Here is a 143,610-nt window from a genome sequence, read left to right on the forward strand (position 1 = left end):
TGAGAGTGCCGTTCCTCATGCCTGTCCCCGTGGAAAACACCCTGGACTGGTGGACAGAGCCTAAGGACAAGCTGCAGTGACTGGGCCCATATCAAGGTGCCCCTGGCCCACCTCCTCTTCCAAGCCCTGCTGTTCAGTCAACACTTCAGAGAGCGGGTCTCCATGAGGGTGTTTCTGAGGCTTGGAGAAGGGAAGATGGAGTTCACAGCTTTTCAGGAGCGCCTCACGGGTAACGCCTCTAACTAGCACCTGTGGCTGGGGCTCCCTCCCCCCTGCCACAATGGAACCATCTCTGCCCTCTGCCTCAGACCCGGGTGTTTACTGAAAGTGTGAGCCACTTCTGAGGTGCAACATGAGGGTTCCAGGAAATGCAGGAGGTCTCAGACGAGGTTAAGCACTTGGCTAGAGCCAAAGCTGCCTTCATCCGGGCTCTAGGCACTGGCTTCTCTAACAGGGGAGCTAGAAGCTTCTTCCCTGGAATCTCGCCCCGCCCCGCACCACCCCTCCTAGTGGAGCATCAGCTACTTGGGGTTCCAAGTGCTCTCGGCTTTGCATTTTCCCCCTCTCTGTTCTGAGTGACAACTGATTTTAACAGGAGACCAACCTGCTCTGTGCTCAGCACTGTGCACTAATCGTAGGGCCACTAAAGTAGCTTTTTCCTACCTTAACTCCCTCCTATGCTAACGGTCCAGCCCCAAAGATAAAACTTACACAAATAAAATATTTTGAGAACTAACCAACTTTGTATTTAGTTCTGGGAGAAGGCAAAAAAAATCAAGGCAATACAGGGAATCAACACGGTCCAGAGCTGTGTTATCTAATACGGTAGCCACTAGCCACATGTGGCTATTTAAGTGTAAATTAATTAAAATGGAATGCGATGAAAACTTAGTTTCTGGGTCCTCCTCAACGTAGTAGGTACTCTGTAGCCACACGTGGCTAGTGGCCACCATATTGCACAGTGCAAAACTAATATTTTTACTTTGCAGAAAGTTCTACTGGGCAGGGTTGACCTAGAATGATAGAGGTTGATTTCAAAACAGGCATGGCTCTGGGTGGGCCTGGAAGGATTGCAGAAGTAGATTGAAGAGGAGGGGAAGGGAATTCCAGATAGGAGAAACTACGAAACTGTGTTCAGAGGTTGGAATGAAGCAGGCATTTGGGGGCAACTCCGGGGATGAGAGGACTAAGGGATGATCAGAGTACTGACCCAAAAGGGTCATTATAAAAGTTCAATGGGTGATGTTTGTGAAGGGCATGGCATAGTTCATGGCAAAATAAGCATTACCTATTCATGATGTTATTCCTTATCATATTGTAGCAGTTTGTAGGTTCACTGCCATTATTATTTCTTCTTCTCTCTTAATGAAAAACATTTTTATATGATTGATTAATCAATTTGTCCTTAATGATTTAAGGAAAATTTTCTTAAATTTTCCTTACCCCAAGATCTTTCCTCACTCCAAGGTTGTCTCCTGTATTCTCTTCTAAAAGTACTTTTTTTTTTTTTTTAAAGATTTTATTTATTTATTTGACAGAGAGAGATCACAAGTAGGCAGAGAGGCAGGCAGAGAGAGTGAGAGGGAAGCAGGCTCCCTGCCGAGCAGAGAGCCCGATGCGGGGCTCGATCCCAGGACCCTGAGATCATGACCTGAGCCGAAGGCAGCGGCTTAAACCACTGAGCCACCCAGGCACCCATCTTCTAAAAGTACTTTTAAGTAAAACGTTAATTGAAGTATAAAATGCTTCCAGGAAAGTGCATACATTAGAAGAGTACAGCTCCTTGAATTGTGGCCCAGTGGGGCACTGGTTCCTGAGGTCACCCATTTCAGCATTGGCAGAGCCAGGTTTTCTAAGAGCCAGGGCTCCTTCTCCTTCTGGTTTGTCCTGCTGTTGCTCTGAGCAATTAGCTGGATCCCCTTTTCTTTAAGCTCTGTGACAGTCCCAGCTGCCTCACCCCAAGCACTGCTGTTGTTTCAGGGAATATGAAGCGCCTTGGGGCATTTCCTCTGTGCAAAGGTCCTGGGGCACAAAGGGAGTTTCCTTGGAGGAGCTGGAAGGTGGGGCTGGAGTCCAGAGACAGGGGCATTGATGAGGTGGAGGGTGGGAGATGGTCTTACCCAGCATAGCAGCTTCAGGTTTTTCAATTTTTAAAGTCTGTCTGTGGTTGTTAGGCCCTGAGAACTGGTGATCATGACAGACCACAAAATCTTCTTTGGAGCTTTTTAATCTACAACTTTTTTTTTTTTTTTTTTAAATTACTTAACACCCACATGATTCCAGTTCTTCCTAATTCCAAAGAAAGGAAGAAAGACCTGATTGGTGATGAGGTCATACAATAGAAACTTTCTGTTTTACTCTCTCTCCACTTAAGAGTGGTTCCTGCTTGGCTCTTACTTCCTTAAGCCACTCTGCAGCTCCTTTGTGCCAGAGAGCTGGGGGAGGGGGGCGGTGTCATGGGGATGGGCTGTTTTTACAGCTGTGTTGAACTCCAACCTGAGAGCAGTCCATCCCACTCCTCACACACTCCAGCGACTCCATTGAGGAGGGAGAGGATGTAAATCATGCCCTCCCCCATGTGTTCTGAGCTCATTTGTCTCTGAGCCTCGCCCAGGGGCCTCTTAACTTCTGACTGTTAAGTAGTGAGCCAAAACTGCCCAGAAAGGTGACTCTTCAGCCTAAGAGTAAGGCCTACCCCTTGAGCCAAGCTCCCCTCCTATCTACAGGTGTGCCTGGCTTTTCACGATCAGAGCATTGACAAAACCCCAGATTGATAGGGCCACACACTGGGGAGGGCCCCCACCTCTTCCTCTGGGGGAGGAAACTGCTTTTCTCATAAGTTCAGTGAACTAGCAGTTCTCCAAGGACTCTAGTTTTGACAGTCATGATTTTATGAAGATATATAGATATCAGATTTTTAAAATGCACTGTGGGAGTTCACCAGTAATAACAGAGCTAAGGTTTACTGTGTTCTCTCTGGGCTCCAGATACAGTGCAAAGTGCTTCTCGTGTGTTCTTTTGTCTCGTTTCAGATAGCCTTTTGGGTCACCTGTTCTTTTCCCCAATCAGCAATGAGCAATGGATTGTGAGAATTGACGTGCTGAGCTGCAGAGCAAACGAGATGGCACTTTCTGGAAACAAGGGAAGCCCAGCTCCTTGCACCTGAAGGGCTCCAGCTCACAAGACCGCATGCTGTTCCCAGACTTTCTCCCGTGGGGACTTGTGCTCTGAGACAACACTGTCGTTACTTCTCTTTGAAATGTGTGGGGGTCCTACAGCATCTGCTGCTTATTTTGTGAACTTCGGCCAAAAGGAGGTCCTGAAGAGGTCCCACAGCCTCCTCCTCGCCCTACCTTCTCGGCACTCTGGGGCTCCTCTTTTGATCATCTGCCCCCCTGATAAGCCCTCGAAGCCTGCAAAGATCTCAATTGCCCACCAGTATCTGTCTGTCTGTGTTTGTCTTTTTCTCTATGAACCAGAGCCATGTAGATGGGAGCAGTCCTGCAGCATGTCTGGTATTGTCACTGTAACCATCGCTGGCCTACGCACCTTTGCCACAAATGCTTTCACTGCGTAAGTAATTAACCATAAGGCATTTGTGTCATAAAAGAAAAAAAAAATTGGTTGACACAGTTTAGTTTCATTTCTCTAGATGCAGTACTCCCGTTTTTTTATTATATAAATCTTAACCTTCATAATGGTCTATACAGTGGTGCACTTTTGAACCCACATCTCCCATAGAACTTTAGAACATCTATCAACAGACATGTGGTAATATGCCAAGAGGAAATGCCAGTATAGAAGTTTTTCAGAAGGGGTCCTGCGTGGCTCAACTGGTTAAGCATCTGCTTTTGGCTCAGGGTCCTGGATTGGGGGTCTGCTTCTCCCTCTCCTTCTGCACTCCCCCTGCACCAGCTTGTATGCTCACACACTCTCTCTCTCTCAAAAACATACATAAATTTTTTTTTTAAAAGAAGGCTTTCACAATGCAATACAAAGCTCAGTAACAAATATCCATCCTAGTATTTCTTTTAACGAAGGAAGAAATTTTAGTGGGGAAAAAAAATGTGATGCTGAATGAAAAGATGAATTAACAAGAAAAAAATAATATTATAAACAAAAGACTTTGAAGAAAAGTGCATAGGTACAGTCCACAAAATAAAATCAGTTATTTGTGCAGTATTGCGATGAATCTATACTATATGTTTTGAATAGATTCAAGAATTTACATTTTGTAATAGTCTTTTAAATTTTGTTGTTCATTTTTCATGTTTCATTATGTTCTTTTAAATGAATGTCCCTCTTTTATTTTTCATGGTTTTATCTTGTATAGCAAAATTGCCTTATGGCCAGTTAGTTAATGTGGCAAAAATCCCTGCAGCAAAGATGTTATGGTGAAAGCACCTAGAACCCTCCTGCAGACAGCAAATGTACTAACACCTTACAGATGTCTCAATTACTTGGATTAAGAGGCCCCAGCTCAATACTTTCAGGAACAAGGCAGATAGCATGACATATGAAGCCCACTGGCTGGGTACTGGGCACCACTGCTCGACTCCACCATGTCTGGTTGCAAAATTTTAGCAAGAACCACAGGCCCAATCTTAACAGATCTTTTGTGTGTGTGTGTGGTGGGGTGAAATCTCTTCATTTTTCTGTGTTGGCAACGATTTTTTAAAAATCTTAAAATACCATGTGGGATGAGCTAAAATACCTATGGGCCAGACTTAGCCCTTCGGTACCAAATTTACAACCTTTGATGGTGGTGTTCACTTGCATGAGTTTTGTGGTGGAAATTATCCAGGGAATCCCCTAATCCTTCACTTTGCTTCATGTGTGTATGGATGTAGCCCTTGCTCTTGAAATTATAACCATCCAGGGTTTGCTATGCTGGGTTTGCACAGCTGACTTGAGAGACTGTGGCCTGAAGAACAAGAGAAATAGAGGGGAAGCAGTAGACCAGTCTTCTGCAGTAACCCGGCTGTGTAGTCTTGCTCACATGAATCTCTTGGTTTGAACATCCTCATTTATAAAATGAAGGTTTAGATGAAGGGATCCTTCCAGTTCCCAAATTCCGTAAATCTATGGCCTTAATATAAGTGATTGAATTAGTACTCCTTTTTTTGTTCGTACCTAAAATAATCCAGACTAGGTACTTAGAGACTCAGGCTTATGGTACCCTAGGGAAATAAATCTAATTTACTAGAGTACAGGGGAACTCTGTGGTGTAATTTTTCCTGCCTGTTTCCTAAAAGGAGAGGCTAAGTGAGGGTTCACTCTAATATGAAGTGCTACCTCACTTTCCCAGTGACAAAAGTCATTAGAAATTTCATTTAGAAAAAAAAAAAAAAGAAATTTCATTTGAAATATGGAGAGAGCAGGTGGAGGAAGGACAAATATATGGATAAAGAATAATCAGAACAGACCAGGATGTGGAAATATTGGAACTCTTATTCATTGCTGGTGTGCGTATGAAATGGTGCAACCACTTTAGAATACAGTTAAACAGTTCTTCAAAATATCAAATATAGAATTACCTTACCATATGACCTAGCAATTCCACTCCAAGGTATAACCCAGGAGCAATGAAAATATATATCTACAAAAAACCTTATACATAAATATTTGCATCATTATTTACAACAGCCAAAAAGTGGAAATAGCTCGAATGTCCACTGAAAATTTTATCTATTTATTTATTTATGACAAAATTATATATGTTCAAGGTATGCAGTGTGATGTTTTGATATATATATATATGTTCTGAAATGATTCCCACAATTGAACTAATTAACATATCCATTACCTCTCATACTTTTATTTTTGTGGTGAGAACATTTAGAATCTACTCTCTCAGCAAATTTCAAATGTATAATACATTATTATTAGCTATATTCACCAAGTTGTACATTAGGTCTCCAGAACTTACTCATCTTATAACTAACAGTTTGTATCCTTTGATAAATATTACCTCTTCCCCCTTTACTCTCCACTCCAGCTAGCCTCTGCTAACTACCATTCTGCTCTGTTACTATGAGTTCAAATTTTTTTTTTTTTTAGAATTCATATATAAGTGAGATCATGAAATGATTGTCTTTCTGTGTCTGGCTTGTTTCACTTAGCACTTTGTTCTCCAGGTTCATTCATGTTGTCTCAAATGGATGGTTTCCTTTTTTTAAATGCAGAATATATTTCACTGTGCATATATTATCACACTTTCTTTATCCATTATCTGTTTTTTTTTTAAAGATTTTATTTATTTACTTGACAGAGATCACAAGTAGGCAGCGAGGCAGGCAGAGAGAGAGAGAGGAGGAAGCAGGCTCCCTGCTGAGCAGAGAGCCCAATGTGGGGCTCGATCCCAGGACCCTGGGATCATGACCTGAGCCGAAGGCAGAGGCTTTAACCCACTGAGCCACCCAGGCGCCCCTATCCATTATCTGCTGATGGACCTTTAGGTTGTTTCCATGTCTTGACTATCATGAATAACGCTGCAATGAATATGGGAGTGCAGATATCTTATTAAGATGGTGATTTTTGGATATATCCCCAAAAGTGGGATTGTTGGATCATATGGTAGTTCTAGTCTGATGTTTTGAAGAACCTCCATACTAATTTCCATAATAGCTGTGTCGTTTTACATTCCCACCAACAATACACAAGGGTTTCCTTCTCTCTACGTTCTCCCCAACACTTGTTATTTCTTGTCTTTTTTTAAAAATATTTTATTTATTTATTTGACACAGAGAGAGGGATCACAAGTAGGCAGGGCAGCACACAGAGAGAGAGCGAGGGGGAAGCAGGCTCCCTGCTGAGCAGAGATCCCGATGTGGGGCTTGATCCCAGGCCTCTGGGATCATGACCTGAGCTGAAGGCAGAGGCTTAACCCACTGAGCCACCCAGGCACCCCGTATTTCTTGTCTTTTTGATAACAGCCATTCTAACAGGTGTGGGGTGATATCTCATTGTGGTTCTGATTTGCATTTCCCTGATGGTTAGTGACGTTGAGCACCTTTCCATAAACCTGTTGGCTATGTGTATGGCTTCTTTGGGAAAATCCGTATTCAGGTCCTTTGCCCATTTATAAACTGAGTTATTTCTTTTTTTTTTTTTTAAACTGAGTTATTTCTTTTTGCTACTGAATTGCATGAGTTCCTTGTATATCCCAAATATTCATTTGAATGGATAAATAAAGTGTGGCATATCCAGACAATGGAATACTATTCTGCCATAAAAAGGACCGAGACACTGATACAGGCCACAACATGGATGAACCTTGACAGTATTACCCTAAATGAAAGAAACTGGACACAAAAGGTGATGTATTGCATAATTTCATTTATATGGAATGCTCAGAAAGAGGAAACCCTACAGAGACAGAAAATAGATTAGTGGTTTTGTAAGACCGGAAGTGGGGAGATGGGGAAGTGAGGAGTGAGGGGTTTCTTTAGGGGGGATTAAAAGGTTATAGTGGTGATGGTGGCACAACTCTGTGAAAATGTTAAGGCCCACTTACTTGTGTACTTTAAGTGAGTGAAATATATGGAATTATAATGTGAATTATATACCAATTCAGCTGTTTAAAAAAAGAACAGTAAGGATAAAAAGGTTTAAATGAAGGGATGTATGAACAAAAATGTAAACAAAGGTTAATGAGAAACAGGAGAAAAGAGTGTTATAGACTAGATTAAGTTACTAATACATATTTTTAGAGCTCTTCATTTTATGCTGAGAAGGGGCTGCTTTTAGCAGGCAAATTATGGTTAGAGGAAGGGATGTTAAACAATCAGAAATGATGATTTTTATTCTTGGCTATGGTCCTAAGCGTGAAATTGTTTTCCTGATATTTTTATGTAGTGTTTTGAAGTTCAGGCAGACTGCTCCTCTGTTTTTCGATTCCATTTGTTTGAGTTTGGCTTATTTGAGTTAATAATGAGGATGCATTATGGCAAGGGACACTCATGACATAAGTACCAAGAGGGCTGCCAAAATTCTGCAGACCTTGCCAAGCCCCGGTGAGTTGCCCCACGCCTTGCAAAATCCAAGTCACTAAACAGGAAGAGTGAAGGACTTGCTAGTTGGTGCTAAGTTTGGGGCATTCTGTGTTTATGTGCCAGGGGTAAAACATTTCGGCAAGATGTGATTGACTTAGTTCAATTGCACAAGGGCAATTTCAGTGGAGTTGGAATCCAGGCCATGCTTTGTCAAATTCTTTAGAAGTCACATACTATAGGGGCCTGGCAGGTAACAGAAGAACCTACATGGTTAAATGGAGGGCTCCCTGTCCCATCTTAAGGGAGAAGCCCCTGCTCTGTTCATGCTGCTTGTTGCTGCATAGAAGTGAGGGCCAGTGTTGCCAAACCAATCTTCTGATTTTTCAAAAGAAGCTGAAGATAGGGATTTTTAAATAGCAAACCTTTCCTTTTTTAAATGTTGCTATCTAACTAGAATTTAAAAATGCAACAACCCACGGAATGGGAGAAAATATTTGCAAATCATATGTCTGATGAGGGACTTGCATCTAGAGTATATAATGAATGCTTACAACTCGATACTGAAAAAAAAAAAAAAACGATTTTAAAATGGGCAAATGTTCCAAATAGCTATTTCTCCAGTGGAGATATGCAAATGGCCAATAAGCACATGGAAAAAAAGCTCAACATCATTAGCTATCAGGAAATGCAAATCAAAACCACAAGATACTATTTTATACCTACTATAATGGATGACTAAAATAAAAAAGAAAGATATCAGCGAGTGTTTATCAGTATGTGAAGAAATTGGAACCCTCATACATTGCTGGTGGGCATGTACAATGGTGGCGCCACTTTGAAGAACAATTTAGCACTTCCTCAAAAGGTGAAACATAGAGTGACCATATGACTCGACATTTCTATGCCTACATATATACTCAAGAGAAATGGAAGCATGTCCATACAAAAACTTGCACACGAATGTTCATAGCTGCATCACTCCCAATATCCAAAAAGTGGAAACAACCCAAATGACCATCAACTGATGAATGGATAAACATTACATGGGATATTATTTGACAATAAAAGGAATCAAGTACGTACTACAACATGGATAAACCTTGAAAACATTATGCGAAATGAAAGAGGTCAGCTACAAAAGACCATATACTATAAGACTACATTTATATGACACAGCCAGAAGAGGCAGATCTATAGGAAGTAGATTAGTGATTGCCTAGAGTAGAAAGGACGGAGGCAAAAGGGAAGTAAATGCCAAGGGAAATGGGCGGTAAATGCCAAGGGTGCTAAAAATGTTCAAAAAATTGAATATACTAAAAGCCATTGAGTTGCACACTTTACATGGGTAAATTGTATAGAAAGTGAATTATATGCCAATAAAACGGTTGTGAAAAATGACTATAGCGAGAGCCACACAAAGCATATCTGCCAGGCTGCCAGCTTCAAGTCTTTTGATTAGAACTTGATCAAATGCACAGCAGGTCTGGAAGAGGCTGGTCAAACCCAAATTTCTAGGAAACCGGAGAAGAGGATGATCTGCCCGTTCTAAAGTCACACGCCTATTTAGTGGCAGAGTCAGGGCCAGAACTTGTCCTTGACCTTTACCTCTAGGCCATGCTGTTTCTATCCAAAGCCCAGATTTCAAGGCAGAGCCAGGAAGGGATTGTGAAAAGTCAACATCAGGAACAGCTGGATATACTCTCATCCTTTTCCCACATTTTCCAAAGGTCTCTCAAAGACTTCTTGAGAAAAGGATAAAATATGGTAAAAAGGAATCCTCCTTAAAGGAAGAGACGGACACAATGCTTCCCTGAGCCTCTTTTCCTGAATCATGGGGAGGTCTGCGTGTTTCAGTCACTTACTCTGTATATTCCCGATTCATTTACACTTAGCTCATCATTATGTTGTTTGTGCAAGAACCATTTGATGTCCAAGAAATCCTTTGGGTCTTTTTAAGTTAATTTTTTTTTTTTTCGTTTGAACCAAAGAACTGAACTTTGCCAAGTGTAAATAGAACTCAGATATCAAAAGGTCTGAGTTCAGTTTTCATTGAATACAAAGGGGGAGTAGATTCTGAGCTGAGCCAAATGCATTCTCCCACCCTTAATTTACAGTACATTGTTTTGGCAGACTCTACAGTCCCAAAAGTTGGCTTTTCTTCTCCCATTCCTTTCTAGGGTGTAACCACAAGCCTATCTTTTGGTTAGCTTTACAAAAATAAGGCCATATTGTACCAATTTATGAGAGCCTCACTCATCACTGGTTCTATAGCAATCAATTTTATTAGAACAAACTGAAATGTTTGAAAAGGTTAAAAGCCTCCTCTAAAGTTGTAATTTTGTTTGCTATCCTACAAGGATTTTTATTTTTTCAGTCCTTTCATCTGGGGGTTTATCAAAAGGGATGTTGCTCCCTTTCCCCCATCAGTGGTCAGGCCATCAACCAGTTATTAAGTTGAGTATTGGAGGGCTACTTTGCTTGTGGTGCTCTTATTTGGAGAATGAAACAGGTCCTCCATTCTGTCTTTAAAGGAGAAAGGGTCAGAGAAAGGAGTAGTGTTTTGAGCTTTTTAAAAATAACAAAACCAATCTAAAAATAAAGAAGCAGAGCAAAATTAAGATCACCCCAAATTCTGTCACTTCAAGATAAACATTGTTAACGCTTTGTGGATCATTCTCCTTTTATTTTAAAAAGGTATCTATGTTAGTAGAGATATATGTGCATATATAATCATAAAAATGGGATATTACATTGTTTTGTAATCGGCCTTTTTCATTTCTTAGTTCATACCTAATTATCAATATGAATAAAATTATATCTACTTCATGCATAACATTCAGTTGCACAGATGGAATGCAACTTACTTAAATGATTCAGGGAGGAGTCTTTCAACTGCAAGTGACAGAAAATCCATGTCAAACTGACGTAAACACAAAGGGAGATTTTTTGGCTGATATTTGAAAAGTCCAGTGGGAGATTTGGTTTCAGGCATGGCAGGATTCAGGGCTCAAATAACATGATGATGTTTCAGCTTCTCTTCCTCTCCTTTTGCTCTGCCTTCTGCTGCTTTGGTGCTGGTCACATGTTGCTAGCAGAGGCAGCAGCTCCAGAAAACATGCATCCAGGTTTTTGCCTGGCAGAGGAGAACAAAGCTCTGTGCCAGCTCTCACCATGTAAACCACGTTGCCCTGGTCCCATAGCAATCTCTGAGTCTTCACTGCCACTTGTGCCCAGGTCATCAAAGACTCCTGGAATCCAAGTATTTCACCAGAATAACAGAGATGGAGAATGAGCCGGGGAGAGAGGGAGGAAAGGAAGGAGAATGGGTGAATATTGTGTGGCCAAAATAAGCCCCACAGTTCACACGCTTGAACAGGTAGAACTAATTTTGTATTGTTTCCCAGGGTTTTTGTCACAAAGTACCACAAACTAGGTGGTTTGAACAGAAATTTATTTTCTCACAGTTCTGGAAGCTGGAACTCCAAGATCAAGGTGGGGTTGGTCTCTTCTGAGGGTCATGAAAGAGAATCTGTTCCGTGCCTCTCTCCTAGCTTCTGCTCGTATGGTGGCAATGCTTGGCTTGTAGATGCATTGTTGTGATGTCTGCCTTCATTGTCACATGGTGTTCTGTCTGTGTCCAAGTTTCCCCTTCTTGTAAAGATACCAGTCCTATTGGATTAGGGGTCCAGTGCTTTAGTATGACCTCGCTTGAGTGATTACATCTACCGTGGTTCTATTTCCAAATATGATTAATCACATTTTGAGGTACTGGGGGTTGGGCCCTCAAAATATGAATTGCGGGTCTGAGGGGCACAATTCATTCTTTTTACACATTTAATGTTCTGGCTGTATCTAAGGCCCACGCAGTCTGGGTTTGAATGTTGAATCTGGCTGCTTCTCTCTGGCTAGGGTCTGGACTACCAGGTTGGATGAGGTGACCTCTAGGGTCCCTTTGTGTTTAAGGGCTTGGGGGCTAGGAATCCATCCTGCTGCCTGTATGTACCCCACAGAGCCCCACCCCTGCCTAGCTTGTGGACTTTGGGCAAGTGCAAACCTCAGTCTCCTTAACCAGCAAAATGAGCATAACAGTCCTCCACTCCTTGGTTGTTGTGGGCCAGGCACACAGAGCTCAGTAAACATTAGTGACTGGTCCACCTCTCCAGACATGTGAGGACCGAAGAGTCAGAAGAGCCTGACATAACCCCAGTGTTCTCACCTTTTGTGATAATTTGGCCCAACAATTTCTCTCTGAGTTTGTCCCAGAAGAAGCTTCAGATGGGAAGGGCTGTCTTGTAAGACAGCAAACCGGAATTCAAATCCGGTCCAGGGAACACAAAGTATTCTCTCTGCTAAAGCCAGATGCTGTAAATTCTGAGCAGACTCCTCCTAGGCAGTGTGATTACGAAATACCTGTTTCTTTTGCGTCCCACTTATCCGCCTCTCTGACATTTCCTTTTTTCTCTTACAACTTGATCTTTCCCACCATCTATCAGATGTGGGCTGGAACCAGTCATTTTATTTACAATCTCCTTCTTTTTTGGCTCTATAAATCTGGGGACATGAAACAGCCGTCTGCTGCTTTCCAAGGCGCCACATCTTTTCGTTCTTTCAGACTTTTTCTATGGGGCCTAATTTAGCTTATCTAAATGCTTATTGAATAACAACCAGAACTTCAAGTTCTTGCAGATGGCAGGACCTATTTGATAAGGTGTCTTAAGGCCTTCGCCAAGATCGAAGCAAGAAATGTAGATCACCTTTAAAAACGTGGTTACTTTCACTTAGCAAATATTTCCTAAGTGCTGACTCTGTGCCAGGTGCTGTTCTAAGCACTAGAATCCCTTACCCTTGAGAACTGCACATTCTAGGGGCATTCATTCACACAGAAAATATGCAGTGAAAACCTACTACATGGCAGGAATTGTTCATCATTAAACAGCAGAGACACAATCCTTGCACTGATGGCTATTGTGTGTGTGTGTGTGTGTGTGTGTGTGTGTGTGTGTATGAGGGGATAGAATACAAAACAATACAAGTAAATTTTTATCATAGTAAAGGTGATAAGCACTATGGAAAAAAATACAGCAGGGTAAGGGGGATTAGGATTGGTGGCAAGGTTCTATTTTAAACAAGGTGGTCAGAGAAGGTCTCTTTGAGAAGGTGGTATACAAGGCACCTGGGTGGCACAGTTTGTTAAGCATCTGCCTTCAGCTCAGGTCATGATCTCCGGGTCTTGGGACCGAGCCCTGCATCAGGTTCCCCAGTCAGCTGGGAGTCTGTTTCTCCCTCTGCCCCTCTCCCTGCTCATTCTCGCTCTCAAATTAATAATTTTTTTTTTTTTAAGAGAGAAGATGATATGTGAGCAAAAACTCACAGGCAAATTGAGAGAAAGGTGAGGAAGAGAGCCCTAATATTTGGAGAACGAGAAAGTCCAAAGGCCCTGGGGCATGAATGTGCCTAGTTTTTTCAAGCCTAGAAAGGAAGCTAGTTTTCGCTGGAGCAGAGTGAGCAAGGTGAGAATAGAAGGAAGTGAAGTTAGGGGCAGATCAAATAGAGCTTTCGGCCTGAGTGACCTGAGGAACCATCAGAAAGTGTTAAGCTGGGTAAGCAACATGATCTCAGACTTCAAAGGATAGACCTGGCTGCAGTGTTCAGGCTAGACAGTGCAGGTGTGGGTGGCAGTAGGGAGGCCAGTAAAATCAATCACACAAGTGTGCCAGACCAGAGCAGGGACAGGAGGGGTGATGAGACGCCTCCGATTAGGGAATTATTTTAAAAACAGGTCAACAGGATCTGACCAGCGGGGTGGAGGGGTTGGGGAGGGGGGGCGGTGTTTGAGCGAAGAGGGCAGGGATGGCTTCAAGATTTTGGCCTGAGCATCCTGAAAGAATGGAGTAGCCACTGGCTGAGATGGCCAAGACTGGTGGAGCAGTTTTGTTTTGTTTTGATGCTTTCTGCCGGGAGCTTGGTTCAGACATGTTAAGTCTGAAGGGCTTGTTAGCTCTCCAAGTGGAGTGGCCCCCTGGATTTGGACGTTGCCTGGGGAAGTGATTTGGGGGGACATCTCTAAAGCCTCAGGAAGTGAGAGCCTGCTGAAGTACTGTCAGTACTGGCTTTGTCTCTCTCCTCTCTGCCCTCTTCAAGGTCGGAAACTCCCTGGAGGGCAGCTCTTCGCGCCCCAGCCCTTTCAGCCGGCAAAGTTCCTCTTTTTTCTCTTTGGGGAACAGTGAGAAAAATCAGCAGAAATGATGCGCCGTGGTAGGGCCTCCACTCCTTAACTCGCTGCGAGGGGGGAAAGAGGCAAAGCCTCATGGGGTGGAAACGCAGACCCGCCTCCTGTTTCCCGCCTCCCTGACGACAGCCCCGGAGCTCCGGGCTGGCGGGCGGGGCCTGAGGGGGGGCGGGGCCGCGGCGCGAGCGCACGCCACAGAAGGGGGCGTGGCCGCTCGGCTCGCGCGCTTGCAGCGTGCACGCCGGCCTCGCTCCTTCCTGCTCTTCCCAGGGTGATCAGCTGGTCTGCGCTCCCCTGACGTGGGCCGGGGCACGTCACCGCCGAATGGCAGCCTCCAGAAAGGCACCGCGAGTAAGGTGAGGGACTCTGCCGGGGAGCCGGCTTCTGGGCTGTGCGCGATCCCCGGGGCCCGGACGCGCATTTAGCACCCCGGAGGGCAGGAACCAGAAGGGGAGAAGCCCCAGGCGGCCCACCATAGTCTGAAGAGGGCCCTGGCTTGCGGGAGCCCCCTGAGCGGGAGCAGGGGGAGGGGACCACTGCAGCCGGGCAAGTTCCGGTTCGTTTCAGGAGGGCCGCGGGCACCCTCGGGCAGCCCGATCCCGGCCCCTGGCCGTGTGTGCCCGCGGAGCTGCGGCGCTCAGCCCGAGGGGCGGTGTCCGTGTCCCACCTCTCCCCCCTGGCCTGGCAGGAAGGCCCCCGCTGTTGCAGGAAGTTGGCCCCTGTAGGCGCCTCCGGGTGTCCGGGGAAGTGGGCGAGCCCCTATCCTTGCCCCTCTTCCCGTGGAATATAATCTGCAGATTTACAGCCCTGACAATACACCAGCAGTTCGCCTTATTGATCTACCATTGCCAGGAAGATTGGCACCCGCGGGCCCATCCCCACCCACATGGTTTCAGAGGCTGCGTAAGGGAATACTTTGGCATAATCTCTAGCAAGATCCCACCAGTAACCTGTCCTGGGCTCTCCCTGGGGACAGGAGGCTGGGAAGGGTAATCTCCTCATCTCAGACACATTTCAGCTCATACTCCCGCCACAACTGGGCTATACTTCTGACAAAGTGGGAGACTGAGAAATGTTTGGAGATCACATAGACGGGAAGCCAGAATCCTTGGCGATCCGCACGGGATCGGGGGTCAGTCATCCTCAGGCCAGTTGAGACTTGAATGAATACACTTGGAAGCATGGCCAGGCTCACTTTCTGAACACAGACCATGGCTTGTAGTTATGGTTTTGAGTGGACAGATCCCAAGCTGACCTTGACCTGGCCTTGGCCTTGCCATGTCATGTTGGGGGTGAGTAGAGAACCAGACCTATCTTGTGGAAGGATGTGGGGAGGTGTGGCAAACCTGGTGTGGAAGAAGTTGCCTTATATTAACTGCTGACAATGGGGTTAGGCAGGTGGCTAATGATGAATTAGGTCCTAGGCACATAAGTAGCTTCGAGGACCAAGATTAGATTTATAGAATCACAACATTTTGAGGGCAGAAGGGTCTTTCAGCATTAGCTGGCAGAGCCTCCTTACCACACACGGAAGGCAGTTGAGAGGCTGAGAAGGGCTGTTTGCCCTAGGCCCTTTCCCTACTGGCAAAATTTAAGAGCTACTCAGTGTAAAACATGAGAACTTCTTGCAGTTCGGGTAAAACTGACAGGTAAAAAAGGGTTGAGCTGGCTTCTAGTGCAACTGAGTACAGGAGACCAACACTGGCATTAGACTTGGCCTCTTTTTTGCATCTCTTGGCTCTGATTTCTTAAGTATTGGCTTTGTTTTCAGGCAGACTTTCCTTCTGGAAGTATGACCATTCTGTGCTGGCAGCTGCAGCAGAAATAGAGCCCTCTTTCCTAATGGTTGGAGCACAAATCCCAGATCTGATTTCCAGTGGGCTGACCTGACCCTATGTTTATTCCTGAACCAGTCATGGCCACAGGGATAGATTGTCCAGGCCTGGGTCCCAGAACTTGGTGGGTGAGGGGATGAGATTCATCCCTACTCTGTGGACTGAAAATGGAGACATGACAGGCTCAGATGGAAACCATTGTGCTTTGACCAAAAGAGGGAGGGGTGGATTTTGGGTGGGAAAAGACTGCATTTCTCACTAATGCACCCTAAAACTTGTTTCAGTCTACCCTTATTTGAACTGAGGTGTGATTGAGCAACTTGGTCCTTGTTTTGTCCCATCCGAGTGATAGATGTGTATGATTCTCATGGACCAGGGTAAGGGAGATAGATGATAAGCACAACCCTGCTGGGATTTCTTTAAAAAGAGAGAGAAAGAGATACCCTTCCCATCTTGTGCAAAGATTGAACAGGAAGTTCTCCACATGCTTCTTTCCCCAGACCCACCTCCTGACACATGGTACATCATGACGTTGAGAAGGTGTAGGCTGAAGAAGTCCTGGGAATGGGAAGAGCACTGTGCTGGCTGTTGGGAGGCCTGGACTGTATTTCTAGACAAGCTCTGTCACCAGCTAGCTGTGAGGTTTCCAGCAAGTTGTTTGATCTCTGTTTCTGTTTCTTTGTCTAGAGGAGGGAGCTGAGTTGGATGGTCCCTGAGGTACATTGTAGCTCTAACATTTAAATGGTAGCCCTTCTTCAACCAAGCCTGAGAATGTATCTCTTCAAGGATCTTGGATTCTGCAGAGACCAGGGTAGGACAGGAGCAGAACAATGTAATGTTTACCTGCTTCATGGCCCCTTTGAGCCTGATGGGAAGGTAGAGGTAGTGATGCTTAGGGAGAGAGTTTGAATTCAAATTCTCCCATGAGCATCCCGTGTCAGACCTGATTTCTTGTCTGGGCTTTGCCTGTGGTAGGTTATCTTTGTTCTCTTATAAAGTGAATGAGTAGAGCTACATCTGAATAATTTCCCTCCAGCTCTCTTGCCCAGGTCCTAATTAGTCACTGGGACCAGTTAACTCCGAATGTATAGAGAAACTGACTTCCTTGGCTCACCGTCTTGTCAATGGGTATATGAAGTCAAGGGAAATCAGGTGATCTTTGTCCAAAAAAAAAAGAGGTTTCTTACTTTGTAAAATATTATAACAGCTTTATTGAGATATAATTCTTGTACCACACAATTTACCTTTTTTTTTTTTTTAAAGATTTTATTTATTTGACAGACAGATATCACAAGTAGGCAGAGAGGCAGGCAGAGAAAGAGGGGGAGCAGGCTCCCTGCTGAGCAGAGAGCCTGACATGGGGCTCGATCCCAGGACCCTGAGATCATGACCTGAGCCGAAGGCAGAGGCTTTAACCCACTGAGCCACCCAGGTGCCCCACAATTCACCTTTTTAAAACATACATTTCAGTGGCTTTTAGAATATTCGCTAGAGTTGTACAGCCATCAGCACTGTCAGTTTTAAAACATCTTTATGCCTCTGCCAAGAGAAAGCCTGTACACATTAGCAGGCAGTCCTCATTTCCCCCAGCTTCACTCTAGCTCTAGTCAGTGGTTAGTTTCTGTCTCTGTGGATTTGCCTCTTCTGGACATTGTGTACAGATTCATACAATATTTCTGTGACTGGCTTTTTTCACTTCGCATAAAATGTTTTCAAACTTCACTGTGTTGTAGCATGTTATCATTATTTGATTCCTTTTTAATTGCCAAATAGTATTCCATTGTATGGATAGACCACTTATTTATCCATTCATCAGTTGATGGACATTTGGGTTGTTTCTGTTTTTTGGTTATTATGAATATGCCATGAATATTTGTATACAAGTTTTTATGTGGACTTAGATTTTTCAGTTTCCCATACCTAGTGGAATTACTGAGTCATGGGATAATTCTTTATTTAATGTTTTGAGCAACACTGGACTGTTTTCCAGAGTCGCTACACCATTTTATATTCCCACCAGCATTGTTTGAGGGTTCCAGTTTTTCCACATCCTTACCCATACTTGTTATTGTCTTTTTTTTTTATTATAACTTTCCTATTGCATGTGAAATTATATCTCATTATGGTTTTGACTTGCATTTCCCTAATGGATAAAGATGTTTAAAGTCTTTTCATGTGCTCATTAGCCATTTGTATATCTTCTTCGGAGAAATGTCTGTTCAGAAACGTCTATTCAGGGGCGCCTGGGTGGCTCAGTGGGTTAAAGCCTCTGCCTTTGGCTTGGGTCATGATCCCAGGGTCCTGAGATCGAGCCCCGAGTCAGGCTCTCTGCTTAGCAGGGAGCCTGCTTCCTCCTCTCTCGCTTCTGCCTGCCTCTCCACCTACTTGTGATCTCTGTCTGTCAAATAAATAAACAAAATCTTTAAAAAAAAAAAAGAAATGTCTGTTCAGATGCCCTTGACCATTTTAAAATTGGGTGGTCTTTTTATTGTTGAGTTGTAGTAGTTCTTTATATACTCTGGATGTTAGGCTCTTATCAGATATGAGTTGCAAATGTTTTCTCTCATTTTTTGGTTGTCTTTTCACTTTTTTGATGGTATCCTTTGAAGTACAGAAGTCTTTAATGAAATCCATTGTATCTCTTTTCTTTGGTTGCTTACGCTTTTGACGTCGTATCTAAGAAATCATTGCCCACTCCAAGATCAGGCAGATTTATGTCTGTTCTTCTAAGAAACATATTTATGTTTATGATCCATTTTGAGTTAATTTTTGTTTATGGCATGTGGATATCTGGTTTCCCAGCATTATTTGTTGGAGACTATTTATTTTTTTCTCCATTGGGTAGTTTTGGCACTGTTGTCAAAAATTGGCAGTACTCATGAAACAAACTGAGGGTTCCTGGGGGTTCCATGGGTAGGGATAGGTTGGCTGGGTTATGGACATTGGGGAGGGTATGTGCTATGGTGTGTGCTGTGAATTGTGTAAGCCTGATGATTCACAGACCTGTACCCCTGGGGCAAATAATACATTATATGTTAATTAAAAATGTTTGAGAATAAATAAAAATAAAAATAAAACTCACACACAAAATTCACAGTAAATGTGAGGTTTATTTCTGAACTTGTTCTATTTCATTGATTTGTTTCTTTTTTTTTTTTTTAATATTTTATTTATTTATTCGACAGACAGATCACAAGTAGGCAGAGAGGCAGGCAGAGAGAGTGAGAGGGAAGCAGGCTCCCTGCCGAGCAGAGAGCCCGATGCGGGGCTCGATCCCAGGACCCTGAGATCATGACCTGAGCCGAAGGCAGCGGCTTAAACCACTGAGCCACCCAGGCACCCATCTTCTAAAAGTACTTTTAAGTAAAACGTTAATTGAAGTATAAAATGCTTCCAGGAAAGTGCATACATTAGAAGAGTACAGCTCCTTGAATTGTGGCCCAGTGGGGCACTGGTTCCTGAGGTCACCCATTTCAGCATTGGCAGAGCCAGGTTTTCTAAGAGCCAGGGCTCCTTCTCCTTCTGGTTTGTCCTGCTGTTGCTCTGAGCAATTAGCTGGATCCCCTTTTCTTTAAGCTCTGTGACAGTCCCAGCTGCCTCACCCCAAGCACTGCTGTTGTTTCAGGGAATATGAAGCGCCTTGGGGCATTTCCTCTGTGCAAAGGTCCTGGGGCACAAAGGGAGTTTCCTTGGAGGAGCTGGAAGGTGGGGCTGGAGTCCAGAGACAGGGGCATTGATGCGGTGGAGGGTGGGAGATGGTCTTACCCAGCATAGCAGCTTCAGGTTTTTCAATTTTTAAAGTCTGTCTGTGGTTGTTAGGCCCTGAGAACTGGTGATCATGACAGACCACAAAATCTTCTTTGGAGCTTTTTAATCTACAACTTTTTTTTTTTTTTTTAAATTACTTAACACCCACATGATTCCAGTTCTTCCTAATTCCAAAGAAAGGAAGAAAGACCTGATTGGTGATGAGGTCATACAATAGAAACTTTCTGTTTTACTCTCTCTCCACTTAAGAGTGGTTCCTGCTTGGCTCTTACTTCCTTAAGCCACTCTGCAGCTCCTTTGTGCCAGAGAGCTGGGGGAGGGGGGCGGTGTCATGGGGATGGGCTGTTTTTACAGCTGTGTTGAACTCCAACCTGAGAGCAGTCCATCCCACTCCTCACACACTCCAGCGACTCCATTGAGGAGGGAGAGGATGTAAATCATGCCCTCCCCCATGTGTTCTGAGCTCATTTGTCTCTGAGCCTCGCCCAGGGGCCTCTTAACTTCTGACTGTTAAGTAGTGAGCCAAAACTGCCCAGAAAGGTGACTCTTCAGCCTAAGAGTAAGGCCTGCCCCTTGAGCCAAGCTCCCCTCCTATCTACAGGTGTGCCTGGCTTTTCACGATCAGAGCATTGACAAAACCCCAGATTGATAGGGCCACACACTGGGGAGGGCCCCCACCTCTTCCTCTGGGGGAGGAAACTGCTTTTCTCATAAGTTCAGTGAACTAGCAGTTCTCCAAGGACTCTAGTTTTGACAGTCATGATTTTATGAAGATATATAGATATCAGATTTTTAAAATGCACTGTGGGAGTTCACCAGTAATAACAGAGCTAAGGTTTACTGTGTTCTCTCTGGGCTCCAGATACAGTGCAAAGTGCTTCTCGTGTGTTCTTTTGTCTCGTTTCAGATAGCCTTTTGGGTCACCTGTTCTTTTCCCCAATCAGCAATGAGCAATGGATTGTGAGAATTGACGTGCTGAGCTGCAGAGCAAACGAGATGGCACTTTCTGGAAACAAGGGAAGCCCAGCTCCTTGCACCTGAAGGGCTCCAGCTCACAAGACCGCATGCTGTTCCCAGACTTTCTCCCGTGGGGACTTGTGCTCTGAGACAACACTGTCGTTACTTCTCTTTGAAATGTGTGGGGGTCCTACAGCATCTGCTGCTTATTTTGTGAACTTCGGCCAAAAGGAGGTCCTGAAGAGGTCCCACAGCCTCCTCCTCGCCCTACCTTCTCGGCACTCTGGGGCTCCTCTTTTGATCATCTGCCCCCCTGATAAGCCCTCGAAGCCTGCAAAGATCTCAATTGCCCACCAGTATCTGTCTGTCTGTGTTTGTCTTTTTCTCTATGAACCAGAGCCATGTAGATGGGAGCAGTCCTGCAGCATGTCTGGTATTGTCACTGTAACCATCGCTGGCCTACGCACCTTTGCCACAAATGCTTTCACTGCGTAAGTAATTAACCATAAGGCATTTGTGTCATAAAAGAAAAAAAAAATTGGTTGACACAGTTTAGTTTCATTTCTCTAGATGCAGTACTCCCGTTTTTTTATTATATAAATCTTAACCTTCATAATGGTCTATACAGTGGTGCACTTTTGAACCCACATCTCCCATAGAACTTTAGAACATCTATCAACAGACATGTGGTAATATGCCAAGAGGAAATGCCAGTATAGAAGTTTTTCAGAAGGGGTCCTGCGTGGCTCAACTGGTTAAGCATCTGCTTTTGGCTCAGGGTCCTGGATTGGGGGTCTGCTTCTCCCTCTCCTTCTGCACTCCCCCTGCACCAGCTTGTATGCTCACACACTCTCTCTCTCTCAAAAACATACATAAATTTTTTTTTAAAAGAAGGCTTTCACAATGCAATACAAAGCTCAGTAACAAATATCCATCCTAGTATTTCTTTTAACGAAGGAAGAAATTTTAGTGGGGAAAAAAAATGTGATGCTGAATGAAAAGATGAATTAACAAGAAAAAAATAATATTATAAACAAAAGACTTTGAAGAAAAGTGCATAGGTACAGTCCACAAAATAAAATCAGTTATTTGTGCAGTATTGCGATGAATCTATACTATATGTTTTGAATAGATTCAAGAATTTACATTTTGTAATAGTCTTTTAAATTTTGTTGTTCATTTTTCATGTTTCATTATGTTCTTTTAAATGAATGTCCCTCTTTTATTTTTCATGGTTTTATCTTGTATAGCAAAATTGCCTTATGGCCAGTTAGTTAATGTGGCAAAAATCCCTGCAGCAAAGATGTTATGGTGAAAGCACCTAGAACCCTCCTGCAGACAGCAAATGTACTAACACCTTACAGATGTCTCAATTACTTGGATTAAGAGGCCCCAGCTCAATACTTTCAGGAACAAGGCAGATAGCATGACATATGAAGCCCACTGGCTGGGTACTGGGCACCACTGCTCGACTCCACCATGTCTGGTTGCAAAATTTTAGCAAGAACCACAGGCCCAATCTTAACAGATCTTTTGTGTGTGTGTGTGTGGTGGGGTGAAATCTCTTCATTTTTCTGTGTTGGCAACGATTTTTTAAAAATCTTAAAATACCATGTGGGATGAGCTAAAATACCTATGGGCCAGACTTAGCCCTTCGGTACCAAATTTACAACCTTTGATGGTGGTGTTCACTTGCATGAGTTTTGTGGTGGAAATTATCCAGGGAATCCCCTAATCCTTCACTTTGCTTCATGTGTGTATGGATGTAGCCCTTGCTCTTGAAATTATAACCATCCAGGGTTTGCTATGCTGGGTTTGCACAGCTGACTTGAGAGACTGTGGCCTGAAGAACAAGAGAAATAGAGGGGAAGCAGTAGACCAGTCTTCTGCAGTAACCCGGCTGTGTAGTCTTGCTCACATGAATCTCTTGGTTTGAACATCCTCATTTATAAAATGAAGGTTTAGATGAAGGGATCCTTCCAGTTCCCAAATTCCGTAAATCTATGGCCTTAATATAAGTGATTGAATTAGTACTCCTTTTTTTGTTCGTACCTAAAATAATCCAGACTAGGTACTTAGAGACTCAGGCTTATGGTACCCTAGGGAAATAAATCTAATTTACTAGAGTACAGGGGAACTCTGTGGTGTAATTTTTCCTGCCTGTTTCCTAAAAGGAGAGGCTAAGTGAGGGTTCACTCTAATATGAAGTGCTACCTCACTTTCCCAGTGACAAAAGTCATTAGAAATTTCATTTAGAAAAAAAAAAAAAAAAGAAATTTCATTTGAAATATGGAGAGAGCAGGTGGAGGAAGGACAAATATATGGATAAAGAATAATAAGAACAGACCAGGATGTGGAAATATTGGAACTCTTATTCATTGCTGGTGTGCGTATGAAATGGTGCAACCACCTTAGAATACAGTTAAACAGTTCTTCAAAATATCAAATATAGAATTACCTTACCATATGACCTAGCAATTCCACTCCAAGGTATAACCCAAGAGCAATGAAAATATATATCTACAAAAAACCTTATACATAAATATTTGCATCATTATTTACAACAGCCAAAAAGTGGAAATAGCTCGAATGTCCACTGAAAATTTTATCTATTTATTTATTTATGACAAAATTATATATGTTCAAGGTATGCAGTGTGATGTTTTGATATATATATATATGTTCTGAAATGATTCCCACAATTGAACTAATTAACATATCCATTACCTCTCATACTTTTATTTTTGTGGTGAGAACATTTAGAATCTACTCTCTCAGCAAATTTCAAATGTATAATACATTATTATTAGCTATATTCACCAAGTTGTACATTAGGTCTCCAGAACTTACTCATCTTATAACTAACAGTTTGTATCCTTTGATAAATATTACCTCTTCCCCCTTTACTCTCCACTCCAGCTAGCCTCTGCTAACTACCATTCTGCTCTGTTACTATGAGTTCAAATTTTTTTTTTTTTAGAATTCATATATAAGTGAGATCATGAAATGATTGTCTTTCTGTGTCTGGCTTGTTTCACTTAGCACTTTGTTCTCCAGGTTCATTCATGTTGTCTCAAATGGATGGTTTCCTTTTTTTAAATGCAGAATATATTTCACTGTGTATATATTATCACACTTTCTTTATCCATTATCTGTTTTTTTTTTAAAGATTTTATTTATTTACTTGACAGAGATCACAAGTAGGCAGCGAGGCAGGCAGAGAGAGAGAGAGGAGGAAGCAGGCTCCCTGCTGAGCAGAGAGCCCAATGTGGGGCTCGATCCCAGGACCCTGGGATCATGACCTGAGCCGAAGGCAGAGGCTTTAACCCACTGAGCCACCCAGGCGCCCCTATCCATTATCTGCTGATGGACCTTTAGGTTGTTTCCATGTCTTGACTATCATGAATAACGCTGCAATGAATATGGGAGTGCAGATATCTTATTAAGATGGTGATTTTTGGATATATCCCCAAAAGTGGGATTGTTGGATCATATGGTAGTTCTAGTCTGATGTTTTGAAGAACCTCCATACTAATTTCCATAATAGCTGTGTTGTTTTACATTCCCACCAACAATACACAAGGGTTTCCTTCTCTCTACGTTCTCCCCAACACTTGTTATTTCTTGTCTTTTTTTAAAAATATTTTATTTATTTATTTGACACAGAGAGAGGGATCACAAGTAGGCAGGGCAGCACACAGAGAGAGAGCGAGGGGGAAGCAGGCTCCCTGCTGAGCAGAGATCCCGATGTGGGGCTTGATCCCAGGCCTCTGGGATCATGACCTGAGCTGAAGGCAGAGGCTTAACCCACTGAGCCACCCAGGCACCCCGTATTTCTTGTCTTTTTGATAACAGCCATTCTAACAGGTGTGGGGTGATATCTCATTGTGGTTCTGATTTGCATTTCCCTGATGGTTAGTGACGTTGAGCACCTTTTCATAAACCTGTTGGTTATGTGTATGGCTTCTTTGGGAAAATCCGTATTCAGGTCCTTTGCCCATTTATAAACTGAGTTATTTCTTTTTTTTTTTTTAAACTGAGTTATTTCTTTTTGCTACTGAATTGCATGAGTTCCTTGTATATCCCAAATATTCATTTGAATGGATAAATAAAGTGTGGCATATCCAGACAATGGAATACTATTCTGCCATAAAAAGGACCGAGACACTGATACAGGCCACAACATGGATGAACCTTGACAGTATTACCCTAAATGAAAGAAACTGGACACAAAAGGTGATGTATTGCATAATTTCATTTATATGGAATGCTCAGAAAGAGGAAACCCTACAGAGACAGAAAATAGATTAGTGGTTTTGTAAGACCGGAAGTGGGGAGATGGGGAAGTGAGGAGTGAGGGGTTTCTTTAGGGGGGATTAAAAGGTTATAGTGGTGATGGTGGCACAACTCTGTGAAAATGTTAAGGCCCACTTACTTGTGTACTTTAAGTGAGTGAAATATATGGAATTATAATGTGAATTATATACAATTCAGCTGTTTAAAAAAAGAACAGTAAGGATAAAAAGGTTTAAATGAAGGGATGTATGAACAAAAATGTAAACAAAGGTTAATGAGAAACAGGAGAAAAGAGTGTTATAGACTAGATTAAGTTACTAATACATATTTTTAGAGCTCTTCATTTTATGCTGAGAAGGGGCTGCTTTTAGCAGGCAAATTATGGTTAGAGGAAGGGATGTTAAACAATCAGAAATGATGATTTTTATTCTTGGCTATGGTCCTAAGCGTGAAATTGTTTTCCTGATATTTTTATGTAGTGTTTTGAAGTTCAGGCAGACTGCTCCTCTGTTTTTCGATTCCATTTGTTTGAGTTTGGCTTATTTGAGTTAATAATGAGGATGCATTATGGCAAGGGACACTCATGACATAAGTACCAAGAGGGCTGCCAAAATTCTGCAGACCTTGCCAAGCCCCGGTGAGTTGCCCCACGCCTTGCAAAATCCAAGTCACTAAACAGGAAGAGTGAAGGACTTGCTAGTTGGTGCTAAGTTTGGGGCATTCTGTGTTTATGTGCCAGGGGTAAAACATTTCGGCAAGATGTGATTGACTTAGTTCAATTGCACAAGGGCAATTTCAGTGGAGTTGGAATCCAGGCCATGCTTTGTCAAATTCTTTAGAAGTCACATACTATAGGGGCCTGGCAGGTAACAGAAGAACCTACATGGTTAAATGGAGGGCTCCCTGTCCCATCTTAAGGGAGAAGCCCCTGCTCTGTTCATGCTGCTTGTTGCTGCATAGAAGTGAGGGCCAGTGTTGCCAAACCAATCTTCTGATTTTTCAAAAGAAGCTGAAGATAGGGATTTTTAAATAGCAAACCTTTCCTTTTTTAAATGTTGCTATCTAACTAGAATTTAAAAATGCAACAACCCACGGAATGGGAGAAAATATTTGCAAATCATATGTCTGATGAGGGACTTGCATCTAGAGTATATAATGAATGCTTACAACTCGATACTGAAAAAAAAAAAAAAACGATTTTAAAATGGGCAAATGTTCCAAATAGCTATTTCTCCAGTGGAGATATGCAAATGGCCAATAAGCACATGGAAAAAAAGCTCAACATCATTAGCTATCAGGAAATGCAAATCAAAACCACAAGATACTATTTTATACCTACTATAATGGATGACTAAAATAAAAAAGAAAGATATCAGCGAGTGTTTATCAGTATGTGAAGAAATTGGAACCCTCATACATTGCTGGTGGGCATGTACAATGGTGGCGCCACTTTGAAGAACAATTTAGCACTTCCTCAAAAGGTGAAACATAGAGTGACCATATGACTCGACATTTCTATGCCTACATATATACTCAAGAGAAATGGAAGCATGTCCATACAAAAACTTGCACACGAATGTTCATAGCTGCATCACTCCCAATATCCAAAAAGTGGAAACAACCCAAATGACCATCAACTGATGAATGGATAAACATTACATGGGATATTATTTGACAATAAAAGGAATCAAGTACGTACTACAACATGGATAAACCTTGAAAACATTATGCGAAATGAAAGAGGTCAGCTACAAAAGACCATATACTATAAGACTACATTTATATGACACAGCCAGAAGAGGCAGATCTATAGGAAGTAGATTAGTGATTGCCTAGAGTAGAAAGGACGGAGGCAAAAGGGAAGTAAATGCCAAGGGAAATGGGCGGTAAATGCCAAGGGTGCTAAAAATGTTCAAAAAATTGAATATACTAAAAGCCATTGAGTTGCACACTTTACATGGGTAAATTGTATAGAAAGTGAATTATATGCCAATAAAACGGTTGTGAAAAATGACTATAGCGAGAGCCACACAAAGCATATCTGCCAGGCTGCCAGCTTCAAGTCTTTTGATTAGAACTTGATCAAATGCACAGCAGGTCTGGAAGAGGCTGGTCAAACCCAAATTTCTAGGAAACCGGAGAAGAGGATGATCTGCCCGTTCTAAAGTCACACGCCTATTTAGTGGCAGAGTCAGGGCCAGAACTTGTCCTTGACCTTTACCTCTAGGCCATGCTGTTTCTATCCAAAGCCCAGATTTCAAGGCAGAGCCAGGAAGGGATTGTGAAAAGTCAACATCAGGAACAGCTGGATATACTCTCATCCTTTTCCCACATTTTCCAAAGGTCTCTCAAAGACTTCTTGAGAAAAGGATAAAATATGGTAAAAAGGAATCCTCCTTAAAGGAAGAGACGGACACAATGCTTCCCTGAGCCTCTTTTCCTGAATCATGGGGAGGTCTGCGTGTTTCAGTCACTTACTCTGTATATTCCCGATTCATTTACACTTAGCTCATCATTATGTTGTTTGTGCAAGAACCATTTGATGTCCAAGAAATCCTTTGGGTCTTTTTAAGTTAATTTTTTTTTTTTTCGTTTGAACCAAAGAACTGAACTTTGCCAAGTGTAAATAGAACTCAGATATCAAAAGGTCTGAGTTCAGTTTTCATTGAATACAAAGGGGGAGTAGATTCTGAGCTGAGCCAAATGCATTCTCCCACCCTTAATTTACAGTACATTGTTTTGGCAGACTCTACAGTCCCAAAAGTTGGCTTTTCTTCTCCCATTCCTTTCTAGGGTGTAACCACAAGCCTATCTTTTGGTTAGCTTTACAAAAATAAGGCCATATTGTACCAATTTATGAGAGCCTCACTCATCACTGGTTCTATAGCAATCAATTTTATTAGAACAAACTGAAATGTTTGAAAAGGTTAAAAGCCTCCTCTAAAGTTGTAATTTTGTTTGCTATCCTACAAGGATTTTTATTTTTTCAGTCCTTTCATCTGGGGGTTTATCAAAAGGGATGTTGCTCCCTTTCCCCCATCAGTGGTCAGGCCATCAACCAGTTATTAAGTTGAGTATTGGAGGGCTACTTTGCTTGTGGTGCTCTTATTTGGAGAATGAAACAGGTCCTCCATTCTGTCTTTAAAGGAGAAAGGGTCAGAGAAAGGAGTAGTGTTTTGAGCTTTTTAAAAATAACAAAACCAATCTAAAAATAAAGAAGCAGAGCAAAATTAAGATCACCCCAAATTCTGTCACTTCAAGATAAACATTGTTAACGCTTTGTGGATCATTCTCCTTTTATTTTAAAAAGGTATCTATGTTAGTAGAGATATATGTGCATATATAATCATAAAAATGGGATATTACATTGTTTTGTAATCGGCCTTTTTCATTTCTTAGTTCATACCTAATTATCAATATGAATAAAATTATATCTACTTCATGCATAACATTCAGTTGCACAGATGGAATGCAACTTACTTAAATGATTCAGGGAGGAGTCTTTCAACTGCAAGTGACAGAAAATCCATGTCAAACTGACGTAAACACAAAGGGAGATTTTTTGGCTGATATTTGAAAAGTCCAGTGGGAGATTTGGTTTCAGGCATGGCAGGATTCAGGGCTCAAATAACATGATGATGTTTCAGCTTCTCTTCCTCTCCTTTTGCTCTGCCTTCTGCTGCTTTGGTGCTGGTCACATGTTGCTAGCAGAGGCAGCAGCTCCAGAAAACATGCATCCAGGTTTTTGCCTGGCAGAGGAGAACAAAGCTCTGTGCCAGCTCTCACCATGTAAACCACGTTGCCCTGGTCCCATAGCAATCTCTGAGTCTTCACTGCCACTTGTGCCCAGGTCATCAAAGACTCCTGGAATCCAAGTATTTCACCAGAATAACAGAGATGGAGAATGAGCCGGGGAGAGAGGGAGGAAAGGAAGGAGAATGGGTGAATATTGTGTGGCCAAAATAAGCCCCACAGTTCACACGCTTGAACAGGTAGAACTAATTTTGTATTGTTTCCCAGGGTTTTTGTCACAAAGTACCACAAACTAGGTGGTTTGAACAGAAATTTATTTTCTCACAGTTCTGGAAGCTGGAACTCCAAGATCAAGGTGGGGTTGGTCTCTTCTGAGGGTCATGAAAGAGAATCTGTTCCGTGCCTCTCTCCTAGCTTCTGCTCGTATGGTGGCAATGCTTGGCTTGTAGATGCATTGTTGTGATGTCTGCCTTCATTGTCACATGGTGTTCTGTCTGTGTCCAAGTTTCCCCTTCTTGTAAAGATACCAGTCCTATTGGATTAGGGGTCCAGTGCTTTAGTATGACCTCGCTTGAGTGATTACATCTACCGTGGTTCTATTTCCAAATATGATTAATCACATTTTGAGGTACTGGGGGTTGGGCCCTCAAAATATGAATTGCGGGTCTGAGGGGCACAATTCATTCTTTTTACACATTTAATGTTCTGGCTGTATCTAAGGCCCACGCAGTCTGGGTTTGAATGTTGAATCTGGCTGCTTCTCTCTGGCTAGGGTCTGGACTACCAGGTTGGATGAGGTGACCTCTAGGGTCCCTTTGTGTTTAAGGGCTTGGGGGCTAGGAATCCATCCTGCTGCCTGTATGTACCCCACAGAGCCCCACCCCTGCCTAGCTTGTGGACTTTGGGCAAGTGCAAACCTCAGTCTCCTTAACCAGCAAAATGAGCATAACAGTCCTCCACTCCTTGGTTGTTGTGGGCCAGGCACACAGAGCTCAGTAAACATTAGTGACTGGTCCACCTCTCCAGACATGTGAGGACCGAAGAGTCAGAAGAGCCTGACATAACCCCAGTGTTCTCACCTTTTGTGATAATTTGGCCCAACAATTTCTCTCTGAGTTTGTCCCAGAAGAAGCTTCAGATGGGAAGGGCTGTCTTGTAAGACAGCAAACCGGAATTCAAATCCGGTCCAGGGAACACAAAGTATTCTCTCTGCTAAAGCCAGATGCTGTAAATTCTGAGCAGACTCCTCCTAGGCAGTGTGATTACGAAATACCTGTTTCTTTTGCGTCCCACTTATCCGCCTCTCTGACATTTCCTTTTTTCTCTTACAACTTGATCTTTCCCACCATCTATCAGATGTGGGCTGGAACCAGTCATTTTATTTACAATCTCCTTCTTTTTTGGCTCTATAAATCTGGGGACATGAAACAGCCGTCTGCTGCTTTCCAAGGCGCCACATCTTTTCGTTCTTTCAGACTTTTTCTATGGGGCCTAATTTAGCTTATCTAAATGCTTATTGAATAACAACCAGAACTTCAAGTTCTTGCAGATGGCAGGACCTATTTGATAAGGTGTCTTAAGGCCTTCGCCAAGATCGAAGCAAGAAATGTAGATCACCTTTAAAAACGTGGTTACTTTCACTTAGCAAATATTTCCTAAGTGCTGACTCTGTGCCAGGTGCTGTTCTAAGCACTAGAATCCCTTACCCTTGAGAACTGCACATTCTAGGGGCATTCATTCACACAGAAAATATGCAGTGAAAACCTACTACATGGCAGGAATTGTTCATCATTAAACAGCAGAGACACAATCCTTGCACTGATGGCTATTGTGTGTGTGTGTGTGTGTATGAGGGGATAGAATACAAAACAATACAAGTAAATTTTTATCATAGTAAAGGTGATAAGCACTATGGAAAAAAATACAGCAGGGTAAGGGGGATTAGGATTGGTGGCAAGGTTCTATTTTAAACAAGGTGGTCAGAGAAGGTCTCTTTGAGAAGGTGGTATACAAGGCACCTGGGTGGCACAGTTTGTTAAGCATCTGCCTTCAGCTCAGGTCATGATCTCCGGGTCTTGGGACCGAGCCCTGCATCAGGTTCCCCAGTCAGCTGGGAGTCTGTTTCTCCCTCTGCCCCTCTCCCTGCTCATTCTCGCTCTCAAATTAATAATTTTTTTTTTTTTAAGAGAGAAGATGATATGTGAGCAAAAACTCACAGGCAAATTGAGAGAAAGGTGAGGAAGAGAGCCCTAATATTTGGAGAACGAGAAAGTCCAAAGGCCCTGGGGCATGAATGTGCCTAGTTTTTTCAAGCCTAGAAAGGAAGCTAGTTTTCGCTGGAGCAGAGTGAGCAAGGTGAGAATAGAAGGAAGTGAAGTTAGGGGCAGATCAAATAGAGCTTTCGGCCTGAGTGACCTGAGGAACCATCAGAAAGTGTTAAGCTGGGTAAGCAACATGATCTCAGACTTCAAAGGATAGACCTGGCTGCAGTGTTCAGGCTAGACAGTGCAGGTGTGGGTGGCAGTAGGGAGGCCAGTAAAATCAATCACACAAGTGTGCCAGACCAGAGCAGGGACAGGAGGGGTGATGAGACGCCTCCGATTAGGGAATTATTTTAAAAACAGGTCAACAGGATCTGACCAGCGGGGTGGAGGGGTTGGGGAGGGGGGGCGGTGTTTGAGCGAAGAGGGCAGGGATGGCTTCAAGATTTTGGCCTGAGCATCCTGAAAGAATGGAGTAGCCACTGGCTGAGATGGCCAAGACTGGTGGAGCAGTTTTGTTTTGTTTTGATGCTTTCTGCCGGGAGCTTGGTTCAGACATGTTAAGTCTGAAGGGCTTGTTAGCTCTCCAAGTGGAGTGGCCCCCTGGATTTGGACGTTGCCTGGGGAAGTGATTTGGGGGGACATCTCTAAAGCCTCAGGAAGTGAGAGCCTGCTGAAGTACTGTCAGTACTGGCTTTGTCTCTCTCCTCTCTGCCCTCTTCAAGGTCGGAAACTCCCTGGAGGGCAGCTCTTCGCGCCCCAGCCCTTTCAGCCGGCAAAGTTCCTCTTTTTTCTCTTTGGGGAACAGTGAGAAAAATCAGCAGAAATGATGCGCCGTGGTAGGGCCTCCACTCCTTAACTCGCTGCGAGGGGGGAAAGAGGCAAAGCCTCATGGGGTGGAAACGCAGACCCGCCTCCTGTTTCCCGCCTCCCTGACGACAGCCCCGGAGCTCCGGGCTGGCGGGCGGGGCCTGAGGGGGGGCGGGGCCGCGGCGCGAGCGCACGCCACAGAAGGGGGCGTGGCCGCTCGGCTCGCGCGCTTGCAGCGTGCACGCCGGCCTCGCTCCTTCCTGCTCTTCCCAGGGTGATCAGCTGGTCTGCGCTCCCCTGACGTGGGCCGGGGCACGTCACCGCCGAATGGCAGCCTCCAGAAAGGCACCGCGAGTAAGGTGAGGGACTCTGCCGGGGAGCCGGCTTCTGGGCTGTGCGCGATCCCCGGGGCCCGGACGCGCATTTAGCACCCCGGAGGGCAGGAACCAGAAGGGGAGAAGCCCCAGGCGGCCCACCATAGTCTGAAGAGGGCCCTGGCTTGCGGGAGCCCCCTGAGCGGGAGCAGGGGGAGGGGACCACTGCAGCCGGGCAAGTTCCGGTTCGTTTCAGGAGGGCCGCGGGCACCCTCGGGCAGCCCGATCCCGGCCCCTGGCCGTGTGTGCCCGCGGAGCTGCGGCGCTCAGCCCGAGGGGCGGTGTCCGTGTCCCACCTCTCCCCCCTGGCCTGGCAGGAAGGCCCCCGCTGTTGCAGGAAGTTGGCCCCTGTAGGCGCCTCCGGGTGTCCGGGGAAGTGGGCGAGCCCCTATCCTTGCCCCTCTTCCCGTGGAATATAATCTGCAGATTTACAGCCCTGACAATACACCAGCAGTTCGCCTTATTGATCTACCATTGCCAGGAAGATTGGCACCCGCGGGCCCATCCCCACCCACATGGTTTCAGAGGCTGCGTAAGGGAATACTTTGGCATAATCTCTAGCAAGATCCCACCAGTAACCTGTCCTGGGCTCTCCCTGGGGACAGGAGGCTGGGAAGGGTAATCTCCTCATCTCAGACACATTTCAGCTCATACTCCCGCCACAACTGGGCTATACTTCTGACAAAGTGGGAGACTGAGAAATGTTTGGAGATCACATAGACGGGAAGCCAGAATCCTTGGCGATCCGCACGGGATCGGGGGTCAGTCATCCTCAGGCCAGTTGAGACTTGAATGAATACACTTGGAAGCATGGCCAGGCTCACTTTCTGAACACAGACCATGGCTTGTAGTTATGGTTTTGAGTGGACAGATCCCAAGCTGACCTTGACCTGGCCTTGGCCTTGCCATGTCATGTTGGGGGTGAGTAGAGAACCAGACCTATCTTGTGGAAGGATGTGGGGAGGTGTGGCAAACCTGGTGTGGAAGAAGTTGCCTTATATTAACTGCTGACAATGGGGTTAGGCAGGTGGCTAATGATGAATTAGGTCCTAGGCACATAAGTAGCTTCGAGGACCAAGATTAGATTTATAGAATCACAACATTTTGAGGGCAGAAGGGTCTTTCAGCATTAGCTGGCAGAGCCTCCTTACCACACACGGAAGGCAGTTGAGAGGCTGAGAAGGGCTGTTTGCCCTAGGCCCTTTCCCTACTGGCAAAATTTAAGAGCTACTCAGTGTAAAACATGAGAACTTCTTGCAGTTCGGGTAAAACTGACAGGTAAAAAAGGGTTGAGCTGGCTTCTAGTGCAACTGAGTACAGGAGACCAACACTGGCATTAGACTTGGCCTCTTTTTTGCATCTCTTGGCTCTGATTTCTTAAGTATTGGCTTTGTTTTCAGGCAGACTTTCCTTCTGGAAGTATGACCATTCTGTGCTGGCAGCTGCAGCAGAAATAGAGCCCTCTTTCCTAATGGTTGGAGCACAAATCCCAGATCTGATTTCCAGTGGGCTGACCTGACCCTATGTTTATTCCTGAACCAGTCATGGCCACAGGGATAGATTGTCCAGGCCTGGGTCCCAGAACTTGGTGGGTGAGGGGATGAGATTCATCCCTACTCTGTGGACTGAAAATGGAGACATGACAGGCTCAGATGGAAACCATTGTGCTTTGACCAAAAGAGGGAGGGGTGGATTTTGGGTGGGAAAAGACTGCATTTCTCACTAATGCACCCTAAAACTTGTTTCAGTCTACCCTTATTTGAACTGAGGTGTGATTGAGCAACTTGGTCCTTGTTTTGTCCCATCCGAGTGATAGATGTGTATGATTCTCATGGACCAGGGTAAGGGAGATAGATGATAAGCACAACCCTGCTGGGATTTCTTTAAAAAGAGAGAGAAAGAGATACCCTTCCCATCTTGTGCAAAGATTGAACAGGAAGTTCTCCACATGCTTCTTTCCCCAGACCCACCTCCTGACACATGGTACATCATGACGTTGAGAAGGTGTAGGCTGAAGAAGTCCTGGGAATGGGAAGAGCACTGTGCTGGCTGTTGGGAGGCCTGGACTGTATTTCTAGACAAGCTCTGTCACCAGCTAGCTGTGAGGTTTCCAGCAAGTTGTTTGATCTCTGTTTCTGTTTCTTTGTCTAGAGGAGGGAGCTGAGTTGGATGGTCCCTGAGGTACATTGTAGCTCTAACATTTAAATGGTAGCCCTTCTTCAACCAAGCCTGAGAATGTATCTCTTCAAGGATCTTGGATTCTGCAGAGACCAGGGTAGGACAGGAGCAGAACAATGTAATGTTTACCTGCTTCATGGCCCCTTTGAGCCTGATGGGAAGGTAGAGGTAGTGATGCTTAGGGAGAGAGTTTGAATTCAAATTCTCCCATGAGCATCCCGTGTCAGACCTGATTTCTTGTCTGGGCTTTGCCTGTGGTAGGTTATCTTTGTTCTCTTATAAAGTGAATGAGTAGAGCTACATCTGAATAATTTCCCTCCAGCTCTCTTGCCCAGGTCCTAATTAGTCACTGGGACCAGTTAACTCCGAATGTATAGAGAAACTGACTTCCTTGGCTCACCGTCTTGTCAATGGGTATATGAAGTCAAGGGAAATCAGGTGATCTTTGTCCAAAAAAAAAAGAGGTTTCTTACTTTGTAAAATATTATAACAGCTTTATTGAGATATAATTCTTGTACCACACAATTTACCTTTTTTTTTTTTTTAAAGATTTTATTTATTTGACAGACAGATATCACAAGTAGGCAGAGAGGCAGGCAGAGAAAGAGGGGGAGCAGGCTCCCTGCTGAGCAGAGAGCCTGACATGGGGCTCGATCCCAGGACCCTGAGATCATGACCTGAGCCGAAGGCAGAGGCTTTAACCCACTGAGCCACCCAGGTGCCCCACAATTCACCTTTTTAAAACATACATTTCAGTGGCTTTTAGAATATTCGCTAGAGTTGTACAGCCATCAGCACTGTCAGTTTTAAAACATCTTTATGCCTCTGCCAAGAGAAAGCCTGTACACATTAGCAGGCAGTCCTCATTTCCCCCAGCTTCACTCTAGCTCTAGTCAGTGGTTAGTTTCTGTCTCTGTGGATTTGCCTCTTCTGGACATTGTGTACAGATTCATACAATATTTCTGTGACTGGCTTTTTTCACTTCGCATAAAATGTTTTCAAACTTCACTGTGTTGTAGCATGTTATCATTATTTGATTCCTTTTTAATTGCCAAATAGTATTCCATTGTATGGATAGACCACTTATTTATCCATTCATCAGTTGATGGACATTTGGGTTGTTTCTGTTTTTTGGTTATTATGAATATGCCATGAATATTTGTATACAAGTTTTTATGTGGACTTAGATTTTTCAGTTTCCCATACCTAGTGGAATTACTGAGTCATGGGATAATTCTTTATTTAATGTTTTGAGCAACACTGGACTGTTTTCCAGAGTCGCTACACCATTTTATATTCCCACCAGCATTGTTTGAGGGTTCCAGTTTTTCCACATCCTTACCCATACTTGTTATTGTCTTTTTTTTTTATTATAACTTTCCTATTGCATGTGAAATTATATCTCATTATGGTTTTGACTTGCATTTCCCTAATGGATAAAGATGTTTAAAGTCTTTTCATGTGCTCATTAGCCATTTGTATATCTTCTTCGGAGAAATGTCTGTTCAGAAACGTCTATTCAGGGGCGCCTGGGTGGCTCAGTGGGTTAAAGCCTCTGCCTTTGGCTTGGGTCATGATCCCAGGGTCCTGAGATCGAGCCCCGAGTCAGGCTCTCTGCTTAGCAGGGAGCCTGCTTCCTCCTCTCTCGCTTCTGCCTGCCTCTCCACCTACTTGTGATCTCTGTCTGTCAAATAAATAAACAAAATCTTTAAAAAAAAAAAAGAAATGTCTGTTCAGATGCCCTTGACCATTTTAAAATTGGGTGGTCTTTTTATTGTTGAGTTGTAGTAGTTCTTTATATACTCTGGATGTTAGGCTCTTATCAGATATGAGTTGCAAATGTTTTCTCTCATTTTTTGGTTGTCTTTTCACTTTTTTGATGGTATCCTTTGAAGTACAGAAGTCTTTAATGAAATCCATTGTATCTCTTTTCTTTGGTTGCTTACGCTTTTGACGTCGTATCTAAGAAATCATTGCCCACTCCAAGATCAGGCAGATTTATGTCTGTTCTTCTAAGAAACATATTTATGTTTATGATCCATTTTGAGTTAATTTTTGTTTATGGCATGTGGATATCTGGTTTCCCAGCATTATTTGTTGGAGACTATTTATTTTTTTCTCCATTGGGTAGTTTTGGCACTGTTGTCAAAAATTGGCAGTACTCATGAAACAAACTGAGGGTTCCTGGGGGTTCCATGGGTAGGGATAGGTTGGCTGGGTTATGGACATTGGGGAGGGTATGTGCTATGGTGTGTGCTGTGAATTGTGTAAGCCTGATGATTCACAGACCTGTACCCCTGGGGCAAATAATACATTATATGTTAATTAAAAATGTTTGAGAATAAATAAAAATAAAAATAAAACTCACACACAAAATTCACAGTAAATGTGAGGTTTATTTCTGAACTTGTTCTATTTCATTGATTTGTTTCTTTTTTTTTTTTTTAATATTTTATTTATTTATTCGACAGACAGATCACAAGTAGGCAGAGAGGCAGGCAGAGAGAGTGAGAGGGAAGCAGGCTCCCTGCCGAGCAGAGAGCCCGATGCGGGGCTCGATCCCAGGACCCTGAGATCATGACCTGAGCCGAAGGCAGCGGCTTAAACCACTGAGCCACCCAGGCACCCATCTTCTAAAAGTACTTTTAAGTAAAACGTTAATTGAAGTATAAAATGCTTCCAGGAAAGTGCATACATTAGAAGAGTACAGCTCCTTGAATTGTGGCCCAGTGGGGCACTGGTTCCTGAGGTCACCCATTTCAGCATTGGCAGAGCCAGGTTTTCTAAGAGCCAGGGCTCCTTCTCCTTCTGGTTTGTCCTGCTGTTGCTCTGAGCAATTAGCTGGATCCCCTTTTCTTTAAGCTCTGTGACAGTCCCAGCTGCCTCACCCCAAGCACTGCTGTTGTTTCAGGGAATATGAAGCGCCTTGGGGCATTTCCTCTGTGCAAAGGTCCTGGGGCACAAAGGGAGTTTCCTTGGAGGAGCTGGAAGGTGGGGCTGGAGTCCAGAGACAGGGGCATTGATGCGGTGGAGGGTGGGAGATGGTCTTACCCAGCATAGCAGCTTCAGGTTTTTCAATTTTTAAAGTCTGTCTGTGGTTGTTAGGCCCTGAGAACTGGTGATCATGACAGACCACAAAATCTTCTTTGGAGCTTTTTAATCTACAACTTTTTTTTTTTTTTTTAAATTACTTAATACCCACATGATTCCAGTTCTTCCTAATTCCAAAGAAAGGAAGAAAGACCTGATTGGTGATGAGGTCATACAATAGAAACTTTCTGTTTTACTCTCTCTCCACTTAAGAGTGGTTCCTGCTTGGCTCTTACTTCCTTAAGCCACTCTGCAGCTCCTTTGTGCCAGAGAGCTGGGGGAGGGGGGCGGTGTCATGGGGATGGGCTGTTTTTACAGCTGTGTTGAACTCCAACCTGAGAGCAGTCCATCCCACTCCTCACACACTCCAGCGACTCCATTGAGGAGGGAGAGGATGTAAATCATGCCCTCCCCCATGTGTTCTGAGCTCATTTGTCTCTGAGCCTCGCCCAGGGGCCTCTTAACTTCTGACTGTTAAGTAGTGAGCCAAAACTGCCCAGAAAGGTGACTCTTCAGCCTAAGAGTAAGGCCTGCCCCTTGAGCCAAGCTCCCCTCCTATCTACAGGTGTGCCTGGCTTTTCACGATCAGAGCATTGACAAAACCCCAGATTGATAGGGCCACACACTGGGGAGGGCCCCCACCTCTTCCTCTGGGGGAGGAAACTGCTTTTCTCATAAGTTCAGTGAACTAGCAGTTCTCCAAGGACTCTAGTTTTGACAGTCATGATTTTATGAAGATATATAGATATCAGATTTTTAAAATGCACTGTGGGAGTTCACCAGTAATAACAGAGCTAAGGTTTACTGTGTTCTCTCTGGGCTCCAGATACAGTGCAAAGTGCTTCTCGTGTGTTCTTTTGTCTCGTTTCAGATAGCCTTTTGGGTCACCTGTTCTTTTCCCCAATCAGCAATGAGCAATGGATTGTGAGAATTGACGTGCTGAGCTGCAGAGCAAACGAGATGGCACTTTCTGGAAACAAGGGAAGCCCAGCTCCTTGCACCTGAAGGGCTCCAGCTCACAAGACCGCATGCTGTTCCCAGACTTTCTCCCGTGGGGACTTGTGCTCTGAGACAACACTGTCGTTACTTCTCTTTGAAATGTGTGGGGGTCCTACAGCATCTGCTGCTTATTTTGTGAACTTCGGCCAAAAGGAGGTCCTGAAGAGGTCCCACAGCCTCCTCCTCGCCCTACCTTCTCGGCACTCTGGGGCTCCTCTTTTGATCATCTGCCCCCCTGATAAGCCCTCGAAGCCTGCAAAGATCTCAATTGCCCACCAGTATCTGTCTGTCTGTGTTTGTCTTTTTCTCTATGAACCAGAGCCATGTAGATGGGAGCAGTCCTGCAGCATGTCTGGTATTGTCACTGTAACCATCGCTGGCCTACGCACCTTTGCCACAAATGCTTTCACTGCGTAAGTAATTAACCATAAGGCATTTGTGTCATAAAAGAAAAAAAAAATTGGTTGACACAGTTTAGTTTCATTTCTCTAGATGCAGTACTCCCGTTTTTTTATTATATAAATCTTAACCTTCATAATGGTCTATACAGTGGTGCACTTTTGAACCCACATCTCCCATAGAACTTTAGAACATCTATCAACAGACATGTGGTAATATGCCAAGAGGAAATGCCAGTATAGAAGTTTTTCAGAAGGGGTCCTGCGTGGCTCAACTGGTTAAGCATCTGCTTTTGGCTCAGGGTCCTGGATTGGGGGTCTGCTTCTCCCTCTCCTTCTGCACTCCCCCTGCACCAGCTTGTATGCTCACACACTCTCTCTCTCTCAAAAACATACATAAATTTTTTTTTAAAAGAAGGCTTTCACAATGCAATACAAAGCTCAGTAACAAATATCCATCCTAGTATTTCTTTTAACGAAGGAAGAAATTTTAGTGGGGAAAAAAAATGTGATGCTGAATGAAAAGATGAATTAACAAGAAAAAAATAATATTATAAACAAAAGACTTTGAAGAAAAGTGCATAGGTACAGTCCACAAAATAAAATCAGTTATTTGTGCAGTATTGCGATGAATCTATACTATATGTTTTGAATAGATTCAAGAATTTACATTTTGTAATAGTCTTTTAAATTTTGTTGTTCATTTTTCATGTTTCATTATGTTCTTTTAAATGAATGTCCCTCTTTTATTTTTCATGGTTTTATCTTGTATAGCAAAATTGCCTTATGGCCAGTTAGTTAATGTGGCAAAAATCCCTGCAGCAAAGATGTTATGGTGAAAGCACCTAGAACCCTCCTGCAGACAGCAAATGTACTAACACCTTACAGATGTCTCAATTACTTGGATTAAGAGGCCCCAGCTCAATACTTTCAGGAACAAGGCAGATAGCATGACATATGAAGCCCACTGGCTGGGTACTGGGCACCACTGCTCGACTCCACCATGTCTGGTTGCAAAATTTTAGCAAGAACCACAGGCCCAATCTTAACAGATCTTTTGTGTGTGTGTGTGTGGTGGGGTGAAATCTCTTCATTTTTCTGTGTTGGCAACGATTTTTTAAAAATCTTAAAATACCATGTGGGATGAGCTAAAATACCTATGGGCCAGACTTAGCCCTTCGGTACCAAATTTACAACCTTTGATGGTGGTGTTCACTTGCATGAGTTTTGTGGTGGAAATTATCCAGGGAATCCCCTAATCCTTCACTTTGCTTCATGTGTGTATGGATGTAGCCCTTGCTCTTGAAATTATAACCATCCAGGGTTTGCTATGCTGGGTTTGCACAGCTGACTTGAGAGACTGTGGCCTGAAGAACAAGAGAAATAGAGGGGAAGCAGTAGACCAGTCTTCTGCAGTAACCCGGCTGTGTAGTCTTGCTCACATGAATCTCTTGGTTTGAACATCCTCATTTATAAAATGAAGGTTTAGATGAAGGGATCCTTCCAGTTCCCAAATTCCGTAAATCTATGGCCTTAATATAAGTGATTGAATTAGTACTCCTTTTTTTGTTCGTACCTAAAATAATCCAGACTAGGTACTTAGAGACTCAGGCTTATGGTACCCTAGGGAAATAAATCTAATTTACTAGAGTACAGGGGAACTCTGTGGTGTAATTTTTCCTGCCTGTTTCCTAAAAGGAGAGGCTAAGTGAGGGTTCACTCTAATATGAAGTGCTACCTCACTTTCCCAGTGACAAAAGTCATTAGAAATTTCATTTAGAAAAAAAAAAAAAAAAGAAATTTCATTTGAAATATGGAGAGAGCAGGTGGAGGAAGGACAAATATATGGATAAAGAATAATAAGAACAGACCAGGATGTGGAAATATTGGAACTCTTATTCATTGCTGGTGTGCGTATGAAATGGTGCAACCACCTTAGAATACAGTTAAACAGTTCTTCAAAATATCAAATATAGAATTACCTTACCATATGACCTAGCAATTCCACTCCAAGGTATAACCCAAGAGCAATGAAAATATATATCTACAAAAAACCTTATACATAAATATTTGCATCATTATTTACAACAGCCAAAAAGTGGAAATAGCTCGAATGTCCACTGAAAATTTTATCTATTTATTTATTTATGACAAAATTATATATGTTCAAGGTATGCAGTGTGATGTTTTGATATATATATATATGTTCTGAAATGATTCCCACAATTGAACTAATTAACATATCCATTACCTCTCATACTTTTATTTTTGTGGTGAGAACATTTAGAATCTACTCTCTCAGCAAATTTCAAATGTATAATACATTATTATTAGCTATATTCACCAAGTTGTACATTAGGTCTCCAGAACTTACTCATCTTATAACTAACAGTTTGTATCCTTTGATAAATATTACCTCTTCCCCCTTTACTCTCCACTCCAGCTAGCCTCTGCTAACTACCATTCTGCTCTGTTACTATGAGTTCAAATTTTTTTTTTTTTAGAATTCATATATAAGTGAGATCATGAAATGATTGTCTTTCTGTGTCTGGCTTGTTTCACTTAGCACTTTGTTCTCCAGGTTCATTCATGTTGTCTCAAATGGATGGTTTCCTTTTTTTAAATGCAGAATATATTTCACTGTGTATATATTATCACACTTTCTTTATCCATTATCTGTTTTTTTTTTAAAGATTTTATTTATTTACTTGACAGAGATCACAAGTAGGCAGCGAGGCAGGCAGAGAGAGAGAGAGGAGGAAGCAGGCTCCCTGCTGAGCAGAGAGCCCAATGTGGGGCTCGATCCCAGGACCCTGGGATCATGACCTGAGCCGAAGGCAGAGGCTTTAACCCACTGAGCCACCCAGGCGCCCCTATCCATTATCTGCTGATGGACCTTTAGGTTGTTTCCATGTCTTGACTATCATGAATAACGCTGCAATGAATATGGGAGTGCAGATATCTTATTAAGATGGTGATTTTTGGATATATCCCCAAAAGTGGGATTGTTGGATCATATGGTAGTTCTAGTCTGATGTTTTGAAGAACCTCCATACTAATTTCCATAATAGCTGTGTTGTTTTACATTCCCACCAACAATACACAAGGGTTTCCTTCTCTCTACGTTCTCCCCAACACTTGTTATTTCTTGTCTTTTTTTAAAAATATTTTATTTATTTATTTGACACAGAGAGAGGGATCACAAGTAGGCAGGGCAGCACACAGAGAGAGAGCGAGGGGGAAGCAGGCTCCCTGCTGAGCAGAGATCCCGATGTGGGGCTTGATCCCAGGCCTCTGGGATCATGACCTGAGCTGAAGGCAGAGGCTTAACCCACTGAGCCACCCAGGCACCCCGTATTTCTTGTCTTTTTGATAACAGCCATTCTAACAGGTGTGGGGTGATATCTCATTGTGGTTCTGATTTGCATTTCCCTGATGGTTAGTGACGTTGAGCACCTTTTCATAAACCTGTTGGTTATGTGTATGGCTTCTTTGGGAAAATCCGTATTCAGGTCCTTTGCCCATTTATAAACTGAGTTATTTCTTTTTTTTTTTTTAAACTGAGTTATTTCTTTTTGCTACTGAATTGCATGAGTTCCTTGTATATCCCAAATATTCATTTGAATGGATAAATAAAGTGTGGCATATCCAGACAATGGAATACTATTCTGCCATAAAAAGGACCGAGACACTGATACAGGCCACAACATGGATGAACCTTGACAGTATTACCCTAAATGAAAGAAACTGGACACAAAAGGTGATGTATTGCATAATTTCATTTATATGGAATGCTCAGAAAGAGGAAACCCTACAGAGACAGAAAATAGATTAGTGGTTTTGTAAGACCGGAAGTGGGGAGATGGGGAAGTGAGGAGTGAGGGGTTTCTTTAGGGGGGATTAAAAGGTTATAGTGGTGATGGTGGCACAACTCTGTGAAAATGTTAAGGCCCACTTACTTGTGTACTTTAAGTGAGTGAAATATATGGAATTATAATGTGAATTATATACAATTCAGCTGTTTAAAAAAAGAACAGTAAGGATAAAAAGGTTTAAATGAAGGGATGTATGAACAAAAATGTAAACAAAGGTTAATGAGAAACAGGAGAAAAGAGTGTTATAGACTAGATTAAGTTACTAATACATATTTTTAGAGCTCTTCATTTTATGCTGAGAAGGGGCTGCTTTTAGCAGGCAAATTATGGTTAGAGGAAGGGATGTTAAACAATCAGAAATGATGATTTTTATTCTTGGCTATGGTCCTAAGCGTGAAATTGTTTTCCTGATATTTTTATGTAGTGTTTTGAAGTTCAGGCAGACTGCTCCTCTGTTTTTCGATTCCATTTGTTTGAGTTTGGCTTATTTGAGTTAATAATGAGGATGCATTATGGCAAGGGACACTCATGACATAAGTACCAAGAGGGCTGCCAAAATTCTGCAGACCTTGCCAAGCCCCGGTGAGTTGCCCCACGCCTTGCAAAATCCAAGTCACTAAACAGGAAGAGTGAAGGACTTGCTAGTTGGTGCTAAGTTTGGGGCATTCTGTGTTTATGTGCCAGGGGTAAAACATTTCGGCAAGATGTGATTGACTTAGTTCAATTGCACAAGGGCAATTTCAGTGGAGTTGGAATCCAGGCCATGCTTTGTCAAATTCTTTAGAAGTCACATACTATAGGGGCCTGGCAGGTAACAGAAGAACCTACATGGTTAAATGGAGGGCTCCCTGTCCCATCTTAAGGGAGAAGCCCCTGCTCTGTTCATGCTGCTTGTTGCTGCATAGAAGTGAGGGCCAGTGTTGCCAAACCAATCTTCTGATTTTTCAAAAGAAGCTGAAGATAGGGATTTTTAAATAGCAAACCTTTCCTTTTTTAAATGTTGCTATCTAACTAGAATTTAAAAATGCAACAACCCACGGAATGGGAGAAAATATTTGCAAATCATATGTCTGATGAGGGACTTGCATCTAGAGTATATAATGAATGCTTACAACTCGATACTGAAAAAAAAAAAAAAACGATTTTAAAATGGGCAAATGTTCCAAATAGCTATTTCTCCAGTGGAGATATGCAAATGGCCAATAAGCACATGGAAAAAAAGCTCAACATCATTAGCTATCAGGAAATGCAAATCAAAACCACAAGATACTATTTTATACCTACTATAATGGATGACTAAAATAAAAAAGAAAGATATCAGCGAGTGTTTATCAGTATGTGAAGAAATTGGAACCCTCATACATTGCTGGTGGGCATGTACAATGGTGGCGCCACTTTGAAGAACAATTTAGCACTTCCTCAAAAGGTGAAACATAGAGTGACCATATGACTCGACATTTCTATGCCTACATATATACTCAAGAGAAATGGAAGCATGTCCATACAAAAACTTGCACACGAATGTTCATAGCTGCATCACTCCCAATATCCAAAAAGTGGAAACAACCCAAATGACCATCAACTGATGAATGGATAAACATTACATGGGATATTATTTGACAATAAAAGGAATCAAGTACGTACTACAACATGGATAAACCTTGAAAACATTATGCGAAATGAAAGAGGTCAGCTACAAAAGACCATATACTATAAGACTACATTTATATGACACAGCCAGAAGAGGCAGATCTATAGGAAGTAGATTAGTGATTGCCTAGAGTAGAAAGGACGGAGGCAAAAGGGAAGTAAATGCCAAGGGAAATGGGCGGTAAATGCCAAGGGTGCTAAAAATGTTCAAAAAATTGAATATACTAAAAGCCATTGAGTTGCACACTTTACATGGGTAAATTGTATAGAAAGTGAATTATATGCCAATAAAACGGTTGTGAAAAATGACTATAGCGAGAGCCACACAAAGCATATCTGCCAGGCTGCCAGCTTCAAGTCTTTTGATTAGAACTTGATCAAATGCACAGCAGGTCTGGAAGAGGCTGGTCAAACCCAAATTTCTAGGAAACCGGAGAAGAGGATGATCTGCCCGTTCTAAAGTCACACGCCTATTTAGTGGCAGAGTCAGGGCCAGAACTTGTCCTTGACCTTTACCTCTAGGCCATGCTGTTTCTATCCAAAGCCCAGATTTCAAGGCAGAGCCAGGAAGGGATTGTGAAAAGTCAACATCAGGAACAGCTGGATATACTCTCATCCTTTTCCCACATTTTCCAAAGGTCTCTCAAAGACTTCTTGAGAAAAGGATAAAATATGGTAAAAAGGAATCCTCCTTAAAGGAAGAGACGGACACAATGCTTCCCTGAGCCTCTTTTCCTGAATCATGGGGAGGTCTGCGTGTTTCAGTCACTTACTCTGTATATTCCCGATTCATTTACACTTAGCTCATCATTATGTTGTTTGTGCAAGAACCATTTGATGTCCAAGAAATCCTTTGGGTCTTTTTAAGTTAATTTTTTTTTTTTTCGTTTGAACCAAAGAACTGAACTTTGCCAAGTGTAAATAGAACTCAGATATCAAAAGGTCTGAGTTCAGTTTTCATTGAATACAAAGGGGGAGTAGATTCTGAGCTGAGCCAAATGCATTCTCCCACCCTTAATTTACAGTACATTGTTTTGGCAGACTCTACAGTCCCAAAAGTTGGCTTTTCTTCTCCCATTCCTTTCTAGGGTGTAACCACAAGCCTATCTTTTGGTTAGCTTTACAAAAATAAGGCCATATTGTACCAATTTATGAGAGCCTCACTCATCACTGGTTCTATAGCAATCAATTTTATTAGAACAAACTGAAATGTTTGAAAAGGTTAAAAGCCTCCTCTAAAGTTGTAATTTTGTTTGCTATCCTACAAGGATTTTTATTTTTTCAGTCCTTTCATCTGGGGGTTTATCAAAAGGGATGTTGCTCCCTTTCCCCCATCAGTGGTCAGGCCATCAACCAGTTATTAAGTTGAGTATTGGAGGGCTACTTTGCTTGTGGTGCTCTTATTTGGAGAATGAAACAGGTCCTCCATTCTGTCTTTAAAGGAGAAAGGGTCAGAGAAAGGAGTAGTGTTTTGAGCTTTTTAAAAATAACAAAACCAATCTAAAAATAAAGAAGCAGAGCAAAATTAAGATCACCCCAAATTCTGTCACTTCAAGATAAACATTGTTAACGCTTTGTGGATCATTCTCCTTTTATTTTAAAAAGGTATCTATGTTAGTAGAGATATATGTGCATATATAATCATAAAAATGGGATATTACATTGTTTTGTAATCGGCCTTTTTCATTTCTTAGTTCATACCTAATTATCAATATGAATAAAATTATATCTACTTCATGCATAACATTCAGTTGCACAGATGGAATGCAACTTACTTAAATGATTCAGGGAGGAGTCTTTCAACTGCAAGTGACAGAAAATCCATGTCAAACTGACGTAAACACAAAGGGAGATTTTTTGGCTGATATTTGAAAAGTCCAGTGGGAGATTTGGTTTCAGGCATGGCAGGATTCAGGGCTCAAATAACATGATGATGTTTCAGCTTCTCTTCCTCTCCTTTTGCTCTGCCTTCTGCTGCTTTGGTGCTGGTCACATGTTGCTAGCAGAGGCAGCAGCTCCAGAAAACATGCATCCAGGTTTTTGCCTGGCAGAGGAGAACAAAGCTCTGTGCCAGCTCTCACCATGTAAACCACGTTGCCCTGGTCCCATAGCAATCTCTGAGTCTTCACTGCCACTTGTGCCCAGGTCATCAAAGACTCCTGGAATCCAAGTATTTCACCAGAATAACAGAGATGGAGAATGAGCCGGGGAGAGAGGGAGGAAAGGAAGGAGAATGGGTGAATATTGTGTGGCCAAAATAAGCCCCACAGTTCACACGCTTGAACAGGTAGAACTAATTTTGTATTGTTTCCCAGGGTTTTTGTCACAAAGTACCACAAACTAGGTGGTTTGAACAGAAATTTATTTTCTCACAGTTCTGGAAGCTGGAACTCCAAGATCAAGGTGGGGTTGGTCTCTTCTGAGGGTCATGAAAGAGAATCTGTTCCGTGCCTCTCTCCTAGCTTCTGCTCGTATGGTGGCAATGCTTGGCTTGTAGATGCATTGTTGTGATGTCTGCCTTCATTGTCACATGGTGTTCTGTCTGTGTCCAAGTTTCCCCTTCTTGTAAAGATACCAGTCCTATTGGATTAGGGGTCCAGTGCTTTAGTATGACCTCGCTTGAGTGATTACATCTACCGTGGTTCTATTTCCAAATATGATTAATCACATTTTGAGGTACTGGGGGTTGGGCCCTCAAAATATGAATTGCGGGTCTGAGGGGCACAATTCATTCTTTTTACACATTTAATGTTCTGGCTGTATCTAAGGCCCACGCAGTCTGGGTTTGAATGTTGAATCTGGCTGCTTCTCTCTGGCTAGGGTCTGGACTACCAGGTTGGATGAGGTGACCTCTAGGGTCCCTTTGTGTTTAAGGGCTTGGGGGCTAGGAATCCATCCTGCTGCCTGTATGTACCCCACAGAGCCCCACCCCTGCCTAGCTTGTGGACTTTGGGCAAGTGCAAACCTCAGTCTCCTTAACCAGCAAAATGAGCATAACAGTCCTCCACTCCTTGGTTGTTGTGGGCCAGGCACACAGAGCTCAGTAAACATTAGTGACTGGTCCACCTCTCCAGACATGTGAGGACCGAAGAGTCAGAAGAGCCTGACATAACCCCAGTGTTCTCACCTTTTGTGATAATTTGGCCCAACAATTTCTCTCTGAGTTTGTCCCAGAAGAAGCTTCAGATGGGAAGGGCTGTCTTGTAAGACAGCAAACCGGAATTCAAATCCGGTCCAGGGAACACAAAGTATTCTCTCTGCTAAAGCCAGATGCTGTAAATTCTGAGCAGACTCCTCCTAGGCAGTGTGATTACGAAATACCTGTTTCTTTTGCGTCCCACTTATCCGCCTCTCTGACATTTCCTTTTTTCTCTTACAACTTGATCTTTCCCACCATCTATCAGATGTGGGCTGGAACCAGTCATTTTATTTACAATCTCCTTCTTTTTTGGCTCTATAAATCTGGGGACATGAAACAGCCGTCTGCTGCTTTCCAAGGCGCCACATCTTTTCGTTCTTTCAGACTTTTTCTATGGGGCCTAATTTAGCTTATCTAAATGCTTATTGAATAACAACCAGAACTTCAAGTTCTTGCAGATGGCAGGACCTATTTGATAAGGTGTCTTAAGGCCTTCGCCAAGATCGAAGCAAGAAATGTAGATCACCTTTAAAAACGTGGTTACTTTCACTTAGCAAATATTTCCTAAGTGCTGACTCTGTGCCAGGTGCTGTTCTAAGCACTAGAATCCCTTACCCTTGAGAACTGCACATTCTAGGGGCATTCATTCACACAGAAAATATGCAGTGAAAACCTACTACATGGCAGGAATTGTTCATCATTAAACAGCAGAGACACAATCCTTGCACTGATGGCTATTGTGTGTGTGTGTGTGTGTATGAGGGGATAGAATACAAAACAATACAAGTAAATTTTTATCATAGTAAAGGTGATAAGCACTATGGAAAAAAATACAGCAGGGTAAGGGGGATTAGGATTGGTGGCAAGGTTCTATTTTAAACAAGGTGGTCAGAGAAGGTCTCTTTGAGAAGGTGGTATACAAGGCACCTGGGTGGCACAGTTTGTTAAGCATCTGCCTTCAGCTCAGGTCATGATCTCCGGGTCTTGGGACCGAGCCCTGCATCAGGTTCCCCAGTCAGCTGGGAGTCTGTTTCTCCCTCTGCCCCTCTCCCTGCTCATTCTCGCTCTCAAATTAATAATTTTTTTTTTTAAGAGAGAAGATGATATGTGAGCAAAAACTCACAGGCAAATTGAGAGAAAGGTGAGGAAGAGAGCCCTAATATTTGGAGAACGAGAAAGTCCAAAGGCCCTGGGGCATGAATGTGCCTAGTTTTTTCAAGCCTAGAAAGGAAGCTAGTTTTCGCTGGAGCAGAGTGAGCAAGGTGAGAATAGAAGGAAGTGAAGTTAGGGGCAGATCAAATAGAGCTTTCGGCCTGAGTGACCTGAGGAACCATCAGAAAGTGTTAAGCTGGGTAAGCAACATGATCTCAGACTTCAAAGGATAGACCTGGCTGCAGTGTTCAGGCTAGACAGTGCAGGTGTGGGTGGCAGTAGGGAGGCCAGTAAAATCAATCACACAAGTGCCGCCAGACCAGAGCAGGGACAGGAGGGGTGATGAGACGCCTCCGATTAGGGAATTATTTTAAAAACAGGTCAACAGGATCTGACCAGCGGGGTGGAGGGGTTGGGGAGGGGGGGCGGTGTTTGAGCGAAGAGGGCAGGGATGGCTTCAAGATTTTGGCCTGAGCATCCTGAAAGAATGGAGTAGCCACTGGCTGAGATGGCCAAGACTGGTGGAGCAGTTTTGTTTTGTTTTGATGCTTTCTGCCGGGAGCTTGGTTCAGACATGTTAAGTCTGAAGGGCTTGTTAGCTCTCCAAGTGGAGTGGCCCCCTGGATTTGGACGTTGCCTGGGGAAGTGATTTGGGGGGACATCTCTAAAGCCTCAGGAAGTGAGAGCCTGCTGAAGTACTGTCAGTACTGGCTTTGTCTCTCTCCTCTCTGCCCTCTTCAAGGTCGGAAACTCCCTGGAGGGCAGCTCTTCGCGCCCCAGCCCTTTCAGCCGGCAAAGTTCCTCTTTTTTCTCTTTGGGGAACAGTGAGAAAAATCAGCAGAAATGATGCGCCGTGGTAGGGCCTCCACTCCTTAACTCGCTGCGAGGGGGGAAAGAGGCAAAGCCTCATGGGGTGGAAACGCAGACCCGCCTCCTGTTTCCCGCCTCCCTGACGACAGCCCCGGAGCTCCGGGCTGGCGGGCGGGGCCTGAGGGGGGGCGGGGCCGCGGCGCGAGCGCACGCCACAGAAGGGGGCGTGGCCGCTCGGCTCGCGCGCTTGCAGCGTGCACGCCGGCCTCGCTCCTTCCTGCTCTTCCCAGGGTGATCAGCTGGTCTGCGCTCCCCTGACGTGGGCCGGGGCACGTCACCGCCGAATGGCAGCCTCCAGAAAGGCACCGCGAGTAAGGTGAGGGACTCTGCCGGGGAGCCGGCTTCTGGGCTGTGCGCGATCCCCGGGGCCCGGACGCGCATTTAGCACCCCGGAGGGCAGGAACCAGAAGGGGAGAAGCCCCAGGCGGCCCACCATAGTCTGAAGAGGGCCCTGGCTTGCGGGAGCCCCCTGAGCGGGAGCAGGGGGAGGGGACCACTGCAGCCGGGCAAGTTCCGGTTCGTTTCAGGAGGGCCGCGGGCACCCTCGGGCAGCCCGATCCCGGCCCCTGGCCGTGTGTGCCCGCGGAGCTGCGGCGCTCAGCCCGAGGGGCGGTGTCCGTGTCCCACCTCTCCCCCCTGGCCTGGCAGGAAGGCCCCCGCTGTTGCAGGAAGTTGGCCCCTGTAGGCGCCTCCGGGTGTCCGGGGAAGTGGGCGAGCCCCTATCCTTGCCCCTCTTCCCGTGGAATATAATCTGCAGATTTACAGCCCTGACAATACACCAGCAGTTCGCCTTATTGATCTACCATTGCCAGGAAGATTGGCACCCGCGGGCCCATCCCCACCCACATGGTTTCAGAGGCTGCGTAAGGGAATACTTTGGCATAATCTCTAGCAAGATCCCACCAGTAACCTGTCCTGGGCTCTCCCTGGGGACAGGAGGCTGGGAAGGGTAATCTCCTCATCTCAGACACATTTCAGCTCATACTCCCGCCACAACTGGGCTATACTTCTGACAAAGTGGGAGACTGAGAAATGTTTGGAGATCACATAGACGGGAAGCCAGAATCCTTGGCGATCCGCACGGGATCGGGGGCCAGTCATCCTCAGGCCAGTTGAGACTTGAATGAATACACTTGGAAGCATGGCCAGGCTCACTTTCTGAACACAGACCATGGCTTGTAGTTATGGTTTTGAGTGGACAGATCCCAAGCTGACCTTGACCTGGCCTTGGCCTTGCCATGTCATGTTGGGGGTGAGTAGAGAACCAGACCTATCTTGTGGAAGGATGTGGGGAGGTGTGGCAAACCTGGTGTGGAAGAAGTTGCCTTATATTAACTGCTGACAATGGGGTTAGGCAGGTGGCTAATGATGAATTAGGTCCTAGGCACATAAGTAGCTTCGAGGACCAAGATTAGATTTATAGAATCACAACATTTTGAGGGCAGAAGGGTCTTTCAGCATTAGCTGGCAGAGCCTCCTTACCACACACGGAAGGCAGTTGAGAGGCTGAGAAGGGCTGTTTGCCCTAGGCCCTTTCCCTACTGGCAAAATTTAAGAGCTACTCAGTGTAAAACATGAGAACTTCTTGCAGTTCGGGTAAAACTGACAGGTAAAAAAGGGTTGAGCTGGCTTCTAGTGCAACTGAGTACAGGAGACCAACACTGGCATTAGACTTGGCCTCTTTTTTGCATCTCTTGGCTCTGATTTCTTAAGTATTGGCTTTGTTTTCAGGCAGACTTTCCTTCTGGAAGTATGACCATTCTGTGCTGGCAGCTGCAGCAGAAATAGAGCCCTCTTTCCTAATGGTTGGAGCACAAATCCCAGATCTGATTTCCAGTGGGCTGACCTGACCCTATGTTTATTCCTGAACCAGTCATGGCCACAGGGATAGATTGTCCAGGCCTGGGTCCCAGAACTTGGTGGGTGAGGGGATGAGATTCATCCCTACTCTGTGGACTGAAAATGGAGACATGACAGGCTCAGATGGAAACCATTGTGCTTTGACCAAAAGAGGGAGGGGTGGATTTTGGGTGGGAAAAGACTGCATTTCTCACTAATGCACCCTAAAACTTGTTTCAGTCTACCCTTATTTGAACTGAGGTGTGATTGAGCAACTTGGTCCTTGTTTTGTCCCATCCGAGTGATAGATGTGTATGATTCTCATGGACCAGGGTAAGGGAGATAGATGATAAGCACAACCCTGCTGGGATTTCTTTAAAAAGAGAGAGAAAGAGATACCCTTCCCATCTTGTGCAAAGATTGAACAGGAAGTTCTCCACATGCTTCTTTCCCCAGACCCACCTCCTGACACATGGTACATCATGACGTTGAGAAGGTGTAGGCTGAAGAAGTCCTGGGAATGGGAAGAGCACTGTGCTGGCTGTTGGGAGGCCTGGACTGTATTTCTAGACAAGCTCTGTCACCAGCTAGCTGTGAGGTTTCCAGCAAGTTGTTTGATCTCTGTTTCTGTTTCTTTGTCTAGAGGAGGGAGCTGAGTTGGATGGTCCCTGAGGTACATTGTAGCTCTAACATTTAAATGGTAGCCCTTCTTCAACCAAGCCTGAGAATGTATCTCTTCAAGGATCTTGGATTCTGCAGAGACCAGGGTAGGACAGGAGCAGAACAATGTAATGTTTACCTGCTTCATGGCCCCTTTGAGCCTGATGGGAAGGTAGAGGTAGTGATGCTTAGGGAGAGAGTTTGAATTCAAATTCTCCCATGAGCATCCCGTGTCAGACCTGATTTCTTGTCTGGGCTTTGCCTGTGGTAGGTTATCTTTGTTCTCTTATAAAGTGAATGAGTAGAGCTACATCTGAATAATTTCCCTCCAGCTCTCTTGCCCAGGTCCTAATTAGTCACTGGGACCAGTTAACTCCGAATGTATAGAGAAACTGACTTCCTTGGCTCACCGTCTTGTCAATGGGTATATGAAGTCAAGGGAAATCAGGTGATCTTTGTCCAAAAAAAAAAGAGGTTTCTTACTTTGTAAAATATTATAACAGCTTTATTGAGATATAATTCTTGTACCACACAATTTACCTTTTTTTTTTTTTTAAAGATTTTATTTATTTGACAGACAGATATCACAAGTAGGCAGAGAGGCAGGCAGAGAAAGAGGGGGAGCAGGCTCCCTGCTGAGCAGAGAGCCTGACATGGGGCTCGATCCCAGGACCCTGAGATCATGACCTGAGCCGAAGGCAGAGGCTTTAACCCACTGAGCCACCCAGGTGCCCCACAATTCACCTTTTTAAAACATACATTTCAGTGGCTTTTAGAATATTCGCTAGAGTTGTACAGCCATCAGCACTGTCAGTTTTAAAACATCTTTATGCCTCTGCCAAGAGAAAGCCTGTACACATTAGCAGGCAGTCCTCATTTCCCCCAGCTTCACTCTAGCTCTAGTCAGTGGTTAGTTTCTGTCTCTGTGGATTTGCCTCTTCTGGACATTGTGTACAGATTCATACAATATTTCTGTGACTGGCTTTTTTCACTTCGCATAAAATGTTTTCAAACTTCACTGTGTTGTAGCATGTTATCATTATTTGATTCCTTTTTAATTGCCAAATAGTATTCCATTGTATGGATAGACCACTTATTTATCCATTCATCAGTTGATGGACATTTGGGTTGTTTCTGTTTTTTGGTTATTATGAATATGCCATGAATATTTGTATACAAGTTTTTATGTGGACTTAGATTTTTCAGTTTCCCATACCTAGTGGAATTACTGAGTCATGGGATAATTCTTTATTTAATGTTTTGAGCAACACTGGACTGTTTTCCAGAGTCGCTACACCATTTTATATTCCCACCAGCATTGTTTGAGGGTTCCAGTTTTTCCACATCCTTACCCATACTTGTTATTGTCTTTTTTTTTTATTATAACTTTCCTATTGCATGTGAAATTATATCTCATTATGGTTTTGACTTGCATTTCCCTAATGGATAAAGATGTTTAAAGTCTTTTCATGTGCTCATTAGCCATTTGTATATCTTCTTCGGAGAAATGTCTGTTCAGAAACGTCTATTCAGGGGCGCCTGGGTGGCTCAGTGGGTTAAAGCCTCTGCCTTTGGCTTGGGTCATGATCCCAGGGTCCTGAGATCGAGCCCCGAGTCAGGCTCTCTGCTTAGCAGGGAGCCTGCTTCCTCCTCTCTCGCTTCTGCCTGCCTCTCCACCTACTTGTGATCTCTGTCTGTCAAATAAATAAACAAAATCTTTAAAAAAAAAAAAGAAATGTCTGTTCAGATGCCCTTGACCATTTTAAAATTGGGTGGTCTTTTTATTGTTGAGTTGTAGTAGTTCTTTATATACTCTGGATGTTAGGCTCTTATCAGATATGAGTTGCAAATGTTTTCTCTCATTTTTTGGTTGTCTTTTCACTTTTTTGATGGTATCCTTTGAAGTACAGAAGTCTTTAATGAAATCCATTGTATCTCTTTTCTTTGGTTGCTTACGCTTTTGACGTCGTATCTAAGAAATCATTGCCCACTCCAAGATCAGGCAGATTTATGTCTGTTCTTCTAAGAAACATATTTATGTTTATGATCCATTTTGAGTTAATTTTTGTTTATGGCATGTGGATATCTGGTTTCCCAGCATTATTTGTTGGAGACTATTTATTTTTTTCTCCATTGGGTAGTTTTGGCACTGTTGTCAAAAATTGGCAGTACTCATGAAACAAACTGAGGGTTCCTGGGGGTTCCATGGGTAGGGATAGGTTGGCTGGGTTATGGACATTGGGGAGGGTATGTGCTATGGTGTGTGCTGTGAATTGTGTAAGCCTGATGATTCACAGACCTGTACCCCTGGGGCAAATAATACATTATATGTTAATTAAAAATGTTTGAGAATAAATAAAAATAAAAATAAAACTCACACACAAAATTCACAGTAAATGTGAGGTTTATTTCTGAACTTGTTCTATTTCATTGATTTGTTTCTTTTTTTTTTTTTTAATATTTTATTTATTTATTCGACAGACAGATCACAAGTAGGCAGAGAGGCAGGCAGAGAGAGAGGGAGGAAGCAGGCTCCCCGCTGAGCAGAGAGCCCAGTGCGGGGCTTGATCCCAGGACTCTGGGATCATGACCTGAGCCGAAGGCAGCGGCTTTAACCCACTGAGCCACCCAGGCGCCCCTCATTGATTTGTTTCTTTATGCCAATATCACACTGTCTTGATTACTGTAGTTTTATTAGTTTTGACATCAGGAAGGATGAATCCTCCAACTTTATTCTTTTTCAAGATTGATTTGGCTGTTCTGGATTCTATTTTCATATGAATTTTAGGATCTGCTTGTCAATTTCTGCACATACAAGCTAGCTGAAATTTGATAGGGGTTGCCTCTAGATTATTTTGGGGAGTATTGCCATTTTAACAATATTGAGTCTTCTTTTTTTTTTTAAGTTTTATTTATTTATTTGACAGAGAGAGAGATCACAAGTAGGCAGAGAAAGAGGAGGAAGCAGTCTCCATGCTGAGCAGAGAGCCTGATGTGGGGCTCGACCCCAGGACCCTGATATCATGACCTGAGCTGAAGGCAGAGGCTTAACCCACTGAGCCATCCAGGTGCCCCAATATTGAGTCTTCTAATCCATGAACATGGAATGTCTTTCCATTTATTTAGGTCTTCTTAAACTTCTTTCAACAATGGTGTGTAGTTTTCAGACTATAAGTTTTGCATCTATTTTGTTAAATTTATTCCTAGGTATTTACTCTTTTGATGTTGTAAGTGAACTTTTCTTTTTCTTTCTTTTTTTTTTGTACGTGAACTTTTCTTAACTTCATTTTTGGATTGTTCATTTTAAGTATATAGAAAAACAATTTATTATTGTATATTAATTTTGTGTCTGGCAGCGTTGATGAGCTTGTTTGTTCTAATTCTTTTGTGTAGATTCTTTAGGATTTTCTATATTGACGATAATGCCCTTTGCAAGTAGAGATAATTTTCCTTCTTTTCTAATCTAGACGCCTCCTCCAGTACAATGTTGACTGAAGTAGCAAGATTGGACATCTCTGTCTTGTTCTTGATCTTAGGGGGAAAACATTTGGCCTTTTAACATTAAAGATGATGCTAGCTGGGGATATTTGTAGTATTCTTGATCAGGTTGAGGAGTTTCTCTTCTTCCAATTTATGGAGTACTTTTATCATGGAGAAGTGTTGGATTTTGTCAAAATGCTTTCTCTCTGTCTGTTGAGGTGGTCATGTAGTTTTTATTCTTTATTCTACTGATAATTTTTATTACATGAATTTTTGTCTGTTGAACCAATCTTGCTTCCCTGGGATAAATCCTATTTGGTGATGGTGTATTATCTTTTTTTTTTTTTAAAGATTTTACCCATATATTTGTCAGAGAGAGAGAGAGAGAGAAAGGGAGAGAAAGAGCAGCAGGCAGGGGGAGAAGCAGATTTCCCACTGAGCAGGGAGCCTGATGCAGGACTCAGTCCGAGGACATCATCCGGGATCATGACCTGAGCCGAAAGCAGATGCTTAACCGACTGAGCCACTCAGGTGTCCTGGTGTATGATCCTTTTTTATGTGTTACTGGATTCAGTTTTGCTAGTATTTTCTTGAGGACATTTGTACTTATATTTATAAGAAATACTGATGTGTTCTACTTTTTAATGAAAGAATATATGATTCCCTCAATAAAGAACATCCCATTCGGTCCAACAAAATTAAATTCTCTGTCTGGGAATCGACCTGGAGTTATTAGTGAAAGTCTCTGGTCTTTGGTTCTCTGTGTGGTAGACTGACCTAATGTGGGCTCTTCTCCCTCTACTAACACATAAAAATGTGGTAAATATAATAAAATTACTTTTAAGTTCATAACTGAATAAAATCCAAACCCTTTGTATCACCTATTAAAGGCTTCTTGTTGCCTCTCTGATCTTGTCTCCTAACCACGTATACGTCTCTTCCTGCCGGCACGTGCAACCACACTGGCCTCTTTGCTTTCTCTGATGTGTACCAGGTATACATCTGCCTTAGGGCCTTTGCACTTAAAATTCCCCTTTTCTAGAACGTTCTTTTCTTAGACATTCACATGGCTTGACTCCTCACTTCTTTTAAGGACTCTATCTAGAATATCGTCTGTTAGCAAAGAGACCTTGCCTGGCAACCCCATATAAAACCACCTTTCACCTTACCTCTCTGACACTCTTCCCTTTGCCCTGCTTTACTTTTCTTCATAGAACACATACTTCCTGATAGACCATATTCTTGTTTTTTATCTGTTGGAGGTTAAACTGGATCCTTCTCTTTTCAGCATCCTCTAGCCCCTACCCCCCACCCTTGTATACCTCCTGAGATCAGAGATGCTGTCTGTTTTGTTCACTGTTATGTCTAGAGTATGGCCTGGATTATAGAAGCTTCTCAGTGAATATTTGTTGATTGAATGGACTTGAAAGAAAAGAAATCCTCAGTTGCCAGAAATTTAGGCAAGCTTAAAGCTTGAATGGTAACTGGTATGCTGAGCCTGGGGGGTTTATCACACTCAGAGGCCTTCATACCTGGGGTCCAGAGCATCATACTATCCCTGTATGGGGATGGGAGAATTGTGGGTAAATCTCCTATCTAAGAAAGTGAGGTGGAAATTAGTCTTATAAGCAAACAACAGGGACAGTAGTGTTTGTGTAATCTAGGACATGTCTAATTTTCATACATAAAGTAGTCTCTACTGAAGATAAGCTCTTCTTTTTTTAAAAGATTTAATTAATTTATTTATTTGAGGGAGAGAACGTGAAAGGGGTGAGGGTCAGAGGGAGAAGTGGACTCCCTGCAAAGCAGGGAGCCCAATGCGGCACTCGATCCTGGGACTCCAGGATCATCCTGAGCCGAAGGCAGTCACCTAACCAAATGAGCCATCCAGGTGCCCCCTGAAGATAAGCTCTTAATAAAAGGTTACAAAACATATAAAGTATAGCTTACTGAGGGGAAGCCAGCAGACCCAGCGAACTTGAAGATTTTTGACCTTCTAATGGAAATTCTAAAATAAGGGCCCCAAATAATTAAAGCTAAGAGAAGGAATGGAAACCCTAGTGAAGAATGGGACACCATGAGGAAAGAGCAGGCAATTTAAAAAGAACTAAATAGAATTTATACATGTGAAAAATACAGTTATTGCAAATAAAGTCTTTTTAGACTAGTTAGGAGATGAGACATAGCTGAAGAGAATTCAAGAATTAGAGGTTAGATCTGAGAAGGTCTGCCTTCCATGGTGCTGTTCTAGCTGCAAGTTTTATCTGAGACTTTTATTTATTTCGTTATGAGACCAGGGTTAGAGTCCTTCTGAGTCACGAAGGAAAACTGCTAAGTCAAGTAGATAATCCTGACTAAGCCTTGCCACGTTTCCTATGGTCAAAGTCTGCAATATCCTATTCTTTCTCTTCTTAAGGGCGAATCACCAGGATTTTCAGCTGAAAAATTTAAGAATAATTGAGCCTAACGAGGTGACACACTCAGGAGACCCAGGTGTGGAAAGAGGTAATATTGTGCTTACTAATTAGATGGAATGTCTCGAAAGAATTTTAGGTCCCTGCACCCTAATCCCAAGTTGGGAGAAAAGAGAGGGTAAAGGATTAAAACTTCCTCGTGGCCGGGACTAAGGGGGCATATATCTGGAAATTAAAAACCATTTTGTTCTTTGGGTTCTGGGTAGTTGGTTACTGTTTATGTATTTACCACTTTCTTTAGGTAGTAAGTTAGAGAATTACAATTTTTGTATGTCCTACTTCGGGATTGTGCAGTGGTGGTGGAGGAGGAGAGATAGGTTCTTATTGAAAATGCCCTATTCTAGGGTCTAGGCGCACCTGGGTGGCTCAGTCATTTAAGTTTCCCACTCTTGATTTCGCCTCAGGTCACGATCTCAGGCTTGTGAGATCGAGCCCAGCATCAGACTCTGGGCTTAAGAGTCTCTCCCCCACTGTGCACACCCCACCCACCCCACCAAAAGTCCAATTCTGGTTTTCCCCATCTCTGATGTAAACTTTTAGTGGTTACCTTAGAGGTTGACTTTCAATTTTTCTTGTAAAATTTTGAAAAGAGAAAAGTTTATAGTATACTACTGTGCTGTATCAATTATGCATTCAGGAAAATCTTTTCGGGAAAAATTTCTGGAACCATGCTCTCTTCCCAGAACTGGTTAGTTGTATTGTTGGGTTGCTAGAAACCTGAATTCTGAAAAGTGGTAAATTATTCTATTTCTATCCCTAGGAAACTAGTGCTTTTCTCTGGGCCGCCCAGGAAAACCAGAGCACTTCCTTTTAGTCGATTGAAAAAATTGATTACCTGAAGTTCATCAACCATGACTGTTCTCTTTTTGGCAGAGCAATGCTATAACTGCTTGCAATTAGGTCCCTTTTCTTTAAAAATATAGATAAATATATCCAACATATTTTGGGCGATAATTTGGGAGGAGAAGAAGATGGAAGGAGGAAGGGGAAAAAAATTAAGGGAAGGTAAATAGTGACAGAATTATCAAATGTAGAGTTCAGAGAGAACTTCTCTTTAGTTTGTCTGAAGAAAGAAGGTTGCAGGGAGCATCAGTTAGTTGTCTGGGGTTGCAGATCCCAACTAGAAACCGGAGCCCACTTGTTTTGATTTCATTGGTCTTCGAATACTTTAAGAGAGCCTCTGTCATGTCCTCTAGGTAATGTGGTAAAACAGAGCATAGACTTGGGAGTTGGATAGATATTGGGTCCTGGTGCTTGATAATCCTGTTGGCTGGGGCAAGTGTTTAACTCTTGTTTCTTTATCTGTAAAATGGGAATACCGCAGCCTCTCTTGGGAGGGTTATTTTGAGAATTGGCCACCAGTGTATGTAAAGCCCTTGGTCCTCGCTCAGCAGTGAGACCAAGAAGCAAACCAGTGCCTGAAAAGCGATTGATGCTGGCGGAGCAGCCTGGCAGCTCTGTGTTTGTTAAGATGCTGAAATTGGAGTAAACCAGCCCCTTCTATTCTTACAATGAGACGTGTAGGAAACCCAGCTGGCGCTGCAGATCCAGATTCAAATAATATTTCTTGAGCTTTTATAATGTACCAGATGCTGTGCATGGTGCTTTCACATGTGTTGTTTCAAGCTGAATTCTCCTGTCCACCTGGTGAGTAAACACGGTGTGCTTTTCATGTATTTCTAAGCAGAGGAAAGTTGTATTTATGATAAAGGCTGAAGGTTTCGGAACTTATTTCTGAAAGCAAGCCCACATATGCAAGAGACTTTGAAATGAGTCATTCTCTTTAAAGCATGATTTAAAAATACCTGGCAGCGTTTGGGCTAATGTTACATCATGGACTAGGCTTGTTGCTCTTGGCTTCCTACTTCCCTGCACACCCTGATTAACTCTTGGCTGCTTCTAAATTTCTGAAAGTCATGGAATGTGGAATGAGCAGATGCTGTAAGACGACGTCGTCTAGTATCCTAGCTGTCCTCTTTCACTGAAGATGCGTTACTGTTGATTGTATGGAGTCTGAAAAGATCCTGACACGAAGTTGGGACGTTGCTCAGCCATCTTTGAGCGCGTATACGTAGGTCTTAGGTGGTGGGCTGGATACCTGGATTCAGGAATGAGGCTGACCTGTCCCTACCTTGAGGGGAAGCATTATGTATACGTGTTGCACTATTTATCACTCTGCTTCCATGGTTAGTTAATCGTGTGTGTAACTCTAGGAGTTAAACACACATGACATTTGCTATGTGCCAGGCACTGTTTCTAAGTGTGTTGTATATAGTAACCTTTTTGATCCTTGTAAGACTCCCCCCTCCCCACCCCGGGCCCAGTCTTTCTTGGCGGCTGCTTTGTCCCCTCCATGCTGGCTGCTCACCCCTCCATTCCGTCACTTTCACAGCCTCTTGTGCTTGTCGCTGCAGCTGCCCCGGCCACCTGCCTTCGCAGCCACAGCCCATTGTTTTGGCCCTTGCCACTCACCGTCTACTTCACCTCGGCTGTGGCTACCGCTGCCGCTCACCACGTCCTAACTATGGGCTGTGGTATTGGGAGTTCTTTCTTTGTGTCTGGTAGGGGTGACGAAAAAGTGGCTGCATCTGACCCAGCAGGCCAACCACACGTGAAGGGCATGGAGGAGGAGGAGGAGGAGGAGGAGGAGGAGGAGGAGGCAGGGACGGTGGTGATGGCAGGTGGCGTTTGTTCGGAGAAGTGTGAAATGTGAAATGCCACTGTAGTAGAGTAAGACCAGTCAAGAGGAAGAAGGCGAGGAGGAGGCAGGAGATGGTGATGAAGGCTGGAGTGTGGTGGTGAGGAGCTTCCGGAGCCAGAGGATGCCTTTGACCAATTCCGTTTCGCCTTGGATGGTTTTCAGTTTGCAATTGAGGATTTTGTGCTTGCCATTGGTTTTGCTGACTTTATTGATGAAGTCAGTGGCAATGTTGCTATGTACCATAGTCAGTGCCATTGAAATCCTTAAGTCAGAATGTGCCCAAATAGAAGCCACGTTCTGTAAGGAAATGAGTGATCTTGACAGAAAATACATTCGCTTGTGTCATGTATTTGCTTTTTAAGATTCCAGATGCCCAGGCTGTACTCCAGAGTCATTAAATTAGAAGTCCCCCAGGTAGTTCTCTTTTGCAGCCAAGGTTGAAATACTGCTCCAGGGGAAGTCCACATTTTGGCTTGACTCTTTTCAATGTTAACTTGCTTAGAAATACGATTCGAAACCCCTGAAAATGTCCTAGTAAAGTTTCAGATGCTGGCAAGCTTACAAGGTCACAGTGGGCTTTATTTTGAACCCAGTTGGAGGTGTTGACATATAAACTTAGTTTGGATCAGATAACTGTGATCTCTCTTTCTTAGATAGATGAGAAATTACAGGCTCAGTAGATTAGACAAAAGCAAAGGATGCTCCTCAGTAAAGTATTCAGAAGCAGGTATAATGCAAGGAACATGGGCACGTTGGACTTGTGAACAGGCCTGTTTCCAGTGACTCTGTTTTTTAAGTATTTCTTTTGTTTGGAGACTCTGAGATGGAGTCCTGAGGCTGGTGGTTGAAGCTACCCTTGCAGATTAAGAATGGGGTACTTTGGGGCACCTGGGAGGCTCAGTGGGTTAAGCCTCTGCCTTTGGCTCAGGTCATGGTCTCAGGGTCCTGGGATTGAGCCCCGCATTGGGCTCTCTGCTCAGCTTCTCCCTCTCTTTCTACCTGCCTCTCTGCCTACTTGTGATCTTTCTCTCTGTCAAATAAACAAAACCTTAAAAAAAAAAAAAAAGAAAAAGATGGGGTACTTTTTCAATGAGTCCCAAGGTCAGTATAGTACCTCATAGGGGGATTTGTGGGAGGTAACCATCATGACTGAGACTTCTGTAGCTCCAAATGCTGGTGATGATGGAGAAGAAGCAGATGAAAATGTTGAAGAAAAAGAAACTTAATAAAGATCCATACCTAGCAGAATTCAAGTTATAGTGAGTCAGGATGTCAGTCCTTGAGGATAACTGGGAGTGTAATGGCCCCAGCTTAACTTTGTGTTACAGCATTGTATGTTAGGTGCTTTTGGTTAAGTAAAATATTTTTCATTTGTTTAAAAAATTAGTTGGCAGAATCTGACACACTGGCAGCACCGAATGCTGGTGAGGAAGGGGAGCAGTAGGAATGCTCATTCATTAATGGCAGGAATGCAAAATGGTATACAGTCACTCTGGAAGACCGTTTGTCAGTTTCTTACAAAACTAGATATATCCTTACCTTATGATCCAGTGGTCATGCTCCTTGGTATTTACCCAAAGGAGATGAAAACTTATGTCCACTCAAGGACCTGCACATGGATGTTTGTAGCAACTTCATACATGATGGACAAAACTTGGAAGTAACCAAGATAGCTTTTGGTAAATGAACGTATAAATAACTTGTGGTAGGGCCGCCTGGGTGGCTCAGTGGGTTAAGCCTCTGCCTTTGGCTCAGGTCATGATCTCAGGGTCCTGGGATGGAGCCCCACATTGGGCTCTCTGCTCAGCAGGGAGCCTGTTTCCCTTCTCTGACTGCTTGTGATCTCTCTCTCTCTCTCAAATAAATAAATAAAATCTTAAAAAAAAAAAAGAAACAAAAATAACTTGTGGTATATCCAGACAACGGACTGTTATTCGTTACTAAAAATAAATGAGCTATCAAGCCATGAAAAGACACAGAAGAACCTTAAATACATATTGCTTAGTGAAAGAAGCCAATCTGAAAAGGCTGTGAATTCTATGATTCTACCTGTTTGACTTTCTGGAAAGGGCAAAACTATGAAGACAGTAAAAAGATTAGTCATTTTCAAGGGTAGAGGGGCAGTGAGAGGAGGAATAAATAGACTGAGCAGAGAGGATTTTAGGGTAATGAAAACTATTAAGCTATTTCATATGATGCTATATCCTGGATACATGACATTAAGCATTTCTCAAAACCTATGCAATGTACCATACCAAGAGTGAATCCTAGTATGAACCATGGATTTAGGGGGATAATAACATGTCAATGTAGGTTTGTGGAGTAGTAACAAATATACCACTCTGGCAAGGGATCATTTTTTAAAAACTTATTTTTTTTCAAGTTTTTATTTAAATTTCAGTTTGTTAACATACAGTGTGATATTAGTTTCAGGTGTACAATTTGGTGATTCAGTACTTATTGACAATACTGGTGCCCATCACAACCAGTGCCCTCCTTTTTTTTTTTCCCCAAGATTTTATTTATTTGACAGAGATCACAAGTAGGCAGAGAGGCAGGCAGAGAGAGAGAGGAGGAAGCAGGCTCCCCGCGGAGCAGAAGCTCAATGTGGGGCTCGATCTCAGGACCGTGGGGTCATGACCTGAGCCGAAGGCAGAGGCTTTAACCCACTAAGCCACCCAGGCGCCCCAACCAGTGTCCTCCTTAATCTCCGTCCCCCATCCCCCCCACCCACTTCCCCTCTGGTAACCATCAGCTCTCTATAGTTATGAGTCTGTTTCTTGGTTTTCTTCTCCTTCCCCACCCCACCCATGTTCATTTGTTTTGTTTCTTAAATTCCACATATGAGTGAAATCATCTGGTATTTGTCTTTCTTGGACTTATTTCACTTAGCATAATATACTCTTGCTCCGTAGGTGGGGAGGTCTTGATTGTGGAGGAGGCGTTTATGTTGGGAGAAGGGAGGTATATGGGAACTCTGTATAAATTTATTAATCTATAACTCTTAAAAAAATCTATTTTAAAAATGAGCTAGAAAAACTCATTATTCAATCTGAATTCTAATAGTATAGTTTTGTGCTACTATATGGGATATAGAAAAATATGTATGGTCACTGTTTTATAACTGGCTTTTTGTGAAGTTATTTTGTTATATACCCATGGGACTATAACTGGAGAGAGTCCTTATCTAGTCATATATCTATAGTTACCATACGGTATGATTTATCAGAACTGTTCGCTGATACCAGTACTTTTTTGAGAAAAGGTTTTTTTGAAGAACTAGCAAAAGTGATTTGAAAGTAAGCTTACATCATCTGAGCCTTTAACACATAGAAATAGTCTATATTCACTAGGAGGCAATGCTCTTTTTGAGTGCATAGAAATTAGTAAAAGTTTAAGAATTTCTAGTAAGACTACATTTATCATTTTCTTTTTTTTTTAAATTTTTTTATTTATTTATTTATTTTTTTTTTAAAATATTTTATTTATCCACTTGACACAGAGAGATCACAAGCAGGCAGAGAGAGAGAGAGAAGAGAGAGAGAGAGGGAGGGAGGGAGGGAAGGAGGAAGGGAAGCAGACTCCCTGCCAAGCAGAGAGCCCGATGCGGGGCTCGATCCCAGGACCCTGGGATCATGACCCGAGCCGAAGGCAGAGGCTTTAACCCACTGAGCCACCCAGGCGCCCCTATCATTTTCTTTTTAATGATTTTCATATTTCTGTTTCCTTGAGCTGGTGACTCTCTCCCCAAAAGGTCTAGCTTTATTGGGATATACTCCCAGGGAACCCCTGTGACTTTTTCAGGGCTGTTTGAAAACCCTGGATCTACTCTGCTCCCGCCATATTTTAGAATGGCAAACACAGACCACTGATCGGATGATCCCCTTCTCCTTCAGGTTGCACACCCAGTTGATAGTAGGTATTCACTAGAGTACATGACTTTGACTTTGATTTGTAGTGGACTCACCTTTCTACTCCTAATCTGTGGTTGGCTGTTTAACAAAAATACAAATCATACCTCTTTTAATGCAGTCAAACTTAAGCTGTAAGACACCAGTAAAAGAAAATAAAAATCATTCTAGGGGCACCTGAGTGGCTCAGTCGGTTAAGCATCTGCTCAGGTCCTGGGATCTAGTCCTGTGACGGGCTCTCTGCTGAGCAGGGAGTCTGCTTCTCCCTTTCCTCCCTCTTCTCCCCACCTGCGTTCTCTCTTGCTATCTCTCTCTTTCAAACAAGTAAATAAAATCTTTTTTTTTTTTTGGTAAATAAAATCTTATTTATTTATTTATTATTTATTTCTTTTCAGTGTAACAGAATTCATTGTTTTTGCACCACACCCAGTGCTCCATGCAATACGTGCCCTCCACAATACCCACCACCTGGCTCCCCCAACCTGCCACCCCCCACCCCTTCAAAACCCTCAGATTGTTTTTCAGAGTCCGTAGTCTCTCATGGTTCATCTCCCCTTCCAATTTCCCTCAACTCCCTTCTCCTCTCCATCTCCCCATGTCCTCTGTGTTATTTGTTATGCTCCACAAATAAGTGAAACCATATGATAATTGACTCTCTTTGCTTGACTTATTTCACTCAGCATAATCTCTTCTAGTCCCGTCCATGTTGCTACAAAAGTTGGGTATTCATCCTTTCTGATGGAGGCATAATACTCCATAGTGTATATGGACCACATCTTCTTTATCCATTCGTCCGTTGAAGGGCATTTTGGTTCCTTCCACAGTTTGGCGACTGTGGCTATTGCTGCTATAAACATTGGGGTACAGATGGCCCTTCTTTTCACCACATCTGTATCTTTGGGGTAAATACCCAGTAGTGCAATTGCAGGGTCATAGGGAAGCTCTGTTTTTAATTTCTTAAGGAATCTCCACACTGTTCTCCAAAGTGGCTGCACCAACTTGCATTCCCACTAACAGTGTAAGAGGGTTCCCCTTTCTTCACATCCTCTCCAACACACGTTGTTTCCTGTCTTACTGATTGGCCATTCTAATTGGTGTAAGGTAGTATCTTAGTGTGGTTTTAATTTGAATTTCCCTGATGCTAGTGATGATGAACGTTTTTTCCATGGTTCTGATAGCCATTTGTATGTCTTCATTGGAGAGGTGTCTGTTCATGTCTTCTGCCCATTTTTGGACATGATTATCTGTTTTGTGTGTGTTGAGTTTAAGAAGTTCTTTATAGATCCTTTATAGTACCTTTTGTCTGTACTGTCATTTGTGAATATCTTCTCCCATTCTCTGGGTTGCCTCTTTGTTTTGTTGACTGTTTCTTTTGCTGTGCAGAAGCTTTTGATCTTGATAAAGTCCCAAAAGTTCATTTTCGCTTTTGTTTCCTTTGCCTTTGGAGACATATCTTGAAAGAAGTTGCTGTGGTTGATATTGAAGAGGTTATTGCCTATGTTCTCCTCTAGGATTCTGATGGATTCCTGTCTCATGTTGAGGTCTTTTATCCATTTCGAGTTTATCTTTGTGTACGGTGTAAGAGAATGGTCGAGTTTCATTCTTCTACATATAGCTGTCCAATTTTCCCAGCACCATTTATTGAAGAGACTGTCTTTTTTCCACTGTATATTTTTTCCTGCTTTGTCAAAGATTATTTGGCCATAAAGTTGAGGGTCCATATCTGGGCTCTCTACTCTGTTCCACTGGTCTATGTGTCTGTTTTTATGCCAGTACCATGCTGTCTTGGTGATCACAGCTTTGAAATCAGGTAAAGTGATGCCCCAGTTTTGTTTTTCTTTTTCAACATTTCCTTAGCAGTTTGGGGTCTCTTCTGATTCCATACAAATTTTAGGATTATTTGCTCCAGCTCTTTGAAAAATACCAGTGGAATTTTGATTGGAATGGCATTAAAAGTATAGATTGCTCTAGGCAGTACAGACATTTTAACAATGTTTATTCTTATGATCCAAGAGCATGGAATGGTCTTCTATCGAAAGGTAACCACTAATTAACATTTGGGTGACTGGCCTTCTAGAAACTTCTCTGTGCATTTTACACATACGTGATTTTAAATAAGAATGATTTATACATCATCTTTTGTAATCTTTTTTTTCTTTTAAAGATAGTGAGATAGAGAGCACAAGTGGGGAGGAGAGGGAGAAGCAGGCTCACTGCTGAGCAGGAAGGCTGATGCAGGGCTCGATCCCAACCTGAGTCGAAGACAGACGCTTAACTGACTGAATGCCCCTTGTAATCTGTTTTTAATCACCCACCAGTGTTGGTGTCTTTGCTAGTTAAGTATAGGTCTGTGTAATTTTTTTTTTTTGTCTATGTAACTTAATGATTTTGTAGTGCATTTACCCAATTATGTATTCCCCCCCTTTTTTTCTTTTTCAGTATAAACAAAGATAAACAGGTATCTTTGTGCATCTGTTTATCTCTTTAGAATATAGTTCTGGAAGTGAAAGAGGTAACTGACCAATTTGGAAATGAGTTTTAGTAGCTCAACTTTTCTTGCCACAAATGGCTATTTGGAAGTGGTATACAAGAACTGTGAACTTTAGAGCTTCTGGGACCTTTGGTTTTTGGTCTGGCGGTGGGGTAGTCAGTTTGAAGATGCCCCTGGGGTGGGGCAGCTGGCAGGTGCATCTCTGGGGCTCCCTTTGAACTAGTCATTGAGTTGCATGGGGCAGGCTGGTTTTGGAACTAACTCTGCTATTGTTTCAGAGGGCGGAATGGCTCCAAAGGTCACCTCTGAGCTGCTTCGGCAGCTGAGACAAGCCATGAGGAACACGGAGTATGTGGCCGAACCGATCCAGGCCTACATCATCCCGTCGGGAGATGCCCACCAGGTACTGAGTGGAGATGGGCTGGTGATGGATCTCATCAGCCTCTCCTCTGTTTTCATTCTTTCCCCCCATCCCCAGTGTGTTTGCAGGATTCTAGTTGTCAGTCCACAACGAAGCATGTCCTCCAGGGCTTGGCACAGGGGCCTGTGTCTAATAGGGTCTCACTGAATGCTTGTTGACTTGGCCCTGGCTTCCTTAGTTCTGGTGAATGTAGCCAGCTTTCAGTAACTCGCGGAAGCGTTAATGGACAAATGGAGGGGAAGAGGTCTAGGCCTTTGTGTTGCTTACACACTTTACCCCATCTTCTGTCACACCCTGTCCCTCCAAGAATTGTCTGTCCTGCCTACCTTCTCCCCATCCAGACTGTCCCATCTCTCTGACATGGCTGGAAGAACAGCCAGAAAGTTGTCATGGATCTCTGCCCCAGCAGATTGTAGGCATAATTCTGAACACCACCCTCTCCTCTCCTTCCCCCACCAGCCATTACCTTTGATGGAAGCAACTCAGTAAGTGCCCTTTACCTCTGAGAACACTAGTGCCCTGAACATGGAGGAGTTGGGTTTGGAGAGGTGGAGACTGCATGTGATGGGGCCGAAGGGCAGGCGGGTGAAAGGATTCTAATATCTACTCTTTGAGGTCGTCGAGTCAGCAAATGTTTGAATGGGACTGCAGCGTTCCAAAGGGGAATTTAAGATTAAACTCCTGCCCTCACTGTGCTTATGGTTTGATAGAGGGAAGAGACAACATAAAAAGTCCTGTTCTTACATGGAGTCATCTCTACATACATACTTTATAGCCTTCGCTTATGTGCAAGGCACTGCCCTGGGTGTGTTGCAGGACACAAAGGTGAGAATGGCCCTGTTCTCAAGAAGCATATTGTTGAGTCATGGAGTAAAGACATGTCTGTATCACAAGGTGGAATGTGGCAGTGCCATCAAGAAATGCGGACAGGGGCACCTGGGTGGCTCAGTGGGTTAAACTTCTGCCTTCAGCTCAGGTCACGATCCCAGGGTTCTGGGATTGAGCCCGGCATCGGGCTCTCTGCTCAGCGGGGAGCCTGCTTCCTCCTCTCTCTCTGCCTGCTTGTGATCTCTGTCTCTCCAAAAAAAAAAAAACAACAACAAAACCACCCAGAAATGCAGACAAAGCACTGGAAGCTTGAGGGTGAGAGGGAAGGTGATGGCAGGCTTCATGAGCAGGGGAGGCATTGGAACTGGGTGTTGAAGAATGGGTAGAGTTGGATAAGTAGAGGAAGTGGAAAGGATTCTAGGCGGAAAGGTTAGTCGGAGCAAAGGCGGAGATGCAGGGAAGGTTGGAGTGCTTTTCGGAAACACCATGGCAAATGCCCCTGGCAGAAGCCCAAGGAGGGCATAAGCTATAGGGGGAATTACAGCTAGTCCTGTAGGATCCTTAAGTTGCAGGTAATAAAAACCACCTTGAGGTCCTCTGAACAAGAAAAAGGCTTTATAAGGCTATAAGGGCAGGCCCACTGCTTTGGCCCAACTCCAGCTTGTGAATGATGGTCTCTGAACTTGGAACCTGAGGGCGGGAATGCAGCTGGCCCAGAGCAGCTGGGATCAGCTCTCGCCGTAGATCAGTTTCTCCCTTTTCTAGGCAAGGTAGATGGTAAATAGGGGGCTATCCAACAGTTCCCACATTATATCTCTTGCTTTTTTACTTTCAAGATACCGGATTGAGCTAGAACCTCAATCCCAAAATCAGAGTCCTGGGTGAGAACTTGATTAGCACGGTAGCTTGGTGTTGACCCTGGGTCCTGGTGTGCGTGTGTGTGTGTGTGTGTGCACGTGTGTGCCTATGTGGGATGGCATGTAGTGCCGACATGACTGGTGAGGGTCTACCATGATGGAGGGGTGGCATGTAAGAGGTTACTGTTAAGTTGAACAGTTGCTAAAAGATGTCCACTTTAACTGGCCTCTCTTCTGCTCCTCCCCAAAGGTGTCAGACCCCATGGTGGCGACAGTAGCGTTAACCTGGGTTAGCAGGAAGCTTGGACTCCTGCCTGGAAACAAGATTTTCTGGCCTCAGGAGCAAATGAAGGGCTGAAATGAATAACCAAAGGGATTGGATCTTTTGGGGCAATAGCATGAAGTTCAGTATACTTCAGTGTTTGGAACAGTATTCCCCAAACAGTATTCCACAGTATTCCTGTTGTGTCTCAAGGTGTTCTGCAGAAAGCATATTCAGTGGTCAAGAAAATAGTGAAATGAGCTTCTTTTTATTATTATTATTAATTTTATTATTCTGTTGTTATTATTTATTTTTATTATTATGGTAAGCAAGTTTAACATTAAATTTGTCATCTCAGCTATTTTTTTTTTTTTTTTAAAGATCTTATTTATTTGAGAGGGAGAGAGACCAAGCATGAGTGGGGTAGGGAGGTTGTGAGGAGGGGTTGTGAGGGAGAGGGAGAAACAGACTCCCTGCTGAGCAGGGAGCCCCGGGGAGCCCAACCTGGGGCTCAGTCCCAGGACCCTGGGATCATGACCTCCGCTGAAGGCAGATGGTTAACTGACTGAGCCACCCAGGTGCGCCCATCTCAACTATTTCTAAGTGTACAGTACAATAGTGTTAACTGTATGTACTTTGTTGGGTAATAGATCTCTAGAACTTCTACATCTTGTAGAACTGAAACTCTATACCCATTGAATGCCCCCTACCCTTGCCTCCCACTAATCACCATCACCACTCCACTTTCTGTGTCTTTTTTTTTTTTAAATTTTATTTATTTGACAGAGAGAGAGCACAAGTAGGCAGAGAGGCAGGCAGAGAGGGAGAAGCAGGCTCCCTGCTGAGCAGAGAGCCCAATGCGGGGCTCGATCCCAGGACCCTGAGATCATGACCTGAGCCGAAAGCAGAGGCTTAACCACTGAGCCACCCAGGCATCCCTCTACTTTCTGTTTCTAAGAGTTTGACTGCTTTATATACCTCATATAAATGGAATCAAACCATTGTCTTTTTGTTACTGGCTTATTTCACTTAGCATAATGTCTTTAAGGTGTAGCTTATGACAGGATTTCCTTTTTAAAGGCGGAATGATAATCCATTGTTTGTATATACCACATTTTTTTTCTTTATATACCACATTTAAAAAATTTTTTTCATCTCTTGATGAACATTTAGGTTGCTTCCAGCTCTGGGCTCTTGTGAATAATGCTACAGTGAACATGGGTATATTAATGTCTCTTCGAGATCCTGTTTTCAATTATTTTGGATATACACCCAGAAGTGGAATTGCTGAATCATATAGCAGTTCTATGTTTTTTTTTTTTAATGTGAACTCTACCTCTAATGTGGGGCTCGAACTTGGAACCCCAAGATCAAGAGTCGCATGCCTCTATGGACTGAGCTGGCTAGGCACTCCAGGAATTCTTTTTTAATTTAATGAGGAACTCATACTGCTCATACTGCTTTTTATGGTGGCCATACCATTTTACATTCTCCCAGCAGTACACAAGGGTTCCAATTTCTCCACATACTTGCCAGCAACTTCTTTTCTTTTTTGTTAAGTAGTGGAATCCTAACAGATATGAGGTAATATCTCATTGTGGTTTCAGTTTCCATTTTCATGATGATTAGTGATGTTGAACATCTTTTCATATGCTTGTTGGCCAACTGTATGTCTCTTTCCGAGAAATGTATATTCAAGCCCTTTGCTCTTTTGAACAGTTTCTTAACTGCAGGACTTCTCAGGGCCTTTAATATGCAGATGTGCACTATGCAACAATAAGGAGAGGATGAGGTATTCAGCATTTTCTAGACTTAAAATGTTCATGGAATTCCCACAGTCTTCTCAGGGCAGGCTCAGGGACTCAGTGTTTCATGGAATTCCTTGGTCCGTTGACCCTCAGTAATACTTTTCATGCAATTATGGGTCAGAACTTGATTCTTAAAGAGGTGAGAGGAAAGGGAGATCCTTGTGTGGGGAGGAGAAGCCACCGAAGACTAGGGTTCTGCATGTAAAAGTGGGCAAAGGAGGAGGCGAGAAAGTACGAGTTGTGAGTATAGGAGAAGTAGCAGATCCAGCTGGAGCGGGGGCTGGTGGCATGTGAGGAAGCCGTGGTGGTGGGGTACATTACTGTTGGATTGAGTAGGCAGTGGGGAGGTGGGGGGAGGTGGGTGCAGTGTAGGGTGGGGGTTGGTAACGATTCTTCCATTCACCTTGTTCTCTGGGATATACGAACAAGACTCACCACCTTCACAGGAACCAAAGTTTCATCTTGGCTGAGGACTGGGTGAATAAGTAGGTTGGTCAACACAGTCTGGGCCTCAGTCATGGTAGGAGACTAGGTGACAGGCACCCCAGCATTTAGGAAGGGCAGACTCTAGCCTTGCCCCTGAAGAAATCCTTTTTTCCCTGTACCTCCTGTCAGTGCCAGGCTTTATTTAGCCTTTGGACTTGGGCTTCATGTGGATTCTGTACTGATGCACCAGCGATGGTTTCCAGTTTCTGCCTTTCCAGCATCAGGCAGTTGCCCTGGACTGATTGGTTTGCAACCATTTTATCTCAGTTTTGAGCAGGTTGATGGTTCCTGGGGTGGGAGCACATTATATGGCAGTTGGTGTGGGGTCTTCTTTGAGTCACTGCCTCAGTCTGGGTTCTCCAGAGGGACAGAACCGATAGGATATATAGAGATGTATACGTACAGAGAGACTTATCCTGAGGGATGGGCTCCCACATGAGCTTCCCCGGTTCTCAGAACTTTGAATTTGAACTGGAACTCCACCACCAGCGCTCCTGGCTCTCCAGCTTGCAGACAGCACCGATGGCGTGTGTCCCTGTCTGAGTTAAAGGCCTGAGAACCAGGAACGGTGATCTCTGAGGTCAGGAGAAGATGGCTGTCTCAGCTCTAACGAGAGAGCAAATTCCACTTTCTTCCATACCTTCAGCGGATTGGATGCTGAGCACATAGGTAGGATGTCTTCAGTTTGCTGATTCAGATGTTGTCTCTTCCAGAAACCACCTCACAGAGATAGCCAGAAATAGTGTTTTCCCAGCTAGCTCTCTGGGGATGCCTTAACCCCCAGGGTGACACAGAACAGTCGCCCTCACAGTCCCCTAGCACACTGTTGTGTGAAATCGGGTGTCCCCTGTGAGAGGGTCGCACAGCCTGTTGTAGCGTCCCGGCTGAAGACTCCTTACAATTCTGCTTCATGCATGAGCCTTCGCCTCTAGGGGAGGCCTCGGTGGAGGAAAGGCTGGACTGTGAATGTGACTTGAATTAAAAGTTGAAAGTTTCTGGTTAAGGGTGGGTTGGGATTTCAGTTTGTATTCTTCTTCCTGGAGTTAGGATACAGTCTATATGTGTACTAGTAGGGCATGTCCTTGTAGCCAAGATAAGCCAGGTTTATTTTGATATTCTTCATTCTGGGTGGTGGTCTTGAGCCATTTTTTCTTCTTGTTATTATAAAGCTGTTTCTTTTTAAAATTTTTTTATTTAAAAAATTTTTTTAGAAGATTTTATTTACTTAATTTGACAGAGAGGGACACAGCGAGAGAGGGAACACAAGCAGGGGAAGTGGGAGAGGGAGAAGCAGGCCTCCTGCTGAGCGGGGAGCCCGACACGGGGCTCAACCCCGGGACCCCGGGATCATGACCTGAGCCGAAGGCAGACACCCAACCGAATGAGCCACCCAGGTGCCCTATAAAGTTGTTTCTAATCTGATACCCTGATTTGGGCCTAATATGCCCAAAGCAGTTCCTTGTTAAACTGGGGAATGGCAGTGAGACTGGCCAAACCACAGACATTCCAGGTTCTCCACAGCTCTATCCCCTGCTAATGATCCCAGAATTTTTTTTTTAAAGATTTTATTTATTTATTTGACAGAGATCACAAGTAGGCAGAGAGGCAGGCAGAGAGAGAGAGAGGAGAAGGCAGGCTCCCTGATGAGTAGAGAGCCCGATGCGGGGCTCAATCCCACGACCCTGAGATTGTGACCTGAGCCGAAGGCAGAGGCTTTAACCCACTGAGCCACCCAGGCGCCCCATGATCCCAGAATTTTATAGTTGGATGGCTTCTCCCTGGATGAGGAATCTGTGAGTCAGGGATTTAGGTTTTTTTCAGATACTAGGGACCCACTGAGGGCTTTGGAACAAGAGAGTGACACAATCAAAGATGCAGTGTTGAGTGTGGATTGGAGAAGGGACGTACTGGGAGCCGAGAACCCATTGGGAGACCATTGCGGGATCCCGGAGTCAGGGTCCGGAGGGCTTGGACTTGGTGCTGGCTTTAGGAGCAGAGAAGAGGGGAAGGATTTGGAGGAGAAGCAGTAGAACACAGATTGAGTGTGGACCTTATAGGTAGATGGGAGAGGGGCTTGGGAAGGTTGGAACCTGGGAGGGTTTGTGGGGTCATCCAGAGAAACAAATGAGAAATCCTGAGCTCCTTGTTTCAGTACCTTTGGCGAGGTGGGGCACAGTTGGGGTGACTGCTACTTGGGACTCTGGGGCCTTTCCTGTACTGTGAGGACAAGGAGCAAGGGTTGGCTTTGTGTGTGACCTGCCACAGCAGCCTTCCCAGTAATAGAGAGGCTGCTGTTCTCTGTGACTCTTGTTCCTGATTGTTTCATTTCAGGCTAGATTGAGGGTTGATGGAATTTCTCCTACGGGTGGGGAAGGGAGGGTGCTGGAGAGTGAAGGGGAATCTTGAATTCTGTCCTTTGTGTGCTTTCCGAAACACAAATACACACACCCACACACTGTTCCGTGCTAGAGAGAAAATGCACCCCAAACGCGTAATTACGCGAGGACCAGGCACTCCAGGAGTCTGCTTCTCTCTGTCCTCTGCAACTCTGAGGGTTCGTTCTTTGTAAACGCGAAACAAGGGTTGTGGTAATCATGAGTTTGGGCCCAGGGGGACTTTCACAGTGAGGAATTGTCCATTCTTTCCGGGAATCTCATTGCTTTCATGTCCCATCTAAGCCAAACATTAAGATTCAGCGGTGCCACTGGCTCCAAACCAGGAGAATCCTTGGTTGGGGCCAGAGCTGTGCCAGCACTGCTTGGAAATCCCGAGTCTTTATCCTCCCCATCTTTAAGGCTTCATATTCTGCTCCTGGGCGTAGTGTAATCAAAGGGTCATGTTCTGTCCGAGGTGACTCTGCCAACTTGAGTTTTTGGCTATTTTTATGGTTCCTCCTTCTGGAAGACTTGAATCAGATTTTCCTAACCTCTGTCCTACTCCCATTCTTCCTGGAGTCAGCTTCCTGTTTTGTATTTCTTAAACAGATTCTCTTCTAGGGTGGAGTAGTGATTTTTTATCACGGAGTGATTTTATCCACTGTATTAATTAGAGTATTGCTAGCAGTGGTCCCACATCTCACAGTTTCAGTGGCCTGGTACTTGTCTCTTGTTTACGTAGTGGTCTGGAGTGGGTGTTCTTGGTTGGTGTGTGACTTTCTTCTACTAGGAAGAGAGTGATTCGGAGATCCAGGCTCTTTCCATCCTCTGATGCCATTATTCCAGCTGGTGGAAGGGGGAGGAGTATGGAGAGGCCACACTGCTTTTTAACTGTCCTGACCCAGACATCACCTCGGCCCCACATTCCATTGGTAAGAACTAGTCATGTGACTCCACCTAGCTGCATGGGGACCTGGGAAATGAAGTCCTAGACGGGAATATTGTTGTGGGCAACAGTACAGGGTGTGTTATCATCACCTAAGGCAGGGCATGGATAAATGCCAGTGTGGATGATCCTGAAAAATTCTGACACATGGCAGTTCTCTGAGTTTGGAGTGGGCCAGAAAACTTTGGGGAAGAGAACATGTTTGAGCTGGATTTTGAGAGGTGGCTAAAGCTTTTTTTTTTTTTTTTTTTCTTATTTATAGATGTGCTTTATTTGGCTGTGTATTATTTATGTTGTTTGAATTCAGTGCCAACACTTAAAAGTTAGGTGATCTCTCATGAACACACATATATTTAGCTTCTGAAGTACTTCAGGGTGGGAACATGTGGCCTGCATTCTAGCATGACAGGACTCAGCTGAGAAGAGCTGCTCTCTGGAAAAGTCACTTCCTTATCCTGCTTTACTTACTTAGTTTACTTGCCTGTACCCCAAGACATTGAAGTTGAACCCACAGTTATAATCCCTGCTGGTCTGAATAATGTGTTATTTTCGTACTGCTGCTGTAACAAATGACCACAGACTTAGTGGCTTACAATAACAGAAACCTATTATCTTACAGTTCTGGAGTCTACAGGGGTCTGCAGCTGTGTTTTTTTCTCGAGGCTCTAGGGGACAATCTGTTTCCTTGCCTTTTCCCGTTTTAGAGGCCACCTACATTCCTTGGGATGTAGCCCTTCCTTCACCTTCAGAGATGGCTAAGGTTTTAACTAGGTAGAGGGAAAAAGGTTCATTTTTCCTTCTGCTTGTTCATTTATTCAGCAGATACTGGTTAAGGGCCAGACTAGTACGTGTTACCTATGCTTTGATAGGGTTAGGGACGGGGACAAAAAAAAGACAAATACCCCGGAGTCATGGAGCTTCTATTTTGGGGCAGGTTAATACAATAATAATGTAAGAAAGAAGAGAACATCTAGAAAAATGTGCTGTACTCAGAGGTAAAGGCCAAGTGGCCACTCTGGGTGGTCCAGGCAAGCCCCTCTGCAGGGGTGACATCTGATCTGAAATGCGGTGTTGAGAAGGAGCTTGCCATGCCACCATCAAAGAGAGCCTTTGGTAAGCACAAGAAAGAGCCTGTGCAAAGGCCCTGAAGCAGGAATGAGCTTGGAAAGTACAGAGAACAGAAAGCAGGCAGTGTGGCTTGAATGTCTTGAATGGCTGGGAGAGTGGAGGAGTGTTCTGAGAGGACGGCAGGGCCTAGTCAGGCAGTGCATTGGACACTGGGCTGGGTTTGGGTTTTATCCTAAGTATGATGGGGAGATTTTGGCGGGTTTTGAACAGGATGCTAACAGGGCCTACAGAGACATTTGGGAAAAGGTCACTCTCAGTGTGTGCGAAGAATGGGTTTTTGGGTCCTTGGTCGAGGTGGAGATGTTGGAGGCCTGGACTGAGTGCTGGTCTTAGAGATGGAGAGAAATGGTGGTTTTGGAGAAAAAGCCAATAGCTCTGCTTCCTTGTTTCTTTTTCCCAGCATGCTAAGGCTTTGGCTTATTTTAGACCTTTTTCTATTCTCTGGGGAGAATGTTTTTGGGTTTTGCCAGCTCCACTGCTGGGGGAAGAGTGGGAGGCCCAGGCCCAGTGCTTGTCTGGACCCTGCCTAGCCTGTTGGTGTGGAGGTGACAGCTTCGGTCAGTGACGGCTTCCTGGCATGTTGACTACTTAGGTCATGTCTAGACATTCTTGCCCAGACCTTGTCTTGATCCCAAACCAAACACATTCACCTGCTGTTAATTCCACCTCCCTTTGGAGAAACCTGCCTCCTTCCTTTGTGGATAGGCAGCTCCTCTGAGAGGCCCTGTCCCTCTCCTCGGGCTTGCCTGGGTATGGGTGGGGCATTCCTGGAGAGCTGCGTCCCTGCCTGGAAGAGTCTGGCTGTGCCAAGATGAGCAGTACTTCTCTGCCCGCCCTTTGCTGGCATCCTCACTGTGTGTCACAGGTGGGCGAGCCCCAAGTAGGGGAACCTCCTTGTCCAGCAGAAGTGTCCGCTGGGTCTTCCCCATTGTGTACTGTGAGTTAGAGCACCAGACTGACTTTTGTTGACTTAGTTTGCCCAGCCTCTTGGCTGCTTTCTCATCGTTCAGGAAGAAACTAATACTCTCTGTTCCATTGCATATATATGCAGCCCTCTCAGCTTTCTGGTGAGTTGTTTTAAACATTCACTTACTCTTCCTCACAGCAACCCCAGGAGAAGAGGGTGGGGGGAGAACACCTCTGCCCCCCATTTTTCACTTGCATCCAGTGATTACTGGGTTATAATCAAATGAGAATTCTGCAGTTCATAAATGCTGCTGAGGGCCGTTTCTTCTTGTTCTTAGTGCTAAGATCAAGTGTTCTTCTCTGTTTTGGGGATAAAACATGGGCCTGCTGTCGCTTGCAGCAGTCTGAAGAGAGCTGTTTTAGAAATGAGGAACTGAGCCTGAGAGATGCCGTGAGCCTCGCTGCGGACCACATCGCGGGGCCTGCTGGTGGCAGGTGTCACCTAGAGCCCTGTCGTGGTTCCCTCCTCTGGCCCCTCTGGCATCCCCGTGGGTAGCGGTCCTGTGGCCGCTTTGGGGCTGTGGCTGCACTGCCTCGGTGAAAGGGGCAGGAGTGAGACGTGGAAGCCTTCTCACCCCTAGTTTGTGTTGATCTAAAAAGGCCTTGGTCCGGCAGCCCCGTGCTCCGTCCTCAGCATTCTTAACCCTGTCGGGTCCTTTAGCTCCAGAGAAAGCTGCCAACAGAAGGAGCTGTGGCTCTGGTTTCCCGCCCAGCACATCCTGGCCCTGCTGCTGACCTGGGGGTGGGCAGGTTGCTTAAAGTTTCTGTCTTCACCCTTCAGGTTTCTCTTTTGCCAGTAGTCTTGTCCTGGAGAGTTGTTAGGAGGATGGGAGGTGATGGGTCATATGGCAGCTGCGTGGCCGAGTGCTTCAGAGCCCAAGTTCAAGGCCTGCCTCTGCTGCTCGTGGGACTTTGGGGAAGTTACTTAACTCTCTGTGCTTCGCGGGCTGTTGGCGGAAGGCACCCCGTGTCCATGTACCCTCTGCATGGGAATGAGAACCTACTGTGTTCTCCAGTCTCCCACCCCTTGCATTTAGAGGCAAGGGAATGGCAAAGACCTGGTTTGGGTTATGACGTTTTCTTTTGCTGAAGCTTTCTGGATTGGAGGGAGCGTTTCCATGTATTTCCTAATAGGAAGGGACAGGGTCTGCATAGGAGCGATTGGTGACGCTACCTTGGAGGGGAACACACACAGGAAGTTCAGAAACAAGCTCATGCCTAAAGAGATCTCAGAGAATTATTGGCACCTAAAACAGAAATTCAGCCTTTCCCTTCAGAAAAATAACAGATGCCTAAATGTCAGTGGTAAGGAAGGGAGAAGGCTGTTGGTTTGTTTTTTGAGTAAGATGTCAGTGAGGAAAGCGCAGTTTATTATGCTTTGTCTTGATTTGCTTTTGTTCTCCAGAAGAAGAAATAGAGGCTGGCGGGAATAGCCCTCTTAGCCCTTCATTAATTAGGGTCTTCTGCAGTGTGCGCCGTTCGTTTTTCATGTTCAGCTTGACTTTTCTGCTAGGCTGTCTGTTCCTTGACGGTGCCCAGGCTTCGCCAGCCTCTGTGTCCCTGCTGGACCTCGCACACAGCTGAGCACGTGCAGAGCGGTCGCACGTGACCGGTCGAGGTCCACTTCTCCTTCCTTTTTGTTTTCCAGAGCGAGTACATTGCTCCGTGTGACTGTCGGCGGGCCTTCGTCTCTGGATTTGACGGCTCTGCGGGTGAGTTGCTAAATTCTCTCTTGGTTCTTTCTGTACTTTTGTTCGCTTTCCAAAAATAACTGGGCCAAGTTTCAGCCTGTGACAGAACCAGAAAGAAAATGTAAACCAGACACTCCCCCTTCAGCCTCTGCAGAGAGGTGTGAACTCCCGGCATCCCCCAGCTCCCAAAGTTCACCTTTCAGTGGCCCTTTTCTTGATGCTTTTACTATTAAAGTTTTATTTATTTTTCTTATTTATTTATTTATTTATTTTTTTGCTCTTAAAAACTCTTTTGCTCTTTAAAAACGTTTTGAACTTTTTATTGATTATAGCATGCATACGGAAAATTACATCAATTAAACTGAAAATACCTGTTTAACTAGTACTCTACATAAGAAATGGGACCCTAACAGCACCCCAGAACCCCTACCTCAGCTTGCTGGTCCTGTGTAATCCTCTAAGTGCTTGGCTTTGGGGTTCAGTAATTTCACTTTCAGTTTAAATAACAGAGGTTCATGTTGAGCTACATTGCTACCCTGCCCTAACTTTTCCAAAACTGTGCTCCTGAATTTTGGGGTGATTTCCCCCCGCCTCAGATTCCCTTCTGTTACGCTAGCTAGGCTCCTAGGCTCCGGAAGAACTGCTTCCTTTCGTAGACGTGCTCGTGTTGGTTGGCCGCTCTGCCAAAAGCCCCAGGTTCTGTGGGGCCTGCAGGGACTGAGGGCAGGTAGGGGTGGGAGGCGTGAGCTCCCTGCTGGTGACTAGCGAGTCACTGTGAGTACTTAGACTCCACTTGGTTTCTCTCAGGAAAGGTGCAGCAGTTCCCTCGGGGCATTTGGAGGAGCAGACTGCTGTGATCACTGTGCTGGCATCATTTCCACCTCTGTCTTGTTGAATACGAGACCGTTTTGACTGCAGGTGCTCAGCCCCCTATTCTGCCGGTCTTGCAAGTGGGGTTCTGTGCTGGGACCGGTCAGCCGGGGCTGCCCGAGGACTGCTTCCTTCAGAGCATGACCTGCAGCTGGTTCTCAGTGGCATCGACTTCTCTAGCCTAGAGTTTTTCAGAGGCCCACCTGTCCCCTAGAGTGAGTGGTGGTGTGAGGCCGGGCCGCACAGAGCCGGTGCTTCTCACTGGGCTTGCCTGCCTGCTGCTGCCACGTGCGGTTGTCTATGTGGTTGTCAGAAGCCTTTCTCTTTTTTTTTTTTACTCCCCTGCTCCAGGCACGGCCATCGTCACGGAAGAGCACGCGGCCATGTGGACTGACGGACGCTACTTTCTCCAGGCGGCCAAGCAGATGGACAGCAACTGGACGCTCATGAAGATGGGTGTGTAGAGGCTCAGCCAGCCCGACTTTAGCTGGCCAGCTTTGGGAAGGGACCTGAGCGTTCCTCAGGGTGTCTGAATCTTAACCCTTTGATGAGGTCAAGGACCCTTTCGAGAATTCAGGGCGTGTTAGTCCTCTTGGGCTGCCGTAACAAAATCCCATAGACTAGGTCCCTTAAACAACAGAAATCTGTTTTCTCAGCTCCGAAGGCTGGAAGTCTGAGATCAGGGTGCCAACCTGGTCAGGTTCTGGGGACAGCCCTCCTCCTGATTGACAGACGGCTGCCATCTCACTGTGTCCTTACCTGGCAGAGAGATAGATCTCTCTTCTGAAAGGGCCACTGATCGTATCAGATGAGAGCGCCACCCTTATGACTTAAACATACGAGTTTTAGGGGATGCAACCCAGTTCATGGTGCCGGAAAGCCCTCTTTCTCTCACATGCACACGCACACGCACACCCGGAAGCAGACATTTGTTATAAATGGACAGGTGGCGGCCTTTAAACTTTTTGACCGCATGCCTCTGTTACGGTGTGTGCACCCTGCACATACGTGTCTACTCGTGTCTGTGTTTGTACGTACGTACTGGTGTCCATCTGCATTTCAGATGTGAGGACAGGCTAATTTCTTTATTGTTTAGAAAAAATAGACATCTTAATACTTTCTGCTTCACCCCAGTGGATCATTCAGTGTACCCCTGGGGTATGGTTATCCTTGGGGCTCACTTCTCCAGCTGTCAGCACACTAGGGGTCAGAGTGTCAAAGGGGTGAATTCTATCTGCCTGTTCCTTCATGTAGGTATGTGGCGGCCCTGGGGATGAGTCGTCCTTCCTTCCAAGTCCCTCTCTACTCTGCCGTGTCTTTCCTAAGCCGCCCTTTCCTCAGGCATCTCTCCTGTGTAGGGAAATTCTGGTGGGTTTGGTTGGGGAGTGAATCATCCCTGGGATTTTGCCAGCTATCTGTCTGCTAGGAAATAGCATGACTTCATCCTATAAAAGTCATACTAGGGGCATTAAAAGAAACTTCGTTAGTAAGTGGCTTTCTAGCGGTTTGGAAAGAAATAGCCAAGAATCAAATAGCAAAATAACAACTCAGTGCCAGCTTTTAGGCAGTTTTTTGGAATTGAGATTCATGAGCTCATTTCTTTATAAACCTTTGAACTTCCCCTCTGTGGTTATGTGGTTATCAGCAGTCAGGAGGGAAAACAGTAAAGATAAGTACTGTTTTAGAACATACGAACTTTCACTCTAAATATAGATCTATTTCACCAAGGCATTAACTTGTTAGTAAAAATTTGATCAGTTAAGAAGCATACATCCAAACGCAGAAGGTATTGGCTCAGATTAGAGAAAAACTGGAATATCAAAAATAACTTCAGTTCCTTTCTTGAAGCTTATTTGGTGTCCTGTGACTAGTCTCTTGGAAACGGGAAGGGCTGTTTGCTCTTGGGCACTGGGAAGCCAGGGAGCCATCGTAAAGATGATGGTGGCGGGACCTGTGTGGCCCTCTTGTAATCTTTGGAAAGATTTCTTTCCTGCTGAGGCTTGTGTCAGCCATCCAGTCAGGCCTGGTTCAGGGCTGGGAGCCTCCTGTCTGCCACCCTGCCTTCCAGTGGGGGAAGAGCACTGTGGCACGTGTTTCCCTTACCTGGTGGGGGATGTGAGCAAGGTCCCTGGCTCCCAGCCTTCACCATTTGCCACCCAGGTGCTCATCAAGTGCCCAGGAGTGGCAAAGTGACTGAAGGCTGAGAGGATGTCCTTTGTAATGACACGTGTACCGTTGTTGCAGTGGTTCCCAGGATGCCATTTTTATCAGGAGTCAAATGAAAATCTGCCTTTTCTTTCTTTCTCTTTTTCTTTTTTTTGTCTTCTTACCCCTTTGTTTTGTTTTTTTTTTTTTGTTTTAAAGATTGATTTATTTTAGAAAGAGAGGGAGAGCCGAACAGGAGGGGCTGAGAGAAAGGGAGAGAGAATCTCAAGTAGACTCTGTGCTGAGTGCAGGGCCCGATGCAAGGCTCAATCCTACACACCTGAGATCATGACCTGAGCCAAAACCAAGAGTTGGACACTTAACCATCTGATCCACCCAAGGTGCTCCATCATATGCTTTTAAATATACCATCTTACCCTTCTTGCAGCCTTCCAGGATTGAGGAAAGTTCAGATTTTCCAGGTGCCGCCTGTCCACCTTATAGAAAGAAGATGCTTTGTAAAGACCCTGTTATCTTGATGTTGGTGAATTGCATCCTTCTGGGTAGGACTACGAGCTTGGGTGCATTGGGGATTGTTTCTTCTACATTCTTCCCTCTGTAGGTCTGAAGGACACACCAACTCAGGAAGACTGGCTGGTGAGTGTACTTCCGGAAGGATCCAGGGTTGGTGTGGACCCACTGATCATTCCTACAGGTGAGTGAGCTGGAGTCCTTCCAGTGTGGGTGAGGAAGTGGATTCTAGATGGTTCTCCGTATTCTTTATTTGCTTGTGGGACTTGGATCTCGGGGGCTCGGTATAACTTGATGTTATGATAAAGATCAAGGTGAAGAAAAGAGTTCTGGCAGAGAGGCAGGGTAAGTCTGTGGGTAGTGAAGATAACCTTTCTGCAGTTCCCCATCCTGCAGACCTAGCACTAGGTCATGGGAAGATCGCCTTTCAGAAGGCACTGTTGCTTCCCTTAGCTGAACTGGCATTTGGTTCATGCATGGCTGGGCCGTGTGTATTTCTCCCCAGATTACTGGAAGAAGATGGCCAAGGTTCTGAGAAGTGCAGGCCACCACCTCATTCCTGTCAAGGAGAACCTTGTGGACAAAATCTGGACAGACCGCCCTGAGCGCCCGTGCAAGCCCCTCCTCACACTGGGCCTGGATTACACAGGTCAGACCCCCGCTGCACCCCACAGGGCCCCCAGCCAACCTCCCCATTCCCTGCACCTGTCATCGTTCTCCCCATGCCAGCCCACCGCATCAGAGTTGAGCATGAGCCTGTGGCAGGATTTTGCCCCACCCTGGCCCAGTGGCATTGGATGGAAGCAGGAGCTTTTTGTGTTTCCGCAGTGGCCACCTACTTGCCACTTATTTTGCATAATTAATTCTTGCCATGCTTTTCTGGGCAGACCTTTGGCCACTGCTGAGATGGCTTTTTTACCACACTGTTGCTAACTGCCTCTCTAACATGTCTGATATTGGAAGCAGGGCCGGGGCAGGGGGTGGTGGGTTCTAGGTTCCATTTCCTTTTCTTCTGCCCACATCTGTAGGTTTACCTTCCTAGCTGTCCTCCCCCACCCCCCACATCTAGAAACCTGCTTTAGAGGCTTTGGGCGTGGGTGGGTTTCTTTGGCCTGTGTGATAGTGGTTGGTGAGGAGTGAGCGCTGTGAGCCATTCGTGGGAGCTGAAAGTGTGGATTTATGGAACAGCGAGGGCTGCAGAGAGAGGCCAGGGAGGTGGGGCCGCAGGGGAGGGAGGCATGCGGTGCAAACAGAAGAGGAGAGGTGGATGGGGGATGTCTGGAATGTAGGCAGATTGCCCAGAGGGGTCCTGGGAAGAAAGCATTACAGCCCAGACTCTTGCCAAGTTTTAAACAGCATTCCCGAGCTGATCTTCAAAGCGGTGCTGGTTGTGGGGGCAGCCCCCAGCTTGCTTTCCCTGTGACGCCCTCACTGGAGGGTCGCGTGGACTGAGGGGGATAGGTCCAGTGAGTGGCCCCGGGTCAGCTAACCATTTTCCATGAGCATGTTTTGAATTTTTTTTAACTGAATCAGAGGCTCGAACCCGTTACTTGTAGGAGAGGGAAGAGCAGATGGGGGGGGTGGGTACGGGATACGCTTTTGTTCGGACAGACGTGAGTGCCTACTACGTGCGGGACACTGTGCCAGGTGCTGGGTGAATATGGCAGATGGTTACCCTGTTCCCACAGGGGTGTAACCTGAGTTGTAAGTGCTGTGTCATGGCGGGTGGTGGTGGTGGTTGTGGTGGTGATGGGGTGAGCTTCTCTAGGGCTGCAGTTTCATCTGGAGAGCCATAGGGAGATCTTGGCTGTGACAGGGCAAGTGTGATTTGGAAGTAGTAGTCACAGTGAGTCAGATGGCAGGGGGTTCCTAGGTCTTGACACCAAGACGTGAGTCTCTGGGCTCTAAGAATGTAAGGTGGTGGGTGATATTCCCCTGGCCTCTAGGACTGGCTCAGTTTTCTCTGCCAGGCATATGCTCTCATAGCTCCCTGTACAGAGAAATGTGACTGTTGCTGAATTAATTGTTGGTCTTTCCTTCTAGATTATAAGCCCCAAGGGCTGGGGCTGGGTATCTTTCAGAGCTGGAACTGCAGTGACCAGCACAGTGCCTGACAGATAGCTATGCCTGGGAAGTCTAGATTCTTCATACACATTTGTTGGTTGCATTAATTTTGTGGGTGAGGCAGTCAGGGCTCTCGAATGTCAGACAGAGTTGGACAGAGGTTTGAATCCAGCGCTCCTCTTTGCTCCAGTAACACGCTCCCTCTAAGATGAAGGTGCTGGTTAACAGTGTTTGGGATGGGTTCTTTGACTTGACTCCCGTGGGTCCCTGGAGCCAGAGTCGCAAGCACATCTGTTTCTTTCTTTCTTTTTTTTTTTTTTTAAGATTTTATTTATTTATTTGACAGACAGAGATCACAAGTAGGCAGAGAGGCAGGCAGAGAGAGAGGAGGAAGCAGGCACCCTGCTGAGCAGAGAGCCCCATGCGGGGCTCGATCCCAGGACCCTGAGATCATGACCTGAGCCGAAGGCAGAGGTCTAACCCACTGAGCCACCCAGACGCCCCAAGCACATCTGTTTCTTGCAGGCATCTCCTGGAAGGACAAGGTTGTGGACCTTCGGCTGAAAATGGCTGAGAGGAGCGTCGTGTGGTTTGTGGTCACTGCCCTGGATGAGATTGCATGTAAGAGCTCTGGCTTGACTGTGTGGGCATGTTACCCAGTCTCTTCCTTGGTTCTCTGGGAATCTGTGTTCAGGCCAGTCCGCTTTCTGCGTGGCCAGGGAGTAAAGAAGAGACTATGTCACCAATGGGTATTTGATACACCGAATAGGATGGAAAAAACATTCCAAAGAATTCGGAGAGGAATGTGGCTTTGCCCGGAGCAGTATTTCAGCTAGGGGCTGATGTTAAATCAGAGATGATGGCCACCTCTGGCCAGTCTCTTCAGGACTGTGACACTGCTGAGGAAGGACATTTCTTAGCATTTTGTGTCTGTCAACACTCGTGAGTCTCTAGCTGCAGAAGTGGCGTCCTAGGAGATTATTTTTTTCTCTACGCTCTTCCTCTAGTTCCCTAAGTTCTTAACAGTGAGAATGTTCTCGAAATACTTTGACCTCAGAAAACTCAGGAACTGAAAATTCTTCAGCCTTTTTGATACAGTAATAGTTTGTGAATCTTTATGTAACCCTTATGTAATTGTTTCAGAACCTGAAGGAATCTGGTTGAACCTTCCTGTCCTGTCTTTGTTTTCTGATTGGATTTGGCCCAGGGTAACTGAGAAGAGGCACTACCTTATCATTTTATTTTCTCACTGGAGAAAGAGACCCTACTACACAGTGTCCTGTCTTTCCAATCCCCAGCCCCAAAACTTTGTCAGATATCAGTGATGCTTGACAGGCCTGTGTCAGTGATTAATATTCTTAATTAATTAACAACCTTGACAATAGGGAAAATAACATATATAAAGTTAATTTCTTCCTTTGATTTTAAGAACACACATTCCTGTTGTGGAAAAGCTGGAAGATGTAAAGGAAGTAAAAAGCAGAAAAAAACTCGCCTATAGTTTCGTTACCCAGAGATAGTCACTGTTAATAGTCTCTGCATATATATATTTTATAGCTTGATTTTTCCAATGTATCAGTATATTCTAAGCATATACAATAATACAGTAAAAATAAATATCTAATCATATGGTTATACCGTAATTTACTTAACCATTACGCTAAGGATGACCTTTGGGTTATTTTCTGCTTTTTCCATGATTTTATTATGATGCTGCCGTCAAAATCTTAGTGCATCAGAGTCCGTGTCTTGGTTTCTGGTGATTTTCTTCTACTTGAGGTTGGCTTTTAGGGGCGGTGTTACAGGTTAGAGGGTGTGTGCTTGGCAGGGCTTTGGACCCATCTCGACATTTGCCTGCCATGGATATGAATATGGCTGTCCAGCCTCACCCTCGCCAGTCCCAGGTACCGTCATTTTTAAAAAGTGCTAGTCTGATAGGTAAAAGATGTTGCTTCATTGCTTTACTGTGAGAAGCCATTGTTCTAAAATAGAGGCAGCACTTTTCTCACCAGGGTCTTTTTTATACTTCAGGAGAGCAAGCATCAGGCAGCTGGAAGCTAGGGGACTGTAGATAGCGATGCTCTCTGCTGGCCTCCCTAGTTTCTTAAACCTACGACCTCCCCAAACTCCCCTCCACCCTGGTTGTAGGAGGGTCCTCCACCCTGGTTTGGCACCACAGCCTACCCTTGGGTGGGCTCGGATTTGGGTTTCATTCATGGGCCCGAGCCCTGCTGACTCACTGCTTTTGTTCCTGTGTTGGGAAGCTCCACCTCCTTGGGGCTCCGTGGCTGTGAGCCCGGGGCCTTATTTGGGCTCCCTCATCCTGGGTGGGTCTCAGTTTTTCTACCCTAGTCATAGGAAGGGAGAGAGTGCTTGGCTCTTTTCCCTTCACTTGGGAGAGCCAAAGGTTTTCCCTGCGGCAAGGCCAGGCCTGGCAGGTCACCACCAGGCGGACCATTTCAGCTCTTTGTTTGGAGGGTCATCCTCAAGTTTTTTGACTAACTTCCATTCTGTTCCCGGGACGGTGATGCGGCGGCGTAAGATACAGTTCTGGTGCCATCATTTGGTGGACGTGAGCAACTGCAGCCCAAAGGTGGAACCAGGAAGTCAGGTTTCCAGCTTTTCTGAGATGTCACGGAAGCCTTCCATGCATGCCAAAGTGCTTCCCTCTATAATCTACCTGTTCAAATCTCGAGTCAGGCAGGTGACAGGGTCTTTTTATTTTATTTTTTTTAAGGGCTGTTCAATCTCCGAGGGTCAGATGTGGAGCACAATCCGGTGTTTTTCTCCTATGCAATCATAGGATTGGAGACGATCATGTGAGTGTTGGCCCCACACCGGAAAATCCTTCCTTCCTTGCAGCTCCTCAGAGGTTCCGTCCCCCTTGCTGGCCAACCCCACCCCTGCCTGAGATCCTGCTGAGGCGCCACTTTCCCCCTTTCCTGCCTCTCTCTTCCTTTCCCTTCTGGTCTTCCTAAACACTAGGTGTTTTTTACATCTTGCCTCTCTCTTAATCTCTCCAATGACTTGAAATCTATGAAAGAAAGTATCTCTAGTTCTAGGAGATTAAAAAAATAAGCAGGCAGAGACATCAGAACAAAACCACAGTGAGAAAAAAACAAAAAAACAAAACACAGTGAGGTTAGTTCACAAAATTTCTGCTGCAAGGTCTTGGTCAGGTCCCACATTTGATTCTAAGTTTTGTAGCAGCCGGTGCAAAGGGAGATGTAGCTACGCTCCATTGTACAATCCTGGGTCCACAATTGAAATAAACCGAGGCATTTCCAAGGCCAGAAATGACACAGGAAAACCCCCTCAGTTGTGGTTTGTTGAATTGTCTCTCTGTTCAAGAATCGCTTGTGGCCTTCCTGTGGTTGCTCTTGGATTTGGATGACTCTCTTTATTCTGATAATGTTTATTAAGTTGAAAGGGTTTCTCTTGGGTGCTAGGACGATTGAGACAGGCAGGGTCCTGGGCTAGAGCTGGGGAGATGGGTGTCTTTTCACGGGACTCAGGCATCTAAGTGGCACTGACTTGTCAGTGGGATGGGTACTGGTGTTACTGGAGGGGCCTGGCCTCCACTGAGGGGGTCAGAGGAGAATGACCAGTAATAATTGAAGCAGAGATCAAGGGCACATGTGAGTTGGCTCAGTGAATGGGGAGCGAAGGGAATGGTGATCTAAACAGAGGGAACAGCATGGACCATGGCTCTGGGCAGGAGAGAGCACAGTGCTTGTGGAGGACTGGAGTGGTTCAGTGTTGTTGGAACGTGGAGTGTGAGTCTGGAAGGGGAGTGGGGCTCCATAAAGGAAGGCCAGTGAGACAAGTCCAGGAGCTTGGACCTCTATTCTGAGGACATGGGGGAGCTACTGAATGGATTTTTTTTATAAGGAACCACATGATCAAGTTGGCAAATCATAAAGAATACTGTGGCTTTGAGACTGGGGTGTCCAGGGGCAAGACTGGATGCCGGGAGACCAGCTCGGAGGCCATGGCACCAATCCAATGGAGAGACGGTGGCAGCCTGAACCCGGCTGGTGACTGGGCAGGGCTGGAGGCAAGGCTGGACAGACTTGATGGGGATTTAGACTGTAGGTCTGTAGATCTTAGCGGAGGGAAGGAAGGACATCAGGGACAGTGCCCAGGTCCTGGCTGGGGGAGTGAGATGGATGGTGATAACATATACACGGACGGGGACACAACTTGAACAGGATTTGGGAAGGGAATGGGGAAGAAGGAGAAGCTGCTTGGTTTTGTTGCTAGAAGATGGAGCCCGTTGTATATCTGTGGTCCCCCACTGCCCCCGGTCTCGCTCACATGCCCTAGTCTCTCTGTCACCTCACCTCTCGCCCCTCTGCAGGCTCTTCATTGATGGTGACCGCATAGATGCCCCCAGTGTGAAGGAGCACCTGCTGTTTGACTTGGGCCTGGAAGCTGAATACAGAATCCAGGTGCTTCCCTACAAGTCCATCCTGAGCGAGCTCAAGGCTCTGTGTGCCAATCTCTCCCCAAGGGAGAAGGTGTGGGTCAGCGACAAGGCCAGCTATGCCGTGAGCGAGGCCATCCCCAAGGTTGGTAGTCCCGCCGAGGCCCATTCACAGCCTGCCACGTTCCAGCTGCCAGCCCCTTCCCAGTCCTGGCCTCCTGCAGCTTTGTCTTTGATACAGAGGTTGTTCTGGAAGATCTCTGGGACTGGCTGTCAGACCAGAGATGCCGTCTCCCTGGAAGAGCCATTTGGGCTGAGCCATATTGAGAGTCTGAGGGTCTGTAGAACTCATGAGTCCTCTGTGTTTTCCACAGTGTGACCCGAGAGATAATTTTAGGGGGTATACATTAAAACTTAAGTTTATTTAAATGTTATCTGTTTCAGAAGCAATTTAGTGTATACTAGAAAAAACATTTCTAGCGTTTGAGACCATGAGATTGTAAAAATTATTTCATAAGTCAGGGTTGAAGAAACTAAGTTGATTTAAAGATGGTCTAAAGAAAACTGTTATGTAAAAAAAAAAAAGGCCTAGAGGGTAGGCAGCCAGGATAGGGGCTGTGTAGGTGGTAAGAGAGCGCCTGACGTCTGGGAAACACTCTGTGTGCCCCTCTCCCCACACATTATAGCTGAGGAGACTGGAGGCCCTTGGGAAGAGTGGCTTGGGAAGTTGGGGACTTGTTGGAGGTCAGATGATCGTGACCGCCTTGCCCTTTACTGAGCCCCTACTGGGTGATGCTAAGCAGTCTCCTGTCTCCTCATTTTAACTGGGGCTCAGGGCAGGACTGGAATCTAAGCTACCTTGGATGTAGCCTTTTCGACTGTCCCGCCCTGGGCCTCTGGCTGCCAAGTGGCCTTGGACAGGCCCAGGGGGATCCTCTCTCCATCCTGGGAAGAGCCTGGATCTGGCCCCTAGACCTGCCTTTTGAGTGCACCCTGCCACTCTCACACTGTGTGACCCTCAGTTACTCAGATTTGCTTCCTTGACCAGAGTAAGGGGATGATGCCTGCCTTCTCTGTTTCATGGGGGATGTGAATGGGAGACTGAGGGAGTAAGAGTGGAGAGAGAATGCACCCCTTCAGCAAGCTCTGTGCAAGTGCAAGACAGTCCTGAATCCCCTGCCTGTAACGCAGGGCTGGGTTCTAACTTGTTCTTAAGTCGGGAAGGACCTTTCCTAGCCATTCATGATCAGACCATGAAGAGTAGGTGATGTGTGATTCCTGAGCAAGATGGAGGAAGGAGTGGGAGCCCTTCCCTCATCAGTCTGTGTGTCCCCAGACACTGGGAAAAAGCCTCTTTTGTGTGGCAGGAAAGGGGTTATTTCGGTCAAGCTTTGATCGTTAGTGAACTCTGACCATGACCATGGAGGCTTGAAAAGCAATGTCGTCTTGATGGCCGGCGGTCAGCAGTGTCAAAGAGCCAAGGATGCGGGGGATAGAAGAGAAATTCCTTGCTTGATGTACTTTGTTTTTTTGGAAGAGCTCAAGCCCCTTTCATCATGCTCAGAGTCCTCAACCAAAAGGGGCCGGTCTTCAGTCCCCAGGCACAGTGGGGTGGGTCCTGAGTAGGGACTCTTCAGATGACGTGTTCTTAAGCGTGATGGGCCAGGCGAAGAGGTGATCGCCTTGGTCTTGGGTGTGTGGAGCCAGGCTTGACTTCCCACATGACTCCTTTTGCTCCTAGGACCATCGATGCTGTATGCCTTACACTCCCATCTGCATCGCCAAAGCTGTGAAGAATTCTGCCGAATCAGAAGGCATGAGGCGAGCCCACGTGAGTCAGGCTGCCGGTGCAGAGGAGGGGGTGTATGGTGGTCGGAAGGCCCAGGCCCTCCCCTCCTGCGTGGCTTTGAGCCTGGCACGAGGTCAGAAATGCTTTGAGCCTTGCAGTGTTAATGAGAGGATGAGATAAAATACTCAGTACGCTAAGATCTTCACAAAGTCCAGCGTACACCACAGAAAGAGGTGATGCTTCTGTTCCTTCTCAAAAGGCCCAGAGTATGTTTCAAGGCCAGCGGTGGGTCTGGAAAGTTGCAGTGGCTTGCCTTTCCTGCCTCTGGAGAGCGGGAGTGCACCTGCTGAGGGATTTGCCCCTGCTTTCTGGCAGGTCCTTTCCTGGTTGTGCCCGAGCCGTTGAACAGCCCAGGAGCCCTGTCCCTGCTGGTGGGAATTGCTGTGGGCTTGATCGCAGGGAGCACCTGCGTGGAGAGCTCCGTTGGGTGGTGATTGTGCCCTGTGGGTCCGGCTTTCTCAGTCCCGCGTTGGGGCTGGGCTCTGAATTTGCCCAGCTGATTTTCAGTAATAACTCTTTAAAAAAAATGTCTCTGTTGTTTCCACAGATTAAAGATGCTGTTGCCCTCTGTGAACTCTTTAACTGGCTAGAGAAAGAGGTTGGTTCTTAGTCTTTGTTTAACACGTGGGTGGCCATTATTCAGAAACTGTCAACATGTGATTCTAACCATGGCCCCCTCCGTGCTCTGGTGACCATGAGGTCCAAGGTCTTGATCTAATTTTAGGACTCTACTCTTGGTAGTTCTTTCTGGAAATTTGGTGTGTATTTAGAAATTTTTTTATTTGTAGAAAATAGTAATACAGATGAGGAAAGAATTTCCTTAACAGAGAGGATCCTTTCTGGGTCAAGGCATTGTCCTATAACTAAGTGGGATTTCACTATAAGGAAAAATGACTCAAAATAATATTATCGGCAAGCTGACTGTGTTAAGAGGAAAAGGTCTTTGTGTACATTTTGGACTTCAGTTTAAGATCTAAAACCTTTGATAGTAAATTGACCCTTGGCCATTAGTTGCTTGCCTTTTCATTCCTTTTGGTTGACAGCAGGGGATTTCTTTGTGTTGTTGTTAAACAGTCTCATGTTCCCTTTAATTATTATATAAACAACTCTTTAAAAGTAGCTTAAATTGGGAAAAGAATATTAACCCTCACTCCCACCTGTGTAACTAGCTTATTCCTCTGGCTGGTGTTCTTCTGTGTAAATCATTTTTACATGTCTCTCAGTGTATAGATGTGATTTTGTATTTTATTCACTCTGTACCATAGTGTGAGCCTTCTCCACGTGCTTGGAGGCCTTTAGAAAAGGATCCAAATAGTAAAAGCGTTGTGTGGTGACAGATGGTAGCTACACTTGTGATGAGCACAGCGTAACACAGAGATGCTGAATCACCGTGCCATATACCTGAAACTAACATCACATCGTGTGTCAGCTCTGTCTGCATTAAAAAAAAAAATGGATCCAAGTAGAGAGGTTGCATTTCATGGTTAGACCGATTTGCCATTCCTCCTGTTTTCAAGTGTTGAGATCTTTTTAAATTTTTTTTTGCTATTATCAATCATCCTGTAATGATATCTTTGCATATTTATCTTCTTTATTTATTTAGGATAACTTTCTTAGGATGATATCCTAGCAGGAGATGCCTTTGAATTTTTAAACTTAGATGGATTAAGTTTAGGGGAGGTTTTAGGATATAACACTGAGACAAGTAGCTGAGTGAGAAATTGAAAGGATAGAAATCCTTCTAGTTTAGGTAGCTTTGATGAGAGTCTTTGGAAATTCCCTCCTTGTTAAAGATGAGCCTTCAGCTGTGTCCCGTAGGTGGCACAGTGGGGACGTGGGAAGTGAGGACAAAATAGGCTTTCAATGCATCCTTTACCTTGTATGAAGCACATGAATTTATCACCCCAGATGATTTATAAGCAACTCCCTCGTAGGTGCCCAAAGGTGGCGTGACCGAGATCTCAGCTGCTGACAAAGCCGAGGAATTTCGCAGGTGAAGATCCGTGTGGCACAGGGGTGGGGGTGGGGTGGGGGGGTCGATGAACATTGTGGTTGTTTCTTTGGTGAGTTCAGTGAGGCTGAGAGGGCCCTGATCCTGATTCTCAGCACGGTAAAATCCTTTAAGCCGGTCTGCTCTCTGTGTCTTTCTGTTCTAGGCAACAGGCTGACTTCGTGGACCTGAGCTTCCCGACGATTTCCAGTACGGGACCCAATGGCGCCATCATTCACTACGCGTAAGGCATGCGGAGTTGCTCGCTTCCTGGCTTTGCTGCTGCTTCTGCACGGGAGCCTGAGCAGGGGAGAGGCAGTATTTGACCCGAGGCCCCAGTGCCCACTTCCTTGTGTCTGTTGAGACTGTTCTTAGATGGGAACTGAGAACTTGTTTTCTCTTGTTGCCTCTAAATCTCCAAGTCTCTGCCTTTTGGGAGCCTCCTCTGAGGCCCAGGTGTGTGGCATTGACCTTCTCCTTGAGGTAGTCAGACGGGTTGTCCCCCTCTTTCCCTTCTGAGGCATCCGAAGCTGTATTCCGTAGCTCTTCATCATGGAGATCGGAATATTTTAGTGTTTGTCTTTCCTGATAATGGCAGCCTTCCTGATGCATGAGTCCAGACATCTTGTGAGCTCTGTCACCTCCATACTTAAAAACTTAGCACTAGGTTGTGGAGCATCGTGTTGTGGTGAAGGAGGTGATCAGCACCCTTTCGTCCCTCCCTGTGGGCTTGAGGCCGGGCGCCCAGCCTATGGAGAATTTCAGCAGATGAGCTCTGAGAGCCTGTGGACTCACAGAGCGGAGCATTCTCTGTGCTGTGAGACAGGAGGGGCACTGATAAGGTTAGGACTAATTTTTCTGCAGAGATGGTGGGAAATGGAACTTGACTTGGCCATTGGGCACCAGCTTAGATTCGCCCAATCGAGTGGTTTTACCTAGTGTTGGGCATTTTGAGTTCTTTGCTCCATGTCTGTGATGCACAGTCAGTGGATGAACACTTGGTCTTTCTCACCGTGCCGTACACAGGCGGAGATCCCCCCCCCCCTTCTAATAATTGCTTTTAGAGCTTTTAGTCTTGGGGCACATTTTGAACCTGTGTGTGGGAGACTGTCACAGATGTGATTGTGCAGTTCTCTCCTAGTAATGCTTCTGTTCCAAAATTAAAATATAAAAAGGACTTCAGTTTTTGTCTTCTGTTTAATTCAGGTGGTGAATTTCTTGGCTGGATACTACCCTAGAATTTTGCATGTAATTAACACATTAAAAAATTTCAGCTCTACTTTGACATTTTTTCGCCGTGGGCTGTTGGAAGCCTGTTGAGAAGCAGGGCCTGGAGCTGGTTCTAGTTGTTCAGCTGGAGTGATCATCACTGATGCCCTTTGTGCTGAAGAGAAGGGGTGGGTGGTGGTTGGAAATGAAGGAGTCCTTCTTTCAGCTGTGGGCAGACTTGGGGTGTCCTTACCCCTTCTAGCATTTCCCAGTGCAGTGGGACTGTCTGGAAATGGCATGGGGAAATCAGATCACTTTTTAAAAATACTTCTTGTTCGTTTAAAAAAAAGTGCTACGGCATAAGAACATTGTGATTCACTCGTTTTCCTAATAAAAATCCCTTTAGTTTTTCTCCCACATTGAGACATCCGCCTCCTGTCTGTCTGGGGGTCTGGGAAGCACATGGGGCCTGGTTCCCCCCCCCCCAACCCCCGCCCAGCCACAGAGACAGATGACTCCTCGCTGCTGTGTTCCTAGTTCTCAGGATTCTAGCTTGGTCCTCTTGCATTTAATGATTATTATTTTTGTAGCTTTTACAACTATTTCATGAAACTGTTTTGTTCCAGACACAAATGGAGATAGATACAAAGAAATACATTATTATTCCTTCTCTTGAGCTCTTTATCCAGTTGGGGGGATAGCCTGACTGGATCACTGAGTAGTTCTAGAAGATTAAATTATTTGAAATATCAATTTAGTGGGTAACTTTTAATTTTGATATACTTTCAGACCTATATAAGTTGTAGGAATAGTATAAGGAAGTTTTATACGTCTCCTCCCAGATTCAGCAAGTACATTTGTGGAATAATTAATTTTTAATTAACTTTCTTAGGCCGGTCCCTGAGACGAATAGGACATTGTCGCTAGATGAAGTGTACCTGATCGACTCAGGAGCCCAATACAAGTAAGTGAACTAGGGCTGCCATAGAAGGGGATGGTGCTGGGTCAAAAAAGTTGAATAGGGGGTGCCAGGCTCCAGCCAAGGGCACCCAGATGGGAATCTCACTGTGCGCCAGCCCCTAATGGAATCCTTCTCATGTCTTGTCCTTTCTTTCACCCCTGCTTGAAGTTGTCCAGTGGTGACTCTTCTCACAAAAGACTGTTTGATGGAAATGTTTAGTTCTTGGCCGGAAGTTGTTAAATACTAAATAAATAACTGAAAGCAAGCTTTCGAAACCACTGGAAAGACTTCTGCCCTAGTTCATAAACTGCCTGTTAACTCTGCACTTGCAGCGGCCTCCTGACTTTGGGAAGTGGGGGATTAATTTTAAATGAGTAAATGAGAAATTAGGGTTGCCCCTGAATTTCTGAATTTCCATCTTCATGTCTCGCTGCTTTCATATTCCTCCTCTAGAAAGTTTCTTAGAGGAGAACCCAAGATTTGGCTGGGTCTTGTTGTGGAACCATGGAAGGAGCTGGAATGGGTGTTGTCTGCAGTCAGAGAGCACGGGCAGCCACTGCAGTTGGGACTGTGGTTGATGGAGAGCCTGATTTTTTTTTTTTCATTTTTAAAGATTTCATTTTAGGGAGAGGGAGAGAAAGCACGAGAGTGAGAGCAGGGGGACGGGTAGAGGGAGAAGGAGGGGGCAAGATTCTCAAGCAGACTCTGCTCTGAGCGCAGAGCCCTATGCAGGGCTCCATCCCATGCCCCTGAGATCATGACCTGAGCTAAAACCGAGAGTCAGGTGCTTAACTGACTGAGCCACCCAGGTGCCCCTGGAGAACTTGATTATTAAGCGGGCTCTGCCACATAGGTGGAAACCACAGCCTAGCCTTGGGACATGTGTGTGTTTGTATTCGTAATATAACATCTTAGAGCTCAGGGTATTAATTGGGTAACTGGTGTAAATTTTGGTTCACGTCTAAATTTTAGCAGGATTTCAGAAGTTACTCTGTCAGTATGGATTAGCGCTTCTAAGAGAGGTCTTTGGGTAATTATAGGGTCCACTCCTTTGCTGTCCTGATGGGAGGAACTAGAGCTTGGCCCCCTTTTGCTAGAAGCAGGCTCCTACTTGCTCCTATTTCCTTTGTCCTCCGCCCTCTCATTTATCACCCCGTGATCGTGTCGCCCATGAGACAGGCCTCACACTGCAGACCAAGAGTGTGTGTGTGTGTGTGTCAGGACCTGACTGAGTTCACTCTCACTATCTGTGGCCATTCTTGCTCTCACACTTTGTCTCATTTTTAAATTAAGTAATTAATTAAGAAAAGTATTTATTTATTTACTTTAGAGCACAAGCAGGAGGGGCAGAGGGAGAGAACATCTCAAGCAGATTCTGTGCTGAGCACCGAGCCAGACACAGGGCTTGATCTCACCACCCTGAGATCACTACCTGATTCCAAACCAAGAGCCTGATGCCTAACTGACTGCAGGACCTAGGGGCCCCCTGAGCCAAAGCTTATTTTGAATGAAAACTAATTTGTCCTTTCCTTTGGAAAGGGATGGGACGACAGATGTGACACGGACCATGCATTTTGGGACCCCCACAGCCTATGAGAAGGTAAGGTGGGGCAGAAAACTGGAGAGCCCTCTCTGTTTTCTCAAGAACAGCATTGCTCTCATGAAAAGGAATTGTATAATGAAGAAAAATTTATATGTGGGATAGTAAAATAGCTCATTACTGTGGAGTCAGGCTTATCTGCTTTATGATGTCCATTTAATTAATTACTGGAGAAATCTTAAAAGCATTCTGTCTGCTAAGGTCAAAGCAAGTCAAAGTCAAGTTTAAACAGCGTCAGTGTTCTCTTGAATCAGGAAGTCTCTTTGGGGATGGGAGTGGGATAGTGAAATGTATACTTTTTACAAACAACGTCTCGATTTGATTCTGAAAGCCACCTCCCTCCTTCTCTTTTCGAGTTCAGCATTTCCATTTATAGGTTTAGCTCAGGAAGCCTCTAAAATGGTTTATACTGCTCAGTTTCTGGTCTGTCTGGCCTGGAGAGGCGGAGATGGCGGTGAGGTAGGAGTCTGGAGACCGGACTTCAGGTCCTTCTGCTGTTTGCTGGCTCTGTGACCTTGAGTAAAGCACTGAGACGCATCCATAAATGTGGGGATACAAGTACCTGCCTCCAAGGCTGGTTATAAAGGTTCCATGACCCTTGCAAATTCCCAGATCAGTCACTAACCCGGGACTGCCGGTTGAGTCCCTGAGTGAGTCTGTTTTTCTAGGAGCTCCTGCAGGGAGTTTATCCAAGGAAGAGAGTTTCACACAGTGCAGCAGAGCGCATTTCATACTTTTAGTCCTGTACCTCATCTGTTTGCAGGCACGAGCGCCTTAGAAGAATCTGACCTTGGCTCCACATACCTTTGGTATGCCTCTCTCCATGCTGGGTACAGAGCTCCCGACCAGCTCGATCAGTGCGGGTTTAGTCCTGGCTCTGCACCTTCCTGGCAAGCTGCTAACCTTCCAAGCAGCACTTTTCTTCTCTAGGCAATAGGGATCCCCCTGAGTCTAAGATCAGGAAGGGGTGCAGATACTGCTGCAGGACTGCCTGACTTCAAGGCCAGATGTTGCTCCTTAAGAACTATGCCGTCCGGCAGGCTAGTTAATTTCTCTGTTGAGTGGGGATGACAGCAGCATCTCCGGCATCCCACATGGGATTAAGTGTTCAGTGCTCAGTACCATGCCTGGCCCGGAGGAGTAGCTCGGTGACTGTTAGCTGGTGACATCAGCCGTTCTGTGACTTTTGCTCGTCTTTCTCAGGCTCAGCTGCTGTGTGTCAGAATGTTCATTTCAAGGGAAGGACCTGTGGGGTCATCTCTGACGGTTCTCTTTTAACTAAATTTAATTTCAAGATTTTTTAGAAAATCGGTCCCATGGGCAAGCTTTTTTTTTTCCACCAGAGTTTTTTTCTTTTTCCTCTGATTTTCTCTGTGGTATTGCTAATAACCTTCAGAAGCAAGGTTTTCTGAGCTGCCGGAAAGCTCCAGGACTGAAGTGTCTGTCCTCGTTCTGCAACTTGCCCCTGGGTTTTCTTTGGCAGGAATGCTTCACATATGTCCTCAAGGGCCACATAGCTGTGAGTGCAGCCGTTTTCCCGACTGGAACCAAAGGTAGGTGGTTCCTTCTGTCATATGGCAGGCGTTTCCTTGTTCAGGCACCAAACATGTCTAAATTTGAGTGGAAGGACATGTCCTTTGTTTCGTGGCAGCCCCGGCCCCTTTAGGCCCAGCCAGGGCAAGTGCTGCGTGGAGTGAGTGCCTCCCAGGGAGCCAGGCCTCGGTTTGGTATGACGTCAGTTGTGTACCTCTCTCCTGCCCACCTGAGGTGTCAGATGACACAGGCTCCCAGGAGAGGGTGGCTAGCACATGAAGGCCTCTAGGCCCAAGTGCAAGTTGGTTGGTGCAGCCTCTTCACTGTCCTGCTTTGCTGGGCCATTGCCTCCTTTTGGGATGCTTGTCGGGATTTATTTTACTGGGAACCTGATTTCAGATATATACTAGTCTGCCTGAGGACTGATGGGTGGGGCATTGGGCGGGGAGTTGACAAGACCTGGGCCTTGAATCTGCTTAGATCGGTTCTGCACTCATCTCTCAGAGCATCTGTTTCCTTGCAGTCTGTTTAGAGTCTCATCTTTGTCATTCTGAAACCTCAGGGTCCCAGCCTGGGAAGGGAATGTGTGTATCACCCACACCCTTAGCTGCTGCAGGCGACCAGACCCTGTACTGGCTTCCTGGACAGACAGTCTTCCAGCTTCAGACTGAGCTCTGGCGGGCTGGGGAGTGGCTGTCTTAGGAGCTCTGACTGTTCGTTCTTTCTAATGCTGGCTTGAAATCCGAACCCTCCAGTAACTTTTACCCACTGGTTTCTGTTTCACTTTCTGGAGCCAAACATAATAAATCTAATCTCTAAAGTGCTTTGCAAATTGACAAGTACTGGACAAATATCACTGAGTGGTTCTTTATGTGTCTTTCAGGACACCTTCTTGACTCGTTTGCCCGCTCAGCTTTGTGGGATTCTGGCCTGGATTACCTGCACGGAACGGGGCACGGTGTTGGATCTTTTCTGAATGTTCATGAGGGTCCTTGTGGCATCAGTTATAAAACGTTCTCCGATGAGCCCTTGGAGGCAGGCATGATTGTCACTGATGGTAAGTGTCCCTCCCATCCAGGGTGGGCACGGGTCTTCGAGCCTGTTGGAAGGCTCTCTGTTGTTTCTTAGCTTTTGATTATCTTAAAGTAGATTGGATATAATTTCCCCCTCTGGTCACCTTGAATTAAACAAGAACAACAACTTTTTAGGATTATACAAGTGATGCGCGTTCATTTTAGAAAAGGTGAGGCTGTGGGGCAGCATATGGAAAAAAATGAAAATCATTTGTAATCCAGCCACCCAGGTGAGACCTTCATATTTTGATGTGTTAGCTTTGGGTCTTTCATATACGTATGTATCTTTTCTCCTAATCATTCAGATTATATCGGATGTATTGTTTGTATTCAGCTTTCTTAACTTAATGTACTTCCTCTTCCCAGGTCCTTACCGGATCTCTGTGCATATATTTTAATGCCTGCCTCGTTATGTCTTAGGAATAAGCACCGGGACTTGTTTGGTCGATCCTCTGTTACTGTACTCCCGGCCCTGGCGCCCGTTCTCAGGCACTTTAGAATCTTTCCGTCTGTTCCTTGAGGACCTGTTGGAAGTGGCCGTGTGGGAGGCAGAGGTGTCTCTGGGCTCTTGCCCCGGGGCTGAGTGGGCTGTTGGCCTGTCTCTCCTTGCCCCGGGGCTGAGTGGGCTGTTGGCCTGTCTCTCCTCCTCCTTCATGGTGGGGCTGTCGTCGCAGGAGTGAGCGCTTCTCGCCTGTGTGTACGTGTTCGTCCCCGGCTGCTTCTCATCTCTGGGTTTGATTTCTTTTAGAGCCAGGCTATTATGAAGATGGGGCTTTTGGAATTCGCATTGAAAATGTTGTCCTGGTGGTTCCTGTGAAGACCAAGGTAGGTAATGGTCTGTTTGTTTATTTTTAAATTTTCCTTATTTCTTAATGAGGGAAGATGAATGAGGCTGGCTGTCTCTGGAGCCAAGAATGTGCCATTCTGGAGCCAACATGGAGCTTCCTCCCCCTGATATCAGAGAGTCTCCTAGAAATCACTGTCCTTTGCAGAAGCCAGAAGGAAACTCCGGAATGAACTGGGACCCGGAACTGGAATTCCCGGGGTGCCAGGCAGGCCCCTGCCTGATGGGATTTGGGGCTCCTTGTCATGATGCTTCCTCTACGTCAGGGGGACATGTGCTGGGGGTGGGGGAGGTGCTTGTTTGAAGGCCCCTCCCGGACCCAGACCCAGGGTCAGGGCCTGGAAACTGTATTTTCAACAAATGCCTCAGATGATTTCTGTCAGGTAAAGCTGAGGGGCCTGGCGGGTCGGGCCCCATAGGCTCGTGATTAGACGGGTCTGTTTCCTTCCGGAAGACAGGCACTTCACCTTCTCCCTTCACTGTTACCAAGAGGTCCCAGGGCTTAGGTGCTAGGCTTTACCTAGAGACCCGTTCACTCCTCTTCTGTGGGTGGTGGTGGAAATGGAATAGTTGGAGGGAAGTGGCTTCCTCAGCCTGCAGGCTTCTGTTCTCTGCTTCCACATCGAAGTCACCGTCCTTGAGAGTGGCCTCTCCCCTCACTCCCAGAGGCCTTGCCGGAAGCAGAGACCAAGCACACTCTCAGGTGCCCTGGCCATTCTGTACTGTGTAGAATGGACAAACCTGTTATCTGTCACCAGATGGGACTGGCTGGTCGAGGGAGGACACATGATTAAATGTGTTAATTAAACTGTTAAATAAATGTTTAAGTTTATTTAAATAATAATAAATAAATGTTTAATAAATAATAAGTAAATGTTTAAATTTAAACAGTTTTTTTTTTAAAGTTTTTATTTTATTTATTTGATAGAGATCGCAAGTAGGCAGAGAGGCAGGCAGAGAGAGGGTGGGGGAAGCAGGCTCCCTGCAGAGCAGAGAGCCCAATGCGGGGCTCGATTCCAGGACCCTGGGATCATGACCTGAGCCGAAGGCAGAGGTTTTAACCCACTGAGCCACCCAGGCGCCCCTAAACAGTTTAAATAAACTGTTAAGTAAAAGTGATGTTGGGGACTTATGCTCTAGTAGAGTCTTGAGAACCAAAAGCAGTGATGCCCCTCGTCTAGACACCGCCATGCTCTGCCCCTACTGCTTCTCCGTCACAGTGGACGTTAGCCTGGGGACCTGCTGCTCTGAGCCCCTCGGCTTTTCCCGAAGGCAGCTGTTGACACAGCGGGGCAGCTCCAGGACGGTGGCTTCAGCTGGGTTCATCGTGCCTCCTGGGCCTACTGGAGGTGCCAACCAGCAAACTCCGTTTTGGTTCCCAGTCACACCTGGCCCTGGGGGGTGGTCATGTCTGGTGGGAATGACTTCATGGTGGCTCTCTGTGGTAAGAGAGGAGTAAAAGCTTCTGTTTTCTTCCTTTTCCAACAGTATAACTTCAATAACCGGGGAAGCCTGACCTTTGAACCTTTAACTTTGGTTCCCATACAGACCAAAATGATAGATGTGGATTCTCTAACAGACAAAGAGGTAATGAGGGTGGCTTGGAGGAGACAGAGTGGGACTGGGGTGGAGAGCTACCTTCCATTCTCTTGTCTGTTCCCACTTTTTACTTCAGAGGGCTGTGCCACCTGAGTCTGAAAATCCGAGGTCTCCTGAGGACTGTAGATGCTTTTCCTATATTTGTTGGCTCTCCAGGTAGAGGTAGTCCACCCTGCACCATTGGGGGGTGGGGGGGCTGTAAGGTTTCACGAGTAGGATTAATTTGCCATTGCTTTTCCTTGAGGGCACGAGCCATAGCTGCGCTGGGGAGCGTTTAGCAAACCATGGGCCATGCGTCTTCCCTCTGAAAAGCCAGATGGGTAGTAGGGCCTGTTGGCCATTGCATGTACCAGATTGTGTTCTCGTGTTGAATGAAACATTACGAGAATGAAAAGCAAAATCTATTATCATATGCCCAGTTGTCACACAGACAAGGAGAGAGGTGGTGCCTCCTCTTCTGGTCACTCCAGGCTGTGAAGCTCTTCATAAAGCCAGGAGCCCAGTGGTGCTCACTCTCAGGCTTAGAGTGACGCAGGTCATGAATCCACTTCAGACCCTGTGCCGGGTCCCTAGGCCCACGAGGCCAGGTGAGGTGGCGGGCCTCGGAACCCGGAGTAAGGCTTGTGGAATCAGGCAGGTGATCCAAATCAGAGCAGAGACGGGGTCAGAAACTGGGCGGGAACAGTCAGCACTGGACAGACCAAACAGTTCCCAAGCCAGGAAGACAGAAGCCAGGACACAAGTTTCAGAGCAAGGCAGGTGGTCAGGAGTCCCTGCAAACTGCAGGTGATTGATGGGAGCTGAGGGCGGGACAAGCATGGCAGGGCACTGTAGGAGTAAGTTTTGTTACCCAGGGCAGCCCCTAGCCTCGCCCCAGGGGCGGTGAGGTGCCTCTTCAGGCATCTTCCGTGGTGTGCCCTCATGCTTGGCGCGAGAGAAAGGTGCCTCTGAGGCTCGAGGAGGCCACTTGTGTGGGACTGCGGAATGGAATTCTCCCAGCCAGAAGCTTCTGCCTGACTCTGCTCACAGAGGGGTGACAGAAAAAGGTCATCTGCTTCCTGCTTAGCATGGGCACCTCTGCTTACCTTTGCTTGGGCAGCCAGACACCCCCACTCAACGAGGCCGACTGGTGCGGGTTTATTCAGCTTGTTGATGGCGCTGGACCAGAAACAGCCTGTTAGCGGCCCAGTGTCGGGTGTGGGTCTGGCAGGAAGAGTCCCTCCAGCGGTCCCTAGCTTAGGGGAAGAGGGACGAGAACACATGAGCAGGCATGGAAGCCACCTGCTTGAATCCTTTGTGCACCACAGGAGCCGGGGGCTCTTCTCATGGCCTCAGGTATAGCTTCCAGGGTCTTAGCAAGGGACCCTCCAAGTATGAAGTCACTTTGCTCTTGGAAGCCCAAGGCTGTGGCTTCCTACTATAGCTCAAGGTCATGCAGTCCCTGCTGCCACAGGTAGTGTACTCCCCAGGAGGCATTCCTCCCAGTGACAATCCACTTTATCTACAGAAACAGTGCGTGAGGAAGGTTGAGTGAGGCCATTCTTCCTGAGGGAGAAATTTTGTTAACTTGACTCAGTCCACCCCATGACATTGAACATGGCTGTGGGCTCCGTTGTACTCAGTGGTTCATTACTATACCTTGCATAGCCAAATCACTGAACTCTTCTTTCTGCCAATTAGCTTTTATAGGGCAGATAATAGCTTCTTATCCTTAGATCATAAGCAAGTTCCTACAAATAACAGTAGATGTATTTAACATACCAAGCAGAGTACATTTATTGTCTCTTTAAGCAAAAAAAGAAAATCTCTTTCTCTATACTACTTAATAACTCTGGGGCTTCTTTCTGTCGGAAGGCACAATAATACCCCACAACCAGAGTCTCTCCAATTGGCTTTTAAAATACTTGGTCGTGTCCTTTACTGTCTCCCAAGTAGATTGTTTTGAGTGACTTTTGGGACTTTTTGGGTTTGCATTCCCATCATTTATCAGAGGTGGCAGCTGAGGACTTTGGTCATGAACATGGGCCGCTGCACACTCTCAGGGCCTTGGGATGTTGGTTAGGGCCCCATGAGGCTGTGCGTACAACTCAGAGGTTCTTGGGAGTTTCACCTCAGCTCCAGGGTTGGCTGCTTTGGACCGCTGGCTGTCTCCTAGCCCTGCCTGACCCATAGCAGTTTGCTTGCTTTTGGCTCCCTGCCCCGCTCCCCAATTCCCTGTAGGGGCCAGTAGCGAGTGGCGACCCAGTGGTGAGTGGAGCCCTCAGTGGGTCAGAGCCCATTGGCAATACCACTGCATCTGTCTGCCCATCTCAACCCCTGAGCTCGTCCTTGGTACCTGGTCCAGACTGGAGTCCCCAGTGCCCGTGCTTTTTGTAACACCGCTGCCTTCCCAGGTGGCATGTGGTTCATTGCAGCAGCGAGCGGCACTGATGGCGGTGTCTGTCTTGCCTGCTTCACCGCAGCTGAGTGTCGGGTCGGGCCCACTTCCAGGCCAGTGAAGAGAATGGTGGTCGTCCTCTGGGTAGAACTTGCTTCACTCCAGCCTTCACACCCACCCTGCCGCAGCGGGGAGAGTTCACCCTTTTATGGCGCAGAACTTTGCCAGCATGGATCCACCCTGACCTAGGCACCAAATCCTGTCAGACCTCCTTCCTTCTTACCTCTTTTTAAAACATCTGCTGTCGAGTGTCTGAAAGTTAAGCTCCTGGCCCTACCCTGCGGCACCACAGTCCATGGTTACCAGAGGTTTGGGCTTCGTCCAGATAGCCACCCACAGGGGCTTGGCTCATCCTGGTTTACTCAACTTTATCAGTGGAAACGGGTAGGAAACTCTGTGCATTGGTGGGACACCTTCAGGTATGTCTCTTAGCAGAAGTCTTACCAGGCATCTAGGGGCTAGTTTTCAGCCCCCCTCTCCTCCACTGCCACCCCGAGATGGCTGAGGTATAAGGGAAGGAGGCCACATAGGTGGATGTAGGACCTACCAGACCCCCTGCCCTGTCCCTCTCACAGTGTCTTGTGGGTATGGCCTGAGGGTCCTTTTGGGAACGATACCTGGGTACAGGTTACTCTGCACTTTGGAAGCCCAAAGCCATGACTTGCTCTCAGGAATTAAAGTTTCTTCACAGTCATTGCCAGTCCACTGCACTAGGCTGTTCTGGAAGCATTTTACCATAAGCAGTGTGGCCTTGTCCCCTCAATTTCCAGGGAAATGGAGCCCAAGGAATTCACTTGTCCTTGAGCAGGGAGAAAAGGTTTTGTGTATCTCTGCCCTCAACTCGTGATCTCTGTGCCTGGGGGCCTCTCCCTATTTGCCTGTGTAGCCTCTGCGAGAGGTGTGAACACTGCCTGTCTTTCTCCCGTCTTGTAGTGCGACTGGCTCAACAGTTACCACCTGACCTGCAGGGAAGTGATTGGGAAGGAACTGCAGAAGCAGGGCCGCCAGGAAGCTCTCGAGTGGCTCATCAGGGAGACGCAGCCCATCTCCAAGCAGCACTAATGCCTCATGGTTTTTGTTTTTGTAAAACACTCTGGGGAAGGGAAGAAACCTGGCAGATCCCTGGCATCTGTCCCCTTTCCTCTCCTTCCTTCCTTCTCCTTTTTACTTTGAGATTCTAAGAAGGACTGAAAATCTTCTTATCCTCTTTGATATTTTCTTGCAAACACTCAATCTTTTATGATTTTTTTAATTGTTGAGAACTAGCCAAGAATAAAATTGCTGCACCAGAAGGAGGGTCCCTGCAAAGCTGAACACTCGAGCAGGGGAGATGCCCTGAGCAGCCGCAGGGAGTTCTCTGGCCAGTGATGGTGAAACACTGAGTGCTTGCTCTCTGACGGTCAGGTTCCAGGTGCTAGTACATTATTCATGATCACCTTGATTCATGAGACTGTATTTATGATCAGTGAATAAAATGTCTGAATGTGCTTTGTCTCAGCTGTGTCTTTCCTCTCAGCACTGTCTACACCGCATCTTAGGGGGTGGTGGCCTTTGGGGGAGACATTGTCTAGACAGAAGGTCCCTTTTGAGGAGAGATCCCTGGCCTCCCCATGTATTGTCTGGCTTAACTGGAAAGCCTTTTTCTTTTCTCTGGAAAACTTAATATTTTGGTGAGTATAATGTTGAAAGTGAGTCTAACATGGTCCACCCTGTGTTATGTGTTGTGGGTTCTTCCCTTGCCCCCCCACCATGGCACCGTAGCACCACAGCCCTCATGTCTCCTCACTCGTACATAGCATTCTGTGGCAAGTGCCTGCGACTCCCCATCCATGGGCTTTATCTTGACTTTCACACTTGGGACAGTCCCAAAGAGCTGATGTCCCTGTGACCATCGTGGTTGGGTATGGGAGAAGAGACTTCCTCAGCCCTTGGCTGGGATGTCTGAGGTGTGGTCTTTACTGTCTCATGCAGCTGCCCAGTGGGATGGAGCCCCATGGCCCACCGTGGTAACTTGTTCTAGAACTTACCTTTACTTTCTTCCTTTTCTTCTGTGTTTCACTTCCCCCTTTTTCCCACTGGCATTTATTGGAGCCATCCCCCCAACAAACCAGTTACATATAAATTCTTGTCTTAGGGCCTGCTTTTTTTTTTTTTTTTAAAGATTTTAAAATTTTTATTTATTTATTTGACAGAGATCATTAGGCAGAGAGGCAGGCAGAGAGAGAGAGGAGGAAGCAGGCTCCCTGCCAAGCAGAGAGCCTGATGCGGGACTTGATCCCAGGATCCTGAGATCATGACCTGAGCCGAAGGCAGAGGCTTAACCCACTGAGCCACCCAGGTGCCCCAGGCCTGCTTTTTTTAAGGAACCCACCCTAAGACATAACCTGGAGATACAGCTACTAATCTGCTATATATTTTCTTCAGTTTCTTTCTTTGTGTTAAGTGTTCAGTAACATATAGAGCAAGTATATGTGTGTAAATGAATATGTATGCAGAATCTAATACAACATTGTGTGTCAATTATATGTCAATTAAAAAAAAGTGAAAAAAATTAGCGATAACTGCTTCCAGTCTGAATTTAACACTGAACATCAGAAATGGAAAGGTATTTGACTGAATTGATAGCACTATATACATACAATGTAAATCTAGTTTTAATCTGTTAGAAAATTCACATTGTGTTTGGTTTGATGGATTAATTAGTAACTTCAAAAGTATGTCTTCGTCTTCTCTACCGCCAAGATGGAATTATCAGTTTGAAACTCAGATGTAAGATCTCTGAAACTGAAGGAAATTTAAAAAATACGTGAGTATTTTCCATTTTTGGATTTATGGTTTTAATATCTGAATGTTGTAATTAAATAACCTCCTTAATCATAAAAGAGAAAGATGTATATGTACACACATGACACATGCATATCACACGCACACGCGTATGTCACACGCACGCACACGTCACATACACACACATTGGGTCATGCTATTCATGTTTCCCAATATTCTTTTTAACTTGGAAGTATGTCCAAATTATTTTTCTATCTTGGTGCGTGTGCATTTGACTACATTTGACGTTTAATTGTGTGGCTAGTTCTCGTTTAAACTAGTCTCATTTAATCTTAAACCATATCTTGGATTTGGATGGCTTTGAAAGATGAATAAATAAAAGTGTACTTCAGCCATCCACCAAAGCATGATTGGCCACGTCCGCTACTTTGCAGCTGGGGAAGCAGAAAATGACGTGAACGAATCTGTTTTTACCACTCAGAACCACGGTGTCCGCAGGGAAGTTTTCAGTGGTATGGCGAACCTAAAGTGACAGAGTGCCTTGAAACACTTGCCAGCGTTTCCGTTGTCCCTCCTCTTATTTTCTCTGAAGGATCTTTGGTTCCAACTTGCTGTGTGGGAGGAAGCACGCTACACAGCTGGTTCTGAGGTTGTATTTGTGATGTGGACCCAATAACAGGACTGTTTTGATCCCCCAAAGATCATCCTTGAATGTGTTTATTTAACACTTGCTCCTATTTCCGTGTCCCGTAGGATTGTTCTTAAAAGAAGTTTCTCCTTCAATGACAGGATGTATTAATCATGTTTGTCCTCCATTGTCCCTCTAAAAGTCAGAAGACCCCCTGTTCGGACTCAGACCACGATCTCCTCTGCTCCCCCAGAGGGTTTCTTCTCCCAGGAAACAGGAGCTGTGGATTGCAGGAGACTTGGAGTTCAAGCAGACTGTAATTCAAGTGTGACAGCAACACCCCTGTTTGTTCCTCAGGCTGATAAGCCTGTCACTTCCCAAGGCAGCCTTAGAGCAAAGTTTGATTCAACGGGCTCAAGCCCAAGGAGCAAAGGTTTCTGGTCCTGGGTGCCTGGAGCTTCCTGCCTGGATCTGCATGTCATGGCCTGAAGTCCAAGAGACAGTGGGAGAAGCTGATCCCAGAAAGATGGAGAACTGGAATAAAACTGCAGTGTGCAAGTCCTCAAAGGGAAGATGAGATACAGGAGAATCAAAAGACTTTACTTTTAAATAAATGATTAAAAAAAAAAAAAGGTTGAATGTAAAAACAGGTAGTATGCTAAATTTAAGGACTAAGTCCAGGGAAGTTGATTTTCTTTTTCTTTTTATACCTTTTTTTTTTTTCGTTAGCATATAATGTATTATATACATTCAGGGGTACAGGTCTGTGAATCTTCAGTCTTTCACAGTTCACAGCACTCACCATAGCACATACCCTCCCGAATGTCCATCACCCAGCGACCCTACCCCCTGCCACCCCGCCCCAGCAACGCTCAGTTTGTTTCCTAAGATTAAGAATCTCTTATGGTTTGTCTCCCTGCCTGGTCCCATCTTGTTTCATTTTTTCCCTCCCTGCCACCCACAATCCCCTTCCCCGCCTCTCAGATTCTTCGTATCAGACAGATCATATGATAATTGTCTTTCTCTGATTGACTTATTTTCACTTAGCATAATACCCTCTAGTTCCATCCACGTCTTTGCAAATGGTCAGATTTTGTTTTGGGTTTTTTTGATGGCTGCATAGTATTCCACTGTATTTATATACCACATCATCTTTATCCATTCATCTGTTGATGGACATTTAGGTTCTTTCCATAGTTTGGCTATTGTGGACATTGCTGCTATAAACATTCAGGTGCATGTGCCCCTTCGGATCCCTACATTTCTATCTTTAGGGTAAACACCCAGTAGTGCTATTGCTGCTTCGTAGGGTAGCTGGATTTTCAACTTTTTGAAGAACCTCCACACTGTTTTCCAGAGTGGTTGCACCAGCTTGCATTCCCACCAACAGTGTAGGAGGGTTCCCCTTTCTCCGCTTCCTCACCAGCATCTGTCATTCTGTGACTTGTTAATTTTAGCCATTCTGACTGGTGTGAGGTGGTATCTCATTGTGGTTTTGATTTGTATTTCCCTGATGCCGAGTGATGTGGAGCACTTTTTCATATGTCTGTTGGCCATCTGGATGTCGTCTTTGCGGAAATGTCTGTCTGTATCTTCTGTCCATTTCTTGATTGGATTCTTTGTTCTTTGGGTGTTGAGTTTGATAAGTTCTTTATAGATTTTGGATACTAGCCCTTTATCTGATATGTCATTTGCAAATATCTTCTCCCATTCTGTCAGTTGTCTTTTGGTTTTGTTGACTGTTTCCTGTGCTGTGCAAAAGCTTTTGATCTTGATGAAGTCCCAATAGTTTATTTTTGCCCTTGCTTCCCTTGCTTTTGGCGATGTTTCTAGGAAGAAGTTGCTGCAGCTGAGGTTGAAGAGGTTGTTGCCTGTGTTCTCCTCAAGGATTTTGATGGATTCCTGTCTCATATTGAGGTCTTTCATCATTTTGAGTCTATTTTTGTGTGTGGTGTAAGAAAATTGTCCAGTTTCATTCTTCTGCATGTGGCTATCCAATTTTCCCAGCACCACTTGTTGAAGAGACTGTCTTTTTTCCATTGGACAGTCTTCCCTGCTTTGTCGAAGATTAGTTGACCATAGAGTTGAGGGTTTATTTCTGGGCTCTCTATTCTGTCTCATTGATCTATATGTCCATTTTTGTGCCAGTACCATACTGTCTTGATAATGACAGCTTTGTAATAGAGCTTGAAGTCTGGAATTGTGATGCTGCCAACTTTGGTTTTCTTTTTCAAAATTCCTCTGGCTATTCGGGGTCTTTACTGGTTCCATATAAATTTTAAGAGTATTTTTTCCATTTCTTTTGGAACAAATTGATGGTATTTTGATAGGGATTGTATTAAACGTGTAGCTTGCTCTTTAGGTAGCATAGACATTTTCACAATATTTGTTCTTCCAATCCATGAGCATAGAACGTTTTTCCATTTCTTTGTGTCTTCCTCAGTTTATTTCCTGAGTACTTTATAGTTTTCTGAGTACAGATTCTTTGTATCTTTGGTTAGGTTTATTCCTAGGTGTCTTATGGTTTTGGGTGCAATTATAAATGGGACCAACTCCTTTTTCTTCTTACTGTTGGTGTATACAAATGCAACTGATTTCTGTGCATTGATTTTATATCCTGACACTTTACTGAATTCCTGTATGAGATCTAGGAGTTTTGGAGTGGAGTCTTTTGGGTTTTTCACATAAAATATCATTTCATCTGCAAGGAGTGAGAGTTTGACTTCTTTGCCAATTTGGATGCCTTCAATTTCTTTTTGTTGTCCGATTGTTGAGGCTAGGACTTCTAGTACTATGTTGAATACAGTGGTGATAGTGAACATCCCTGCCATGTTCCTGACCTTAGGGAAAAAGCTCTCAGTTTTTCCCCATTGAGGATAATATTCACTGTGGTTTTTCATAGATGGCTTTGGTGATATTGAGGAATGTACTCTCTGTCCCAACACTGTGAAGAGTTTTGATCAAGAAAGGGTGCTGTACGTTGTCAAATGGTTTTTCAGCATCTATTGAGAGTATCATATGGTTCTTGTTCTTTCTTTCATTATGAATCACATTGATTGATTTGCAGATGTTGAGCCAAGCTTGCAGTCCAGGAATAAATCCCACTTAGTCGTGGTGAATAATCCTTTCAACGTACTGTTGGATCCTATTGGCCAGTATTTTGATGAGAATTTTTGCATCCGTGTCCATCAAGGATATTGGTCTGTAATTCTTTTTGATGGGGGTCTTGGTCTGGTTTTAGGATCAAAGTAATGCTGGCCTCATAAAGTGAGTTTGGAAGTTTTCCTTCCATTTCTATTTTTTGGGAATAGTTTCAGGAGAATAAGTATTAATTCTTCTTTAAATGTTTGGTAGAATTCCCCTGGGAAGCTGTCTGGCCCTGGGCTCTTGTTTGTTGGGAGATTTTTGATGACAGGTTTAATCTCCCTACTGGTTATCAGTCTGTTCGGGTTTTCTATTTCTTTGATTTTAGTAGTTTATGTGTCTCTAGGAATGCATCCATTTCTTCCAGATTGTCAAATTTGCTGGTGTATAGTTGCTCATAATATGTTTTTATAATAGTGTGTATTTCTTTGGTGTTGGTTGTGATCTCTCCTCTTTCATTCATGATTTTATTTATTTGGGTCCTTTCTGTTCTCTTTTTAATAACTCTGGCTAGGGGTTTATCAATCTTATTATTCCTTCCAAGGAACAAACTCCTAGTTTCATTGATTTATTCTACTGTTCTTTTGGTTTCTATTTCATTGATTTCTGCTCTGATCGTTATTATTTAACTTCTCTTGCCGGGTTTAGGCTTTCTTTGCTGTTCTTTCTCCAGCTCCTTTAGGTGTAGGGTTTGGTTGTTTACTTGGAACTTTTCTTGTTTCTTAAGAAAGGCTTGTATTGCTATATACTTTCCTCTCAGGACCACCTTTGCTGCGTTCCAAAGATTTTGAACAGTTGTGCTTTCATTTTCATTTGTTTCCCAGATTTTTTTCAATTCTTCTTTAATTTCCTGGTTGACCCATTCATTCTTTCGTAGGATGCTCTTTAGCCTCCATGTATTTGAGTTCTTTCCAACTTTCCTCTTGTGGCCGAGTTCTCATTTCAAAGCATTGTGGTCTGAAAATAAGCAGAGAATGATCCCAGTCTTTTGGTACCAGTTGAGACCTGATTTGTGACCCAGGATGTGATCTATTCTAGAGAATGTTCCATGTGCGCTAGAGAAGAATGTGTATTCTGTTGCTTTAGGATGGAATGTTCTGAATATATCTGTGATGTCCACCTGGTCTAGTGTGTCATTTAAGGTCTTTATTTCCTTATTGATCTTTTGCTTAGATGATCTGTCCATTTCAGTGAGGGGGGTTGTTAAAGTCACCTACTATTGTATTATTGTTGATATGTTGCTTTGATTTTGTTACTTTTTAAAAAGATTTTATTTACTTATTTGACAGAGAGATCACAAGTAGGCAGAGAGGCAGGCGTAGAGAGAAGGGGAAGCTAGGAGAGCCCGATGTGGGACTTGATACCAGGACCCAGAGCGATCCCAGGACTCTGAGACCATGACCTGAGCCGAAGGCAGAGGCCTAATCCCCTGAGCCACCCAGGTGCCCCTGATTTCTTTACTAATTGGTTTACATAATTGGATGCACTCATATTAGGGGCATAGATATTTAAAATTGTTAGATCTTCTTGTTGGAGAGACCATTTAAGTCTGATAATAATGTCCTTCCTCATCTCTTATTAGAGTCTTTGGCTTAAAATCTAATTTATCTGATATAGGGATTGCCACCCCATCTTTCTTTTGATGACCATTAACATGGTAAATTGTTTTCCACCCCCTCACTTTAAATCTGAAGGTTTCTTTGCCTCTAAAATGAGTTTCTTGCAGACAGTGTATTGATGGGTCTTGCTTTTTTGTCTATTCTGATACCCTGTGTCTTTTGATTGGGGCATTTAGGCCATTTACATTCAGGGCAACTATTGAAAGATACAAATTTAATGCCATTGTATTGCCTATAAGGTGACTCTTAATGTATATTGTCTCTGTTCTTTTCTGGTCTGTTACTTTTAGGCTCTCTCTTTGCTTAGAGGACCCTTTCAGTATTTCCTGTATGAATGGTTTGGTGTTTGCAAATTCTTTTAGTTTTTGTTTGTCCTGGAAGCTTTCTAACTCTCCTTCTACTTTCAGTGACAGCCTAGCTGGATATAGTATTTTTGGCTGCATATTTTTCTTGTTTAGTGCTCTGAATATATCATGCCAGTCCTTTCTGGCCTGCCAGGTTTCTGTGGGTAGGTCTGCTGCAAATCTAATATTTCTGCCATTGTGTGTTACAGACCTCTTGTCCTGAGCTGCTTTCAGGATTTTCTCTTTGTCACTGAGACTTAATAAGTTTGATGATGGGGTGTGGACCTATTTTTATTGATTTTGAGGGGGCTCTTTATGCCTCTTGGATTTTGATGCTTGTGCCCTTCACCAAATTAGGGAAATTCTCTGCTATAATTTGCTCCAATATACCTTCATCCCCCCCCGCCTTCTTCTTCCGGGAGCCCAATTATTCTAATGTTGTTTCATCTTATGGTATCACTTATCTCTCGAATTCTCCCCTCGTGGTCCAGTAGTTGTTTATCTGTCTTTTTCTCAGTTTCTTTATTCTCCACCATCTTCTATATCACTAATTCTCTCTTCTACCTCATTTATCCAAACAGTAGGAGCCTCCATTTTTAATTGCACCTCATTAATATCTTTTTTGATTTCAACTTGGTTAGATTTTAGTTCTTTTATTTCTCCAGAAAGGGATTTTATTTCTCCAGGAAGGGATTCTCTAGTATCTTCCATGCGTTTTTTTGAGCCCAGCTAGCATTTTGATAATCATCATTCGGAACTCTTAGATCTGACATCTTAGTAGTGTCCATATTGATTAGGTCCCTAGCCATTGGTACTGCCTCTTGTTCTATTTTTTGAGGTGAGTTTTTCAGCCTTGTCATTTTATCCAGATAAGAATATATGAATAAGAGAACAAAATACTAAAAGGGTAGCTACAACCCCAGAAAAATATACACTAACCAAATTGGAAGAGACCCAAAACTGGGGTGGGGGGTGGGGGAGAAGAAAGGAGAAAACAGAACGAAACTATTAGACTGGTGAATAGAACAGAGCCACACATTTGATTTTGTGTGTATTTTGGTCAGTTAGAAGAAACTGCCTCCCAAAATTTTAAAGAAAGAAAAAACTTATGTATATACAAAAATAAGGGTAAACACAATATAGGGATGGAATATGAATGTAAAAATGAAAATTAAAAAAAGATTCTAAAAAAGGAATTGATAAAAAGTTGGTTGATAAAAGAAAAAAGAAAAAAAAAAAGAAAAGAATGATCAAGTTGGAGACTAGAACAAAGCCCTGCGCTAAATTCGGGGTATATTTTGATCTGTTAGAAGAAACTATCCAAAAATTAAAAAAAAAAAAAAAAAGAATAACCTATATGTATAAAAAAAATTAGGCTAAATACAATAAAGGGATAGAACATGACTGTAACAATGAAAATTAAAAAAGATTTTTAAAAGGTATTGATAAGATAGAATAGTTAAAAATGTTAAAATAGGAAAGAGGAAAAATTTAAAAAGGAGACTAAGAAAAAAAATTTAAAAATTTAACTTTGAAAGACTAAAGAATCATGGGAAAAAAGCCATGAATTCTCTGTGTTGCTTTCCCCTCCTCTGGAGTTCTGCAGTTCTCCTTGATCAGTGAACTTGGTCTTGGCTGGGTGTTTTTGCTAATCTTCCAGGGGAATTGGCCTGTTGCGGTGAATCTCAAATGTCTTTGCCAGAGGCAGAATTGCACCGCCCTTGCCAGGGGGCCGGGCTAAGTAATTAGCTCGGGTTTGCTCTCAGGAGCTTTTGTTCCCTGAACGCTTTCCATACTGCTTTGGAGGACGGGAATGAAAATGGCGGCCTCCCAATCTCCAGCCTGGAGGAGCTGAGAGCTCGGGCCCCACTCCTCAGTGCGCCCTCGGAGAAAAGGGGTCAACCACTCCCGTCTCCCTGGTCTCCAGCCTCGCTCTGAGCTCACCCGGCCTGTGACTGAGCAGTTCCACTCGTGCACAGCCCTGTTCGGAGTCTCCAAACCGAGCAGATTCCTGCCACACTGCTCCTCCCGGTGGAGGAAGGTGAGTCTCCCCGGATCTGCCACTTGTAGGGTCCTTGCTCGAAGAGCTGTGGCCCGACTTTGCCTTGGATCATGGTTTAAAGTAACCCCGAGCTGAGAGCTCACTCCTCGGCACCGTGTCTGTAACTGGCTTCCCCACTCTGATACCTGGGGGCTCTGCCGCGTTCAGACACCCGCCAGTCTTTCTGTGACCCCGCGGGTCCCGAGACCATGCTGTCCCTGCGAGGGCTTCACCCCTGCTTAGCCTCTGGAGCGATGTCCCTCAGCGGAGCAGACTTCTAAAAGTTCCGATTTTGTGCTCCACTGCTTGCCGGGAGCCGGCCCCTCCCCCGTGGTCTATCTTCCCGTCACTTCGGATTCGCTTCTCCGCAAGTCCTACCTTCCAGAAAGTGGTTGCTTTTCTATTCCCAGAATTGCTGCTCTTCTTTTCTTCGATCTCCTGTTGAGTTTGTAGGTGTTCAGAATGGTTTGACAACTACCTAGCTGAACTGGGCCCCGATGATATTAGTTCTAGTCCTCTGCCATTTTGCTCCTGATTTTCTCGCTCAGTTTATCCCTTGGTGAAGTTTAATGTACAGACAGTGAGGATTCCAGGAAGGCTACAGATGTGGGGTCGATGCTAGGGACACTGCATCACGGGATGACTTCCCGCTGGTCAAATAAGTCCATCTGTCTCCCGTGCATGGTGTGAGGGGCCTGCCCGCCACCAGCCCTCAGTGCTGGTCCAGCCTGAGGGCCTGTCCTGGCCCTGGCTGCCTAGCACTGAGATAGGAGTGGGTGATTGTGCAAGGAGGCGAGGTTGTACCTGTGAGCCATGGAGGAGGTTTCGCCATCTTGTTTCCCCAGAGCTGGGGGATTCATGCTGGCAAGGATGTGAGGACTCGACGAGAAGCACTTTGTGACACATTTCATGCAGGAGCTTGAGTGCTTTCGGCTCGGAGGGGAGATGCAGGGGGGCAGGGAAGGGCCGGCAGAGGAGAGGTGGGGGCTTGACAGGTAGAGCCCATACTGTGGTTGCTAGGTGTGAAAATATTTGGAGTACAGAGTCAGGATTAAATACATAGTGTCCGTGTTTAAAAACAAAAGTGCAGATTTCCGCAAGGGGATGGCAGTTGTAGTTTTTGGATCTCTTCAAATCATGCCATGGAAATGGAGTTGTGCTGGGATAGCAAAACTCAAGCTCACGGAGGAGGTCTACACCAGATAAAGGTGACAAGTATCCGCAGAAACCCTTAATCTGAGCATGTCATCAGCATCTGAGCGGGAGGAAGCTGAAGGTCTAGTGGACCCAGGAACCCCCAAATAACCCTCAGCAAGTTGAAATCTCAGTGAGCCAACTTGAGAGCAGCCCCTGGAACTGGGGTGGGTGGTTTGCACACTCCAGTGGGTGAGCAGGAGGAATTTGCAGTAAGGCCTCCTGGGGCTGGAGCAGTTGATGTCCCAGGAATGCTTAGGACAAAGTCCCACACTGAGGAGAAGCTGCTGGGGATGGGATCACAAAGGAAGCAAGCGGTTGTGCAGGGAGACAAAGGAAAGACTCCTCTCCCCCTCCAGCCGGAGGGAACAGAGCCAGGACTTTGCAGAAAGTAAGTGCTGTATTTTTAAACACATCACAAAGTCGACAGCAAAGGGGGCTCTATCGCCCTGAATAAAACTGCCTTAGTTCAAGCTTCTTTCCGGAAGAATGAATGTCACCTATAAATGGGCAACAGAAGAAAAGATTGAGGTAACGTGCTATTGCAAGCCTAAAAATAATGTGCGGAATGACCTGCCTACAGTGAAATCACACCATCAAGACATGCCTGTAAAAAAATGACAACAATGTTTCAAAAAGGTATCTGTAGATTTAAGAATAACATGCAAGAACGACATAAGACAGAACTAGAAAAGATGGGAAATTGAGAACTCAGGAAAGAATTAGAAAAAGGAAGCATTTTAAATAGGAAGGAAAAACCAGAAGGAACACAGGAATGAATCAATGCGACAATGTTTGAAAATCAATAGAAGATGAATAAGATAAAAATAAAAAATAAAACCAAAATGAATAAAAAGGATTTAAGAGAAAGTGGCAGTTATAAAAGATAGACAAAAGTTTTAACATTTATGCAATAGGTTTCCTCAAAGAAGAAAACTAAAGCAAGGGAATAGGACAAAAATTAAAAACTATAATTTTAGAAAACATTCCCAGGATTACAAAAAACCCAAAAAGTTTGAAATTATGCATTGCAGGAGAACACCCCCAAACTGAATAAATAGACCCAGAATGACCAACAGGACATATTGTAATAAAGTTACCATACTTTATTATTATTATTTTTTAAAGTTACCATACTTTAAAGAAAACGAGTATGTCCTCTAGTATTCAAACAAATGATCCAGTAACTAACAGTAGGAAAAGTATGGGATTGCCATCCAGAATTGTGCACAGCAACATTTTCAGTCAGAAGGAACATGGGGTTGTGGTGACTGGGGTGTGCATTATAATTCATTGAGCCCCCACATTTGTGTCATGTCTTTTTGTGTGTCTGGTGTGAAGGAGGCAGGAGGTACCTGCCTGCAGCTCACATGACCTGTGATGAGGTGGGCTCACAAGAGAAGCATTAAAATGTGATTTTATTTTTATTTTATTACTTTTTAATGTGATTTTAAAGAGGAGCTGAAACTGTGTGTGTGTGAGAGAGAGAGAGAGAGAGAGAGAGAGAAAGAGGGAGCGTCTTCGTTTTTAAACATCCACAACCGACTTCACATAAAACAAAAAACAAAAACATATGTGGGTCAAACACACACGTGGGGCCTGAATTTGGCTCCTGGGTGGCTGTGGTGTCTCCTCGTTGGACTGTCAGCTCCAGGACAGGTCTCGAGGCCCGGTGACTGGGGCCCGGCAGCACCCGGACACCCGGGGCTCCTGTATCCCCGTCCCTCTCTCTGAAAGGAGATGCTGCAAAAGACACACTGGGTCACATGGTGGAGGGGCTCTTTCTCATTGTTAGTGTGGGCTCTAAACAACTTCTTATTTTTGTTATTTTATTATTATTTTTAAAGAGGTAGTAGGGACCACAGGAGGAAATAGGTCAGATTGAAGGCCCACACCAGTGTGGTACTGATTTGGGTCTCCTGGCTCTCCAGCCAGAGCTTTCCACCGAGGAGAGCTGCTTGCCCAATGCCCGACCTACAGCAGGTACAGCCGCTGGCTCCAGCCTCCCCGCAGGAGGTCCCCCCCTGTCCTTCTAATTCCTTCCCTTCTTCAGAGTCTCTATGAAGCGTTTTCTGAGTGCTCCAACTGAAAGTCGCTGCTCTAAATTTCTGTTGCATTTACTTTCTTCACAAATGGTAGTGGATATTCCCTTCTTAAAACCAAACATTGCCCACATCTCTCCAAGTAGACTTGTAGCTCGTTGGGGTCCAGCACTAGCTACTGCCAGGACTGGGCACACGGTAGGTACTCAGTGAATATTTGGAGGACATTCCAAACATGTTAACAGAGTGAACCATGGGAGTGAATTGAATTTGGTCCCACCTCTTAAGAGCTGGTGTGGGGCAAATTACATATCTTCTCTGTCCTCATCCTCGTCTGTAAATGGGGATGATATGATATTTACCGTTAACACATTTGTGAGGGTTACGTGAGAAATTATGCACGAAACACTTAGCCTATTGCTAGACAGGTAAAGTAATAAGTAGTCAATTGGCTGGGACACCTATATTTTTAAGCAGAACGTGAGGTACTCTTTTTGAATTTTCTGCTTATTTCCCCCTATTTCTTCTTTCTCTAATTCTCTCATATCATTATTTTAAAAAATAAACTTTATTGTTTAGAATGGTTTCAGATTTATGGTGACAATAGTATAGGGAGTTCCTTTACGCCCCGCCCTGGTTCCTCTGTTACAGCATCTTTCATATTATGGTACATTTGTTACAATTAATGGACTGATGTTGATGTTTATTAGTAACTGCAGACCATAATTTACTCAGATTTCCTTAGTTTTAACCTAAGTTAACCTAGTTTTTTCTGTTCCAGGGTCCCATTCAGGATATCACATTCCACTTTTTGGTCGTATCTCCTGAGGCTCTTCTTAGCTGTGTTTCTTGGACTTTCTTTGTTTTGGGTGACGTTGGCAGTTTTGAGGAGTACTGTATTTTTCGCATGACTAGACTGTGGTTATGGGTTTTGGGGAGGAAAACCACAGAGATAAAGGGTCAATTTACTGCATCATGTCAAGGTACAGACTTAGAACCTGACTTTCCCATTGTTGTTGACCCTGGTCCTTGGGCTGAGGTGGTGGTTGTCACACTTCTCCACTGTAGTTACTCTTTTAATCTCCCATTTCCACACTGTCCTCTAGGAAGTCACACTAAGCTGTGCTCAGTTTTCTTGAGGGTGGTCTATCTATATCAATTATTTGGAATTCTGCATAGATTTGTCTCTTTTCTCACATTTATTTTTTCGATCATTTCATATCCAAATTGACTTATGCTTTAGTTTATAATTAATACTACTGCTCAAATTGTTCCATCTTTGGCCATAGGGAACTCTTTCAGTTGGTTCCTTTGTCTTTTTGATACACTCCCATAATGTGTGTGTGTGTGTGTGTGTGTGCACGCGTGTGTGTATTAAGCATGTTCTTACTTTCTGGCACTCCAAGAAGCCCCAGGCTCATCTTGTATGTTTCTTGCCTTAGTTCTAGAATCAGCCATTTCTCCAAGGAGCCCTAGTTCCTTTTATTGGAGAAAGGTATTTAAAATTACCATCTGGGCAGTAGATGGGTTCTTTGCTACTGGACTATCATTGTTTGGAGGACTTTGCAGCTGAGAGCAGGGAAATGTATGTATGTACACTAAGCCATCTCTATCATCTCTCTATCTGTCATCCATTTACCCATCAATTTCTACATGTAACCGTTTGTGTCCGTATTAAGCCAGATATGAGCTTGTACCGATGTCTCCAGGTCTAATCCAAGATTCTTAACCCCCCACCCCCTAATCTGGAACCTCCCACTTCATTTGCCCAACTTGAATTCTGATGTGCATGTGTGGCCGTATTAGGATGGTGAGCCTGTGCCACTGTGGGAAGAACTTTATCAACTGGAGTGCACTGTTTATGTGCCTTCCTTGTGCTTTGGTTTGCAGACATCACTCATTTCCAAAGTGACTTGTCAGCACCCTCCCCCCTCTCCCTTCAGATAACTTGTTTCCCACATTTGAACACAGTTAAGAGTGTCTTATCACAGTCTGTGTTCCATCCTGGGATTCTTCCAACCTCTTAAATGATTTTTTCCAAGAGTGGAGTAAGCTTCACTCTTGGTGCTGTCCGGGTCATTGGGTGTTGGAGTATGCGTAGTGTTAGGTATCCACACCTGCGGGGTCATGCAGGATAGTTTCAACACCCTCGGAAGGTTGCCTGCGCTTCACCTTTGGGACTTCCCACCTCTTCCGCATTCGTCTGGCACCCCGGATCCGTTCCCTGTCTCTGGAGTGTTGCCTTTTCTAGAAGATCATATAATTGGGATGATACAGTACGTAGAGTCTCAGACTGACTTCTCTTAGCAATATGTAGCTTTATCCATGACTTTTTATGAATTGATAGCTTATTTCTTTTTAATCCCCGAATAATATTCTATCATGTAGATGCTCCAGTTTGTTCATACATTCATCTGCTGGAAGACGTCTTTTTTATCATAAAAATTGTAAAAGACGGTTAGTGTGGACTAACAGGAGGGCCTCCGCGGCCCTCCCGTGTTCGGCCAGCAGATGGCAGTGTGGTTCTGCAGAGAGCCGGCCGGCCCGCCGCCGAGGCGGTGCGTGGGGCTCTCGGGGTCAGGAAAGACCTGCGGAGAGCCCTCACTTGCTCACGGGGCTGCCACTCGGTGTCCTCTGAGAGATCATTGTACCCAGCCCGCGTCTGTAGGCAGGAATGTCCGGAGAGTTCAGTTAACAAAGAAGGACTGAAATGCCAGCTCTGGTGGGCCCCTCAGCTGGGTGTGATGGGCACGGAGAGAAGCACCGTGCGGGGCCTCTCACAGAGCAGGTGCATTCACGGAGACACGTGTCCCCGGGTGACTACCACACAGGGGTTTATGGGGTAAGTGGGGCCGGCAGGAGGTTTCTGCGGAACCTCTCTAAGGCACCCCCTGCAGTGCTCTGACCTATTGGCACTTCGGTGCCTGCCTCAGAACGTCCCAGCTCTGGGAGCCCATCCAGCTAAGTAAGGCAGCGACCGCTGCTAAGCGGCCTCACCGTGCCAGATGCTGGACAGTCTCCACAGCTTTGCTCTCCCGCCCTTTCTTTTAATTTTAAGAAGACATTATTATTATTATTATTATTATTTTCAAAGATTGATTGATTGATTTGTCAGAGAGGGAGAGAGAGAGCATGAACAGGGGGGACAGCAGGCAGAGAGAGAAGCAGGCTCCCAGCTGAGCAAGGAGCCCCATACAGACTTGACCCCAGGACCCCGGCATCATGACCTGAGCTGAAGGCAGACACTCAACTGACTGAGCCACCCAGGCGCCCCAAGACTTAATTTTTTCAAAAGAAGTTTTAGATTCACAGCAAAACTGAGAGGCTGGGACAGATTTCCCATACACCCCTGCCCCCACACCTGCACAGCCTCCCCGGTGATTAATACCCACTAGCGGAGTGGTCCATTCCTTACATTTGATGAACCTATAGGGATGCATTATAATCGCTAAAATCCATAGCTTATATTCTGGTTTGCCCTTGGTGTTGTACGTTCTATGGGTTTGGGTAAATGTGTAAGAACATGTATTCATCATATGGTATCATACAGAATTTTTCACTGCCCCAAAAACCTTGGTGCTCAGCGGTTCATCCCCAGATCCCCGCTCCCCTGCCAGCCCGGGTCTTGTACTGTGTCCGTGGGTTTGCCTTCTCCAGAATGTCCTGGAGTTGGAATCACACAGTACGTAGCCTTTTCAGATTGGCTTTTTTCACTTAGCGATGTGCATTTAAGGTTGCAGGCTCATTTGAAGCTCGGCAGCTCATTTCTTTTTGGTGCTGACTAACATTCCACTGTTGGGAGCTACCACAGTTTATCCATTCACCTTCGGAAGGACACCTTGGCTGCTTCTACATTTTGGCAAACATGAATAAGGCAGCAATTATGAATTAAACATTCATGGGCAGGATTTTGTGTGGACATGTATTCAACTCCTTTGGGTAAATATCAAGGAGCACAGTTGCTGGTCCGTATAGTGAGAGTGTGTTTGATTTTGTCAGAAACTGCCCAACTGTCTTCCCCAGCGGCTGCAGCCTTTTCATCTTTGCCATCAACAATCTCATCTCCTTTCCTTCTCCCTCTGGGACTCTTGCTTTGCAGCCCTTTGTGGCTTTCCCCTGATTTTGTCCTGTTTTGTCATGAACAAGGAAACCCCATGCGGATTTCATTATCTGCAGCAAGAAATATACAGCTACAGGTTCCTGTCTGTAGTGCTGTTTCCTACCTAAGCAAGGGCTAAAGGATTATTTTTGCTAGGACCCTAGAAACTTTCTGCCCTCTCCATGTGTTGTGTTTTGAATTTTGTAGCCTTAGGACTCAGGAAGTCTGGTCAGTTTGGTGGTTTGGCGCTCAGCACCAATCAGTAAGATCAGAATCCTTTGTTGGGACCCCACGTGAGCCAGATTTCTTTTGTCCCATGATCATACCCAGTACCTTCAAACTCATCACCATTGTCATGGTGTCCTGACTTCTCCTCTCTTATCCCTGTCTCTTCAGTCTAAAAATGAGGTCCTGTAGCTCCCACCTTCAGGACCATCCCTCCCAGGCTCTAGGACCTTACCTGTCCTCTGCCCAGCTGAATGCTGAGCTGATTCTGAGTCCTTTTTTCTGCCAGTTGGGTTTCTCCCTTGTGTCCATTTCTTCGACAGGGCCTGGGCTGCTGAAGGATCCTGCCTGCTTGAGGTCCACTTTTATTTCCTGCTCAGCCTTCTGGTGGCTCCTGGACTTCACAAGGGCAGAAGTACTAACCTGGTGGGATGGAGTAGACCTACCACTTACCCACTGTATGACCTTCGTTTTGTTCCCTGACTTCTCTGAACCAGTTTCTTCCTTTGCTAGTTCTCATTCTCCCACTTCCTCTGTCTTTGCATTCCCGGGACCAGGAATGTCCCAGCTTGATTGGTGCCAACTATTTGTCTGTCTTTCTTGTGCCCAGATTTCAGAACCTCATGTCCCTTCATTGTGGTGGGACACTCCCCTTTTGCTGGCATCTGCAGAGGTGCCACTAGCCTGGGACCCTGCCTTGCACTCGGTTTCCAGCACCACTGCTCTGTTGCTGTTTTGGTGTTGCTGCCTGCCCCCCCTGCCCTGGGATAGGTAGGTTCCGATCCCTGATCCTGCCAGGCCACTCCCTGCTGGGGTCTGCCCTTCTCTCTTGGGGCATCAGAAGACACATTGCTTCCTAACTTCCATAGCCCTGGACCTAGTTGCAACCTGGTGAGGGAGCCTGGTTGACAGTGCAGCCCATCACCACCGTGGGTGCCTGGTTCAGAGAACGTATGGTAAGGAAGGTGCATTGCTTGCAAAAATAGAACAAACATAAACCCTGACATGGATGATTTGGAACATCTGTGTCTATCAGTTCTCTGTAAAGACTGGCAGGAAAATCTCTACAAAGTACGTTGTCAGAGGTCGAACAATAGAAAGCTCTTATTTTTCTGAGTACTTCCTAGCGTGGGTCCTCCTCTAAGTACTACACGTTTCTTCTTTCCTGTAATCCCCCTCCAAACCCTATAAGGTGGGTACTACTAAGAGTCCACAATTTTGTATGTAAAGAAGCTAAAGAGGAAATGAAATAAAGGACTTGTTCAAGATTGCACAGTCAGTAAGTGATGGAACCAGGAGCCTCTCCTGACCTGAGTCTGGAGATTGTGCTCCTATCTGAGAGGCTACACTGCCCTCATCCCCACGCTCATACTGATCCCACATAGGCAGCCGGTGTTTGCAGGGCTGGATATACTCCTTGCACGAGCTGGATGTGATGGGAAGTCTTGGGCCCCTGGGGGAAGCACTCCTGCTGCTTCTGCTATGAAGAGAATTTTATTTGCCATGATCTCGGGCTAAGGACTATGTCTACAGAGGCAGATGTAAATGTTTCAGCTGTCCTTTGGCAGAGAAGTGACCAAAGTTGAGGTGCCAGTGGGTGAAAACACCCATGTGCGTGGGTGTCCATGTAAAAGGACAGTAACGTAAAAGGGAAGTAGAAGGGAAGTCATGACCTCTGCCCCCCGACCCTGGTGGGTAAGTGCAGAATTAGAGGACATGAGTATAAACTAGACCTGATGCTAATTGGCAGAAATGCTTTCATTGCCTTATGAAGCCAGGTTTGTTAACTAAAACATAATGTTCAGTATGACTTTAAAATTACCTAAGACGTAAAGTCTTATGAGGCAGATGTGAAGTGGAGTTATTTATATTCTTACACTTTAGCAAGCTAACTTATTGTATTATTTAAAACCAAATCCACCTCCGGGAGATTTAAGGTGCCTATTTGGCCTCTTTTCAGAGAACTTCCTACTAAGTTTGGATATGTACACTTGTGGGGTCATTGAATCCCTTCCTCTTTCTTTTGTTAGTATCAGCCAGTGTCGCCCAGGCCTCTCATTGAGCATCTATGGGAAGAGATAATAGAACTTGTCTCTACCACCCAAGAATCTGTGATCTTTTGGATGTAGGTCTTACTGAGTGGACTTATGGCCACACTACACCTATGGTAGGAAGTGTACCAGCTGGGTTCTCATTTGTCAGAACCAGAAATTGACTCTTTCCATATTTAGGGGGAAAAAGTAGAAGGAGAAGAGGTTTATGGAGGGTGGTTAGGAGGAGCTGGTGTCAACAGGATGCAGTCCTGTGCTGAATCTGCCCTTCAGATCATCTCTCCGACTCAGCACCCGCGGCCAAGGCTCAGGGTCCCAGGAACCTGGCCTGTGAAGCCTGGGTCGCTGGCCTGTCTCAGGGGGCAGTGGAGAAACAACGTGACCCCCTGACTTCTGCTAGTACAGGAGGCGGTGTGAGGGGGCAGGGGCTGGGCTTATCTCCTGCCAAGGCCTTGAAAGTTGGGGGATTTCTCCCAAACAGGAGATGAAGGGGCTACCAGAAATGGAATGGTGGGGGTTGAAGACTAGAGAGCCAACAACAAAATAAAACTATAACACTGCCCCCTGTTGAGCCAGTGACAAAACACCAGTGACAGAGAGCCCTGATACATATTTTACTTTATGCAGTATACAAGGTCTTTTAAAAAGTTATGTTTGTAAGAAATCTTATGTCAGATGGACCAGGACACTACCTATAAAAAGGAGCTTTTGATGCACCCTTTTACAAACTAGTAACGTGAAACATAGCCTCAGGCTGATTTCGTTTGAGGTGGATTGCCTTATAACGGAGTGTTCCGAAGGAGATTCAACTGCACAGGTGACTGCACACCTGTGGGGATGGCAGATCTGAGTTTTCCCATGAAGGCCCCTCCCCTCGAGTAGATCTTGATGGAAGATTCCATCACAAGCCCCGTAATCTCCTTAAGAACTGGGCACACTGGGATTCCCCTTCTTTCCCTTTCTTCCATGTTTATTTTATTTTATTTTTAAAAAGATTTTATTTATTTGACAGATAGAGATCACAAGTAGGCAGAGAAGCTGGCTGAGAGCAAGGAGGAAGCAGGCTCCCTGCTGAGCAGGAAGCCCAATGCGGGGCTCCATCCCAGGACCCCGAGATTATGACCTGAGCTGAAGGCAGAGGCTTTAACCCACTGAGCCACCCAGGCACCCCTGCAGGTGTCCTTTTTAACATGGAAATACATCTAGGGAAGGATAACATTGTTAGAGCTTAGTTCACTTTGATCATGGTGGCGAGGCATATCCGAATCACTTTCTACAAATATTTGTGGGGTTCTACTACCAACCAGGCATAGTTCTGAGTGCTGTGAGTACAAAGATCAGAGTGGCCCCAACCCCTTAGCATATAAGGTTTTGCAAGGAAAGCAAAGAGCTGCTTACATAAATGAATAAGCCCCCTGTATACAGTAGCATACCCACACCTGTTGCTCTCTTCGGTGATTTTCACACATTTACACACTTGGGATTACAGTTCTCTCATTTTGTAGGTTTGGATTCATCTTTACTATTATCTTGGCAATAAGAAGACCCAGCCTCGCTGATGGAAATAGTAGCTCAAACGTTAAGAAATGCATTTTCCTATCTTGTTGAGACAGACTTGGGAGGACTGGGATTAAGTTTGGGGCTCTCAGGGACCATCTACGTGTCAAAGTTCAACTCAACACATGGACCACCCCCTGAGAACTTCAGCACTCAGTAGATGCTCATTGTTGAAGCTCCCACCTTCAAACAACTTACTACCTAGGGAGTGTGTATGTGGGGGCATTGGTCTAAAAAGCAAACTGTGTTCTAAAGGCTTTGGAAGATTTAGAGAAGAGAGCTCTCATGGCCCTTTGAGGGGCAATAATCAGGAAAACCTCAACAGAAGAGGTAGTGTTAGAAATAGGAACCCTGATGCTCGGTGGAATTTCAACCAAGGGAGAGGAAAAGGGGGGCCCTTGGATATGTGAACATAGCAGATTTGACAGTCAGTGAGACCCCCCCTCCCCAGGACCAGCCTATTCAGTTTCAATTAGGAAGATAGATTTGAGGATAAAAGTTCAGATGGTGAGGTAGAATATCTTTGAGGAAGTCTTCCTAAATAAACAGTAGTCCCAAAGTTAGTCCTGTAATCCACACAAATATGATTAAGCATCCAAGTTGATAGGGTTCTCATTTAAAAAGTTTCCTCAGTTATCAGACAGTCCCCTATTATGTACTAAAAGTCCAGGCTTAGTGAGAAATCACTGTCACTAAAAGATCCTAAAGGAAAAGCAAATAGGGCCATTGGTTCATACACAAAACTAATGTGATGGACCTATGACTTAAAGTCACAGGTTCAGAGTTCCTGCAAGAATGAGGTGGCATGTGACTGAGGTCCTTGCTCAGTAATGGTCATTGAGGCCAGGAGTGCAGTTTGGAGCTGGCTGCACAGTGACATTGTGATTCCCAGTGGCCCAGAAACTGCACACCAGGTGGCCTCTGAGCTCTTCTCATGCGGAAACGCAGTGAGCTAACGGCCACCAGCAGGTGCACCATAGATTCAAATATCTGGCCCCAGAGGAATGCTCTTTCTCCCATCATTTCTGTTAGTGCCTCTGAAGGCTAGAAGTTAGTACAGAAGTTGGGTTGGTAAGGATCTACTTGGAGATAATTTCAAATAGACTATTCCTTTAGGAATACATGGTCAATTTAGCACTGAGAGTGGGACACCGTAAAAGCTCAATCACAAAAACATACTGTTAATCTTAGCCTTCTGGTTACTTCTCTCCCCTCACTGGGCAGTTCTGATGCCCCCTCCTCCTTTTGTGTTGATAATTTTCATACTGGTTTTGAAACCCAAATCCAATTATGTCAACCTTCTGCTCAAAATCCTCCAATGACTTCTGAGGCTCTTAGAATAAGGACCCTGGAATATGGAGCTAAGGGCCTGCGTGACTTGACGTACTCCTTACTCCCTAGGCTTCTCCCTCCATGCTCTTTTTAACTCCCTTTGTTCCAGCCCTACAACCTGACTTTCAGCCCCTGGTAACTTCCAGACTCCTCCCCACAGGCCTTTGCACACGCCATTAGCTCTGCTTAGCATGCTCACCTCCTCTGTCTCCACCTGTCAGCTCCCACTCACAAGTCAGATCTCAGTTAAAGCTTCATCATCTCAGGGAAGTGCTCCCTGACCTTCCTGACCAGCTCTGATTCTCCCCCTCCCCAAGACCCTCTTACCACCACAGCTGCGGCTCTACGTGGCACTTACAGCATCTGTAAGCCAACATTTATTTGGTCAAGATTTGACTGTCGGTCTGTCTTCCCCAGCAGACTGTCAGGTCTACAGTATAAGAGGCTCTCTTTGTTCTCACAGTTTGGCCTCTGGGCTCCTAGCATAGTACCTCACACCTGGTAACAGAGTTTCACAAATAATTTTCCATTCATTCGACAAGTGTGTACTGAACAGTCATGGACTGATGCTAGTGACTATTTACAAAGTGAGAGTGGGGGAAAAAGGCTCAAAACATAACGGCGGTGGAATCACCGGAAGAGGGAAAGTTACAGAGACAACATGATTTAAAGAGGCAAATGAGTAAAGTCTACTGGTTAGTCCAACAGTTTCTCCAGTCTCTGACAAAGAGAGGCTCTTGGCGTGCCACACTTCGATTCATGTATACTGCCTGGTTTGTGGTTTTCCAGGATGATGAACTCCCTGAGGTAGCCAGCACTTCCCAAGAGACATTAAAACAGTGGTGGTGGTGGTGGTGGGGGTGTTCCGAACTCTGGGAAATTCAACAGAGAATGTTTATTTCATTTATCACACATGTACTTGACGTAGCCTTTTATGGGGTAGCTCTAACCTGTTTGGAGCAGCAGGAAGTGTCACCTGTTCAGAAGTGATTCAGTCACAAGGCAGAATATACTTTGATGGCTGTGGGAGAGAGCTACAGCCCAGATTTATGTACGTCATCTGAGACACATCTAGAGAATGCCATCTTTCAGAATGAAAATCAAATTCTGGAGATGAAGAACTGTTTTTTAAGGGAAGTTTGTTTGCGCTGACACGATCACTTGAAAGCATCAGCTTGCGTCTTTGTATCTAGAATTTACTGAACTGTAGGATGAATATACAATACATCATTAGCCTTAGGCAGTACACTGTAAATATTTCATGGCTTTAAATATGTGTCATGATTAGGTATGTGTTTTAGTAGTCAAGCGAATAAGGGTTTAAAGCAATGCAATGAAAGTATTTCCTTTCAGTTCAATGTGTTTTCGTCTGGGAGCTTTAAAAACACGTCACGAGGAAAATTCTCCAAGGCTAAGCTTCTCTGGACAATATCAGCAATGGGGAAGACATCTGAGTCTTGGTCTTTAGCACCTCCATTTTTTTCTAGAAGAAAATTTCCTAAAAATGTTCATAGAAGGGATGCCCGGGTGGCTCAATTGGTTAAGCATCTGCCTTCGGCTCAGGTCATGATCCCAAGGTCCCAGAATCAGGTCCCCCATTGGGCTCCTTGCTCAGTAGGGAATCTGCTTCTCTCTCTCCCTCTGCAGTTCCCCTGCTTGTGCTCTCTCTCTCTGACAAATAAATAATTAAAATCTTAAAAAAAAATCAAAGACGTCCATAGCTATTTTGCAAATTTATTTTAGTATTAAATAATATTACTCCAAAACCCAGTTTTAAAATAAATTAGTGAATAAATGTTGAAAGAGAGCTTTATTGTTGAAGTGGCCTTAAAATAAAATGAATAAGTAAAGCAATAACATTCAACAAATATTATTGAACACTTACTATGTATGGGCTGTTTAATCTCCAAATTGAGATGATAGTGGCTCTTGGCACCCTAAAGACCAAGATAAGATTGGTTTGAATCTTTAAATTTAGGTCCTGTGACAATTTGTCTAGCTTTAAAGGGATGTACCATTTAAGAGGGGAGCTAAGGCAAGTTCAGGAATAATTATAATATAGGAAAGACGTCAAGTATACAGAGGAGAAAGAGAGAAGCCTTTGCATCTGGAAGAATCAGAGGATGCATCTCAAATTGTGGAGATATGTTAAATGAAGGCAGAGAATCCAATTATGGACCGAGGAAATAGTGTGAGCAAGGATATGGTATCAGGAGAGTGTAGGGCAGGTACAGTTGTCCTTTGGTTGACTGATTCATGAGGTACCTGAAGTAAAGAGTAGTGAGGAAAGGTAAGAGCAGGCAGATGACTTGGGACTTTGGAAGTTAAGGGTTTTGCCAATGGAGAAATTTCCAGATGTCCTGCCTAAAGGCTTGTTCTTATTCCTTGGCACTAATGACATTTGTGCACAATGATTTGTTGGAGGACCTGTTTTCAATTCTTCTGAGTATATACCCCAAAGTAGGCATACTCCATTCTTAATCCTGACCTGATGGTTGGCCCCATCCCATTTTATAGTTGGATCCCAGATCCAAATCCTTCCTGCAGAACTCAAAAGCACCATTTCCTGATTTTGCTTGAATGTTCCCTTTATTTATTTATTCTTACTTTTTTATTTAAAAAATATTTATTTGAGAGAGAGAGAGAGAGAGCATGAGTGGGGCGACAGAGGAAGAAGCAGACTCCCCACTGAGCAGAGATCCCAAAGTGGGCCAATCCCAGGACCTTGAGATCATGACCTGAGCCACCCAGATGCTTCTGAGTGGTCCCTTTAAATAGGCCTTATGTTCTTTGTAGAAAGGCAGTGTGGGATAGGATTAAAGAAATGTGGTCTGAAGCCAATTAGCTAAAATTGTTTGGCCTTCAGTTTAGCTAAAAATGTAGTCAACTATACCCTTCATTCCTCTTGAACTTGTGACTGGCATTGAGACAACTGGGGTTCTGAAGAGTATTTTCCAAATGTCAGCGATTTCTCCACACAGGTATGTATTAGATCCTTAAAATTTCAAGCCAGAAAGGACTTTCAGAGTGAGTGCACTTGGAAATGCTGTTATTGCACAAACCCTACTGAGGCCTCCAGGGGACACTATTTGGGGGGCCGAATTGTGGGGTAAACTCCAGATCTTCTGATGCAAGTCTGGGCCTTTTCCATCTCCCCACAGCCAGACCTCCCTCTGAGGCTCAGTCAGATCCTTTGTCCTTTCTCTTCTGGTTGAGAAAAAACAAGAACAAACACAGAACCTCTGACTTATTCACTGAGTCAGTTGAGCTCAGATTTATCTCAAAGTCTGGCTGTTATGTGACCTTTCCTGAATATCATTCTCCAGGCGTGGGAGGGAAACCAATCCTTCCCCTGGCCCCGGCTTAGTATCCTTGGGAATTCTCTTATTTGTATTCCTGTCACTGCCACTTTTAATGCACCAAAGCCTGCGTTTAAAGCAATAACCAGCCTGACGTTTATGAAACAAAAGATTGATATCAGCTTCATGAAACTCAGGCAAAAGCAATATCTTTTCTATATCTTGCTATGCCTTTAACTCCAGGAACTTTTATACTCTGTGGCCACTGAAAAATGAAATAATAATAATGACAATCATAAAAAAAGTGATATCTTCTAAGAACTGCAGTTTTGAGTAATGTTTTCTTTAATTTCTTTATTGATTTAATGACAAGAGAAGATTAGACTTATCGCTTTCTTCAGTGTCCAGATACATTTTCACTTTTAAAAGAAAGATCATAGTGTGTAGCTTAAAGGTTGACGTTTTGTTTATCCCCTGCCTTCTTTATGCATTGGTAGCTTGGGCAGCTGAAATACATGACTACAGCTGCCCTGTTTCATCACTAGGAAGGTAAGTAGAATCAGATGGGAGAAAGCTTTCCTTCTCTTATGAAATAAAACATTCTGGAAAATAAGTCAGGTTTATACTTGTTCTTCCAGAAGGTTGTTCCATGTTATGGGGTGGACTGTTTATGTGCACACAGAAGGCACAAGTGCCTAAAGTAAATATAGGATTTGATATCTGTGACCCAACATAATTTGGCTTCAGTTAGGGTTTCCAATTGTATCACCCATTACTTAACTCTTCATACCTGATGGGTTGGTTAAACTGGGCATTTCTCATTTCCCATGTGATTATTTTCAATTTTATTTTTATCCAGTCAGACAATCTCTGCCCGTTAATTGGAGGGTTTAACTTATTTATGTTTAACTAGGTTTGAGTCTTCCATCTTGCTTTTTGTTTTCTATTTGGGCCATCTGTTCTTTGTTCCTTTTTCCTCCTTTCCAAAATTCTTTAATATCAACTGAGGCTTTTTTTAAAGTATGTATTTGATCTCCTTTAACAGCTATTTTAAAGCCCTTTCTGCTAGCCCCACCATTCCTTTCATTTCTGTATCTGTTCCTATTGACTGATTTCTCTCTTGGATTTGGGTCATATTTTCATGCTTTTCCACATAACTAGAAAGTTTTAATTGTATGCTAGGTGCCATAGTATGATTCTCTGTATTTTATTGTTTTCCTTGTTAAAAGAGTGAAGTTTGGTCCTGGCAGGCAGTTAAATTTACATGTGGCTCAAGACTGTCAAGTCTTGTTTTAGGTACATAGTGAAAAAGGGAGGAAAGTGACTAAAGGTTAGAAAAATATTTAGGGACCAAATCATCCAGAACTTTGTAGACCCCAGTAAGGAGTCTGGATTTTACTTAAAATAAACAAGAAACCATTACAAAATTTTCAGCTAAAGAATGATACAATCTATCTTTTGAAAAAGACTGTTTTCTCGGTTCAACTAAATAAACACTTACTGGAGACTGTATGAGCCAGGGCATGTGATAGACAATGGAAACCAGACTGTGGATGAAGATATAGGTTGTTCCTGCCCTTGAAGAGCTCGCAGAGTGACCAAGGCTATTATGTGTGAGTGTCATGATGGAGGCAAGCATAGGGAAGTATTGGGAGACAGATGTTGCCTCAGGGATGGTGTCCTAGAGGAAGTTACTCTCAGCTGGCTGTTGAGAAAGGAGAGGACTTTTCCAGGTGGAAAGAGGAGAGGTGCCAGCGGCAAGCAGAATTCCTTGATTAAATATACCCTCTTCCTCCTGCCTCCAAAGTGCTTCCCGCCCTCAACTCACTCATGTGTACAAGCAGAACTCACCTGAGTTCTGCTTGTACACATGCTTCCACCCATTTTTTAGGTTCAATTCAAATATCACCTCCTCCATGAGCAATTCCTGATGCCTACAGAGAAATGATTAATGTCTCCACTGCTAGGATCTCTGTTATGCCCATATCTAGCTATCCATGTCCGGTTTACCTGAGTTTCAACTACAGAATCCAACAGCGATTGGCCTATAGTGCTCAATAAATATTTATTGATTAATAAATTCAGTAAGTCTCCCAGGTGCTGATCTCTACGTTTATTGCCAACCCCATAGTCTTTGTCCAGATTCATACATTTTTTCACCACAGTGGGCTTAGCCTTTCAAATAGTTGCCGCAAATCACCAGGCAGCCATAACTTTTATTTGTACCACACTATATTCATTGACTCTTTCCAATTCAAATGATGGGATGTCTACTTTTTCTTCATCTTGTTGTTTCAAGTGTCTGGTACTTTGAATCTTAAATCTGGAAGAACTCTTGAAAGTCATCTAGTTTGTTGGGTTTTAAACTTGGCTGCACATTAAAATCACGTAGGGGAATTTTAAAAGACATCTGTGTCTGGGATCCATTCTCCAGAGACTCTGATTTAATTGGCCTGGGTAGAGGCCTGGACATCCTATTAAAAACAAAACAAAACAAACAAAACCCCAAACAATTCTTCCCAGGTGACTCTAATGTGTAATGAGGCATTAGAACCATTGATCTAAGGCACATATATGAAAAAACTTGTCTGTTGCAAGGGAAGAAACCCAAGTCCAGAGAAGTCAAATGACTTGTCTAGGGGCATGCAAGGAACCTAATATACAGCAAATCTGCATCTAGAACCAAAGTCTCCTTCCTATGCTACTATTTATTTATTTTTAAAAAGTTTTTATTTGAATTCCAGTTGGTTAACACAGTGTTATATTAGTTTCAGGTGTACAAGATAGTCGTTCAACACTTCTATATGTCACCTGGTGCTCATCACAACAAGAGCATTCCTTAATCCCCCATCACTTAATTCACACATCCGCCCCCCTCCCTCCCCTCTGGTAATCATCAGATTGTTCTTTAAAGTTAAGAGTCTGTTTCTTGTTTTGCCTCTCTCTCTTTCCCTTTGCTCATTTGTTTCGTTTCTGAAATTCTACATGAGTAAAATCATATGGTATTTGTTTTTCTCTGACCTCTTAATGCTTAACATAATACTCTCTGGTTCCATCCATGTTATTGCAAATGGCAAGATTTAATTCTTTTGGTTGAATAATATTTCATTGTGTGTATATATATAGTATATGCATGCACACACACACACATCACATCTTCTTTATCCATTCATCAGTCGATGGACACTTGGACCGTTTCCATGATTCGTCTACCTTCTCCTCACATTACCAACTTATGAACAGCTAATTCTCTTTGAATTCTGAACTCTGACCCCCCTTCTCATGAGAACAAAGCCATATTCTTCGGAGCCTGATGAGCTTAGATTTGAGGGAGAGCATTTGTTTTCATGACAGTGTCCAACTCCTCTTCACAGCAGAGAAGCTTTTATTTGTTTAAACTTGATAATCATTTGGCCATAATTTCATTGGAGAGTTTTATAAGGGTAAACTTATACTGGATTGTCTCACTCTCACGGTTGTTGTGAGGATCGAATAAGAAGGCAGAGAGCATTTAATGTTGGGCTTGTGGCAGAGTGTGTGCTCAATCAACAGAAGTAATCAACAGTGTTATTATTACTATCATAATTCCTAATCAGTGCTGCGTTATAAACTTAATTAACAGTGATACTGATGTACAGTGGATGTGGGTAATGGCACATATTTTAACATCTTTGAGGGACTGTACCAGGCACTTTACATACTTAGTTTCATTTAGCCTTAACTTGCCTCTGCGTAGGTATTATTATTTCTAGTTTACACATGAGCAAACCGAAGCCAGATCATCTAGTATCTTGCTCATTCTCACTGGTAAATTATGGAGATAGCTTTGGGTCCCAGTGTGGCTGGTCCCAAAGCTTATGTGCTTTTGTTCACAACTGACTGCCTTGTTTGGTCACAGCATTTTGCAAAAGGGGTAATGGAAAGGCAATGGAAAGTTGGAAGGCTCTCATGTTGCATTCTTGATATTTCAGGTCAACATTACAAGGTGCAACAACCATGACTTTCCTCAAAATGGGCATTTCTGATATTCCTGCTCTTACTTGTCATAGACGTAAAACATAAATACATCTTGTTAATCAGGTTGTCCCCATGGTCTCTCCTACATATGTCCATTCCTGTCACTTTGCCTCTGGTCCTACTACTTTCACCATCTGTGACTCTCTTTCCTCCTCTGCCTTCCTCTCCAAATATTTCTAACTTCTTAAGGCCCAACTTGAACCCTCATTCCTGTGACATCTTCTCTGGCTGCTCCTGGCTGTGTAGACCTTTCCTTTCTTTGAATTCTTACTGCAGTCAGGGCCTAGATCATGTAGATGAGCACTTGTCTTAGTCAATCTCCTTTGGTCAAGAGCAGCAAACGCCACTCCAACCTCAGGCATATGAAGACAATGTACCAGAAGGACACAAACGTATCTCCTGAAACTGAGGGATAGGTCATGTAGCTGGGCCTTATGAGGGACTTGAAAGCCTTCAGGAAGCAAGTCTTCTCTCCTCTTGTGGGTCTCAGGTTCTCTCTGTGTTTTGCTTTTCCATATAAAATGTTTTCTGTGATGTGTCATGTCCATTACTTGGTCAGCATCCCTCTGCTCTTACAGGTCCTTCTAGTTCAATTGTTTAAAGAAATACATAGGAATTTCAATGTTGTGGGCTCCATGCCCAGCACGGGCTTGAACTCACAACCATGGAATCAAGACCCGAGATGAGATTGGGGCACCTGGGTGGCTCAGTCAGTTGAGTGTCCAACTCTTGCTTTCAGCTTTTAGTGCAGGTCATGATCTCAGGGTTGTGAGATTGAACCCTACGTCTGGCTCTGTGCTCAGTGGGTCGTCTGCTTAAGATTCTTTCTCTCCTTCTCCCTCTGCCCCTCCCCCTCTTCTCTCTCCCTCTCTTTCTCTCTCTCTCTCTCAAATAAATAAATCAATCTTAAAAAAGAAAACAAAAAAATAAAACTTGAGTTGAGATCAAGTCACTTAACTGACTGAGCCACCCAGGCACCCTGGAAGGGACACTCTTTAAGCCCGTTTTGGTTTTCACTGGACACCACTGTGGTTCAATCAGCTGTGACCGAACCAAGGGTACATGTTGTAGGTGGGGTCAGTTTCTCTGACATGGGAATGGGAGGCAGTGTTAGCTGGGCAGGAAACTGGAAAAATGCTCACTTCAGCACTGAATAAGGGATTGCCTTGGATAATTCTGTAATCAGTATAGTAATTACTAGTGACATTGCCAAAGGCCTCCCCATGGAAGTGGCACTGTCTTTCCTATCTTTTTGTGCTTCCCTCTCACTACACACACTCAAAATGCCATATCTGATTGTTTATGAGCTTACTGAAACAAGGAGCAGGAAACACTTTAGAGAGCTGCTAGTGTCCCTGGTTTTGGGCACAGAGCTCCTAAAAACCTTGGAATTTCTCGAGTGATGGGTATGATAGGAGCCTCTTTTGTTCTAATGAGGTAACTCTATCCAGACCCCTAGATAGCTTCAGGTCCAGAAAGGCCTTGATCAGGAACTTCGAACTTTCAGCCCTAACCTCTCAACCTTTGGGGAGGGATGGTGGCTCGAAATTGAATTAATCACCAATGGCCAGTGATTCAATCAATCATGCCTATGAAATGAAACCTCCTAAGACCCCTTAAATAATGGGGCTCAGAGTGCTTCTGGGTTGGTAAACAAGCACATCAAGGTGTTAGGAAACCAGCACACCTGGAGAGGGCAGGGGAGTCCTGAGCTCCCTTTTCTTTATGCATCTTTGCCCTGTGTGTCTTTTCCACTTGGGTGTTCCTGAGTTGTACCCTTTATAAGAAATTGCTAATAATAAGTAAGGTGCTTTTCTGAGTTCTGTGAGTTGACCCAGCAAGTTCTCAACCCCTAGGAAGGGATTTTGGGTGCTTCTGACTTATAACCTGTTGGTCAGAAGTACAGGAGGCCCAGGATTTGTGGCTGGCATCCGAAGTGATTGGGAGCAATCTTGTGGAACTGAGCCCTAAACCTGCGGGTCTGCACTAACTCTGGGTAGTTAAGTATCAGAATTGAATTACTGAGTACCCAGCTGGTGTCTGGAGAATCAGAGAATTGGTGGTTGGGGGTCAGAAAAACTATAAAAAGGCCAAAGGAAGAAGAAGCCCTGCATCAAGGAGGTAGAGAAATTCCTACAACAGAACCTTTGCAGAACACACTGGTACCTAGTGGGTTAATTTACTCAGATTGTATGAGAGAAAAAAATTAAAAACAAAAAACAAAAAAACCTCTCTAAATTAGTCTGGGAAAGTTAGAAACTGGTGGTGCCAGTAGGTCAAACAGCAAAGCAAGCTAGAGAAGTTTCCCAAACAATACTCAGCTCAGGGAGACCAGCTGGTGGAGATGTACAGCCTGGCCTTGGCATCTCCTGAAAGCTTCGCTTCAGGAGGACTGGGCCATGTGGGAACGAGGCTTCAGCTCTGAGCTTTGCTCTCCAACTCAGTTCTGATTTCCCTGTGAGTCCCTGTCACTGGAGAAAAGTGCCCCCAGCACTTCCCAACCCCAAACCCCACCCTGGGGAAGGCTCTGAGGGTGCCCATTACACTGACTTCAGGGGCCTTGCATTTTCACAACAGCTCCTAGAGTAGGAACCTTGGATTCAGCTGCACATATCTCCTGGCACAAGCCTGGGCCCATTATGGCCATTCCCCAAGTTGACCATGCCCTGATTCCATGACTCAGGAGAGATGAAGCAGAAGCACGAGATTCAGCTCCATTGAGCAAGGGCTGGAAGGAAGACAGGGAGGACCCGGGCCTCCAAGGCCTAAAGGAATCATGGTGTGAAAAGCTTCGTTCTCTATGAATGAAAGGTCAACCTTCATCAATCAAGTGGAAGAGAGCTTTTTTTCCTTTTGACTGAGAATTGGCACCTCCTGGGCATCCACCTGTGCTGTCTTTGAGCAGTTGGCCTTCCTCTTCTGGGTCTGTGGGTAAAGTCTTTCACCTGCCACACTAACGACAAGGACAGCTTCTTAAAATCTCAGAAACAAATAAGCCTTTCTGTGTTTTGACAAGCCAGACAAAACGTTGGGAGGTACGGCTACATCTCCTGATGAGATATACCATTGAAAGGCAATTCAGTCAACTAATAACCACTAATTGAGTAACTACTATATGCCAAAGACTGTAATAGGTAATAGGGTATTAGAGTTAAAAACAGTAGGGCACCCCTACCAAATACCACAAGACAAGAATTTCTGTACATATAGGCTTATCTTTTTTTTTTTTTTAAGATTTTATTTATTTATTTGAGAGAGAGAAAGCAAGAGGACACAAGTGGGAGTGGGGGAAAGCAGACTCCCCTCTGAGCAGGGAGCCTGATGCAACTCAGGGCTGGATTCTAGGACTCCAGAATCATGACCTGAACTGAAGGCAGATGCTTAACTGACTGAGCCACCCAGGTACCCCCCCCCCACCTTTTTTTTCTTTTGAATAGTTATATCCAGTGCTGCTCATTTACTCTTTGTTAGGAATAAACAAATGGAAATTTAAAAAAGAGGAGGGACTTCAAACAAAGTTTGTTTTTCAAAGAACTTCCTCACCTTAAAACTCTTTTCTTTATGGCTCATGTCTCCTCTCTCCTCTTCAGTCTGGGCTAGATGTATGTAAGTGCAAGCTCCCTTCCCTGAGCAAGAAATGGGCAGAAATGTGCACTCTTTCCTCAGGGGTGCTGACCCAGCGAGCCTCAGGTATAAGCGGGTGGTTGCAGAACAGTAGGGATTCGGGGTTTCAGCTCCACCAGACTGTGGTGATGGCCAGTAATGGACCACCATGGGGTCAACAAGGATTGCGCCAAACCTTCATGATTTCCTGACTACAGCTCTTCAGATCACAGCCCCTTGACCACCGTCAACACCCAATATGCATGCAGAAACACTCTTTGTTTTCACTGCTTCTCACACCTTCAGTTGCCAATGTGATATCTATCCTGCAAGTTTTAGAATCCAGTCACCTCAAACGCAATTCTTCCCTTTGGACTTCTGTCTTCTCTCTCTAGTTTTTCATTTGAGTAGGTCACAGATAAAAGAGGCAGGAAAAGAAAGCAGGAATAATCTTTCTTTGAAGAGACCACTGGCCAATGTAGATTGATATATTGAAGATATAGATATATATGTATATAATATGTATATACTCTCTACAAACATTCTGTGTGTGTGCATGTGTTTATAGCGTATTTCCTTATTTCCTTTCACAATATCAAGCTTGACCTGAGCCCATGTTCCTGGAAAACAGGGACAGTTAAGAAATCTCCTAGCCTTTTGTGTTCCAAGAAACAGTTTATCACAAAGAACTACCCTTCCCCTTGTGACTTAGATAAGTCTCAAAGTCCACTCTTTCTTGTGGCTCGAATAAGATGTGGGGGTGGCTCCCTTATTTACCCAGGACAAGGCCAAACACAGCCCTTCTTCCTTTTGTCTGAACCTGCTGACAAGGCTGGACACAGCCTCTCCAACTTCCTGTTCTTTGTCTCATGATTGATTAGCTGAGATTAGAACTGTTTGTCCCCCTGAAACTAGCTACCCACCAAGGAAAACATTTCCTGGTCAGATAACTGACTGAGACATGTGCTGCTTGTGAAACCACCCCAACTGTAAATCACCTCATTTGCAACTTATTTATTCTCCTTCTCAAAGTTTAAGGCAAAATCACCCTGTGGAGATGTCCTGATCTTCGGATCTGGGGTGCTCTTTTTATTGCAGTAGCCTGAATACAATCAGTCTTATTCATCTGGTGTTTGCCTCTCCCCCAAGCTTTACTGAGATGTTACTGACCTGTTTTTGCCTTTGACAAGCTACCCAGGTTTTATTGAACTTCTGTGGTACATGGGGGAGGCAGAGGTAACTATGATACTCTCTGTCCTCTAAGAGCTCAACATGGAATAGAGAAAAGATACACAAACCTAGTAATCCTAGTACCTGGTAATTCTAGATAATCCTAGTAATCATAGTACCTGGAGGCTATAATAAGCACTCAGAGAGGCGAGGAGCACCAAGGTGACTGTGGAGCTAGAGAGATGGGTTTGCAGCTCTGTGTGCCTCCCTCTCTCATGGCTATGTCCCTGGTTGTCAATAAAATATTTCCTGGACTCCTGGAAGAAAACACTTCTAGGAAATATGGAATTTAAAGTAGGTACAGAAGGGCAAAGCAACCTTCCCTACGTGTGGTTCCCTGCAGCAGGTACGAAATGGGAGAGTGAATCTAAGTACACCTGGCCTCCCCTCCTGCCAGCCACCTCAAATAAGCACATAACTGAAGTCAACCCGATGTACTTGATGTGCGAGGTTCAAAAAAGTCTTCTGGCCCCCACTTCCAACCAACCAGACAGCTTCTTTCTGCAGAGAACATCAGTGGCAGACACTGCCTGCTTTTAAGAGTCTGGAAATGACCAGAGCAGCTGGAATGACAGCAGCAGACAGGGGGCAGGAGAATGTGGTATGCAGCCAGCCTCAGGAAAATGATAAAGGGACCAACTTGCTGAGCTGATTGCTGCGGGAAGGTTATTTACACAAACCCAATCTGGTGCTGGTCAGTGAAAAGTGGATTGAAGAGAATTATCAATTAGTAGTTCATCATGATTTTCGCCTTGGGTTAGCATGCAGAGAGGCTCAGATTCCAGCAAAACTGAGGATGGGGGGAGGGGAGATAAATTGCCAAACAAAACCAGATTGCGAAGGGGGCAGTCTATCACAGCTTCCAGGGGATCATAAAGGGCATCATCTTTATCATAAATCATAAATGTGCATAAACTTAAATGCGCATTATGGTGGCTGAAGCCTAGCCTAAACTGGTACATTTTTGTTTCAATAGCATCTGATTATTCTTGTGATGTTATTACTATGATCATATCTATTGCAATTTGCCAGTGTATTGAGATAGCTTGTCCAAAGAGATGCAGCTTAAAATCATGAATAACAGAGGTGATTTGCTGTGAGCACCCATTGAGAGGGCAACTGGTCAGGCAGAGTTCTATTCGGGAAGCTCAGTGTGTTTGGGAGGGCCTGGCCCCTTACAAGTGGGGAGAAAGATATGGTAGAAAGCTGACCTTGATCCCCAAATTTGATGCCGCAGGACCTGGGAGAAGTCACTTTACGGCCTCCCTACTGGGAAGTTCCATAAACATGCTGTGATACTCATTAATGCTGCCAGACTTTTGCATACCCTGTTGGCTCTTGGAGAACACCCTCTTCTCTTTTCCTCAAAGGTCTCACTTGGAAGTTGTCTTCCTTCAAGTTTCTGCTAGAATATCTTCATTAGATTTCTTTAGAATAACTTCACTACATCTTCCCCTGTTCTCTTCAGGCCAAGCAGATAACAGGACAACCATCAGCATTCATTAATATCATGTATATAATATAGTACAGGGGTGGTGAGTCTCCTATATCACAGAGTATTGGAAATATTAAAAACAGGAGGTGTGTCTGGCTCAACTTTGTATCCACCTCACGGTGATGACACTTGGAGGGCATTTAGTAAATATTGGCTGAATAAATTTCTTCCCCAGTATAATACAAAAAGTTCTCACAGAATTGTAGCAAGAATCAAGGGAAATTATAACTATTGAACTGCCTGGCAGCAAACTATACACAAATCAAGCATTTTAAAATCAAGCTGGACAAGAAGAATCTATGCGAGAAATCACAGGGCTGCCCATAAACCCAGCAGGCATCTGCTAATCTGTCTTCAAGAATCCAAGTCTCCTGCCTCAACAGCTCTGCAGAACAGCAAAATCCTATTTTATCATGAGTCAAGAAAGGAAAGATGTTACTTTTTTTTTTTTTTTTTTTTTTTTTTTTAAGTAGAGTATGGAGAGAGGTAGTGAATGGCAAGATAGAGTGATGCTTTGGAACACAATCTACCCCTCAACAGTTGTATTTGCAAACACTGATTGGCTCTACTCTTCAACTTTAGGTGGGAGGTTGACCTTTGACATCCAGGTCTTCTTCTTCTTAGAAGGTCCAGGGGGAGAGGAAGGCTGCTTGTGGTGCTCCCTCCTTCAACAGGATGCAGGGAAACGTGAGGCATCAGGAGGACCAGAAGAAGGGGTGTGGCTTATGGAAGGAGGCAGGGAGAAGAAGCTGCTTGGTTGAGAGTCCCTGGGGCCACGCTCTGTTACTGCTGGTCAGGATGTTTGGCCTTAATCTCTATCCTGCCTTCACATGGATACAGGTGGCAAGTAGAGGGGAGGATACACCACCTAGAAATAAGGGGAAAAAATCCTTAGGATATGCAAAGCCTCTGAATCTCCATCTTAGCACCAAGACTTGTTCTCCTGAAGTTTGCTGCAGGCTTCATCACCATCAGGCAAATATTACCTCAATGACTCATTTTTAGAACTTCAGTTCCACTGTTTATTTTTTGGATATTTTGTGGGTATTTTTAATGGTAGTGGGGGCAGGACCAGAAAGGAACAGTTACTTTTTCCCTCATCGGGCAGATAGGACTGAGCAAACTCAGCTACTGGTCATGAGTAGAGCAAATCATTTTCTTTGTCATTGAAACTCTTACTGGGAATTAGAACCAAGATGGAGACTTCACACTATGTGTCAAGTGAATGGACACCAGTCTCCCTACCTTCCTGCTGGACTAGACTGTAACCTTCCTCAGGGGAGAGGCAATGGCTGTTACTTAGCTTCGTATTTCCATCAATATGCATAGCATAAGAGTGAAGGAATGAATGAAGGTGCGAGTTCTCTTAAACACCACCCACAAAGGCAGATGAGTACTCAGCTCTGTTTCAGTGGGAGAGTGTTGTAGAAAGGTGGAAACAGGTGGGAAGGGATGTGACCTGCCTCCTAGAGAAGGACCACGCACCATCACCCAGGGGTTGATTTCTCTAGGAAAAGAGGAACGAAGGAATCTGTTTTTACCTCAAAGCCCAGACTGGAGCAAATGGAGTTGGGCAGACTCCCCCTCTCCGAGTTCCACCCTGTTGTAGGTCAGAGGAAGAGCCCTGGAAGAGGAGAAAGGGGAACTGAGTTCTGGCTGTGCCCATAGACCCAGTAGGGGCTGGATAAGTCCCTTTCATTTCTTGGGTCCCTCTTTCCATCATCACAGACTTGGTGAGGAGTTGGTTCCTTCTGTTCTTCTCTGACATTCCACTGAGTACATCTGGTGGCAGAGAGGAGAGAAGGCCTGTGGGTTTGGAGCTGCCAGTGCAATCAGTAAAGCTTTTTGACAAGGCCCCTTTAAAAAATTCTGGCAAATTGCTCACTTGACTTCATAGTATATCTGTGTTTGTTTTAATATTTAGTAATGTGTGTGCAGGAAACCTTCTAAGTGCACAGAATTATCTTAGAAGCTGAGCCATGTTTGCCTTTGAATCTTCATCTGTCTCCGTGGGCATTACCACCTCATTCCTGATAATGGGGGATATGAGAGCTACATGACCTGACGGTCCCTTCTAGCTCCCAAACCTCCTGAGTTTTAAACAAATTTGGAGAAGATTTGGTTCCTCTCCTTTCCCCCAAACAAACCCGTATTCCCATTTCTTGTTTCACAATATTCTGATCTGAATGTTGCCCTTTGATGAGAAAGTTAAGGACACAGCAAAATTCTACAGAATTCTTCAGTAAATCCTTGAATTCAGGAACTTATCCGTCTTTGTTTGATTTATTTCTTCCTGGCCTACTTCTTAATATCCCTGATTTAGATGGAACACATTCAGGAAATAATTCCTTTCTGGATATGTTTTCTCTAAAAGCATATGCCATAACCCCCTTAGCACAGATCAGCTAAACTACTCGCTTCTTGATGATAGGGAGGTGGAAAACTGCACGGACAATTATTTATTCACTGTTTTCTTCTTCTTTTTCTTTTTTTTGGTCTTAATTAGTTTTGTAATTATTAAACCTCTATTGGCTCCAGTAAATCATTTTTTTGCCATTTTAGAAGCATGCCTGTGTTATAGGGGATTACTAGATGTTGACAAGTCCTAAAATTATTTGGCAGCAATAATATATAATGCCTCTGGTGTCCCCGTGTGCAATTTTGCTAGCTTTCCTGGTGCAGCCCTAACAAACTCAGTGAAGGTCTGCTCACTGCTAGGGCCATAGAGCAAGTCTCCCTTGGTTGCAGCCACTGGGAGAACACATTGGTTATGCTGACAAGGATATTACTTGGTCCTTAAATCAGAAGGCCATCTTCATCCCC

The 143,610-nt window shown here is 44.6% G+C and overlaps 1 protein-coding gene and 2 long non-coding RNA genes across 5 annotated transcripts; all 3 read left to right on the forward strand.

The window, feature by feature from the left end:
* Positions 1–14,417: 14,417 nt before the first annotated feature.
* Positions 14,418–21,142, forward strand: LOC308354905. Its single transcript, XR_013967914.1, has 2 exons — positions 14,418–14,579; positions 20,734–21,142. It is a non-coding gene; the product is annotated as an uncharacterized lncRNA (long non-coding RNA).
* A 10,958-nt stretch (positions 21,143–32,100) lies between these two features.
* On the forward strand, positions 32,101–38,825 carry LOC308354906. Its single transcript, XR_013967915.1, has 2 exons — positions 32,101–32,262; positions 38,417–38,825. It is a non-coding gene; the product is annotated as an uncharacterized lncRNA (long non-coding RNA).
* An 11,022-nt stretch (positions 38,826–49,847) lies between these two features.
* Positions 49,848–105,570, forward strand: XPNPEP1 (X-prolyl aminopeptidase 1). Of its 3 annotated transcripts, none has more exons than XM_080822716.1 (21): positions 49,854–49,944; positions 58,024–58,112; positions 67,463–67,587; positions 78,910–78,973; positions 80,174–80,278; positions 82,590–82,682; positions 83,004–83,147; positions 85,088–85,183; positions 87,300–87,381; positions 88,923–89,133; positions 90,730–90,819; positions 91,385–91,435; positions 92,772–92,830; positions 92,994–93,071; positions 94,929–95,000; positions 96,537–96,597; positions 98,081–98,150; positions 99,014–99,187; positions 99,952–100,028; positions 101,536–101,634; positions 105,017–105,570. In XM_080822716.1, the coding sequence occupies exons 1-21, from the start codon at positions 49,913–49,915 to the stop codon at positions 105,143–105,145; spliced, it is 2,001 nt and encodes a 666-aa protein (XP_080678842.1). In that variant the 5' UTR covers positions 49,854–49,912; the 3' UTR covers positions 105,146–105,570. The 3 variants fall into 3 exon arrangements, with proteins under 3 accessions (XP_080678843.1, XP_080678842.1, XP_080678844.1); XM_080822718.1 differs by having other exon boundaries at positions 101,536–101,728; positions 105,017–105,564; XM_080822717.1 differs by lacking the exon at positions 58,024–58,112 and having other exon boundaries at positions 49,848–49,944.
* The last annotated feature ends 38,040 nt before the right edge of the window (positions 105,571–143,610 follow it).

Source organism: Martes martes, assembly GCF_963455335.1.
Source record: "Martes martes genome assembly, chromosome: 14".
In the NCBI taxonomy this organism is placed as follows: domain Eukaryota; kingdom Metazoa; phylum Chordata; class Mammalia; order Carnivora; family Mustelidae; genus Martes; species Martes martes.

What these genes read in the sequence shown, in the direction of transcription:
- XPNPEP1 (XM_080822718.1), top strand. Translation starts at nt 49,913, where the DNA reads ATGGCAGCCTCCAGAAAGGCACCGCGAGTAAG. An exon ending in AAGGCATGAGGCGAGCCCAC is followed by an intron (nt 90,820 to 91,384) that starts GTGAGTCAGGCT and finishes TTGTTTCCACAG; the next exon opens with ATTAAAGATGCTGTTGCCCT. An exon ending in AAAGCCGAGGAATTTCGCAG is followed by an intron (nt 92,831 to 92,993) that starts GTGAAGATCCGT and finishes TTTCTGTTCTAG; the next exon opens with GCAACAGGCTGACTTCGTGG.